We start from the raw sequence: 138,405 nt of genomic DNA, 5'->3' as shown, positions 1-138,405 counted from the left end.
GCATTAACAGTAAAATTTATAATGTATTTTTGTTTAAGCAAAAATATATTAACAAAAAAAAAACAAAATTTTCGTTCTCTTTCTCTCTTCTTCAAGCCCGCTTCTCTCTCTACTTTTCCTCCACTCAATTTCTCTTCCCGTTACTCCATCTTTCTTCTTTTTAAGTAAAATTTTTAATTTTTACTTAAATATTTTTTTTTATGTATAAACAAAAATTACTTTAAAATGCATTGTAGGCTGTAATTAATGCTAAAATTCTAAAGGATCCAAATTCTTATAATTAAAAATTGGATAATACTTTGTTATTATTCCCATCATTTTTGGGCTACCCTAGCTGAGAAATGTTTTTCGTCCTTAGTTTGAAAAAACAAAATTTTAGAACTTCAGCTTGGTGATATTTTAGACAAAACTTAAATGCACTTTCTCAAATATATTTTATTAATTAAAATTAGAGTTGAATTAGAGTTTTATTTACATAAAAAAAAATCAACTATAATTTTGATTAATAAACAACATCAACAATTCTTAAAGAATTACACAATTTTTTTTTTCACGATCTTGATATAATACAATTGGGCAACAAGTGATGGTTTGTATAATAGGAAGTAAGAGTTTGCTTGATATTTTTGAAGGTGTAATATATTATGCATATCATATAGATTGAGACAAAAAAATTCAATCAAATTAAGAATTTATTTTAATCAATTATGCTATTTAATAAATTATTTATGTGACTATTAAAAAATGGTGATTAAACTTAATATTTGGTTTTGTGAGAATCCTTTAATTTAACATAAATATTTCAAATTATTACAAAAATTAAGAAATGTGAAGTCAACATTTAGTATCCAAATTATATTGTTTGATGTTTTAACATTTTAAATATTAAATATTTGCTAGATGCTCACGGATATTCTCATCTCCTTTTGGTTTGTAGGGTGAAGACTTCAGCCGTTAGAATAGCAAATCATGGATTTAAAAGAATAAAATTTAAGTATACTTTTTAAAATACATACAGTGACATTTTTAAATTAAAACTTTAATTTAATAATTTCAATAATTTGATGCATGAATTTTTATTATGCAAGTTATCAAAATAAAGCTAAAACTTTGAAATTGGTTAAGAATTGTAATTCAAATTCCATCCGAAATTAAAATTTATTTAGAATTATAATTTTACGTTTGGTATATTCAAATAATTAGAACGAAGAATTAAAATTTTAAATTAAAATCAAATTCTACGATATGAACGTGAGATTTAAATTTTTTAAAAATAATTTAATTTCTATTAATTTTTTATTTAATAAAATTTTAAAGATGATATAATTAAATAACAACTAAATATTTCTTTTTCAAAAATCATGACACAATAAATTTATTTTTTATATTTAGTTTATTATTAAAATTTAATATTATATTATGAACTATTATCTCACAAATTAAATTAAAGTATATGATCGCTCACAACTATAATTTAATTTTTAAAATTTAAAATATAATTCTTAATACATAAAATATTAATAATTTTTGAATTAAATTAATTTTTAATATTTCTTCCAATATATTATAATTCAAGAAAAAAATTAAATAATTTATTATACAATTAATATAAATAATATAATTTGCGTCAAGTGTAAAAATAAAAAAAATAATACAATATAGTTTATAATAAATGTAGAATAATAATAATATAAATATATTAAACATATAATAAATATAAAAAATATATAAGAAAAACAAAAAGAGAAAGAATAGAAAAAAAAAATACTTCCATCTATCGTCAACCTAAAATTGTCAGAAACCATTGAAACGATTTTCAGTTTCAATTTCAAAATTGTCAAAATGGACACCCAATCCAATCGTGAAAAATAAAATTTTAAAATTCAATTCCAATTTTACTGTCCGATTTCATACTCTGAATTCTGTGCAACAAACGACACTGCAATGCCTTGTGACGTGCATTTGAATGACAATCCAAACATAGCTTAAATAACTCATTTTCCCCGCAAGAAGAGTTAAGAAGCAATGCCTTGTGACGCTGCAATCTCCATCAAGTACTGTACAAAGAGAACAATGGTCCCCCACGTGAATTCATCGACCAATTTGTTTACGTTCATCTTTTTACGCCTGCATTTCACCACCCTTTTCATAACCATACAAATTCATTTTTTTTCGTATTAATCTATCTTCAGATTAATATAAAATTACAAGGTTCAGTTATATTGTTGTTTACTGTAAAACAGTACCCAATGAAAGCTCTTAACGAGTGCAGGTTTGACCTCAACAACCACCTCGTCCTCGACGTGCTTCGACAACACCGATTGGAGACCTGCACACGTGTTCTTCAACTGGGTCTCCAAAACAAATGGGTATGCTCCAAGTTCTCATGTTTACAATGAGATCCTCGACATTCTACGGAAAACAAAGCGCTTTTAAGAGTTACACCAAGTGTTCAATGAAATGTCTAAAAGAAGGGAACTCGTTAACGAAGCAATATTCAGGAATTTGCTTCGTAGATTTTTGGGTGCTCATAAAGTAGAAGCAGCAATTGAGTTGTTCGACAAGATGAATGAGTTTGGGTTGGAGCTTGATTTAGAGGCTTTTCGGACACTCTTGATGTGGTTGTATATGTACGAGCACTAAATTATTTGCAGGAACGTTTAGGCAATGACTCTTCCAACGACGAAGGTTATTACTTGTGATATTCTTGATAATGTTGAGGTTTCTATGTTTTATAAAAGGGTATTGTGTTAGAGAGTGACGGTGCTGGTGGGGATAGTAGTTTTGTAAAGTTGTATACAAGATGAAAGAGAAGAGAAAATAACGGCAAGAGAAAAGTATTTAAATTATAAAATATTAAAAATAATGATCAACTTTTATTATCTACGTATTAACATAAAAATATTATAATGTTTCCGTCAAAAAATACAATAATGTGATAATACATATCTTCTTAATTTTGTATAAAGAAAGTAACGAATATATTTCATATGCTGAAATTATAATATTTAATAAAGTACTTAGTTTATACATAATTTTCCATTTTTATTTGCTTTAAATAGTTATGCTTTGTTTTAGTCTGTAACATTTAAAGTCCTCGTCTGCAGAGGCTCTAGCTCATGGCTTATTTATAGCGCAACAGAGGCTCACATAAAAGCTCACTCCATTGGTAAGGCATTGAACGAGACCAAGTTAAAATACCAACAGCAACGTTGGTTAGTGGCAGCGAGCTAGCTGAGGCTCTTGGTTAAATTAGCATAAGAACACAACACAAGGAAGCCAGATAGTGATGGATTGGACAACTGAGACACTTAACTGGGCTCCACTTCTGACATCTCTGTTTTAAGATACTCCTTTCATGATAACTAACTCTCTCCATTTATCATCCAAACCCAATCTTACAATGCCAATACGTAATTCCGAGCCCACGAAGCAGCTGGAAATTTGTTGTCTAACGGGGGAAGACAGAGACCATTCCAAGAAGAGCTTTGAATGTTGCAAGCAATCCAGTATACAATATTTATCATGTAACAGCAGCCTATAGCCTCGACTTAAGCTCTCTATTCATGTTAAATTTATCTCAAGGCCTTGTAAATTGATAACTCAGCTGGATGACAAAAAATAACTCATCACTGCGTATTTGTTAAATAACATTAGCAAATTAATTAAGTTACAACTTTTAATATAGACTCTAGAGTGTAAAATTCACTGCCATTAATTCGGGTCTTTACAGCGAAACTAAAATAGAGTTGCATATTTCATAACCGCGAGATTCTTACCCAAACCAAGTATGAATTCTCCGCCCCACGCGGATTTGGTTTAACCTCTTTTGAGCTAGGATATCCCAGTGTGTTGCCATGAATAAGGATCATAATTTTCCCCCATATTGCAAAGCAGTGTTTCTCTCTCTATCTTTTTATTTGGGCCATGAAGAACAGTATTTCTCTTATGATTGCAATTTAGCACTTTGGGCCCCTTCAAATTTTAATTCTGAATTGCCAAGGTAAGATACTCCGATAAAAGATGAAAAAAAGCATCATGATGCCATGGAATGTAATCATTTGTTCATCATTAAGTTCTGTCCTCTGCCATGTTATTCATCCAAAAATCATTTTAGCTCCGTTCATATTCGCTCTTTAATTATTAGCCACAAAAAACACACTACGTCAAAACGACAACCAAAATCTTAAATACAACAATATCCACATCCAAAAAGGGGAGAGGAAAACAGAGTGATCTTAGTTACTACGTAAATTGGTAAGGACATTTACAACGTTTATAGTTCTTAACTTGAAAACATAAAATGGGGATCCCAACACGGCACGGGAGGAGTGGAGCAGTTGGGAAGTTTTGGGTGTTTATGGTGGTTCTGATAATGAGAAGCGAATGATTAAAATTAAAAACAAGAGTAGTACTGTGTATAAAGGCACGAGACAAAAAGACATGATGGAGCAAGCAACCAATGAAATTCTCCCATATTACGGTGGGGCATACCCCATTATATATAACACACCCCTTTCTCTGTAGTCATCTTCCAATGCAGAAAGGGCCGCGCCGTCTGCTACCACCTTGTCCCCATTCCATTCTACTATCATGCCCCATCCCCATTTATTCTCTTCTCTTTTCTCTCTCTCTCTCATTTGCTCTACAATTTTTTTATAAATATAATAAAAGAAACAATTTTATATATATTAAAAAAAATTAAAACCTAGCGTTTTCGAAGCCGTGCAAGTCGCTGACTCTATTCAAAGACTTCTTCATCATGGCCATCTTAGCCAGCTTCTCAGCCGCTCTCCAAGCTGACGTAGGCGTGAGCGGCTCGCCATTTTCGTCCACCAGTGCCACTTCCCTCTCGCTTCCTCTTCTCCGCTGCTGCATCACCATGATTTGCTGCTGCTGCTGAACATGCGCCTGTTCATGCTGTCTCCGCCAATGAAGCTCTGCCAGCTCAGCCTCCAAGCCGCGCACGTAGTCCTCAGCAGAAGCAGAGCTGGACTGCATGAGAAGGGCACGCGCCGAAGCAAGCAAGTGATGAGCACTAGTGAAGTCAGCATTATGGTCGAGCAATCTCCTGGACTCGGCGATGGCTCGAGTGGTTATGAAGAGATTCCTGAGGCTCTGGATCCTGGTAGCGGAACAACGCACGCTCTGTGGCGGGGGCACCACAAGACCCTGCTCCCTACCGTATACAATCTCCTGGCTTGCAGGATCCTTATAAAGACACCGTACCGTCATCACGTGGTGGGTCCCTATCGCCAAAGCCGACGCTGGAACTCTCAATTCCACTAACAGCTCCCTGTCTTCTTCAGCGTACAAGTCGCCAAGCCGCACGGCCCCTGAGCTAAGCAGCGTGGGCCTTCCACTGCAGGAGTAGATAGCGCTAATCTCAATCGGCGCCGAATCGGACTGAAAGCCCAATTGAATCCTCAAGTCCTGCACCACCACGCTCAAAAGCCCACCCACGCACTTGGCAAACGCGTCCTCACCCGGTTCATGGCTGTAACCGCTTTTCGTTCCAAACCCAAACGCGTGGACCGGAATCTCGATGTGCGCAAACCGCGTGGACGACACGTGGCTCGCTGAATTCCTTTGATTTCCCTTGTTACTGCTCTGAACCCGCTCTTCCTGACCGTCCGATAGTAGCATGACGCTTGCCACAGGGTTTCTCTCTCTCCGGTCCTCCAGCACTCTGGTGGCTTTCCTCAACGCCTCGCCCACGCTGGACCCTTGACCTGTCACCAGCCGGTCAACGATGCGCCGAGCCATTCGCTGACCCTGAGCCGTCATTCTTCTCAAAGGCATGAGCCGTTTGGGTGAAGCCGAGAAAGCCACAATGGAGAGCCTATCTGCGGGGCCAAGAGACGAAATAACCAAACGCATCGCGCGCTTTAGCATGTGAAGCTTAGCGCCGCTCATGCTGCCACCTACGTCCAGCACAGTTACAAGATCTATCGGCGCGCGCTGCGACGGGTCCAGAAGTGGAGCCGCGGCGCTGCTCCGCGGAGGAGGCGGCGGCGGCGGAGCCTTCACTTTCAGAACCAAAGCATACGTATCGTGCATTCGGGAAGCTGATATGACGGCACACTCCGGCATCAATTTCACCTGAACTGTTCTGGAATCCCCGTCGTTGGATTGCGAGGCATCGGAGTAGGACTTGGACGAGGAGGAATGTTTTGGATTGACGAAGAAACCCTGGAACTCGCCGGCATCGTCGTCGTCGTCGTCTTCGGCATTCTCGTCGGCTTCGGGAATGGGGATGATCCGGCCGCCGGAAGTGGGAGAAAGGAGTGGTTCGTCGTCGTCGTAGGACCTGATTGAATCAGAATGCTTTGGTGGTTGTTGAGGTGGCTCCACGTGCTTGGTTTTGACAACGGGGGAGGGGTTGTCTAGCTTTTTGTGGTCGCTGGCATTGGGCTTTTGGGTGGGCCTCTGGGCGACGTCGTGATGCGTTGCAAATTCTGGGCCGAGGTTCTTGTGGGCCGCTAGTAGAGGGACGTCTTTCCAGGTGGCGTTGCAGACGGGACACACCAGGCTACCATGCTTTCTCACATGTGCAGCGATACACGGGAAATGAAACGCGTGAGCACATTCCGCCGTGTATATGGCGGTACCCTGTCCCGTCTTCACGCTGCTCAAGCAAATTCCACAGCTACTCTGATGGTAAAGCACAGCACAAAATTTTCACTATCATCTCTAAACGAAAGATGAGATTAATAAAATTCGGTATTTGGAAAACATACCCTGAATTTGAAGCTGTTCTTGAAGAGGGACAACTTAAGAGGAGAGCGCGGAGATGTAGGATTCGAGGCAGAGAGGATTTTGGGGGACTTTGATGCTCTAGGAGTGGTCTTGGTGTTAACTCGGGGGCTGTCATTTACGGCAACTGTTTGAGATTGAGATGCTGCTTCGGCGATTGTTCGACATCGCAAGCTGGGAGTGGGTGGGTTGCTACCTCCGCCGGATAGAAAGCCCAATCGGACGCAGGTTCTTGGGCTTGGGGTTGGGCTGGGGGTTCTTGGTTGCTTATCCGATATGGTGGATTCAGGGTCGCGGGTGCAAAAGGCTCTTCTCCAACCAGTACCCATTTTTGCAGGCAAACTCTTCCCTTTCAATCGCTTTTATTTATGGTTTTGGTGAAAGAGTGAAAGTGCGAAGGAGATAACGAAAAAAGAGGTTTTGTTTGTTTTGATGGATCTGAAGTTGGCTTGGCACTGAGAAGACAAAGGAAGATAGCATGGGATGGACGAAGAGACAAAGCAAAGCGATTGAGATAAATAAAAAAGTGGGGTGGGGTGGGGAGGGGAGGGGAGGGTTAGCACTTAGCTGTTTTGTTCTCTCTCTTTCAGACTCACTTATATATTGAGAAACGCAAAAGATCTCTGCAATTAAACGCCTTGAGAGAGATCTGACCCCCTCTCTCTATTTGTGTAATTTGTACAAAAAGGGAAGGCTCTCTTCGTCTCCATTTATATATATATATATATATCGTCGTGCTCTTTGAAGAACAATCGTGACAACAATTACTAGTATCTACGCGTAATAATTAAACCTAAGCCCAAGACCTAATTCCTCCAAATTATACAGATTTTACCACCATAATAACAGCCACGTGTTAGTTGCCTTTTTTTTTTGTTTAATAATCAAACTAATCATTATTCATCCCCTATTATTCATTACCAAACATTTAATATACTTCTTTTATTTATTTAATATTTACATATATGTAAATTAAAGAATTATTTCATTTTATTAAACTTAATTATTAAATTACTCTTTATCAAAAAAAATTTCTCACTTTTCAACTACTTGAATGATATAAATATTTTTATATGAATAAAAATAAAAATAATAGCAATTAATTTTATTTAATTTTTATATAAATAAATAAAAATGATGACAAAATTACTGAATTAAGTTAATTTATTGTTATTATTGTTTTAATTATTAAATTCCTAAAAAAATAAATATTTTTGTTTCATAATATATATATATATATATATATATATATATTACACTCCAAAGAAAAAATTTGAGAAAATATTTGTCCAATGTGTATTAAAACACATTAGATTTATCGTATCGAATACTTTAACTACCAATAAAATATATATCGGATATTTGTGTCGGTTTAAATTAATGAATATTTTAATATTTATAAAAATATTTTTAATTTGTTGACTTGCATTCTTATTCACACATTAAAAGAAATATCTTAAACATTACTTATAAATAATTTATGTTTAAAATACTTAAAGGATAGGATGGAAACTCAGAGGTATAATCTATCACGTGAGATTTTATTTTGGCATATTAAATTAACTCTTTCAAATTTTAATAAAATTTCATAAAAATAGAAATAAACACTTATATTATTGACTTAGAAATTAAAGAGAAATTAACAAATATTAATTGAAAATTTGTTTAAAACCTAACTCTTAAAGTATTTAAACTAGTATTAATTATGGATTTTTGTTATTCTTTTATGTTGGATTATGCAGAAATAGTCTTTTGACCAATTTTTCTTACTTAAAATATTTTAAGGAGAAAGAGAGTATTGTGAAAAGATGGCACTACTAGAAAAGCGCTTAATATAGACGGATTTTACAGACGACTTTACAGACGAATTTGTGAAATAATTTTTTTTTTTTCTGAAAAATCTGTCTGTAAATCCGTCTGTATTTTGCCCGCTATTTGGCGCCAAACGTTATAGACAGTAATTACAGACGGATTTTTCCGTCTGTAATTTGAAAATAGGACGAAATATTATAGCGGGAAATTACAGACGGATTTTCCCGTCTGTAAATATGGCAGTTTTAGCCGACCTTTCAGGTGGCACATTACAGACGAATTTTTCCGTCTGTAAATGGGATTGACGCATTTACAGACGGAAAAATCCGTCTGTAATGTGCCTCCTGAAACGCACCGTTTCATTAAACCTATTACAGACGGATTTTTCCGTCTGTAATGACTGAAACCCATTAAAACCGCGTCTCCTCTTCCCCTCCCCCATCAGAACCCTCTCTCTCTCGCTCCCCCCCCTCTCTCTCTAAGAGCTCAGTGTTTTGGTCATTGCGAGTTATTGGAGCAACCATTTGAAAGTTTTTTTGCATCATTGTATTCCTGGTACGATACTCTAACTTTTAATCGGTTTAGTTTTTTAATTTTTTATGTTTTTTAGAGACTTAAAATTTCTAAGATAGAGTTGTAGGATTGGAGATTGTATGACTGGGGGGAAGGGCGTAGAGGTCCTTCTCCGAACCTGATTATTGTGTGCTGTGGGATTGTTTGTGTTTGTGGAGTTTGTAGAATATGCATGTTGTGGAGTTACAAGGGGATGTGCTCTAGAACGGTTTAGGATTGTGATGTGTTTGTGTTTGATGTATCGAATAATTTATTGTTATATAATTTATTAGTTGATTTTAGGTGAAATTTTCATTTTTGTAAAAAAATAGTAAACAAATGTAAGGAAATTAACATGTATTAGGGGAGATTCTGCCAAAATTTATATTAAAATTTTCTGTAATGTATTTTAGAAGGTTGATACCACATTGTATATTTGTATTAGGTTTATATAGTTCTTGAGGAAGATGTTTCTCAGAAATCGTCAGTGGATGTATGATAGGTTGCACCTAAGTCGGGGGGAATAAAACCTGAATTCTTTGAGGGTGTAGAGGAATTTATACGCGTCTGTTGTAATTCGCAGCAATTCATCACCAATCAGGTCGTTAGGTGTCCATGTTCTAAGTGCAAGTGTAGAAAGTTTTTGGATATTGATTCAATTAGATATGATTTGTATAAGTTTGGATTTAAACATGATTATTGGATATGGACTGAGCATGGGGAAGAAGTTAATTTAGAAAATCAAGTAGGTAATTCAAATATATTACAATCAGGTGGTCATGTAGGTAATGTAAGTTGGGAAGAAAGCAATAGTCGTTATCAAGAAATGGTTTATGATGCTGTTGGTCCTCAATTTGGAATTTTTCATGATTTTGAAGCTGAACAAGAACCTAATGGAGAGGCTGCAAAGTTTTATAATGTTTTAGAAGCAGCAAACAAGCCTTTATAGGATGGGTGTGTGCATTCAGAGTTATCTTTAGCAATAAGAATGTTAAGCATAAAGTCAGAAGGCAATCAAAGTCAGAGTTCATTTGATCAATGGGCTACATTAATTAGTGATTTTAAAATTCAGTTTACTCTATCTATAATTTCATATTTGAGATTGTGATTTATTTCTAATTGCAGGAAAAGTCGTTGAAGAGGCCACCTACTACTGGAGAGTTGTTTAAAGAGACACACACTCGCAGGCAGGACAAAAACCTGTGGGTTGATACACGATCTCAGGCCACATATGTAAGTCATAGTTATTGATAATATATGTTATTATTAGCGACTTATTAAATAGTTCTCCAAACTAATATCTAATTATCTGAACTGAACTGTAGGATGACTATATTCAAAGGCTTGAGGAAGCATATTCTCATAATTCAGAGTCAGTAGATGAGGATGCTATGTGGTCACAGACAGTGGGTGGCCTTTATAAAGGTCGCATTTATGGCATGGGAGGCCGCTTTGCAGACTCCATGTCTCCTGCATCTGTCACTGGAGATGCCCCTTCTCTTGCACCTGAGGATGTGGAGGACATGGTCCGCACTCAGGTCCATGCCCTCAATGAAGAACTCCAGAAGCAGAATGAGGAGATGTGGAAGAGCAAAGAAAGTGCATGGAAGAAGAAGTGGGCAAAGAAAATGGAGAAGAAGATAGAGAAGAAGGTCGCGTCGAGAATGCAAAGGGAGGTCCAGCAGCAGATGACGCAGTAGCATATGCAAATGCAGCAGATGCATGCTTATTTTGAGCTCATGAGAGCAAGTAGCTCCACACCTCTTCCTCCTCCTCCACCAGCTCTAGCACCACCGGTTTTCACCTCCATGCATCATTCTTCTACTGACTCCTCTTCTACTGATGATGATGCTCCTTCGGATTCTGACCATATAGATTATTCCTGATGAAGACTTGTATTTTATTTTTAAATGTATTTATTTATATGCTTTTTTTTCTTCCTTTGTAACAACATTTAAATTTTATATTTTATAAATCATTTTGGAATGTTTAGATGCCGAATCTATAGTTTCTATTTTGTTTATAAATTGTGATAATTAAGAATAGTAGGAAATAACTATCTATACAAATAAAAAAATATCAATTATAGTAAAATATATCACTGACGGATTACAGACGGATTTTCAAATCCGTCTGTAATTATTTACTGACGAGGATATTACAGACGATTTATATCCGTCTGTAAATCCGTCTGTAATAGAAAAAACCGTCTGTAATGCTCTAAAAATCCGTCTGTAAATCTGTCTGTATAAACAAACTTTTTAGTAGTGTGGAAGAAGAAGGTAAATTTTGTATTTTGAATAAATATATAAAATTAATATTATTTTAAAATAAAAAATAAAAATTGATATATTAATCATTCATTTATCATAATAATTAATATATAATTTTTTAATTTAAAATTAAAAAATGCTATCCCCTCACTTGTTTCCAAAACCCCACTCTAACAATATCCTAAATTGCATTTTTTTATTTTTTGAAAAATTAATATCACAATCCATATAAAATATTTTGAATTTTATAAAAAATTTATTAATTTTTAACTTTTAAATTATTTGTATCATATGTTCATCGCAAATATCCAAATACTTAATAAAATAATATTTTAAAATGTTAGATGAAATAATTTGAAAATAAGTTTAAATAAAAAAATTACAAAACATATAATAAAATATTAAAATAATTAATAAATACAAAATAACTATTTAATACCCTTGATACTGAATGAGACATTAAATGAAAAATATACTAAATTTTAAAAGATTAAAATATTATATATTCAAGCAAACATATATCTAACGTAATTTTATATCATAAAGGTAGTCAATATTATTTTAAAATAAAAAGATATTTTTTAAACATTTTATAAAAATTGATACACAGTAAAAATTAATATTGATATTTTATTTATTTATTTGAATTGAAGATAGAAATTTTAAAAATAAGAATTTAAATGATCAAGATTAATTTTTGTTAATTTTATATTCAAAATATACTTAATTTTTTACCAACAAACAAATTTACTTTATTTTATAAATTTTTAATCACAGCCTTTAAAGTTGAGTTTGAACATTTAAAATAAAATTGTTTTTATCTTATTTTAAATAAATAAATAAAATATCAATGTTAAATTTTATCATACATCAATGAAAGTATTTATTTATAAGATAATATTTTACTTTCAAGATATGAAATTACAGTAGTTATATGTTTGTTTGAATATATAAATTTTTAATTTACTAAATTACTGTAAAATTTTTCATTTACTGTCTTGTTTATTTTTTTAAATAAGTTTTCACTTTATTTTTTTTAATTGGAATACATATTTAATTTTTATATATGATATTTATTTACAAATTAGTAGTTTTTATACAATTTTTTTTATATTTTTATAAATATCATTTAATATCGTTAACATGTTTTTGACGATCAAGAGTAATTTACAATTTCTTTTTTATATTTTCATAATTCTCATTTAATATCGTCAATGGATTTTTAACGGTTAAAAGTAATCTAAAAATAGTTACTCACTTCAGAATTAAATTATAAATTTTTTATGCATAAATCAAATAAAAAAAGTGTAAAAAATAAAAATTAAATTTATAATTTAATATTATTTTTCTTACTTCAAATATTTAATTTTTATGCAAAGGATATTAAAAACTTTACCCATCAAACTAATAGATTTAACTCTAAATACAAAATTCTCAAAAGATTATGCTTTTGAAGCTTAATTTAAGATCCTTTAAAGTTTATTTTACTTAAAATATTTACTTTAAATCTAAAATTTGTTAAATATCTAACTGAAAATAATAACTTAGTCGTTTTAAATACAAACAAAAAATTAATAATGGAAGTAATGTTACTTACGTATAAAATAGACTTAGTAGGTTAAAAAAAATCAAGTGGCATACAATTTTAATTTTTATCATAAATAACATATTTTGGTGGATATTTTTTAAAAATATTGTTATATAAGTAAAACACATATAATAAAAATAAATTTGAATAAAAAAATATTTAATGTTATATATATATATATATATATAATGTGTCGTTAATAAAACATTAAAAAGGAGGTATATTTTTTGCTTAGCAAGCAGGAGCTGCCTGAACGCATAGCCTGATAATTCATCATCATCGGATATTTATAATTTAAGAAAAAATTGATGATCACGATTGATCCACATCTTTTCATCACCGATTCGTGAGACTGCAAGATTATATCAAAATGGATAACATGACGCCTGGTGTGCAGCTCCCATGCACATTACATTGTGACACATCCAGATCGACACGTGCCTCACACTTCTCAAGTCTGATACCCATTTGATTTGATTCCCCGGTGCACCCACTGTATCACTTCAACAGTTTCATTCACAGATCACACAGGTTAACTTCAAAATACCCTGTACACTCCTACGTACTTCAAGTCCCACTACTGATCCATTGTTAGCCGTTTGATTCGTCACATCGTCATCATTCAACTAACACACATGTGAGAGACTGTGGAGGTATTCAGTTTATGCCACTTCAAATTTCGCTTTTTTACTACTGAATGTGACCATGCATGCCATGTACACTCTCTGCTCGTAAACTTTGCTATAAGTACATGTACAACTCCAAATTTTACCCTGACATTAACCTCGGATTACAGTGTGGTAATTTTCATAAACAGTAAAACATGATGCATGTCAGTTAGGTCAGCTTTGGATTACTACTACTGTTCCATGCATGTCTCTCCCTGTCTCAACCGGAGTATTGAATAGCGTAGATTGGACTCCATAAATGTGAAAACATTAATTGCCATAAAAAGACTCAGAAATACTACTACAATATAAAAGACTCACTCATCAGACATACACATGACCCGTCCTTTCTTGCCGTGTCAGTAGTTTGGAGACCCATGCAGAAAGTCCCCCCTCCCAAACTGACCCTACAAAGGGAGCTAAATTCGGCCATAAAATAATAGAGTTTCAACTTTTAAATTTTAAAATTCAAGACACTTCAGACTCAATTTGATTAAATTCAATGCATGTTAAATTTATAAAACATTATATTTTAATCATATTTTATAGTGTTTTATAAGTTTAAATGAAATTTAAAAGTTTTTTAATTAAATTTATTAAATTTTATCGTTCATAATATATTATTCTAGAGTTAAATGTAAACAAAAAAAGCCTCATTGAATAAAAATAATAAAATTTTACTGCTCAATAATTTAGAAGTTTTGAACTGGGTGCAATTTTTAATCCTACTTGTATGATTACTCGTGATACATTAACACACATGAATGAAAGAATTTCATACTCTTAAGTTGTTGATGCCCTTTGCACAACCATTGTACATCCCATCTGCACATACCCTGGCTGTGCTTCTCTACTCTATGCGTTCTTGGCCTTCGTACGACCCAAGACTAATGACATAGATTATGCAATAATTGTATTATTTGAAGAATAAAAAACTGGGGAGTGGGTAGAGGATTGTTCTTGACAAATGCAAAGCCACCAAATTCAACCACTAGGGGTAGATTTCTTAAAGCTAGGAAAACGAGGCGTAGAAGTCACAGGCTCATAGGGTTTGGTACCTTCCCAAAAGCACATAACAGAGAGAGAGAGAGATTTGACTGGAAGTGTCATCAAAGAGTCAATAATTTCGACACGCTCGGTTTAGGGTGCAAGCCTGAACGCAGTTCGCCATCTAAAGGTGATGACGTTTTCATGTATCCGTGTTCGTGCATTGCATAGCAGAAAAACAACTTGTCAAATGTCAATTAATTGTCAACTCATTTCAGAAATGAAGCACTTTTATTATATTAAAACAATTTGTAAAAGATATTAGTTTAAATATTTTAATAATTTAGAAAAAATTATTACTTTTATGTTGTATAGATTAATCAATATTTTATTAATTATTTTAAATAATATACGAACCATGTTTGCAATTTTTTTTAATTGACCATTGTTTTCTATATGTAAATATTTAATAAAATGTTATATATATAAATAAATGTATTCGATATTTTAAAAGTATATAAAATTCAATATTTTAATATATTAAATTAAACTAAAAAATTATTATATTAAAATATTTTAAATTATTCGCAAGGTGTTACAATGATTGAAATACAAATAACAGGAAACCTTGAGAACAATGATTGAAAATTAGAATGCAAAATATTATAGAAAAATTCAACATATTGTAATTGTAGACTTAAAAGTATTTATTACTTTTAAGTGATTTAAAAAATGTCTATTAAATTTTGATGCGTGTTACTTGTTACTTTTTCAAATAATTGTTATCAAAATAATTATTTAAATTCGGTAGCTTACACAAAGTCCCTTTTTTCTTTTTATGGTAGAACTTTTGTATATGCAGTCTTTCTTATTTGAATATTTATATTTATGATGATCTTATTTATAATATAATCAGTGTATATTATGAATAAGATTTAGAAATCAATACTATTAAGAATAAATAAATAAAATGAAAGATAGTATATACAATGAAAATGTTACTGAGAGTCAAATTTTAAAGCTAATAAAAACTATAAAAAATAAAGAAAAATTATCTTTAAAAAGGTTATCCACAGTAGATATTAAACGATTCCGTGCAGAATGAAAATTTCACTTTATGTTCTCCTGGCTTTTTTTAAGGATGGCTACGAGGCTACCTAAAAAGTTAGGTAGGTTTAGCTCGTGTTTAAACCAATTTTTTGCTCTCTGCCCATGTTTGGGGAGACAACACTCAACCCCTCTGTAAAATTTTAGCTTCACTTTTTATTTTTCCTTTTTATTTCTTAGCTTTGGAGATGACAATTTAGCACGGGAATGGACCCAAAAATTAACCAAAGGAAAGATAAAAAATTTGAATAAATTTAGTCGATTGTAAATATATTTTAAATTTATAAACAACAAAATAACATTAATGTCAAAATGAAGAATATAATAATATTTTTTTTTCTATTCTTAACAGATGGATCACGATCTTGTTAGCGAAAGAAATAATGAAAACATCAAAGAATGACTATGCTGACATTAAATAATGAAAACATTAAAATTTTTAATTAGTATTTTCAGGATATTAGTTAACTTTTAATAAAAGTTATTAATATGACAAAAGTTAAGTATAATTTGATATTTTTCATGTTATTTTAATTATAATTAAACTTTTATTTATGTAATTTATAATAATACTAAATGTGAATTGTTTGTTATTTATTTTTAAATATTTTATTAATTTCTAGAAATCATGAATAAGTTATATTTTTATATACTGTTAAAGTGAATTTTACGTGAGGCTTAATTTGACTAATTGATAAATTAAGAAAATTAAATGTGAAAAAAATATTTATTACAAAATTTCAAAAATAATATATTTTTAATTAATATTAAATAAACTAAAATATATATAAAAATTAAAGTATAGAAAATAAAAGGGAAAATTAAGCGCAATAATAACTAGGAATCCATGTACAGTCCCATGAATCAACAGTAACCATTCGATTATTCACTGCACGTGAATTGCTGTGCCGGACACACACCTGCGAAAAAGGACGCATCGTGGCTTCCCACTCTCACATTCTTAAATCTGAAGGATCAATGAATTACACATTACTTTGGACTTCATCTTAGAAACTCTTTTAATGGCTGCATGTTTGAAGTTAAATCGTTATGTAGTATGGATGATTTTTTTTAATAAATTAAGTTCTAACTATTTTTATTTTGTTTCTGGATTTTCTTCAGTTGTATTATTATCATTTGTTTAGAGATAAATTACAATTGTACGAAAGTGAGATAATTTTCATGATGAATAACTATTATTGATTGAACATTAAAGAGTTGAAACTGGTAGTCAACATCAAAGAGCATGTTGTTGTCCCGTGGTGATAATGAACACTGCATCTCTTGCGGTGCTTACCCTAGTGAATGGAATCGATGCAAAGATGCATTTTCTTTCTAATTCTTTTTTTAAAAGGAAAGAAGGAAGTCGGTAACCGCCATCTTTAACATTGTAAATCATATTTTGCCGACCAAAGATTGATATTTCTTACTTCTACTCAAATTATGCCTGAAAACCTAATATTTTATTTAAATTAAACTAATTTACGTTTTCCTCAAATACATTTTTTATAGAGAAAACTTAGATTTTTCTAATCAAACTGATGTTTAAACTGAACAGATTATAATTCAAACCATATACTTAAAACAACGAACTTTGAACAAAGCAAATACATGTAGGTTCACTTTTATGTGATAAACATTACCATTGTAAAGATCGGAACATGATTAAACACATAATTCGCTATTTGCTTAAACATACTATTATTTAATTATGTTATTGTAATGATTAATTGATAACAATTATCTTTAACAAATAAAAATATTGTTAAAAAATGATTAATAATTTTTAATGATAAATTATTTCAAACCAATAAAAAGGGTAAAACTACGTCTACTTCCAATAAAAAGTGTCAAATACGAATCAATACTTCCAAGACATTAACTAAAAAATATTACTAAATAATGTTATCAAGGCATGCTTCTTATATTTTTTTTATATGCTTGAGCATGACTTATATAGTTTTTTATGAAATAATTCTTTCATTAAACCTTCAAAGCGCTTATAAACAATATTTTTGTTCTTTCTCTAGTTTAGGTAAAAAATTAGAGTCCAATTTTTTTACATTATCAGCTATTTGAACATAACGGTATGAATGACTTTTAAAGTAACTGTTATTACTATGAAAAATATAGTAACCTTAGTTATTAAAACTATATTTAAGAATTTAATAATATTTGAAAGAAGCACTTTATGTCTTTAATATTGTTTTGTATATTGTAGATGACACATTAAAAAAAAAGTTAATTTTAGTCCTAGATGAAAAATCATGAATAAAAATAAAAATATTATTTTAAATACTTAAGATGAACTTTAAAAATAAAAAAATAAAACAAAACTGATCCATCTAAAATCTGGTTGCTTTATAGAGATATGGTAGTAGCAGTATAGGAGATTGACTAGCGAACAAAAGCAGTGTGGCATTAATTTGAAGTAAAAGATATGCATATCATCAAAGATCCGGTGGTGGGCACTTGCGCATGATATGGTCAACAAAATTAATGCATGCACATCACACTTCATGCTTGTGAGTACCGAGGTCCTTCTGTGTTCTTCCTTATATAGAAGGGATTTCATTCGCTGTGATTTCGCGTTTCTCAACATTCAATACCATAAATAATCTAATCAACATTTTCATTTTCAATACCATAAATTCTAGTATAATTTTATTAAATTTACATTTATAATTTTTATAAAATATATAAATTTTTAATACTTTTATTTTTAAATATTTAAATTCAATATTAAACGTCAAAGTTAACATAATTTTAAAAATAAAATAATATTAACTATTTATATATGATTATACATATGACTAAGATTGACCACTTATTATATATGTCTCCCATAATTAAATAATTCAAAAGTAATAATTTTTATGAATAATATATTATATTATTTCCATTCAAGCAATTTTTCTACTAGAGCAGGTCTTTATTATTCTTTTTGTTCGTTAATTTTATCAATTCTATGTTGTTAAAACATATTTATCATTAAGTCATTTTGTATATTTTTTCAAAATAAACAAGTAAAGTTTATAATTAATGGCTACGTAAAGCTACATTGATTACCGTTATTACCATGCTAAAGGCAGAAATTATGCCCCTTCGAGATAATTTGAAGAAGAATATAATCTCAATTGTGGTTAAATTAAACCTCATTCTATTAACATATTTTATTATTAGTTAAAAAATATTTTTTAATAATTAAAAATTATAATTTTATGAGTTTTTAAAACAATTATATATACAATAAAATTAATTATAATAATAACATTCTTAAAAAATATTTTTAACTTAACCATGTAATAACAAAAATAAAATTCACATACCATTTTCAATCAATTTTAATATTAAAAATATAAATAATTAATTATAAAAAATAATAACTCTACTGAAAATAAGAACAAGTGATATATCGAGACAACTTATAAATATGTATCATAGTTAACGAATATAATATAACTTTAGCTGCGGTGGTTTTTTTTATTTTATTTTTTCGAACTTCCCCACACCTGCCCTCAATAATTTGCTGAATTGTTAGATATCGAGCTTTGTTGTCCATATTTGCTTCATTTAATGTCAAATCTTGTGACTTTGTTGTTTGCTTGGTGAATGTCTTAGTTTTCTCCTTCTATGTTAGTCCCTTTATGATTGTTCATTTCGTAATGGTCTAACAGATAAAAAGAGAAAGATTAACTTGACATTACTGCAATTATAGGTATTGTTGGCAAAATTAAACAAAATAGATAATTAAGAATGTAATAATTATATAAAATTGTTTACAGTATAAATCAACATAAGTTAATTTTATTTTATTTTTATCTGTATTTTTTTTTTTTCAATCTATGCATGTAAAACACTCTCATGTGAGTAGGTTATGGCCTCCAAGTTGGACGAGTTATGCGCAACTGTAATACCATGTGGTAGCACTCATACATTTTCGTCAAATTTGTTGACTTTGCTCGAAAAGAATTTTAAGGAATGAAGGAAATTGAGGATTCTCTTTGTCTTCATACATGGAAAGTTTTGAGACCCTTTCCTTCTAAAGCGACTTCTTCTTTCTCGAGATCCAAACAAAAGCTAAAATGTCCTACCAGAAGAAATGTTTCACGCAATACTTTGCAAAGTCTTTCAGCTATCATTCCGCAAAATTATTTTTTCAACAATTGTATTAGAGCCATTAGCATCCAATATACATACCTATTGAGGACCCAAATCAGAACAAAAATATATATCAAATGCCCTTTTCTAGTAAAAATCAAAGGCATGAGTGTGTTTCCATAACATATGTGTTAATTTAGTTAATTGTAAAAATTGTACATGTTCAGCTCTCAAAGCATTCTATGAAATGATCTTGGCAATTATCCCAAATTGTATTGTGTGTACATGTTCAGAATACTTTATCTTTTATAATTATTTAAACTGTAGATGTTTAGACAAATGCATCTGCTTTTGTCTATAGCCACGTACCAAATGATAATGTTACAGTTGAACGGGGCGCTTTCAGAGACATAAGTATATAATAATCCGCAATAATTAATGGAATATTTTAATTTCGCGGGTATTAATTAACGAGAATAACTAATACTAAATGATAGAGTAACATGACCAAACACCATGTACCTTTTTGACTAACAGCGGGTTATTTAAAAAATTTGGATATCATAGGATCCGAAACACCTTCTTCAGTAGTTTAACTTTAGTTATCAGCGTTTTTTTTCAAATCCAAATCAGAAATAAGAGATGCTACTGTAATTAACGAGGGTATGATTCGTGCCAATGATTAACATGTGGCACGATAGTCAAGATTTGCAGGTTAAACACAAAATAAAAAACAAAGATGTTACTCCCAGTCCTAATTAAAAGAAAATTATTAGTTGCATTATGGAAATTGGACCCACTTACAGATCTTTATCAGAGAACGCAGGCTGCGTCCAGTTGCCCCTACTTAGAGAATGCATATAATTAAGAAAATGATTGTTTCACATTTTTCGTAGGCTGTGAAGGATGGTAGAGATCTGAATCCCATCCATTTGCAAACTCCAAGTTTGCCATTTTTTTTTCTTGGTAGATATTGAATAATTTACCTGCAATTTGCAGATTGAAATTGTGTAATAATTAAAGGGATGCTTTTGGCTTACTCCATCCGCAAAGTTATGTGATATTTTTTCATCAAAGCCACTTCATCTTTGTAATATAAAATTCATTGTCTAGCACATAATTATAATGGCTTGAAAGAAAATTATCCTCAGACACGGTTTAAAGAGTAATTATATAACTGTTAGCGGTTTGGACTTGGGAAGCACTGAAATGCTTGCTAGTAATTAAATTTATGAGCAAGTATATTACAAACCATTTTTTATGAGTTTTGTTAATCTTAATTATTAAGGTTGAGTTTAAAGATTCACAAATAAAAAAAATTTTATAAAAAAAATACAGTTATTATATTGAAATTATAAAAACATATTAAATACTTTTTTTAATAAAATTTTACTATTATTAACTGCTTATCTTTAATCTTAAAAACTAAGTTTAACAATTTTTTTTATTAAGCATGAAAATTGATAATTTGGTAGCTGGCTAGTCATTTGCCGAATAATAAAAACACCCATGACAATATTCGTACTGAAATCGGTGGTACGTATTATCTGTTCTAGTTTGGGTTTTAATTACACTAATTGGTTGGTAAAATCGCATTCAATATGAGTTTGGAAAAGATAAGGGAAAATATTAATTAAGCTTTGGAAAAATTAAATATATCATCGATATTAAAAGGTACTGTAATAACATAGGTTTTGAATTGAAAACCTTTCTTTCTGGCTGGTTTGTTGAGATGTTGTCAATATTGGGTCACATGCCCTGAACTTGTTTATTACACACAATCCATAACAACCACGCATTTTTGGGTTGGGAACTGCAATAACGGTTTTTTTTTAATCAGATTTTAAGGATATAAAATAAAATATTTGTAAATATATATAATAACTTTTTAAAAAAATATAGAATAATATTCAATGCAATTATTAAATGTATATTTTTTAAAAATAATTATTTATTATTGTGTATCTATAAACTTATATTAAAATTTTTTATTGTGTATATACACATATTTAAAAAAATCAACATAAAGTATAATAATAATGACCAATCAAGCACCAAAACAGTTATTATTTTAATGAGTTTACGCAAACTGTCATGTGCAATGACGAAGCTCTTTATTTTCTTTCATCAAGTACTCTTTTTGAATAATAATTTTACATCTCACTTTATTTTATATATTATTATTATTATTATCTCTCCTTTTTACACCTAATTTACATCCTTTGATGAGTTCTGAAAATATCACTATTGTTCTGAAAAATTCTAATTCTTGCTTTGATTTTAGAGGAAGTTGTACTCCTCAAAACAAGATACAATCTGATATGCTGATTTCATTGAACATGCCTTCAAAATATCAACGGAAGAAACAAAAGTATATAATATTATGAACGAAAGAGATTGCTTTTATAAATTTCACTCCGTGCATTATCACTTTCCCACTTACATCGGTGAAAGATCCAAATGGCTGATACCACTACCAGTTTTATGATAATTAAAAAAAAAAAACTTACAATAAAGATACTTAAAACATAAAATAAAATAAAAGTTCAGATGTCATGTGCTGAGTTTTTTTAGTCCACTGCATATCAACGCCAGTATTTACACGTTACCAAACTGCAGTCTTCCATTCGTTTGTAAATTAGGATAGAGTGGCTTTCTACTTAAAATTAAGATAAAAGAAAAATGTTAATCAAAACCCTTTTAAAGAGCCATTTCTTTTTTATAAAATAATAAAAGATATTTATTTATGACCCGGAGTCAAATAATCGACTTCAACTTTGCCATCCCCATTATGCCTAGATCCACCGTGAGGGTTGATGCACTAATCTCCCCACTAACTATGGTTACAAATCTTACTTAGTCACAAACTATCTATTTACCTTAGATGGATCACCAGTTACACTTGTCTCAACTTCGATTATAACTTTAAGTACTAATTAAACTTATATATAATAAATGAATCATTTACTCCAGATAAGTTATAACTTTAGTCTTATTTTAGCTAAATTTTCATTTATTTAGGTGTTAAAATATTTCTTATAAGAATACAACTGTAAGAAGATCATCGAAATATTGTAAACCATCGTTGCCAACATTTCATAACACTAACAAAATTTCAAGGCATCCTCGAAATTGAAAAAAGAAATAGACGAAAGGATGATAATGAAGGAAAGAGACAAAATTTTCACCAGAGTTATTGGGTTATGTGAAGTGATCGTTGGCGAAGAGGGACGCATGTCGTGTTTCCAACATGCGGAACCCAATCGTTTTTAATCGGTTCTAATGCCGGCAACCACCGATTTAGGCCCCGCCTAGCCTTCGTACATTACCCAAACTTTAATCTATTGACTTAATGTCTTAATCATTTGGTGTCGTATCCTGCTCCAACTTCACATTGATAGGTGAGGTTTTAGGATGAAAAGACGAGGCCACATTCCTTACATCTATTGCCTATACCTTAATTTGTCTTTTAAATTTTTTGGGGGATCATGTAGGTTGATCTTACCAATGGCCATGGGGTTTAGGGATTCTCACTGAAAGATTGAGGAGATGGAAGCCACAAAGGGAAGGGACATTTACTTAAAAAATTACACCTAAATATTTCGATTAAATCAATCATACTCACTGTTTTCCCACTAATTGGGCATGTGCGAAATATTTAAACAGAAAATAATGAATTGAGTACAATGATATATTGGTCTTTGAAACTTCACCTAATTAGTAATTTAGTACTTGATTTTTGTGATGTTTTTAAGGATTAAAACGGAATAAATTTTAAAAATTTAAAAACTAAGTCACGCAGTTAAATAAATTTAAAATAAGAGTACTTCATCGAAAGGTAATAATATGTAATGGTGTTGTAAGTTCTCATTGACTATCAGTGTTCAAAGTTGAGCATACTCTACCAACTTTAGGTAAAATAATGAAAACTAATTTTAAAAATAATAAATCATTTTAAGTGTAAAACTTTTTAATTTTTGTCTTTTAATAGACTTCATTAGTCAACTCAATCCAACCTCTTTTTTTTTTTTTTTGTCAAGTTAGTTCTATTCGGATTATAAGCTCAAAATCAATTAAAACTGACCTAATCTAACTAGTTTTATTTTTATGTGATTTTCTGTGCTAAACCCAACTTGTAAGTAACCCTATTAATGAAAAGAGTAATTTGTCCGGTTCTTAAAATGACAAGAGTCATTATTCACCGTAATTTTTTTAACTTAAAAAAATGTTAGTATGAGTATACAAAGATGAAATATTTCACTGTGAACCACTTTTTAGTCAAATCCAAGTTTGCAAAATTAAATGAATTCAAAATTGATTGTTTTGCAACCCTATAAAACAAATACACAAAAGATTCTAAGAATCATCGTTCATATGTAAAATTGAAATTCTCCTCTTATTTTTACTTTTGTTTTGATAGGTTCTCTTACAAATTTTGTTCACTAGTTTTAATAAGAGGCATGGCCCCCCCTACCCCCTTGTATTTTTAAAATGGTCTACACAGATCATAGGGATGGGACCCTGAACAATATCAATGGCCCCGCATGTATGATTGGACAATGCAGGAAATTTCATTGGACTTAAGATCAACGATAGAGATTCTGTACTACTGGAGTATAGAGATGAAAGCCATTTTTGTATTTTACCCACTGAACAAGCATACTCGGATACTTTATCCAAGAGGATGTGACTCTGCTTGTTGGGTCCTCAATTTTGCTAGGTTGATATAAGCACACGTAACGGTACACCCGATCAAATTATCAAAGCATGTTTGTAAATTGTGACATAATGCAGCTAATTAAGTACAATCATAATTCCAAAGTCATCAAGGGTCGACATGCATTTTCTGCTTTGACATATTCGCGTCCCTTCCCTCGTATATGTGAATTGCCTTGCTATAGTTTTCTTCATGTCACATTCACTTGCATTTGTTTCATCTTTCAACCCATGCAAAAATGCTATCTTGGATAATCAACTAGGCTCATTCTACAGCACTACATCTCATTTCCGTGTTGGGCAGTTCTATACATCTAATATTTTATATCTGCTCTTCACAGAAGATCATAACTGTGAATAACGTCGACAATTATGAAGGCAATACAGTCCATGACATTTATAAGACAATAACCTTGAATTACTCTCATAATCACAAAGGTACTAAAGTATTCAATGGTTATCCTCGTATACATCCAAATACTGTATAACTAACAACATATTATATTGAATATATAATCTATTCCCTGTTGTTATTTGATTTTGAGTGTTAAAATGTCTTTTACAAGTATATTTCATTTTTGTCACCACCCTCGTATACCAATTCTATATAAACATTCTCAAGTTCACGTTGAACTCGTTGCTATGGGGCTCATCAGAGATATACTAGATCAAAATTACAATAACAAAACACAATTCAAAAACCTTTTATTCAGAATTCGGAGTTAAGGTGATTGGTCTTTCAATTTTTGTAATCATTAAATGCATAGATGTAGTCATGCGTTTCATCCTTTGAAGAAAACGGGGTGCCTCATCTTTTTCTTTTTCTTTTTTTGAGCGTGGAATTAATTTTCCTAATGATATGGTGATTCCAATAAATTTTGAGTTCCTACTGTGTTGGCATAGAACAACTAAGCACAGTGCAACAGTGGTAGCGTTATTATCAAGTATTTAATCCACTGATAAAGAATCTACATAGCTCTATGCAACAACCCAAAAAATCCGTTTACATTGGGAATACTAATGCCCATCCCATTTCGCGCAATGACAATAATACCACATATTGTGTTATGATCTTTCAATTAATGTGGAAGTTGTCGCTTGTCAATTCCACACAAAAGAATTTCTGGGCCGCACGCTCAAGAGCCTAAGGAGTTCTCAAAGTGACATCAATTTCAGAGTATTGCAACCGAGCTTTGAGAAGGAAATTGCAAATTTATCTCCTACCATATACTGATTAGTCTAATGTCATGCGCTATCATGCCAAGGAACTATGTATTTCTCATTGGTTTAACTTGTAGTCAAAGACAAGCCCAAAAGTTGTAGGACACGGTTTTGTCAATTGAAATTTGTTAGAAGTGATTAAACCCATTCTTAACACTTAAGCTTTAAAACGTAGGTTCAAACGTTTTGTTACAGGATCTAATCACTAGGAGTAGGACACTACTCCACAAAGACATGCATAGCAGTATTGCAATTAGTGGTCGGTCATGTGGATTGCTTTGGCTACAGGTTAGATTTGAAGACACACAGCACAAAATTAGCGACGACCCCGCATGGTTGTGTTTCCTATATCACTATCTGATTTGAAACACTGATTTGAAGTATCAAGGTCAGATAAAGTGCATAACCGGGGTCTTTGTCCATCAAATTTTTTTTGTGAAATTTTATGGTAATATGTTATTAATTGCAAAAAATAAGGTTGTTTTCATTTTATATGTTGTCCATAAAAAAAACAACACCCTTACTGTTTTTAGCTTTTAGGCCTTCCATCTCTAGGGACCAGTAATTTTTAAGTTCACTTGAGTAGACCCTTTGTCAAAAGTAATCCACTTTTTAGATTCAAATCCGTAGTGAAAGTGAGGGTGGACAATTAATTAATAGCATGCCAATAATTTCTCTGTGATCACCATGGTTCATGACTTTTAATTGCAACTACCATTTCTAACCACTCCAACTTCCTTTAATCATGCAATGTACAAGGAAGGTAGAGCAAGTCCAAGAAATAGTTGGCTACCATCATAGGCCTTGTTTTGCACCTTTCTCATAATTCCTTCTCCTATTCATTTGTTTAAATAAGCACTTCAATAAAGTTTTCAAACAAGGAGATTAGGATGAGGTGGGGTCCTTCTAGTGTTGAAATTCAAGGCTATTCTAAACTACTCTCCAAATTAATAGTTTATAGGTGATGTGAATAGGCCCTTAAATTAACAGAATAAAACAACTCTCCCTTTTGGACTTAGCTGATCTTGTACACCCTTTCTTTTATGACTACATTTTTGCACACCCACCAACTTTTAGATGAAAATTTACTCTGGCCTGATAATAATCACTTCTTATCCAGCAACGTATGGGTGGATGTTAACATTTGCCATCCCCTGGTGCTGCTGAATTGCTCCAAGCTCTACATGATTTTTGCTTCAATGTGAATAATTGAAGGGATGGGCATAGATCTTTAGTTAGTTGCTATCGGAATAAACTGGTAAAAAAATATACATTCATAAAATCAATTATATGGTCAAATATTGAATGTCGAACGTGTCAGGTTACATATCTTAATAAGTAGAACCATGCCTTCCTAGAGATGTAGTCAGCAGCAAACAAGCCAAGTCCATAGTTGACCACTACATTTGTACCATTCATTCCAAATGGGTAATCATGAAAATGGACGTTCAAGCTACAGCCCACAGTAATCATACCGCATGTTGAATTGAAAGCCTAACTTATTCGTAATATAATACAACAAATTGAGAGGTTATCTTAGAATTAATTTATACACTTAAAGACCTGAAAAAATTTAAGTAGTTGGATATCGCCAAGAGTTGATAGGTTGTTGATTTTTTAATTGATCTGTTAAGGCGTTGACAGGTTTCATTATGAGACAAATTTGCTACACTAAATATATTTATGGCAATGTTTTTTTTTTGGTTCATATTTTGATGTTGTTAATAAATATATTAAACAATGTGAATGGATGTATAATGATGGTGCATGCATTAGCAAGTTGACTTAAGTTTTTGCATCCGTCTTGAAACCACATGGGATGATTGTCAAAACAACATAATCTGATTGGTTCTGAGAAGATATAAAAAATTAGAAAAATGAATAATAATATTCATATGTATCAAGTGCATATCGCATCTGTCATAAATCATGTTCTAGTTTGATTGAATAAGCATCTTCCTAGTTTTATAATCTTTGAGTAGTCTTACTTTTGTCTTTCTCTTAAACGCTAAAAGAGTTCAATAAAAGTGATCTCATATATATTGTTATTATCACAACTATATTTGTTTAAATAAGAATAAAAGTTAAATATGAATATCCTACTTTGAAGGATCTCAACTGATGACCCGATGTTGCACATGCTTTTGAATGGAAAAACCAAGATTTGAATCTAATATCCGGTTGTGTTCACAATACAATAAGTAATTATTCGTTGTTCGTTGAAAGTATTATAACGTTTTTTTTAATCTTATGATTTATCTGCATGATTAAAATTATTTCCGTAATTAACATATTATATGAAATAAACATAAATATACCTTGATTTTTTTGGACATGCATGTGATTTATTTGTATCATTGTTGGTATTTAATATTTTTATGTTTTATAAAACATCTTATATACAGTATCTTGTAAACTCTAAATGAGAAAATACTTTTTTGTTTTTCACTTTGTATACTTTTTTAGTTAAAAGAAAATAAAACATTTTTTTTATCATTTTTATATATATTTTTTACTCACTTATCATGTTTTCTCACTTTATCTCATGTTTGAAACAAGTTTAAGGATCCAGATTTTCTACAGTTTTGGAGAGAATTACAATCTGCAGTTTAAATTCACTTAAACAAATTTAGTAAAAAGTAATTTTAATTTAAGTTAAAAAAATTTGCTTAAAATAATTTAGTTAAAAAGTGATTTTCGCTTAAGCAAAAATTGTGAAAATTTTTAAAATTTTATCTTCTTCCCTTCTAGACTGTAGAAAAGTTGAGAAATATTTGTGAAAGATCATGTGGTCACTCTTTATAGTCATACAACAAAAACTTAATTATTTCAAAATATGTAATAATACAACTATTTCTTAACAAATTTCTCAAAGTTATTATTATTATATCTTTATCATCATTCTCAACAATTTAACTTGATTCCAAATAGTTCTACATCACTAATATTTAGTACAAGTAATATACTAGACAACATATTTAAAAATATTTGCGTAAGATCATGTGGTCACACTTTAAGGTCATAACACAAAAACTTTAAGTGTTTCAAAATATGTAGTAATGCAATTATTTCTCAAAGTTATCATTCTCATAATCCTTATCATCATTTTTAACAATTTAACCTGATTTCAAATGGTTCTACTTTACTAATGTTTAACATAAGTAGCACACTAAATAATACATTTATAATATTTAGTGGGATAAAATATGTAAGGGTCTTTAGTAACTAGATAGTCATTAGTGAGAAACAAAAATTTCTCAAATTTTTTACAATTTAAAGAAGATGATGATGAAGTTTTGAAATTTTTCACAATTTTGACTTAAATTAATTTTTTGGCTCAAGTAATAATTATTTTTTACTAAATTCACTTAAACAAATTTTATTTCACTTAAATGAATTTAAACTGCAAATTGTAGTTCCTTCCAAAACTACAAAAAATCTAAATTTCAAGTTTTAAAGCTCAAACAGTGACTTATATGTGTAATTGATAGGGTTTAAACTTCAAACAAACATTAGTTTTAATTTGCTTAAAGAAAATAATCTTTTTGAAGTTCTTCCTAGAGAGTTGTTGAGATGTCTTACATGGATTAGAATATTTCTTATAAGACTTGAGTAAACCTTTTTTTCTTAATTAAATTTTAAGAGGGCATTAGACAATTTTTTTAATAAAAGCTGTAAAAAATAATTAATCTTTTTTTAAAAAAAAATTGACAAAATAAATTAATTCAAACACACAAAAACTTATTGTCACACATCTCCTCTTGCATCGGCATACCCTCAAACCAAAATTTCTATATTTTTTTCTCTCTTTAGAAGGAAATATAATAAGACAGAGGAGGATACATAGAGAACGAAACAATGACTTAAAGCCTAGTACGACGAAAAAAACTAGCATATGACAATTACACATAAATCTCCCATAAAATTGGAAAATCTTTCTTGCAAATCTAATTGTCAGAACATGGACTAACTTTCCATTAGATAATGCAAAGTTTTGGTCAAATTAGAGGAAATGCCAGATGAACAAGACAACAACCATTTGGCTTGGTACGCACATGCACCATTTCCCGATTGGACTTTTCATGTCACCACTGGGCCTTGGCAGAAAAAAAACAAATCACAAAAAAGAGGCTACAGATTGATATTCGAGAACCTTTGTTCTTGATAAACTTTTTCTTTATTTACAAATTTTGGTATTTCTTTCAGTTTTGCGCACGCAAAACAATAGTGAAAAACTTTTAATATATCATTTAAATGCAAATGTTAATACATCGATATGTCCAAAAATGTAAAATCTTAGCATCGTTTAAGCACAAAATTTATTATATTTAATAAATAACTATGAATATTTGGAGCGGACGAAGCCCATAAGGAAGAGCCCATTGACACCGGGCCCACACTCAAGTACTGTTTCCAAGTTACTAACCATGTAAGCCCAATACCAAAAAAGAGCAACCCAAGCACTAGGGTAATTCCCTTCATGGATTTAAACTTAAATATACTATCAATCTTCTGCATGTATTCTAAATTTCATAGTGATTTTATGTTTTTGTTATGCAGAGATCAGTTTAGGTTGTTTTTTGTATCATTTACAATTTTCCTTTTTAAAAATATCTAAATAGGGGATGGGGGCTTTAAAGGCCCAAGTCCGTGCCTCAGAAGAAAAAAAGGTTCATAAAAGTTTGGCTAGACAATGTGCGAGTTATGTTTCTTTGTGTATTACGTCACGTAACCTCCATGCAAGAAGATAAATCTATATTTTAATTTCGAATGATGCATGGATACGTCATTTTAGTTTATGATTTTTTATTTTAAAGAGTAATTTATGTTAGTCTTTTGATGTTAATAAAAGAATAAGAGAATTAATATAAATAATATTTTTAAAATTAGATTTAAATATCACGATTCTTCTTTTATGAGTGAAATTAATCACTTGAGTAACTCTTAAAGAAGATAAATATTATTATTAGGGTTTTATGTTCTTACAACCGAAGACAAATAGTTAATAATAGTAAAATTTTATTAGAAAGATATGTATTTATTATATTTTTATAATTTTAATATAATAATTATTAAAAAAAGCTAGTTTAAGTGGTAAGTGACTTAATATCATTTAAATAAGATCTTGAAGTTCTGATATATAATAATTATGTATTTTTTTTATGAAATTTTTATATTTATAAATGCTTAAATTTATTTCTAAACTAAAGTTAACACAACCCTTATTATTATATTAAGATGTAAGATTTTGCAATACATTATATAATTATGAAATGAACAAAACCGACTAGACTAGGGGCACATGCTCCGTTGGTTGTGATTCCGTAACAAAGAGAATCACATGCACCCACTGGCCACTGCTTCATTCTTCAGTTCAGAAGAAAGGACGTTAATGCATTCCTAATTTATCCACTAATCATAACCCCTTTGCCTCAAACTAGGTGTTTATCTAAAACAACCCTCTTTTAATTAGACGCTTGCACGTCCTTTTTCCATTCAGTTTGAGTGATCATGAATTCACATGTACTTTACACGGCTAATTATAGTTTATGGGTTAAATTTATGTTCTTTTTTAACATATTTTCAACCACACTGAATCATGGTAGCAATTTAATCTAAAAATGTCGAATCGACATTCTCTCTATCACAGAAAACTATACAACCTTCAAATTTTACCTTAGCTGCTTCTTACAACCAACGAATCATAAATGCTGGATGAAATAGGCACTATATATTATTATTCAACTTAGTTTAGTGCAATTAGTTGAAGCATGCAGAACAAGAGTGACGTAATAATAATTGTGAAACACGCTATACCATCAACCTCAATGTTAACATAGATCTAGAACCAAAATAGGCTAAACATTGTTCATAATGTCAGGCCAACACAGGCAGGTCCATGCACTGGTCAGAGCTTCACATGCTTGGCTTCTGGACCCCCCCCCCCCCCCCCCGACAACCATATCCAATGTCTTGACAACATCTCAATAGTTCAAGGCAGAGGCTCAAACCTCAAAGCATCACCAAACAATTTCTCAATATTTGTTCTTTGAAAAAATTGTGAGAAACCATGGGTAAAGACCTAAAAATCTAGGATAATAAAACTTCTGTCTAGGTTGGGAATTCTTTCTTCTTTTTTTTTCCGTATCTTGGATAAATTCTAATAACTATTGATACTTAGATACATTCCCCAATTTAGGTATGAGAAAAAAAATAATATAAAAAATATATAAAGCTCATTACATAAATGAAAATAAAGTTATACTTCTATATTTTGTAGAAGTTAACTATTCTAAAACTTTTTTTTAAAAAAATATTTTTAACTTATAAAAAAAATTATTTTTTATATTTTATTCTCTTCTTATAAGGACTTGTCTATAATTTCATCCAAAGAAGACCTATATCTTTTGCATTAAATTAATGTTTACAAGTCTTCCACTATGAATCCAAAAACCCACAAGTGACAAGTGGCAAATGACATTAAAACAGTACAAGTGCATACAACTTGGTTTTTTTTATCACAAACATATATAGGACACACTTTTGTGAAGGTACGCTGCAAAATTTACATAATACAGATCCTTCAACCACATCATGAACTCGAGTAGATAGGATATAGGTACTCCCATAGTCAAGTCTTGGAGTTTTAATTACAAGTTTTAACAATATTGAAAACAAGCTTACAAAACATAAACGCCATGACAACATTAAAAAGATACAGTAAATGATACAAGGATTTTAAGGCAGCTTCGTACGAAACTCTATCCATCCAAAATGCCTTCAGTTTTTGCTCCCAAGACATCATAAGCCATAAGCTTTTAATCCCATAGACAGTTCAGTGAATAGAGTGGAATGAGTGGTGCTGCCTAGTTCCTGCTCTTACTTTTTAGCTGCAAGTGGGCCAAAAGAGTAAACTTGATAAGATATGCTGGGATTAAAAACTTTCTGAAACAACTCACGGACATTCCGTGTAAAATTGCTGACATTGCTTTGGTTTTCACTCACTGTAAACAAAGAGAAGTTGAAAGTAATTGGGAAATAAAATGATTTCAACTTGGATTTTATTATTATCTTCTGATTTCTGCCACAATGTGACTTAAAATCCCTAAAGCATTTTTCTAAAACTGGAAAATGGAAAAAATAACTCACCTCTAACCATATCTTCTGAACAAGATTTCTTTTCTCAGTTAGGAAAAAATCACACATTCACAATGCAAAGCAACCTTGGGGAAGAAATTATTTGTTTTCAAACTACAATTTAAATTAGAATTCACGCATTCTAGTTTGCAGCTATTAGATAACCAAGATTATAGATATTTGAAAATTTTGAAATTGAAACAACTACCAGGCTATTTGAAATTTTGGTTCACATCTTCAATGTTAAACTATTTAACCATGTGATGTGTATTGTTTTTTAATTATATACACAAAAATTACCTTTATTGCTTTTCCTTATAATATATTTCCCTAATAATATTTTCAGACCAGTAGTTGTTTCAAGTTAAACTAATAAGAGAGATGATGTTGATAAAAAGTAACCTAGACCAATGGCATCAGAACTCTTCATGATCCTCAGCCTCCTGCATGTTTCAATAAACATCCTGCAAAGAGTTGAGACATTGTTTTAATATTAGTCTGCTAAGAAATGAACATTATTTATCTTCATTTCTAGAATGATTTAACGGAGGTATGTACATGAAAGTAAATTTTATATTGTAAAACTATGATCAGGAAATCAGAAGAAATCGCATTATTGGAGTAACCCCAATGTTTCACTAGCACTAACAGTTATCAAATCGTTGATTGTGTGAAAATTTGTCAATTTCCATTAGATCAAAATTCAATCTTAATAAAATTAAACTGACCTAGTTGCCCATAAACATATTATATATTCCTTTTTAAAAAGTATCAGACTATGGCTTAAACATGTCAAATAGTTGTTCAAAAATCAACAGTTCTCCTAAGAGCGGCTATAAGAATTCCAGTATTACAATTTCAAGTAAATCAGGATCTCACAAAACAATATAATTTCAACCGTTATGTTCAATAAAGCAACAAATAATAGGAAAAAAGGGGAGAGAGAAAAGTTATTTATTTCAGGTTCACAAGGTTTGTAAGTATATGATACCTGATTCAGTTACAATATTCAATTTAACTTGAATACCCAGTCAACCCCTACATTTTAGTTTGGATCAGGTTGGATTGATTGGGTTCATAAATTGGATTGGATTCATGAATCAGACCCACACCCATAGGCCATTCCTATATTTTTCAGCATGCTGCATTCAATAATAAGCCTTAGTAATTATGCAAATAGATGCGAGACATGGGTATCACTCAACACTGATACGTGTATACGACAAATTTTAAAAATTATAGAGCACAATGCAACTGAGATTCAACATACAAAACTAATATAATATTAGCATAAAAACACAAATCCTAAATTAAAATAAGACATTAAAATGTTCTAAATTTAGGCTCAACTTTAGTCATTGTAGACACAATAAAATACATCATTTTTCTAATCACCATGATATCCCATTTGAATTGATACAAACAAATCAGAAAATAATTAAAAGAAAACCAAGGGGAGTATAAATAAATACATAAGCATTAAACCATTTTGAAGTATCAGTGCTTCCAAGTTTCCTTCCCAGGACATACCAATGAGTTAAAAACGCAATGTCACAAGAAAATACATTTCTCGAATATAAATTTGCTATCCCTGAGGAATTTATTCTTTTAAAGAAATGTCAATGGAAAACCATGTACATAAATGAATTAGAACTTACTCCCAAGGAACATCACCCACAAGCATCCAATCACAATCTTTGTCCTCATATGTAAGAACATATTCCGATCCATGAAGAAGGTCCTTCAGCTTGGTTTCATTCAGCAGCATCTCCCTGCCCAGATTTCCATGAGATCCACATTGACCTGAAATCATACCAAAACAAGCAGTAACTGGATCCAGGCAAACTGTCCATAAACGATCGAAAGCTTAAGTTTTCTCACATAAAACTAACTGTTTCTTACTTATAGTAAAACAGCTGAACATCTTGGCTAGAGCAGAAGATAATTCTGGATATGTAGAATAATTCTTCAAGTCTACTTTCCTTAAATAGGGAGCACCATCCATACTGACCTTGACGAACAGTGCACCGGACCCCACTTTTCCATCAACTTCTTCAGTGTTCTTTGAATTATTTGCCAATGAATTTTTCCTGAATGATCTTATAGGAGGCCACCCTACAACCTGAGCCCTGCCACAAAAGGATCATCAGAGGCAATTTCCACAATTAAACCCAAACTGAATGTGATCAGTCCCAGCTTTCCACTTACTTGGTTGCTGGTGCACTGCTATTATTATTTGCAGAACCATCAAGCCCTGGTCTGGTTTCATTGACAGCATGAGGCCTATCAAGCCCCACCTTCGTTGTTGCTACTTCTTTCATTTTGGTTTGCTGAGTCCCAACATTCTCAACAGTAGAACCAGGTTTTAATCCCAAGTTAGAAGCAGGCCTTGGTGACAGTATTTGATTTGCCTCTGAATTACCATGGAATTTCCCCTGCATGATAGATTGGAAACTTATAGTGTCTGATCCAGCTAGCATTTTAAAAAGTACACGCCCTTATAGTAAATTGGTGTTTACCTCTGGGAACCCATTCATGGCATCAGAGAACCCTCTTTTGTTTCCCAAAACAGCAATCTTCAACGTAGAATGGGGATCATCGGTCGAAGGACGCAAAGGAAACAGAGGCTTTTCATCAAATTGAGTTGAGCTTCTTAAGGAAAGATCAGAATCTCTTTCGGGAGACTGTGATCCTGGAAGCCCAAGCCTGAGTTCTGTGGCTTTCAGGTTCAGTTTACTTTTACTCTCTTCTGAGAACGACGGAACCGAGCTATCCACAGAAGAACAATCCGATAATCCCATGTAATTGCGTTCTTTTAATTCCATGCTCTTGAGGCACACACTTTCCATGGTGGTTGAGGAAACCAACAAAGTGACATTGCTTTTACCCTCCTCCTCCCCTATGCCCAGTACTGGTGGAGACATCACAATTCAACCCAAAGTACCCAATTTGCATAACCTATCAAGCAATAACACCATTCCACATTGTTCATAAAGCAAACTTAGTTTTTCAGTAATCTCCATGATATTACATTACACGCCACAACCTTCAATCTAAGCAAACAAACAGGGAAAAAAAAGGTACATTGAAACTCAGGTAGCCACACTTGATCTATAAACAACCTCAATAAATGATTCATCTCAGAACTTCTACAATCTATTGAATTGAAGTATACCTTTTTTAAAGTTTCTTTGCTTTGCGCCCAAGAACCATGAAATTAGCCACAATCACCAAAGTATAGTTTTTTTTTATTTATTTAAATTAGTTTAATAATGCAAAGTAAGCAACACGGCTTTGAGAGTTAGAAGCAATTTATCTGTATACTAAATTAAACAGCGAAACATAAGAAGATAAGACAAGCTTCATTCATTGCTACGATGGTCACAGTGTATACACATAAATTATTCAATTATTACTTTTCGGTGGAAATGAGTTAAGAGAAAAAAATTCAAAAATAAATAAAAAATAAATACAAGCAATAAAAATACATAGAGAAAACGAGGGCCAAGGGAGAATTTATGTGACGAGCCATACTCTTCAATCTCCTATAAGCACACTTCAGGAAAAAAATAATCGAAAAAAAATTCTTTGAAGATACATTTTAAAGAAGAAAAAAAACAGAATGGAAGTTAACAGAGAAAAAACAAGTGAAAACAATTAAGCGCGGACTACAAAGAAAGTTGAATGACTGTGAAAAACCACAAACTACTCAATAAAAAGAACTCCTTCAAAAGAGAGAGAGAAAGAAAAGATCACACTTGTCCTAATGCCCTGAAAGGATTATGGAAAAGTAGAAAGAAAGATTGAAAATTTTTCCAACCATTACCGGGAAAGACAAAGACGCATGTCAAAGTTGGAAGAATGAAAGCAAAAAGGGTAAAAACATAGACACACAGGATTGATGGCAGAACGTTTCCAGATATTGCGGGTCCAATTTCTTGGTTTAACGAACAACAGAAAACAAAAACGTGGAAGCTAAGCTTAGAAGCTGAAGATTAAAACGTTTTACCTGAAGAATCAGCAGATCAGAAAGAGTGAAGAGTAAGAAGAAGAAGAGTGATTAAGAGATTGAGAAGCAAGAGAAGAGAGAGAGAAAGAGAAAACTAAGGACCCTCCATTGGGCATAAAGTAACAAAAGCTTTTGCTGTCCGATGTGAAACTCCATGCATTAAAATATGACTTTAAAATAAAGAATGTGTCTGTAAAAACACTGCACTTTGTGTAATTCTCATTTTTCTTTTCTGTTCAAATCAACGTTCCTACAGCACTCTTTTTTTACGAGATAATATCACTTTTTTAATCATAGTATTTGAATGTGTCTGAGAAAATAATTTAATATTTGTAGGTTCTTATTTAACATCCTTAAATACAACTTAACAAAAACGTTTCAACAATATTCCGCCGAACATATCCGAAGGAACGCACCTCAATGGCCTTGCTTTTCCGATGATTTAGAGCGCACCGACGATTTATTCTTCTTATGCGGAATGGATTTGTTGAAATTAAGTGCTATATGTCGAAACATTACTTTATTCACCCCATCATATATAGGTATAGAAAATAGGTTGAATTAGATTAAGTGTAAAATTTATTATTGATTTAATATTTGAATTCAAGTTGGAATTTTATGTGTTTTTAAATGTATTTATTTTTTTTAAGTTTTCTCCAGCTTATAAGTTTAATTAAAAATCTTAAATAAAATAAATATATGATTTTAAATGTTATAATAATATTAATAACAATGTTTACTTAAGTTGACCGAATTATTAAACATTCATGGCTTTTTAATTAAATAGTCTTTTAAAAGTATTATTTTTATTTATTTATTAAATATATTTAACCTAACTTAAGTTCGATGCATACTAGATTTTAAATTATTGACAAATGCTTTGACCAGTTTCTTCTTCCAGTCGTTCAAAAGTGGGGAAAAATGCATGTTTATTTAAATCACCGTTGAAACAATTTTAAGAACTTGTAATACGTATTTAAATAATAAAGTAAACATAATTAATACAAAACACAAACATTTTACGAGTGCTTTCAAAAGTCTATAAAAGAACCAATTAAAATAACCTATATTATGTCATTTTGTCCTTAAACTTCTGCTTTCATTGGAAACGAAACGAAATTAGCACAATCAACTAGAGAGCATCGTGACATACGTTTATATATTTTTAAATCATATTTAAAGATACATAATAATAATTTATTTAAAATTGTAGTGTTAGAAATTAGTTATATTAATAATATTAAATAACAATTTTTAAATAAAATTTTATCGTGTGTTGTTAATATACGTCATAGTAACAATTGTTGAAATAAAACTGTAATTTTAATTAAATAATAATAATAACAATAATTATAATTAAACAACACAAATCATGTTCAGCTTTGGAACAAAAACCTTTATGACTACTGTTTTTTAAAATAATTTAAATTAGATCTTTAAAGAGATGATTTTATTAATGGTTACTTTTTTAAGAAAAAGCTGAAGATTTTTTAAAATATATTATATAAATAGTATTTTTTATGGTTTATTCATTGTCTTAAGCAGCAAAGTTGTTTTTAAAGGTAATATTTTTTTAAATTTATTTTTAACAAATATCTTAAATATACTAAATAAAGAATATTAAGTATTTTTATTATAATTTTTAACCTTTAAAAAATAGTTTTATACTTTTTTTTACGAAAAGTTTTATATATATATATATATAATGTTTACTTATTTTTTTAATTGCTTATTCATATATTATTAAGAAAATTAATAAAAATATATTTTAGAGTATGTTTGGGAGGAGGTTTTTGGAGATGAAGTGAAGAGAGATATATTTTTTAATTTTAAATTAAAATTATTATATATTATTTATGATAATAAACACATTATTGATACATTAAATTTTTGTTAATATATTAATTTATATATTTTATTTTTAAAAAATATTAATTTTAAAAATATTAATTTAAAATATAAATTGATGTCCTGTCTCTTCTCTTTCTAAAATTCCACTTTTCAAACAACTTTAAGAAGATATATTATTTATTGAGTAAATATTTTTTTAATATTAATTTTATAAATGATTGTTGTAAAAAAAGAATTTGGTAAGATTTTTTTTAATATTTTAAGTTTAGAATATTAAATCTTTTAATTGATGCATATCTTTTTTAGAGAAGAAAACAAAGAAACAAATAAAAGAATTATAATTTTGAATATTAGACTTTTTTACGATAAATAATTTCAAAGTTTGTAGATAGTAAAACTCAGTCTTTAAAATTATAATATGAATAAACTATTTACTCAATTAGGAAATTTATATATGTATTATTTTTATACAGGAGTTGTATCAAATAGTAATTTGTATTTTTTTAGTCATTCATTTATATTTTTAATGAGGTTAATATACTTGTAGAAAAGTGAGATAATTTTTATTTAAAGTAACACAAGAGATGCATGATATATAGATTCAAAATATTTTTTACTTTTGAAACATGAATATAAGTTCAACATGATAATTGTAAAAATATTTAATGAACTTAGTACCTCTAAACTAATTTTTAATAATATTTTTAACGAGAACACCAAAATTAACTAATTTTAAACGTTTGTAAATACTAAATCAACATTAAGAAACTACATTTCACATATAGATACGTTTTAATTATGTTATCTCTAACAAACATTTTTCTAGGAGATCAAAGCAAGAAATGTCTTACAACCTCATGTGTTTGTGTGGGAGCACGCTTCATTAATATTCACAAAATATAACATATAATTGGAATTTTTATTTTAGAAAAAGGACATATAATTAAAAATGATATTTATAATGAGATAAGAAGATAGAGGCTTGACTACAGTTTCACAAATTCTTTCACGCAGGGTTAAGGATATCTTTACACGAGAGATAAACAAATAATAATAATAATATATTTTAAAACAAATTTTGATTGAATAAATTAAAAAATATTTCATAAAAATTAATTAGTATCTAAAATGTGTAAATTATACACACACAAAAATACTGCTAATGATAACCAATTTAATAATTTTTAAAAGTATCTGTAGTATGTAAAACCTTAGTTAATATAAAGTTATAATAATAATAAATAAAAAAACTGCCTTTACCCCTCCCCTCACGCCCTTCCTCTTCTCAATATTTTCATCATTTTACTGCAACAAGATCACAGTAATAGAGAAGTGATTTTGTTTTTGTCGGACTAGTTTAATTTTTTCTTTCTTTTCTTTTACTAAAAGACAAACTATCAAAATGAGAGGAAATTACTCTTTCCATTTGTTTCCTTTGCTAAACTATTCAATCAGAACAAAGTGTTATGACTTTATCAGGAATAGTTTATTTGTATGTTCGTAAATAATATTAATGAATTTGAGTGTAATTCATCTTCATTTGCTGTGAGTAATTTTTTTATTTGAATTTGCATGTTATATCAAAGAAAAACATTATATATTTTCCATTTTTGATCAATTTTTATATATTACTTTAAAATTTTATCTTTATATTTGAGTCCCGCAACAAAAATTTCCTAACTTTGACCTGTGATAAAGGTTCTGTATATTTTCTTTGGGTAATGGAATTGTTAACACTGTCTATGACAAAATCACACTTTTGAAAATCATTTTTTTCTCAAATAAACTAACTCTTAATACAAAGAAGCACTTATAAGGTCACTTTAACTTTGTTTAGACAGCTAAAGCCATCACGATATTTCATTCAGGAAACCAAAAACAGGAATATCACAGAATGGGTTACAAACTTACAATATAGAATACAAATCCAACGTGAGAAATGAAAAAGAGAGAGACAGAATGGATAGGGTTACATTCAAGAATGCCTCATTAATAGCATCCTTATATTTGTGTTAAAAAATAACAAATTAATATTTAATGAATACTATTAATCATAATCTAAATATCGTATTCATATTTACAAAACTAAATATAATAAAAAAAGAGAAGCAAGTTTTGCAGCACTTTCTCTAACCAGAGCATATATAGGACGTGTCTAAAACACTGCCATTCGACGTCATTTTCCTACCTTAGTTTAAGACAGACGTTGATAAGAAATTAAAAATAAAATTTATGTGACTTGTCTTTACGTTTCGGACTGCGATTCGTAGTCTTTCATTCATCCAAACAAGAATAGTCGTAAAATGACAATTTTACCCCCGAAATAAAAGGGATTTAATTTGACTCTTACGAGAAAGCGTTTATCCAATGTAATCATGTTGCCCTCCATATTAATTCCTTCCATTTATTATGTTGTTCTTTTGTTTTTCCTTTCAATCTTTAATATCAAGGAAAGAGAGGAACATTGTGATTATGAAGGCAAAGAAAAAAAGGCATGCTTAGCCAAATGGCTTATAAATCAACAATTTCAACCACCCCACTCATTACCCTAACAAAAGTGGCAAGATTCTCCCTCTTCATCCACCTCTTCCGTATTATACACAAGAGGCTATGTTAATACCATTTATACCAATGCACAATCACATGCATAGCCACTATATGGATCCCACTTATTACTCTCTCACACATGTTGTGGGGCATAGTGACAGGGTCCTTTAATTGCAACACAAGGGCAAATAAGGAAAAGTTCATCAAATAATTTAATTGTACATTCCTTGGTGGCTGAAACACAAAACAGTAAACCTGAAAAAACCCAGTGGGCCCCATGGGATTGAAAATCAACGCATCGAAGGTGGTCCATTAAAAATTAATCCAAAATAGGAAACATAAATAATAGACAGGAATTTATTAGGCTATTTTTCACAGGACATTCATTGAGGGAAATAAAAGGTAGGAAAAATAAAAGAATTGAGAGAGTGTAAGATACGTACAGAGAGCATTAAAAAAGAGGATTGAAGGGGACAGGGAAAAACAGGGCAAAGCGAAATGATGTTTTGGGGGACAAGAAAGCGGCTTTTAATTTTGGATTGCCGGGTTCAGAGCGCGACAGATAACTTCTTCACTACCTCCGGGATTGTCCTCCACGCTCTCATCTGCATGCGTCCCTTGCACCACCCAACCAAAATGCTCCAAACCCCCACTTATACAAAATATTTACTAGTTAGAGAATAAAAAAATAGAAAAAAGGTAATTTTTATTTTTATTTTAATAAATTACTTCGTTTTAATTTTAAAACATATATTTAAATGCTATATTGTTTATTTATAAATATATTTATTATATTTTTAAAATTATTAATATTTTTTACTGGAACATTATCATTTTTAAGTATTTAACTTCAACTTTAAAAACCGATATAATTTTTAAAAAATTAATTTTTCAAACAACTGAAATAGGAATGGCGAGACCAATGTAGAATGCAGCCATGGAGATTTCATCATTGCATAACCCATTGGTGAAATAGGAAAATTCACCGTTAGTATGGTTTACATTGGGAAGCTAGCATGAATCATAATCAATTCATCATTAGTGAAAAGAAAATATCAAAATAGTCATTAATTGAAAAAGCGAATTGTGTCAAACACTTAATGTTTCTGAGGGATAAGATCAAGGGTTTTGTTTGAAGACATAAACAGTTAGAACACAAGAGAGTGACAGTGACAACGAATTAAAGGTCAACAAATTAGATGTTCATAACTAAGATCATGGGTCAAACTGTGTCTATCAAAAAAGTCACCAATGTTGAGCTCACATCCCCACGAGTCAATTAGGGAGAAGGATAATAGCAGATAAAATGTGGGCATATGACACGTCAAAATGCAATTCCAGAGAGCTAAGCAGACATTAGAAAATTAATGGTGAATAAAGAAATCAAAATATCTAAATATTTTTTTAATAAAATCTCAATAACATTTATTTTTATTCAATATAAATAAAATAAAATAAAATGCTCAATATACAACATAAAATATAGGAATGGAAATGAGTCTTACACTCATTAAACATTTGCAAAAATTATCCACAGTGGACATAATAAATATTCGTTTAATAAATTTTAGTTTAATTATAAAAAAACATATTCAAAAAAATGAGTAAAAATACTATAATACCGATACTCATTTATCTTTCTCTCTCTATATATAAACATTACATTATAATTTAGTAATTTTATTGGTAATTTTAAATTTTATTTACAATTTTTATAAATTTATTTATTTTAGAACAATATTTATATTGTTTGATAAATTATATTTTAGCTAACAAACGACCAGTAACAGATCGTAAATACATGAATGGATATCAAAGTTAATTATTATGTAATTAATAAGTAAATAAATATGTATTTTTTTAAAGGTAAATTTTGTGATACCCATGAAATTTTTTTAAAGTAGCCGTACATATTTAAATAATAAATTTATTTAATAATAAATTATTATATTTAAATAAGTTGAAGATTATTTAAGTTAAAATTAAATAAATTAAAATTTAAAAATAAAATAATATTATTATATTAATATATTTTTTATATTTTTAATTTTTTTATTATTAATATTTAATTATTAAATTAATATATTATTTATAAATTTTTTTATTTATAATAAATAGAATTTACTTAAATATAAATTATATTTTATTTGAAACTTAAAATTTATAAAAAAATAATAAAAAAATAAAATAAAAAATTTAATATATATATATATATAATAGGATAATCCAACAAATAATATAAATAATATAATTTTAAATAAATTATATATAATTATAATTTTTTAACTTATTACGTATTTTTTTATTAGTATAAATTTTTTGGGTACAATATTTATAAAAAAATTTTAGAGTACTATAACACATATTTTTTAAAATGTAAATATAAATATGTATAATACTTGTTATCATCCATTCATCCTACTAAATTTTATTTAGATTTAAATACTTTTGAATAAATAAATTATCACAATATCTTTGAATGTGTCTTAAAATAATTTGAAAAAGTTAAGCTTAACAAATATTACTTTTCACTTAATTAAGAAGTCAATGATTCTCAAATTAAAATGGGTAAAAAATTAATTTTAGATACATTTTTTCTATTAAATATCGTAAGTGATTGTAATGTAACATTCGACCTTACTTTGCAAGATGAGTCATTTAATAGATTATTATGGACACTATATCTTGTTTTTAGAAATAAATTATAATGATTAATCAACTGTTTACAACCAATACTAATTGCTTAAATTATATACTTCTTTTAATTGTGTATCTTCTAAAATTTTACACATGAAATGGAATAATTATAAAAAAAATTGAAAATTTTTCCTGACTCTTTATTATTTCACTTAGTAAAATTTGGAAATGATATAATTAAAAAAAATTAAATAATTTCCTATTAAATGACCAACCTATTTTCCATTTAATAAGTTCCTATTTTTTAACATAATAAATAATATTAAATTTAAAAAAAATAAATCAATGAAAAATAATGTCTTTTCTGGTTTTCATTTTAAATTTAAAAAAAACTATTGTATTTTTTATATCAGATAATTTTTTATTTTGTAGAACAACTGAACAAGTGATGATTATGTCACTCTTTAACGGGAAAGTGCGATGTACGCGGATGGCATATGTAGGAAAGTGACTTAAAGCATATATTTTCATTTCATTACAATAGAATGTAATTTATTAACGCACGGAAAATATAAAATGTTAAAATATTATTTATAGCTATCATTTTTGTTCTTTAAAAAAATTAATATAATATTTAAACATTTATATTAATAAATAATGTATTATACTAATATTTAATATATTTAATAGTTTTCCAGTGAAATTATTTACTGGTATAATATATCATATTATTAGTATAAAGCTTTAGAGTTTATACCAACAATTTTGCTTTGTTACCAACAAAAATTATCTTAATACTTAATAATTTGTGTCTGTAAAATAAATGTTTTTTAGTGATGGTTATCAATTATCGCCAGAATTTTAATTTTATATCGTGGAGTTTGCCAAAAGAAAAGGCATTTAGATATTTGATTATGCAATAAAAAAATACAATTTACAAATAAAAAAAAAAACTTATGTATCATGGTAAAAACAAAAATGGAATTTATAATTAAAAGTAATTAAAATATTTGGTTAATACCGTGAAATATTCTTTGGAAAAGTATCCATAAAACAGTGGTTGGGCAGAGGCTTTCATTATTATAAGAAAGAATCATTAACTGGCGCTACTTTTGCACGCTTTGTTGTTAAACCATGCATACACAGCATCATGGGCAATATGGTTATTCCGCGCGTTAATTATGATATTTATTATAAGCCGTTGGATCTTAAACATCGTCATCATATCGTGCTCGTTTTAAGGTGACGCCACTCTCACGCTATTCTTATGGGCTTTTGATGACAAGAGTGCTCCTTGTCTTGCCTCAGCATCTACTACACATAATTATGCCCAATTTAACATATTACAGTCATATCACAAAAAGACGTACAATTCTCAGAGGAAAACAACCTTTGACAAAAATAAATAAATAAATAAATACAGTTTGACCAAAACATAAAAAGCGTGGATATAACTTGCTAACAAATTTGTGATCAGGTGAAATTTTTTAATGAGTAACTTCTCAGACAAAAATAAATTATATTTTTATGATGTAATTATATCTTAGTAGATAAACATTTCGTTGTCATTATTTATCAAAAAATGTAAACTGTCACTTGTAAACATAATTTTAATTGCTAAATTCTTTAAGTTGAAACCAGTAATAATTCACAATTAAATTTCAATAAAATATTAATTATTTAATCTTATAAATATTTTTATTTTTTATATTTATACTAAAATAGAGACTAAGACAAGTATACATTTTTTATACATTTTACCACATCACAACTTCAACTTTTTAACAATTTACTTAAAATATCATTTTAATTAATATGTAATATTACACTTAAAAACAATACTAAAAGTTTAACGAGCGTGAACAATAGTAATTACAAAACTTAACAAGTTGACAGATCATGCCTAAGTTAACTTTTATTTTAATGAATAAGAGATGTGACATTGAATATATATATATATATATGACCTTCGAATTTTTTTTCTTCTTCTTCTAGCTTTAAAAATATTTAACTCACTCCTCTAATTTTTAAATACAGATTAATAATTATTTTTTATTGACTACATTGTATTTGTTAAATATTTTTATATACACCGTTCATCTTCTTAAGAAGAAACACCTCTCATGAGAAAGGTGATAATGAACGAGGCACTAGATTGTAGATATGGGGATGACACAATCACTTCATCTTCCATGCACATAAGTACAGTTATATCTGATTGAGAATTGATAATTTCATGGCAAAGAGGAAATCGGAGAATTCGATGACGTATTCACCGCTGAGAAGGAAAAAGAAGATGACTGTACTTAATAACAATGCATCATAATCACCAAGTCATTTAACTTATTTAAAATTAAAATTTTAAAAATATTATCATTAAAATATATTTTTCAATAATATTTTTTTTTTCAAAGTTCGTCTGATCTCTACCAATTTTTATTCAATTAAATTCATGTTATTTATTATTTTTATTATTGTTTTTAACTTTTATACGCTCTTATGATATCTTTAAAAGTTTTTCGCTGCACTTGACTAAATTATTTTAAATTATAATATTATTTTAATGTTCTTGTGTATATGACATTATTTATATATTTTAATATTTTATTTTTTTCTTAAATAGCAAAAATATTTAATAAAATTCAAATGATTTACAGAAATAATTTATTTAAATCAAATTTAAAATTTAATATAATTTTTTCTGAATAGAAATAAAGAAGAGGGAAGGAGAGTTTAGTAAAAAGAAAAGGCAAGATATTATGTTAATAATATATACTGAGAGGTTAGCAGTGATAAATTTTAAAAATTATAAAGATTTACTTAAAAAATTAAATCATAAAAAATAAATATATAAATTTGTTTAACAAAATAAAAAAAAAACCTTGTACGATATTTTTAAAAAGTTTTTAAAATTTAATAAAATTAAACAAAATACGGCAGAATCAATTGCATCTCATCTCTTCCGTTTATCTCCAATTTTGAAATAAGAAATAAAACCAACTTAAATCTCCTCAACGTGGAAAGATGCGTTTGAAACAAGGTCTATATGAGAATAATATTTTTTAACTGGAAAATTAAAACATTTGATAGGATATTCCATTTCATTCTATTATATTAATTTTATTATTGTTATTATACTAGAAGCAGATGCACTGGAAAAGTCCACACCAACGTGCTCCAATTTTGTTTATACACGTTATAAATAACATTGTTCTTGATCTGATTTTTTGTGTTTGGATACTGGGCCTTTACAGAATGGGTGGGCCCAAAAGAATTTCCATAAGATCTCGATCCATGTTCCCTCACTAGTTAGTGCTATATGTAAATCGTGGGCATTACAAATGGGCCAATACAGTCTTCAAACCTACATGAGAAATTGAGAATTCGAGTATAAATACAAAAAAATAAAGGTTGATTTCACGCAGGTCAAAAAACATTTTGAAAAAAGAGGGAATACTACTTGCACACTTACAAATTTTAGAAAATTAAATTAATTATTAAACAATGATTAATTGATTAAACGTTAACTTTACGTGAAGTCTTTTTTGGAATTTAAATTTTTAAAATTATCACTTGAATTAAAATTTTACTTATACCCATTCCGACTCCATATTAGAGTTACATTTTGATGTATAAATACGATAAGTGACAAGAAAACATGAAGTGGTTATTAACTTGTTGTTATGCACACAATAATATATAACTGTTTATTAAAGTATTTTCCGAACTGCAACAAGCTCATTTATTATGTAGTGACCTGAGTCCAACTTTGAGAATTCAAGTTTAAAGTTAAAAATAGCATATCACTATCTTTTACATTTTACGTACAAAAATTTGTGTACATACAGGTGCGCACACATAATTTTGGTTTCAAATTTTTCTTTTATTTTTATTTAATTTAATCATTTAAGTTAATCTGGTCTTTTAAACTTGTATATTTAATTTAATCTTGTCAAATGTTTTTGAACAAAAATTTTTCTCTAATTTTTTCATGTCTTTCAACTTTGGCTGATTTAGTAAATGCTTAAGTTTTTGATGCAGATATTATAATAATAATAATAATAAGAGATTTAGTCAATATAATGCTGATTTTATGATAATTGCAAGCAGTTTAAAATGGAGAACAAAGTTGACAGGAGTCATCGATCAAGAATAATTTATAAATAATTAAAAAAGCTTTTAGTGAATTTTGAAAGATAATTTGACAGTGAAATACAAGAGAAATGTAAGATAAGAAAATATTAATCCATAATATATTTTTTGTTAAATTAAAAGAATGTTTTATTACAGGAAAAACGCAAGCAAAAATATGTAATTAAGATGATAAATTTGTTTTAAAAAAGCAAAATAAATAAAGCTTAAAATTAAATTAATAAAAAAATAAAAAGTAAAATCAAAATTAAAGTTAAACATAAGAGATAAAAATTATAATTCTGCCTAAAACTTCCGAGTACATAACATTTATTTATTAACATATTTATCATGAAAATCCTTGAGTTGTTTGAGCAAATTAAATTTCATTGGGTTATAACTTTGTATATCTACAATTTTTAACATGAATTCCGTAATAAAATCTATAGCAGAAGAGAGAATTTCATATTGCAGGGCTGTGGTACGATGCATAACTGGTGCCCTTCGATAAAAGAAAAGTTGTGGAGAGATGATAAATAGTTTTGCCAATGAATAATCATCCCTTTAATCTCGCGAGCTTTTGGTTTGATCGATCACCTCTCACACAATGACAAAGCTGTGGATCGATCACCCATGTCATCTTATGCTCTCCACGAATCCTTAAGTGCCGCTGCAAAAATCATTTGGTGTTGCCTTCTGGACGTGGATTGTGATCCTTTCATTCGTTGGAGGTTGACATGGGCATGCCAGAGCTATGAATTTTGGAACCTCATCTCCTGGCATCAGCACAGGCAAGCTCTCAGCTCCGTTTTGCTTCATCAACTGAACATCATAAAACAAACTCCATTAATGGGTTTCCATAAAACATAATTTTAATTTAATAATAATATAAAAATGTTACCAACCAGAACAGGAAAGCCCGGTTTGTGGTGAGGGGTTAACTCGGATTGTAAGTGAGGCTGTGGGGTGATGAGCGAAGAGAATGGAAGCAAAAGTTGGAGCCTTTCCCAATGCAAGCAGCAGCAAAAGAAGCAGCAAATGAACAATAACAAGGCAACGAGAAGAGCTAAGCCTAGGGGAAACCCAATAGAGAATCCAGTTGATGTGTCCTCAATCTCCATTTTTCTAATTCTATGCTGTTTTGCCTCTCATTTCACCTGAATAGATGAAGTCGTAGAAAGCATCACATTTAAAAAGAAAGAAACGTGGTGACTTTGCTTTTTAATTTGGGTTCATTGATGGTGCACTCACTACTAGTCAGTGGAGGGTGACACATTTATTATCTTATAGATATTTGATGTGACTTTAAAGGAGTAGGTCGAGGTACATTTTCCGTTCTGTACGGAAATAATGTGGTATTACAAATAAAAGGACAATCACATTTTGGCTCTGTTGTTAAACTTTAAACCTTGATTAATTAATATTATATTAAAAATTTATTCCACTTTTATTATAAATAAACATTTTCCAAAATGATTCGCTACATTTCGTTCTTGATATTGATTGTAAAATTACTCTAGGCAGGATAATATTTATTTCACATTTCCTATGAGTTGTAAGAAATAAAGAAAAAATAGATAGAACAAATATAAAGAAACAAAACACTTAAACTAAAAACAATAAACCCAAAAATGACCAAGGAGTTTTGTAGTTGTTCTAATGCTCCGTCATCTGGCATGTACTGAAGCACGTAAAAGTGAAAGGTACTGACACATTTCCAAGTAAAAATTGAAGAAACTCTTGTACGGATACCATAGTTGAAAAGCACCACAGTATATGCAAGATGGGCCTCCGCATCGGATTGGTAAAAGTAAAAAGAAAGTGACAGTGCACATTTTCTTATATTAATGTAATTAACAAGTGAATGCTTTCACACAACGCATTTGGGCAGTGTGAGGAAGAAGCAAAAATGTTTGATCACATTCGGATTCGCACCTTTAAACCTGTCATCAATCCCTATTTTATTACTCTCTACAGATAGCACTGGAAAATCGCCATAAGACCTTCAAATACAATATGTGATCACAAAAAACCATGTGCGATTGTTAATTAAAAGAAGTCGTCCACTTTGAATGGTATATAATATATGATAATAATGTCGACCTACCCAACCATGGTGGGTGGTGTACCAGTGTTAAGCACGGGTGCTTATAAAGGCAGTTTCTTTTTTAATTATTAAAATTATATTATTTTTAAATTAATTTTTTTGTTAGAAGTATTTTTGACACATCATTTAATATAAAGGATGAAACTTTGAAACAATAACATATCTTAAAATTCTAACAAGTTTTTTTTTTAATTGGGTGAAATTTATTTTTTTAAATTAACTTTAAATTTGAATAACTTAAAATGAGTAAAAACACATGACGCGATTTAAATAAACGTTGTCTCCTATACAAGTGAAATTTATTTAAATCGTGTCACCTGTCAAATTATTCAATGGTCATCAATTTTAATATGAAGTAATTTAAAGTTATTTTTATTTTTAATTTATATTATGATAAATAATTAATTATAATTATGAAATTTTTATAATTTGTTTAAAATAGATTGAAAAAATTTAAATTTTATCTTTCAAGATTTACTTGTCTTCAAAAAAAGGTATTAATGTATTTATTATGAAATTTATATTAATTAATGGGGTTTTAATTAATTTATTATATATATATATAATAAATGCAGTCATAAATAATGATAATAATAATTTATTCTTATTTAATTAATTTATTATCATCATAATAATTAATTTAAATAATTTAGTAATTATAATTAATCATTTATTATAAATATAAATTAAAAACAAAAATAAATTTAAATTATCTTATATTAGAATGAGCGACTTGGGATAGTTAATACATCACATCGGTCAGAGTAAATATAAATAAAACTTAAATCAAGCCACGCGTTTCTATTCATCTCTAATTGTCCAATATTAAATTTGATATTTTTTAAGAAATTGTCTCAAAATTTGTTTGTAGAAAAGTGAAATTAAAAAAAAAACTATACAAATGGTGATGTGAAAAAGAAAGCCTAGACAAAAAAAAATTTAAAAATTATTATTTTAATAATTTATTTTTTAAAAATATAAAAAAAGCCTATAAAAACCTAATTTGTCATAGACTACTGATTCTCGGAGGATAAGGAGTTACTTATTTTAGATTTTTGAAAATCATTTCTCATGTAATCTGTTAAGAATAGTATATATATATATATATTTGTTATAAATTTTATTTGAAAATTAAAACCTATTTTAATTATTTTATGATTAATTTTTGGACATAAACTGTCAGGTACATGTAGTAAAAGATTATTATGCAAGCACGTGATTAAACTACACTTTGATCCATGTACATTTATTATTAATATATATCTGTTGTATGTGTTTGAATTAATTTATTTCTTAATAAATTTTTATAATTTTTAAGTTATTCTCAAAATGTAACTATATCATAATTAAGTAATTTATAAACACGCAGGAAAAGAAATATTAATATACCCTAAAACTGCATTTAAATATGAATAAATTTTACGTACAAATTAATTACTTTACATGTTTTTAAAAATATTTCTTCAAAGAACATGGTTACACTACAAATTATAAAAATATTATGTGGTTTATAATGATTCGATCCAGTTATTTTGACAGAAGCTCAATGATATTAAAAATAAAAGTCAAATTAAATTGTCTGTCTGCTCCATCCAAAAGAAGTGATAACATTAGGTCTCAGTCACTATCGGAAAATTGGAACTCCGACGTGGAAAGCATTATAATTTTGAACCTAACAAATAAAAAATCAAACGGCCAAAGGCAAAGTTTTTACATACAAATATTTTTTGTTGCTGTAAATTTCATATTCAGAAATTTTGCATGGAAAGCTCTCTAACGCCACAAAAATAATGGAGTTTCAAGTGTAATACAAAACGGTAGTCCTATTTTCTCAGAAAAATGGTAGAGTACTGTTTTTTCCTTTTGTTTAATACCATTTTTAATAATACAATAACAAAAAATGTAACATTGTTGAAGCTTAAATACATTACAAATTTAGTTATTTTAAATCATAAAATAAATAATTATTTTTTCGTTAATGGAATTAAAATAACTTATGGATTTAACTGATTTTAAATTAATAATTTATTTACGTCTCTTTATTTTAAATTTGAAGGAGTCAAATCTATATTTTACATTCTCAAAGTCCATGAACAGTAGATAGGCTTATTAATATTAAGTATCAATACAATATTTTCTTTTTATTGGGTCCATAAGTTTTTCTGAGATGAACCCGTTGCAAATTGGCTGGTAAAATTATGGACTATGGCCCATTAAATCATAACTCGTCATTACAGTTTTAGAGTCCTACTTTGCCCATGAAAAAAGACAAAAATCTTAAATATATTAATTAAAAAATTAAAATGCTATTTATAAAATGTTACTATCATTTTTAATCAATATTTTAAGATTATCAATGAACAATAATAAACAAAAAATAAAAATAAAAACAGGAAAGTCTACGAGCCCAACACCCAAACAGGCCCAACATTCTTTGCATGCTTGCAGCCATGTAAGCTTCAGCCAACTTCAATAATAATAAAAAAATGGGGTCATTTTTATCATTGTAACTTGTATAAAAATTTGTTAAGAGTGCATTGCTTAAAAGATATTTTATCTAATTTAATCTTTTATTATTTAAAGTTATATACACATATTAATTTTAAACCGATAATTTATATTATATTTTAACTAAAATACTCACATTAACACTCCACCTATATATATATATATAAACTTCCCACAAACTCATCTATTATAGTACCGAATAAGGGTATAGTTAGGAAAAAAAAATATTGTATTTCTAAAACTATGGTAGTACTTTTAAAATGTTAGTGAAAAAAAGAGAGTATAAAAGACATGAAATAGAGGAAGTAAATAACAAGAGACAGGAGACTATTAAAAGGTGTTCTCAATACAATTTTTATCATAATTTTCAATGCACTTTTAGCATAGTTTTTAATAAGAACTTTTTAATTCTTTTGCTCATACAGGGAAAATAATAATAATAGTAGCGAAAGCAGCAATGATTAATTTGATAAGTGAATGGTGTGATTGTGATAATGATAGTTGTGTTGGTTATATTAATAACAATGGTTGAAAGAGGATACATGAGTTTTGATCCACAAAAACACACAAATTTATAAATTTAAACTTAAAATTATGTGATTCATATAATTGTGAGTCTAAGTGAGTTCACTTGAATAATTTGTTTACAAATTGAGTTTGCTAGTTTGCAAACCATCAAGTTAACTTGTAAAAATTGAAATATTCATTTATATCTATTTTTATAATTGATTTAAAGTAAGAAGAGAGATACAAATAAAAAGTTAACCAATTAAGTTAAAAATATATTTGAACCACCTTTCAAGTCATTTTAAATATAAAATTGTTTAAAAATAGATGTCTGTAGACTAACTATTTTAACCACGGGGTAACGTGCAAAGGAACGTTCTAAGTTCTAACAACAACGATGGTCAATTAGTGACGATTATGAAACAACGAAGATAGCAATAATGAAACTAAGAAGGATAATTATGTTTAATTGTTTAAGCAGTGGTGATTCATTAGTGATATTGTGATGATACTAATGACGGTAAGTAGTAAATGAGTCTTATGAGAGAAAATGGAAGAAATTAAATGATTTTTTTCAATTAAAAATTAGAATCACTTATTTGGTCATAAAGTTATATTTAAAATGTTTTAAATTTAAATTTAAATTAATTTAATTCATTTTATCTGAATATATATTGTTTTATTATGTTTAAAACTAAAAAAATTAAAACTTATAACATCCTTTTAACAAATCCCAAATAAACATCTGTCGATGCTTCAGAATCTTAAACATGTTAGCGATGTCATGACCAATTATACAGTAGAATAACTTTATCTTACGTTATAGAAAAGTTTAAACGTAAAGAATTTATGTTAATAATGAGTCTTCTTGCTTCAATTTTCGATTTTAAGAATGTATAAAAAGTAATTCCTTTTTAAAGACTATATAAAAAGTGGAAATTATCTTTTATTTAATAATAATAATAATAGTTTTAAAATTTAAATTTTATTAATTTCATTTATAAATATATTCAAGATAGTTTTTTGAAATTAAAAACAGATTAGTTTTAGCTTTATTTTTGTTTTACAATTTTAACTAAATAGTTTAATTTTTTTAAAGCTATTTTCGTGCGAAATAATTGTATTCCATCAATAATGGGCAAACGACACTTTCCCATGCAGTAAAAACTGTCCAATACAGTTCGCTGAACTCACAAACCTTAGCATATCAGTGCATATGAAGCCCCTTCAGATCCCACCTTACAATGATATTGATACAATGGTTCTCATTAAAAACATTCAGTTATATGCTTAGGAATGATGTTTTAAAAGAAATTTTAAATAAAGGGATTATATAATATTTATAAAAATAAAAAAAATTAATTAAATTTATATTAATTTACTATTGTATTTTAAAATATTAAATCAAATAAAATTTACTTAAAAACATCCTTTTAAAATTAATTCACAAATTTAACCTTAAAGTGTTGTAAATATTTTCTTTATTTTAATTTAAAAATATTATTTAACGGGCTAAAATTCAGACGTGCATACATCAGTTTATTAATCATCAGTGAAGTTCAGTTCAATACTTTTAAAAAAGATTAACAATATATTTTTTAACATAATCCTTTAAACATATTTTTTGTTATTAACTAAAATTGATTAAATATGATAATTTTTACTCATAATTTTTTAATTTTTAATAAATTTTAACAAATAAATAAGAAGATGTTAAAAAATGTATTCTTAATATTTTTTCTCCCCCTCTCTCAGCAAAACGCTTTCTAAAGTGAAAGAATCTCGTTCACTATGTTGCGCCAGTATTCTCCACAGTGAAAACTGTCCATTGCAATACAAAGAATAGAAGAAATGGGTTTGGAAATATCAGTTGATTATATTAGTTGATTAAAGTTTGTCTATAAATATTTACAAATTGATCATTTTAAACATAAAAATATAAACACGAAAAAAAAATAGCCTGTAATCTTACGTATATAAATAAATAAATTTCATGATAATTTATTTTTCAGATATTCAATTATTATATGGAGACATTTTTCAATATATGCATTTTCAAGACAATTACATCGTAAAATGGCACAAGCTCATGGAGACATGTACTAGGCTGTGTCTTTTCTTGCACCTCTGTAAGATGATTTATTCTCGCCGACGGGGCCAGGTGCTGGGTCTTTCATCTCTCATGTCTCATGTCTGAACAACGTACAGATACATGTAGGATATAGCTGATCTGCTCTGAAATCAAAACAATCACGTTGGATTCAGAAAAAAAGAAAAAAGTCATCGAATCATCATTACCTGCTTAATATACCATCATCCTATTCAAATGTTTTTTCTTACATTTGTATATTTTGAGACAGAAAATTTCTATTTTTGTTTATATTTTCTAATTAAGGGATAGATAAAAACAAATACACAATGTGATAAAGAAAAAAAAATTAAAATTATAAAATAATTTTTCTAATAAAATTTATGAAGATTCTTCTTTTTTTCGATCCCTTTGTTTTAAAAATATGAAATGATATATAGGTAACATGAAAAAAATATTTATTGGATGGTTTGTTAAGAGAGAAAAAAAAAAGTATTTTGTAAGTTTTATAATATTTGTAAAACTTATAAAATATATGCATATTTCTTCTTAATAAACCATGTAATTAATGAAAAGAAACCTAAAATCAGTGTGTATACACGTGGATTCTAGGGCAAGATCTTAGCTTCTTCCGTTGTTGATGGCTTTTTGTGACACGAGGAGTTATCACAATTGAGCTTTCTAAAAAGCAGTGACGCCAAGGCATTGGTCATATCTGAAAGATTCTCCTGTGTGGATTATAAAGCGAGCGGGGCAATGGCAACTCTTATCTGAGCTCTCTTTAGAGCAATTAATTCAGAACCAAATAAAAAATGGATAAGACTTTGATTTGATTTTACAAGCAGATGACAAGGGTTTTCTATCATTGGAATCTAAGTCTTATATTTAGTTATTATTTTATTTTACGAACTGCTAGCTAGCTAGGTGTATGGATTTTGGATGTTTCATGTAATAACTTTGTTACAGAATGTGAACATGGATAGTACATAGACAACGAACATATGCACCCTTTCACTGAAATGACAGCTTTGGAGTTAGTACTAACATGCAGTAATAATGCTTGATACATGAGGGTTTTGGACTTATTCAATTTTGTTTAATTTTGGATTGATCGATATGCATGTGCAAGTTGGCTTCTAATTTCTATCTCACTGATCATATGTTTCGGCCATTAGTGCCGACCAAAATAATTGAATTCTTCTGTAGAGACTGCATAAATCTTAGCAATTCACATTTAGTACCTCTTATGTCTCGAGTTTAATTTGCTACTTATCTAACTGTTTGTTAATATTTTCCATAGCTAAGTGGAAACACAATCTTGTTTTGAACCGGGCAGAGGAGTGTAACACTGATGAATTAATATGTATGACACGCTAAGTTTAGTTCTCTTGCTGATTATATGGTTCAAGACCATGCCCCGCACATATACGTGATGATTTATATGTCTTGATAATTTATATATAGTTCGTCTCGTACTTGTTGCATTTTATCAGGTAAAGTCCATTCCTAGACTCTACCCAAGGGAGAGAGAGAGAGAAGAATTGTTGTTAGAAAAGATCGTTTTGAAAAAGGGGCAAGCTTTAAGCTTTCGAAGTGTCACTTTGTACCAAGCCAATCTGTTTAGAAGTTAAAAAAAAAAAAAGAAACCAAAATGAGAAAGAAAAAATTGGAGTGAACAAGTTATGTACATAAAATTTGGTTTTATTAAATGAAAAAAAAGGGTAAATTATGAAATAATTACTATTTTGTCTTTATTCTAAATAATCGGTAGTTAAAAAAAGTAAACATATAAAACATTAGTACATCGCAGTCATTTTAGACATTTTTACAAAAATCATATTCTCACTTCAATTTTGTAGATGGATAAGTTTTTAGGCAGATTTCGTTGTTTTTTTTATTCCCTTTATGAGTCGCAACTAAAGGTTAATTATCATTTTTCTCCCCTTTCCCCCTCTTTGAACCATGTCTTCCCTTTCCACTTTAGAAAACCGAACAAAACTACAAGTCCTATGATTTGTTGTGGGCTTGTAGATTTATGCACTTATTTTCATGGGGCTCAGTAATGTCCGTAAATAATTAAAAAAATAAATATATTTGATGAAAAATAAAATATTCAAGGTGTCATAAATTGTAAAAAAAAATTTCTAAATTCTTAACAAGTTTTATAAGAATACTCTTCATAGTAATTTTTTATACGATTTTTTATGGACGTTAAAAAGAATTAAATAGCTCTTTTGGAGTAATGCTTGATATTTTTATTTTATTTTTAATGTCGCTGTTAGGAAAAGTCTCTATCCTCGTGTTCTATAAATGCTTCTTTTGTAGTTCATTTATCCTTTTTGCTAATGAAATTTGAGCAAATAACCAACGCTCACATTCTTTCATTGGAAAACTAGCACCCTCCAGCATCAAAGGTATTTAATTATCAATAATTATCAATGTCACATCATTCCAAGAAAAGTGTCTTTACACATAGTAGTTACACAGAGAGAGAAATTGAAAAGTCATGTCTGAAAATAATAGAAACAAAACTCGAACTTTACTCTCTTATTATGTCAACATTTTTTGCTTTAGCCCTTCACATGCATCCCTCAAGGGCAATCACTAGGGTTTCTCGTACATAAATTGTATTATTACATGATTACATCTACATGAACATTTATGATTGGTAACTGTGCCTGAGAATCACACGGACGAGTCCAGCATACTCTGGCATTTTGATTAAAAATAAATAAATTTGGTCATTGTATTCGGCATATGTGAGAGAACAAAACCAATCAATCAACATTGCACCCTTAAGTGCATTTGCAACGCTCCTTCCTCTGTTCTATTCTCACAAACATCTTCCTCCATATCCTGCACTTCTAAATAGAGCTTGCTTTATATCTTCAGAACTCAGCATTGTCCTTCCCTCCAATTCCTGTTACATAACAAATAGGATAATACAATTAATTACACCATGCCTCAACCAAAAATAGATCATATAGAATGAATGGAAAAGCTACAACTAAATAACATTTTTTATACAATGCCCAAAAAATCATGACACTAATGTACCTCTGAACAAGAAGCCTGCATTGTAAAATCATTGAAACAGCTAATGACACATTGTTGAATCTCAAGGCCTAATGCTTCCAGGGTGTTCACTGTAGATAGCAACAAGCCTGGTTTCCCTGCACAGCAAATTTGGACCCTTGTATCCAAACTCCTCTCCACCTCAAACTGCAATGACCAAAAGAATAAAAATAAAAATGAATGTAGGATTGCACCACTCATAATTGGGATCCTTCAGAAATGACTTATTTCAAAGGGTTCTTGGTAGGGAAAATTCATACCTTGGGTGAATTTCTCACTAAGATTTCATTTGGCTTTGCATCTCGGAAAATCCCTGCCATGTTTGAATCTACCTCTATTTCTTGTTGCAGATTGTTGATCTTCTCAAGAAGTTCTTTCATGTAATCAATAGTGTCTCCAAGTATTGAAGTTCTGTCCATCTGTGATAAGAATTTAATAGTACAAAATAATTAGATCCACACATGACACTAATTATAGTTATTCTTTACTTACAGTATTCATTGGATGAATGACTCTCACTGCATACCTTACTTATCTTTGGGACAATTGCTCTTAGCATTGAGAGACGATCGTTTAATCTCTTTCTTCTTCTCCTCTCAGCCATTAGATTCTTGGAGGGTTGCCCTTGCAGCTTCTTTGATCGATTCTTTCTTTCAAGACCAGTACCCATGTTGAAAACTGGCATTTCAGGAGATTGGGTTGGTTCCATTTTGCATGTGGTTTGCAGCTCCAAATTTTGAAGCTCTTCCCCTAGCAAACCCGGGTCATCTTCTTCCATCATGGACAATGGATAATCTTCTTGAGCAAGAAATGGAGGGGTGTTGAGTGGAGTATCGAGGGTATTATAGTGTGAATCAATAATCTGTGGTGCAAAAGATTCATCAAGTAAGGAACCATAGATTTCATTGAAGGTGTAGTCATTGTAGCCTTGAGGAACTTCTTGACCACAAGAAGAGTTTGGGAGATAAGGTAGAGAGTTTTGATCAAAAGAGTCAAAACTCCAGCTATTAGAGAAGAATGGGTTTTCTTCTGTGTTTGGATTGGTGTCCCATGTTTCTCTTCTTAGAGTCATCAATTCCTCCAAGAAATCCTGGTCATACAGCTCCATCTCTCTCTCTCTCTCTCTTTTTCTCTCAAAGTGTTTGTGTCTTGTGAATATGCTAATTCTTTAAGAAACACCTTTTGAGAAAATATAGTATACTAAGATGAAGAATTTATAGGGGAATACAGCAAGGCTTGTGGCGTATTGATTATTATATGCAATGTAATGTAGTATGTATATATGATGTTGTATTCATTAGCACCTATAGCCTAAGACAGAAATGGAATCTGCTTTTCATTTCACAGCGATTTATGTCTCTTTCACCGAAATCTCTGCAATCAAACACAAACTATATATTTAATTGGTATTCTTAGAAAACTTTGACCCTCATATCTGTCTAGAAACAAAAAGGATGGAGTTAACATCATAAAACCTGCCAGGTTCTTTGTATGTTTAAAGCTCGGTAATGTAAATTGTTGTAACCAGAATAGAAAATAAACTCTTGCCATCTCTCTCTCTCAACCTTTGAAGAAAATTTCTGAGTTGGGTCCCACTCCCCCAATGCCTCCAAAGTTTGGCTTAGTTCACAAATTCAAATGAGTTGGTACTCTTGTTTGTTCTTTCTGCACTACCTCTCCTATCCAACACACTTAAAGCAAATTATAATTGCCTTGTACGATAAAAAAAAGCAGGCTATCTATTTATGCTTCATTTTCTAGTTGAAGCCGTGAAGCTATAACTATGGAACTTATCTCTCGTCACCTGGCAAGAATAGGACAACATTGCGTACCTCTAAAACAATATTACATTTACGTATATGAATATATATAGTATAATGGTATAATACAACCGTGCTATATCTTTTCAATGGATCATTATAGCTTACGCATTTGGTTTATAGAAGTAAATATGCAATATCATAGACATTTTCTAGCTTGCACTTTTGGCTCTCTTCATTCTTAGCTTTCTATTATGTGGACATTGTTCATGTAGGGGTACACTAGTCTTTTTTCTATTTCGGCTCTACTATTATGATCTTGATCTTGATTTTGATCCTCTAATTAGGTGACAATTGAAGTACTGGTAAGTGATGATATCAGCATTATATATTGTTCTTATTATCCCCAATGTAAGTTTAGCGATTTTTCTTGGTAGGTAAAGCTCGAGAAATATGAACACCTAGGTGATGAAGCGTTACATATGTATACAGCACAAGGTTTATGCAACTGTTTCAGTAGCTGCACTGTTTGTAGGGTAATCGGAGCCTAGAAACACACGCACGGCCACATAATTTGCAAGTGGAATATATGAGATTCGAGGAGGGGTTCTACAATTGTCGCGAAGTTTGTAGCTAATAATTAACCAATGAATTGGGATGCCACCGTTTATGATATATACATTGTGTGTTTGGTTGTGCATTTGTAAAATAGATTTTGAATGACTTTATTTTATATAAAAAATTAATTAAAGATGAATGTAAAGTAAAGTAATTTATGTTTGATCTTTTTAAAATAAGTTTATAACAAAATTTTGTATAAATTTTTTAATTTATCGTGTTAACTCAACTTTATAATCAAAATAAAATTTAATATAAATTTATCAAACACATATATATAATACAAAATTTGAATTACGTTTACATCTCCAAACATAATCTTAAAAAGATTTCAAATATGCTAATAATGCATCCGTTATTATACAGTGCATACAATGTCTCCTCCTTTGGCATGCCTATGAGTCACGGATTTTCGACCCTTGGAAAAAAGTTTATGCTTAGTCGTCTCTTGATGAAGGGTTTCTGTATTCTAACTAGCTAGCATCCTCCCCAATGTCATTTTATGAGTATAGAAGTCGGCTATGGTTATAACTTTACGTGTAGCACGGATCGAATTACATTCTGAAATGCCAATGGGAAAAATTAAGTCATTTTCTAGTTATGATCTTCCAATGAAGAATCTAAGGCACACGTGCTATTGACAAGTTAATCTACAATTAATAGGAACTAAATTTAGCTTTAAGGTGGTATAGCCTTATAGCAGAGAGGGATGCATATTGTCAACCATATTTATATAAAAAGATGCATGAAAATCCCACCTTTGTTCCAAATCGGCAAATGTACCAAATACTTTATTGCAAGAAATAAAAAGTAAACTAGAATATATGAATTGCTCCCATTGGGTGGTAGTCATTTATTGGGCCATTTGTGCTTAATCTTGCAATTATCAGCCTATGGCTTATTGTCAATCATCTTAGGCTAGACATCTCTACTATTTTTTTTTAAATGGAGTCATGCAATATTAACTACTACGCGTCAGAATTATGCATTTCTCATAAATTTAAATTTGTACACTTACTTTTTAATTTAATTGTAACTTAATAATTTTGATTTTGAACAGCAATTTTTTTTAATGTGATATGAATTTCTTTTTATGATTGTAAATTCATATGTAAAAAATTATAGAATATTAACGGTTAGAACAGTAGTTGTATGACATTTAGGAAAATAAAAACTACACGCAACGATTCCAAATGGGTTTAATATAAAAGAATAATAATTCTATTTTTACTTAAAATTCTCGAGTAACTCTTACCAGTTACTCTATTTAATATTTTTCTATAAATATTAAAAAATATTGTAAAATAGATTAAATTTATAAAAAATATTTATATAAAAAATTATTTGGTACTTCATTATATAACTTTATTTTAATATGTAATATATTTTTAAAATATAAATAAATATTAAATTTTAAAATTAAAATTTATAATCATTTAATTTATTTAAAATTTAATATGCATAATTAGTATGTTAATATCACATTAATTAAAAAAATTAATGGATAAAAAATAAATATTAAATTGAGTAAATATACTTTTGAAGTAACTTTTAATATTTACACCCCCCCCCCCCTTGCTCTAAAAAAAAGAGGGAGAAACCGTCATCGTATTGGTATTGCTAAAGCTTTCCACGCTCAAGTTTGAAAATTAGACACACACGATGTTTCCTCTGAAGCTATGACTTATCTGCCTCTGCGAATTTCTCTCAGCAGCCATGCTATGCACCAAATGATTAAATTTGAACGTGAAAGTCAATCATTACCTTGGAAAGAAATTACAAAAAGTTTTAGTGTGATGAATCAAAGGTGATTGTTTATTTATTTATTTCATGAGTATAAATTATATAATAGAAGATAGAGTCATGTAATTAGCCAAAGAATTGATGTTGCTTTTTAAAAGCTAGCGAAAGAAATGGACTGTAAGAGTTTATTAATAAAAATTCATTGAAAAATAATTTATTTTTTAAAAAAATTACATCAAAGAAACATAGCCAATGAGATCCAATGCGATACTTGTAAATAAATTAATTTCTTTATTTAAGAGACTTAAAAGAGTTTATGAAAAATTTATAAAAACAATTTATGATTTTTATTATTATTTCAAATTTATTTTAAAAATTTTATAATTGAATTTATGTCATAAGTTATTTTATATAAAAAATATTTAATAATTTTTTAATTAATGAATTAAATATAATTTTAGTCTGTATGTCTTAACAAATTTATTATTTTATTCCTCTTGAACAATTTTTTATTCTTATTATTTTTAATTTTACTATTTAATGCTGATGTGATTCAATGACAAATTAATTTATGACAGTCTTTTAATAAATTAATCAGTAATAATGACTAAAAAATAAAAGAATTTAAAAAATTAGAAACAAAAAATACATAAAAATTAAAATGACTAAAATATAATAACTAAAAAAATATTTAATTAAGCCTTAATTAAACTATTCATTCAAACATACTCTTAATCTAAAAAATGGCACAATATAACAAAAGTGTCCCCATCTAGCTTTGCTGTAATCTCATATACTTTAAAGGACTTTGACCATGCTCACAGGGAATGCGATTACTCGGCTTTTAGTTTGAAAGTTTGGTGACATTCTTGTAACTTTGGTGCATGTATTCCTTTCTTGCAACCATTGATACAGCAAAATAGTGAAATGTTGACGTACACTGTTATATTAATTAGTTTGGGATGATTCCCCTTCCCCTTGCTAAAAAAATTTATGGATCTTCATCAATCTAATTGCATGCGGAGCAAATTTGAATTTTTCGGCAATATGAATAATTCTTTTTAACATAAAGAATTAACTTCTCATTTTCACTTGAATGTGTAATAGACATTACCTCAACCAAAAGCTTTAGCCGTCAGATATATATAGTTTTTAGGTTATGAATATTTTATTTTAAGTAGGTTTTTTTTTTCTTCCAATTTTTATGTGATTATGTTGCGAAAAAAGGGGTGATTTTTTTTTACTTTTGAAAACGTGAGCTGTCATTACAATTGTAACAATTAAACAAAGAGAGATTTTATTTTTTAAATTTAAGAACTAGACTAGTTTTATTTCTTTTTTTGTCACCATGATATCAGGTGTTTGATTTCATTAAAATGCCCATTTTCTTTTATGTTTACAATATATGCATACTTTTTCAATCTTAGACACACTTTCTCACCTCTAGTTTCTCATAATATTACGAACACTTCTGGATCCAATTTAATGATAATTAATGATAGTGATAATAGTTATAAGTGGATAGTTTTTAGCATGGACATATAATTTTAAGCATTGGAATTAGAATGATCTTTTAAGAATAATGCCGAAGGTTCTTCTATTTTTTGGTGAATTTTTTTTTTCAAGACTCACGAAACGTCCTGCTAAGTGCTATTATACTAACAAAATCTACATACATATTTAAGATTCTTTAGACACAAATTATAAGAGGAAGTGCAGAATATGACCTAAACATACAAATTTAAGGAACAATACGAGCCTCACCACACGTGTCTATTTTATGCAGTTTCCTCTTAAATCGCTGCAAAAGAATCCCAATTTGAAGGTTGTGTGCATGATCTCCCATTAACGGGCATTATAATATCTCAAACACCAAAACAAATGGCGGATTTATGATAAACCACCCCGACAAGACTGACCTAGCACTCAGCCATTAACACATCCATCTAGTTTGCTATCTCGCTCTTCTTTGTTTCATTAAATACTTGTGAAATATTAAACTACTAATATTGTGACCCTTTACATAAGGAATATTTTAGCTTTATTGCCAAAGCCTACAGTTAACTTATTAGATACACACACGATACATAATATTCTGCCGTTATACATATTTATACGAATGCAAAATCTTTCTTTTGTTCTTTTTTTTACCCGTTTCTGTAATGCGTTTTATAAAATATAAACTTTTGTATATGCTATACGTAGTCACATACAATTAAGGAGTTGTATTGATGAAATAGAATTAAAAAAATGCTATAAATAGTAAAAAAAATGACGATTACGTGACAGTTGTGCTTCTAACCAGTTTGACACTAATAATTCATAATAGATTCTTTTTATTTTATAAAATTATGTTTCCCTATACCTAAAGATAAAAGTGTTTATTTTAATGCAAATAAATAATTGAACAATTGCAAGCATTATTTTAAACCAGAACAATTTTCTTTGTCTGTAACTTTTACCAAGTGCTTAATTTTGGAAATTCATATCATTCACTTTACGAATTTAGAATATTGCATATTACAGTCTCAATATCTTCAAAATGTGATCAATAAATAGTTTGGATAAAGAGACAGTTGATAGTATGGTGATTTTTAAAATGTTAAAGTTAATAATCGAAATATTTAAAAATTAACCATTAATGATATTGATGAGAATTATAAAGAGAACAAAAAATTTCAACTAATTAAAAGATTTGTTATAATTTCCATCATTACGAGATTCAATCACATAAAAATAAACTAAATAATAATTTTTTTATACCCAATAGAAAAAAATATATAATTTTTAAAATTAAAAAATAATTTCGTGCAAATATCTCTCGTACTATAGTGTAATATATCTTGATTAGAAGTAAAATGTAACTGAGTTACTGAGCAAACTCTTGCTCATTCGTCCATCAATCAACGTTGAGACAACATTTCGTATTTAAAAAGTAGCGATCATGAAAATGTATCAAACTTAGAAGAGAAAGTGAGACACTAAAAACCTGAAGCATCCACGAGGAACACAGGGACAAAAACTTACGTGGCTGAAATGAATAGGTAGATGGTAGTGTGAGAAAACCGCGGCTGTTTTCCTCCTACCTTCCCGACACAGTGGTATTCTTAAAGCAGTTTTGGGTATGGTTTGTATCTTCCGTTGTTTCAAAAGATTCAGCTTTTGACAGCCCACAATATCTTATTTGGAATTTTGAACTTCCACCAAAACCACCAATCTTTCCCCATCTCCCACGTTTGTCAGCTAGCGCTTTTTGTTTGTTAGTTAGCAGTCTTAAACAGTAGTGGATTGGGGTCCAAAACGCCACGAGCCAACTTAGATTAGATTAGATTAAAGAGTTATTTACAATTACATTACATTACATTAATTACACACACCGTGGTGTAAAGTAAATAACCTTTTTTCTGTTGAAGGTAGGTCGTCCTCTAGCCTCGTTGTTGATAATGATTTGGCTAATTTGGCTCGGCTGCGGACATTATCATGTGAAGATGAGAATGATGGTGTGGTTCTCACCCTCTTCTCTCTTTCTAACAATTTTTTTAAGGTAGTGACTTGTGAGGTAATAAAATGTGTAAAGGGTAACAGATGGGGACAAATAATGCAAAGCCATTAGTTAGCAATACGTTAATAAATTTTTTAAGCGCTTTAAATTGAAATGTTTCTCTTGTTCGTGTCACAATTCTTAAATTTATATGCATCGCATAAATGGAAAACAAATTAAAAGATAATCCTAACTTGCATGATTTTATCTATATCATTTAATGTATTTGCATATAGTTATTTTATTAAAAAATTAAAAATATCATTTATTTTTGTTGAACACTATTAACTTATTTTTTAGTTATTTTCAAAAAATTTATCTTTAATAATTAACTGTTTCAAATGTAAAATTAAATATTATACATAAAAAATATTATTTTAACTCCTGAAACCACAAACACGTGAGAATTTATCTTACATATAGAAGTGTTCGGAAAAGTAGTTTCTAGGTCGATCACGAGTCATTTCCTGCGCAAGAAAACGAGAAGCAGCAGCAAACCCCACCAGTTATTCACCCTTAATTATTTCATCAAAAGTCGTGCCTGTGATCTATCTCCTCTTTGCATGATGAACTTTACTCTTTACTTTAATTTTCCTTTGCTTAGTCATCATTTCCGTAGTGTGCATGTATTATGATTGTCGAATTTGGTTTATCTAAATTTATTTTAGATTGAGAAAAGGGATTATAATAATTGATTAATTATTAAAATTAAATAAACTTTATAAATTATTATATATACCTACTTATATTTATACCAATTTAAACGGGGTTGAATAGTCCATAATTTTTAGGTACTGTTTGATATTGGTCATTGACCCCCCCCCCAACTTTTACAGTTTGTTGTGTCTTAGGATAAAATTATTTGTACGATAACAAACTCATTTTTTTAGGAAATTTGAAAAATAATTAAAACAAAAGTCTATCCAATATGCTTGAGAAAAAAATAACATTTTAACATTAATAATATAAGAGTTTATTGTATAAAATTAATAAGATAAAAAAACTATTCTTTATGTATAAAATAAAATATCAAATAAGTTGTGATTGATTTAAGGGGATCAGAGTTATGCAAGAGTCATAAATTTTTACGGTTTAAACACATAATAATATGAAAGGTGCCCGTGCTTAGTCTTAATAAAATTATGATACACTGAATTTTAAAAATATTATATAAATATATTATTTTTTAAATATACATTATGTCATATTGATATTATTATCTTCTGGAGAAAATTTAATTCACCACTCATGTCTCTCATTACAAAAAGTATCAACTGATTCACAACGTGGTTAAGTGCGACCTTGATCACTGCTACTTTATTGTCTCAGTTTTTGACGATAAAATAAATTAGAGTTCAATGTCCGGTAAGGAGTCATTGGCCGTAGCATTGGAGGATGGAGGTAAAAGAAGTGTATGTACTTAGGTAGAAATCCATCGATCCTAGTATTTTAAAATGGAATTCGTTGAAATGGTAAGAGTAATAAATGTGAATTAGTAGCTACAAAGTATTTATATACAAGTAGAGAGTTAAGTAATCGCCTAACTAATTTCTCAACTGATTAATGATTAACTAAACAATCATCAATTTGCTGTGTTTTCCCCTCAATTGTTTGGGATTAGTGTCTGGGAAAAAGATTAAAAAAAATTACTAACAAATTACAAATTTAACGAAACAATTATAATAACTATATATTTATTGAAAACAAAAAGTTAGGTGGAAAGTGGTGTTTTTGCTGACTTATCCATTCAGTTCTTTAGAAGGCCTTCTCTTTTCCAGTTTAGGATGAAAAAATAAGCAACCTCCCTTTGCATGATACCATTTATAAGTTTATATCACTATACTAAGAGTAAGGTTTAAAAAAAAAGAAAAAGATTCGGATAATCTCATTTAATATTCACGTTTTTACATCAAGCATTAATTGTTTGTTGAGTAAAATTAAGAACATTTTTAATTTTTTAATTTTTTGCTTTCTATTTGGATGGTTGGAAATTAAAGATGAGGAATACCTAAAGAATTTTGTTACGTCAACTTGGTGATTATATACCAAATTAATTAGCTATATCAGTATTCTATAGTGTGTGTTAGACGTCAAACATGTGTAGACAGTTCGAGAGAAAACGTCACCAAGTAATCCACCAATATTGGAACTCAAGCATTATAATTATTTGATGGATGAGGAGTACATAATCGTAGTTTACTACCAAATACATATTATTGTAATCTAGCTAATATCTTTTGTGAGATTCTCATAAAGACCGATCATATATGGTCTTCTCTCATATTGCCCTACCAACTAGTTTTCATCACTTAAATTCATCAAAAACCCAGTGCTTGTGAGTTGTGATCATCATGGGTTCAGCTCCATGCAAATTGAGCGGCTATGTGTTGGGTGGTCACACTACATTGTAATCTAACCTTTTGTCTTTTATGAGATAGAGAAAGCGATTGATTTTTCAAGACACTTGAGGGGTATATTTATATTAATTGACATATTTAATGATGATGATGATATGTTATACACCACTACCTTAATGAAGATAATAGATATTTATTCATTAAGCTAAAATTGGTATACAGGCACAAACTAATGCAAAGAATCCTTCTCCATACACATTTTTTTTTAAATCTAGAGATTATTTAGGTTTTTTCCATGCAACATGCCCACTTCAAGCAAAATTGAATAGGTTTCTATAATTTTGTAAATAGAAATATATATAGTAGAAATGCAGCACTAGCAATGGATTTGGCATTAAGCTAATTTGAATATAGAAAGAAATAATTACCTCACATATCCTCCGTTAGAGGGAATTACAACTGTACAATAACCCAATTTGGAAAAACTCGTTTTTTGAATACGAAAATATTTTAATTTAAAACCTTCCCACTTAATTTGGGTGATACATATCCGGCAATTCATTAATTTTGTCTTTTTCGATAATAGGAAATCATCTTGGTTTGAGCTAGCATATATATTGATCAAACTAATACTTCGAAGTCAAATTTGTGTGGGGGAGCTTGGAGAAAAGACAAACTCCTGAAAAATCAATCAAGATTATATAGATCAAGGATCCAATTCTCTAGGTTAGAAATGAAATAAGAACATGTCATAAATTATGTAATCCAACTTGCGTGTTTCGTGGACTAAATTTGTAGCCGTAAACTTGTGATTAATTATATGTAAGTTATTAAATTATGGTATAAAAAATTTGTTGGTAAGTTCAGCTAGCTCTTTATTTTTCCAATTACAGTTGTGTATAAGACACAATAGTTATTAGCTGTCCGAGTTAACTTCAACATTGTCAACTTTTAGTCATGTTATCGAATTACATTGAACTTGCTACATCTTTCTATTTATCTTTCTAATGTTTTTTTTTTACTTTAACATAAATTAAGTATTAAATGAAAGGATATATGTATTTATTAATAAAATATATTTAGAATTACTCACTTACATTTGATAAAACTTCATTGACCAGAAACGTATAGCTTAGTGATGAAAGACATTATTTCTAAAAGATAGATGCGCACTGTACAACTCATTTTTGCTAGGGAAACAAATATTCATTATATTATTGTCCAGTTTCTGCATTTTCAAATTTAGGAACACTAAAGACAAAACCAAAATCAAAGCTAAATTATAAGAGAATAACTTATAAACCAATATATTGTTCTTGTTCTGATTTGCTTTTGAGGATATATTATTAAAGTATTTTGGCTACTGTTTGTGGAGAGTAAAGATTAGTTGTTGGCCTGTTATCTATCATCAAAGACGAGTGAGATTTTGTCACACATAATTCATGTTTAATTAATTAAGTAGATTATTGTACATATTAAGAATGATTAGTCGTGTCGCACGAATATGTTCTAGCTGTTAGTAAGTGTTTTTGCATGTGAAATTCTGGAAGCCTGAGTATATATTGTTAACCCTAGCTATTTGTAAACAAACGAGGTTAAAAAGTATAATCTTAATCACCATGTAGTATTGACGTTCTGTATATCCATTTCGTATTATAACATAAATAAACAAATAAAATATAAAATGATAACGTTTTAAATTCCAATACTGTGCAGCAGAAAAAAAAAAACACAAATCTTTCTTTCAGATAAAATGAAGAAGAAAAGGTTAATTATACAAATACTAATATATATTATTATCAACAAAAATTTGTCAAATGTCAAGATAATTTTTATTAATATAGTTGTTATCTCACAAAATAAAATTAATAATTTTTTAAAAATATATACGGACAAATAATTTTTAGTCTAGTTAAGATTAGTATAGATAATAAATTTCCTCTTTAAATATTCAATACAACAAAACTAAACTCAAACTTAAAATGAAAAATTATATTTAATTCACGTTCTCAATAACAAATTACTAAAAAAAGTTAATATAATAATTTAAGTAAGATAACTATTAACATATTGATAATTTTTATAACCTTGTAGAAAATGTAATTACCGAAACTGAATTTTCAATTTCGCTTTTATTTTTCAATATTTTGCAATTTTTTAAAAAACTTTCCACTATTAATCTATGATTCACGTGAATCACTGATCCATTACCAAGTAGCCATTTTCTGGGCCAACAATGAGGCAAATCCAGTCCATTGTGATGATGTAAAATGTGTAGTCCAGTCCATTAACAAAAAATGAGAAAGAACTTTGGCATGGATCTTTGTACAGAAAAAAAAAAAAGGGAATGGATCTAATTTTCAGGCCTTCCAGTTCGTCTAGGTTAAAAAATTGTCACTTTCTTCTAACAAAAATAAAAAAAAACTTGTTAAGAGCATACAAAGTGGGTTAAAAAGTCTGAAAAGATCTTTATTAATGAATCGTAAGCAAAGTAAATAAACAGATCTAAATATTACATACAATGACAAAAATTAAGCTGCTAAATTATGAATCTTCATTAATTTTTACATTTTATTCAAGGTGAGACAGAGACATTGGGATTCATACTTCATCTCAATAAATATATCTAATTTTCAGTTGCAAGTTGTGATAACATGCGTTCATTTATAGAGAATATTTACTGCTTTTCTTAGCACGTTGGGTATTATTCCGAAACACGATAGGTATAATAATAATAAAGCAAATTGCGTAAAAGACGAATAAACTTTCGAAGTTTCCCAAGAAACGGAGGTACGTTTTTGACCCGTTAAAATTTGAAACAGGTAGCTTAAGGAGGTATTCATGACTGAATCCCTTTTTTACATGACTTTTCTAACCTTCTTAGTTCTTACTACACCGACTAAACAACAACGACATGGATTGGTCCAATCATTTGCTGCGTAAAATATGTGTGATGAGTGTGTGGCATGGGATGGGAGAGGGATAAGTGTATTACATTCTATACGGTCGCGAGTTCCAACTCCAACAACGGCCATTATTTAATTCTGTTACGGCAGCGCCATGCTCATTTCGCATGACCCTATTTTGTTGAATTCCGCTTTTGTCCCCACTCCCATTTCAGAACATCGCCAACGTTCTCATTTTCTTTGCTTCTCTTCTCGCTCAGGTACTCTCCTCTCTCCCATTCTTTTTTTCTTCTTCACGTTTTTTATGCTAATTAATCGCTTTAGAATTTCTAAGCATTCAATCTACATTACATTTTCTAAGGAATTTTTCGTTTCTATCTTCTTTATTAGCGATTGACGCGCATTCAAATCTTGTTTTCTTCTTGTTCTTTTATTTCATATATCGAATTTTGGACGTGATTATGGTATGTTCCATGAGGCTTGGAGCGTAGGCGTAGCGTAATCTTGTGTGATTCATGTAATCTTTTTAGGTACTAATACTTATGAGCAATCTGTTTATGGAGCTATTCTTGTGTTGTTCAAGGAGACAAGATTTATTTATATCCGTAGTTGGTTTTTCTTGGTTTCCAAAGAACCAAAAAATATCGCTGGCTTACCGATAGTTTCATCAGTCACATATTCTTGTTGGCTTTATTTTCTTATCATCGCAGATATGGATACTGCTGCAACTCAAAGTCTTTACCCTTTGCACCGGTGTAAAACTCTTCACCTGGTTTGTGGAAACTTTTTCTCTTAAGCAGATTGTTCCTTTTCTCCTTACGATGATATCATAAATTATAGAATAAAATATGTGGGTTATATGATGATAACTTTATTTTCGGTATGTGTGAAATAAAATCCCAAAGCTTAACTCACCTGTGATATTTTAAAATATGCTGTGATGTTCAAGAAGATTAGGAAGTGCTTGAAATTTAGTTAATGTGGATTAAATTCCATTAACTATATTTTAAGGGTGAAAAGGATCATTAGGAAAATATTGGGGTTCCTTGCTTGTATGTTGGCGTATTTGTAGGTTCTTGAGAAGATTATTTGCTAATGTTCAACAGTATTAACGTCTTGTAGGTTAGACATGCCCAAGGATTTCACAATGTAGAAGGAGAGAAAAACCCTGAAGCGTACTTGTCCTATGATCTTTTTGATGCAAACCTGACCCCTCTTGGCTGGAAGCAGGTAATTGCTTGTCAAAATGGCTGTGTCATGTCCAATTGTCAGGTAGTATGGGATTCTTGTGTAGGCTTTATACGACCTTTAGCTCTTCAACTATAATGGCTAGCTTTTCTGACGTGATTTTTTCAATTTTTCTTAGTTAATATTTTGTTCTTTATATGTCATGGTGAAGTACTTGCGGCTCTATGACAGGTTGATAATCTGAGAGCACATGTTAAGGCAAGTGGTCTTTCCAAAAGAATTGAACTAGTTATTACTTCCCCCTTGTTAAGGTATAATTTCATTATAAATTAGAATACTCCTTTATAGGGTGTTTGGTATTTGGAATTTTCTTAAGTGAGATTCCTGGAAATGTGTTTTCTGAGTAACTTGTTACTCATGTTTATTTACTAAGTAAATTTATTAGGAATTTTTTTATTTTCTCTCATTCTCATGTTTAGTATTAAAATAACTTATTTGAGAATGTTATTACTTTTACAAAAATACTCTTAACTTAAATATAAGCCATATAAAGTTCTGCAAATAATGACAACAGTTAAACTAACAAAAAAAAAAAACAACTGAAGAGTAGAAGTAGAGCTGCTATGGAAGAGAGAGCGTGAGAGAGACCAATGAAGTAGAGAGAAGAGAAAGTACAAAAATGATTTGGAATTGATAAAGTGAAGTAGAGTAAAAAGGGACATTTTTGTTCAAAAATTTCAGATTCTTACGAAAGTTGAGGATATCCACCTATTGAGGTGGGAAAATAAAAATTTCAATTTCTTCAAAATTCAAGTTTTTCGAGAATCTCAAATTCCTAAGAATATTTTTTTATATCTTATATGAAACATGGGTAAGGAAACTTTTTAAGTAATATTCCAAGAAAGTTAAAAGATTCCGGATACCAAACACACCCTTAAGTCTTCTACTAGTCTCATTTTGTCAAGATTTGTTACTCCTTTTACTGTTTCCCATTAAATTGTTTCTGAGCAAGGCCTTAAAGATTTATTGAACTACACCAGATGGGTTGATAGAGATACTTACAGGTGATATAAGTTGAAAGAAGACATGTTATGACCGTGCTGGTGTATGAGAATTCTTTTACAAGTTGGACTAAATCTGGTAACTGGAAGATACGATGATAAGTTAACAGAATAAGACTCGAATAACTAAATATAGAACAACAGAAATCGGATTTGATTTTTTGAAACACTGAATGTCCAAGGATGGCGTAACGGTCATGTTTCCTCCAAAACATATTTTTATTCTCTTGATCAAAACCCTACAGAGCACAAATATATTCAGAGAATGTTTCACACATTTTGAATTACAAACAACGTATATATATACAATAGAAATTATTAAATGTAGTTTTGTGGGGTTATATTAAACTGGTATTTGAACAGAACAGATGCTTTCCATTGCAGGACCATGCAAACAGCAGTTGGAGTGTTTGGTGGTGAAGAATACACCGATGGGATTGATGTACTTCCTCTGATGTATGACAATGTGGGAGATAGTGGTCGTGGTGCAATATCTAGTCTGAATTCCCCACCATTTATAGCAGTAGAGCTTTGCCGAGAACATTTGGTATGTCATGATAAAAATATTTAGCTTTGGCATGTCATGACTTATTTCTTCCCAAACTTCAAGAGGTTGCAGCATCGGCAATTAGGAAATATACCTTATAAATTACTGAAACTACATGTTGTCAGTCTCTACCTTGCCATTTTGGATCTTGCTTCCCTGCTTATTAGGAAACTGATGTCAGGTCATGTTGGCCATTTTCAGTTTGTTTGTTGAATCAAATACAAACCATTATCGGCTGCCCAAGGAGCTGCTCTTTTGTATGCTCATACTTGCCATCTCAACTTGTTTCTTTTATTTTTGTTCCATGATTCAATCACTTCGTTTTGTTTATCTTTAACTGAGTTTCCCATATCATGTTAAATAATCTGAAGTTTGTTGATTCATTATATGATGAGGAGTGAGGGCATGGGGTGTGTGTTGGGCAGTTGGCTCCTTCGTATTCCTTTATATTCTGCCCATACAGATATTCAATTTTTTTTTTCACATTGAACAATTGGTGGAGGTTACTGGTTTTCAGCATTTACGTGGCATGTGTTTTAGCCACTAGCTAGTGACTAGATTAGATAAGCTTATGATGAGGAGAAAAAGTTTCAAAATTGAGCATATAGTATTTTATTACTTCCTCTCCTGCTATTTTATACGTCATTTGGCATTTAATTTCAAGTTTTGTGTAATGCTTCCTCTTTTTATGACTTAGGGAGTTCATCCTTGTGATAAGAGAAGCAGCATCACAGAGTACCAGCATATGTTTCCAGCAATTGATTTTTCACTGGTAAGTGGTCTTTTTTTATTTGCTCTTAATATGGAATAGAGCTATTAAGTTTGTTTTGATGCATTAGTTGCTACTTGCTAGAATATAATCGAAGTTTGGTTAGATGGGATTCATGCATGGTGTAAATTGTGTTTAGATAGAAAATGATGAGGACATTTTGTGGAAACCTGACAATAGAGAGAAGAATGAAGAAGTTGCTGCCAGGGGACTGAAATTTTTGGAATGGTGAGTGTGATTATTCAATTTATGTTTCTGGACCGTGACTTTATATGCGTATTCAACAAGAATCTTATTGAAGTAGGGAGAGCCTAAGAGGCTGCTTGATTGTAATGAATTTAGATGTTCATATTCGTAGGCTTTAGGGCTTAAGCTGAAAATTTTATAATTGGTTGGATTGGGTAGTGGCTGTTTTACACTTTAGTATGATAATATCCCGACATTCAGATGATGCATGTCATTGCCCAATTTTTAGCTTTTTTTTACTTCTTACTGTATGGCATCTGAAGCACGTATTTGTATTAGTCCATTATGATTACATATTGGTGGCTTCATATTTCAAGAAGGTATTATATTGAGATTTACTGCACAATCTGCTCTTTTTTTTTGGCTGATTCCTTCATAACATTGTGCTTATAAAATATGTTACTGAAATTAGTATGCAAATGATATATCTAGCGGAAGATATGACTATGTGCCTATAATAAAAAATACAGATTTTCTTTTCACATTTCCTTATCGGTCCAGGTTGTGGACACGTAAAGAAAAGGAGATAGCTGTTGTTACCCACAGCGGTTTTCTGTTTCATGCCCTAAGTGCTTTTGGAAATGATTGCCATCCAACAGTGAAGAATGAAATCTGTACACAGTTAGTATTCCTCTGGAAGTATTGCCTTTCTTTTTTAAGAATAACATGTGCAGGTTTTGAGATATATGACAGAGAGCATAAAAAAGTGTTATTTTTACTTGTCTGATGAGGACTAAGAAGTTTCACATCATTAATGTATTTCACAATTGATAAGATGTCACTCTCAAAAAATAGGATGGAAGTATTGCCTTTTCTTTTTTAAGAATAACATGTGCAGGTTTTGAGATATATGACAGAGAGCATAAAAAAGTGTTTTTTTTACTTGTCTGATGAGGACTAAGAAGTATCACATTATCTTCCAACGACAAGTTTCACATCATTAATGTATTTCACAATTGATAAGATGTCAAACTCAAAAAATAGTATGGTAACTCATTATTGGCTATAGCAGTGTAAAACTTTTTTGCATATCACCGCATCAAAATGAAATTAAATATCAAAAGGAAAAAAGATCGTGACTTGTTCTATTATATTTCGGGTACTCATCTGACAACTTTTGATATATTGGCTAATCTCCAAATACATCTTTTTCTTCTGTGTTTGCTTGTTTAATTTAATTCTCTGTATCATTTAGTTTATGTGGTAATAATCTCCACTTCCCTTTTGAGAGGTTTACATAGAAGATGAAGAAAAGGGAATTTCACGATTACTCAACATGTGCACAACATCATAATGTAAATGTTTTAACCTTTATTTGTTACTCCCCTTAAAATTGAAGGTGAAAAATAGTTTGTACGAAAAATTGTATGAAAAGCCAATCTCTGATTATATCATAACCAATTTTAACAGAATAAAGCTTTTTAGCAAATAGGTGTTTGCAAACCTTGCTTGAATCAAACTTTCACACGACTACACAGTTAATTCTCTGTTTCTTTGTATATACAGCTTTGCTAATTGTGAGCTACGTTCAGTGGTTATCGTTGATAGACGGTGAGCATTTTATTTGAAGAACAACTTACTCTTAAGCTTCTGCAGAAAATTCACCTTTGAATTTCATTTTTGCAGTATGATAGGTTCAGATGAGTCCTCTACCAACTATCCTGGCAAAATTCCATATGGCCTTGACCTTCCCAGTGATGCTGTTGACGGGAAACATCCTGAGAATGGGGAGGCGAAATGATGGTTTCCCTGCTCTGTTACATGATGGAATTTTCTTCGGTTATGTTATTTCTCAATCACATTTATAGCTTTTCACGATGCTAAACGCAACACGGTATCAACTTTTTATGATAAAAAGATGGATGCCGACAACGAATACTACATTTTAGCATTCCTTAAATGGCTCAATTTCATGTATGGACAAAAGACATTGCGATCTTTTTTATTCACGGTTAACGCTCCTTTGACATATTTTAACTTTCCTTGGTAAAACTGGATTGAAGATATTGATTTAGAAGTAAACTGTGCATTTTGAATTTTTCGATTTTTAACTGGCCTAAATAAACTATTATCCTGAATATATGTGAACCAACAAAAATAATTGAGTTTTTTTTCTTCTCCATGGCCTTGTAATTAAGGCAAATGATCGAGTATCGAGTCAGTCGTCTTTTCGTGTGCAGTTCAACAATTACAAATTTTGACTCATTATTTCTTTAATTGGTCTAAGTTTGAGAATGAGTGGATATAACCGAGTTCAGATCAGGTAAATATCAAATGACAATACCTCTAATAACTTTATATATTATTTCCTTCAATTCTAATTGTAAGATTATTTTAACTAGATCACATGGATTAAAATAATAATAATAATAATTGGTTCATAAATTCGCTTTTAAACAATTAATTGCATTTTAAATTTGTTCTTTTTTAAAGTTAAATTCATTTTTTAACACATTCTCATTTTTAAATGCATTAATATTGTCTAAAATTTTAATTAAAATTGTGACTTAATTTTTTGAGTTTTACTCATTTTTAATAAATTTTAGTCAATAATTAAAAATGTGTTAGAGTATGTTTTGTGACCCTTCCCATTTTAAATTTATCTTTATTTAAAGTTACATTCTAATATTTTTGTTAAAGAGGTTAAAAATTAGCCTTTTTATGGTGAACCGGAATTGCATTAACTTGAGTTAAACCTAATGACCTACTGGCCCTATTCTAAAAGGTCACCAAAATTTTCAAGCCCTAGACCATGTGTGACAGGAGTTTTGTGCAGGTTAATGAACTAATTAGCAATGGTCAAATCGGTGATTTTAAACCTAACTTTCCTTGGATGATCAAAATCTTAAAAGTTCAACCCTTCAATGAATAAGAACTACTATGCTTAAAGAGATTAAATTGCAGTAATACTAAAGTGTTTATACAAATAAATTTTATAAAAATAATACAATATAACATATTAAAGCGCTTCCACGGTTAAATGCTATAATAAATTTTTATCTAAAACTCATTTTAAGCGCTGTAATATTTTTTCTTTCACATACTATTACACCAGAAAAAAAGATATCATTGCAAAATGCTATAAAAACATGTGCCGAAGTGTTATAACTTAAACATTTTTGGCATAGTGAATATACTAACATAATTGTTATACTTCATATGATAGAAAATATTCAATAATCTAAGTCCTAAATTATTTAACATTTAAGTCCAAAATGTACTATTATCGCAGTAAAATAAATTGAAGTTAATTTTCTTAAATCCACAAAAACCAATATATTTTGGGTTGATTCCAGGTGAAGATGATCAAAAAGCTATAAGGCATTGGACCTTGCTCAATATTGTTTCCATATCTGCCGTTGTATCATTTCAAAGTAAAATAGTTGCCAACTACGCATGCAGCTTTGTAAACTATAAGAATGTGTATTCCATTGAGAGAAAATTTTTAATATCACCCTTAACCTTTCAGGAAGAATAACACAAAACCAACTAACACAGATAATAGAAGGATGAGACCAGCAGCTACAACATTAATGTGAGCCGGCTTCACAGCTTTACTACTTGAACTCTTACCTTCGCCATTAAGTTTGCTCTTATCTTCCACGAGGTGAATTTCTGAATATGAGGGCACCGCCACATCCCAGAAAGATTTAGTTTTGAAAGATAGCAGTTCTTTTTCAGGCTCCAGAATTGTAGAGACATCAGTTGGAGCTTTCATGGATAATAACTCCATACAATGATCTTTTAAAACCTAAAAACGAAAATTAAAAATCAGAGGAATTATAATTTTTCTTAAAAAATGGGCTTAATTACATTTTGTCTCTATACTTTAACATATGTATAATTTTGATCTCCCTAGTTTTAATTGCTCACATTCTAGTCCCCTTAGTTTTTCCAATGTTCTCCTTAGTTTTTCCAATGTTAAAATTAAGTCCACCCCAAAATTAAGACTTTTATTATATTTTATACATTTTATTTTGTATTTTTATTTAAATATTTTGTACATTTTTTCTTTACTTATTTGTATAAATCAATAAAATGTCATCCCTTCATTATATTTTTATTAATTATTAGATAAAATTTTGAAGTGAAAGACTTAATTTGAACATTTGAAAAATTAGATGGACTAAATGTGAGTAATTAAAACTAGGGAGACCAAATTGCATATACAATAAAGTATAGGAGCCGAAAGTGCAATTAAGCCAAAATACTAAGGAAAAAAAGTACAGGTTCATTGTAACAGTGATAAGCTTGTAGAAGCTACAGCAATAAAGCAGCTCTAGATTATGAAAACATCGGCTGATGTAGGCAAACTGGAAACAGTAAACAATGATATCCTTAAGTGCGCTGTTCTACGTTCTATGTCTCTTACTGGTTTTGGTTTACAGGAGTTTCCAACATTATAATATTACTTTGGTTTTTACCGGCTGGGCAGCCTCTTGCAATTATGTTGACATTTGAAAATGAAAACTGCGTAATTCATGCCGCTCAATTCAAGCACATTTAAATTCATTTATACTTTATTCGCAATGCAACAGGTAATACCAGGTTGATTTGGAACAAACCTCAACAGTTTCAGAAGGCTGCAAGTAATCACACACATACACCCCTGCTAACCACGGAGTAAAGACTCTTCTAGGAAATGGAAGACTACATCCTTTTCTGTCAAAAGAGAATGATACATTTAATCAAATGAAACAAACCAGAGCATGGGAAGCCAAAATAATAAAATGCCTGAATTATCCATTATCATATATGAATTGACATGATTATCAATTTATCACTTTTAGATGTTAAGATGACCACATTTGGTAGGAGTATGACTAAAATACTCCTTATGACAGTTAGACAATCTGCCACCCTTGAGCTAGCTCTTAAAGTTGAGTTAGGCCCAATCAAATTTTAAAAGATGTTTATCCCTGCATAGCTGTAGAATGTTAGCTTCAGCTATCTAGATTTACTCTCTATGTAACCTTCTACAATCACTTTACACGAGATGCTAATCAACAATCCATTCCATAAACAATTGCACCCTGATGAAGTTTCAGAATATCAACAAGCATTGCATCCCGGGTAAAAAGGATGTCCCTTGGGAGATTCTTTGGTTCCAGGTTCAAATCCCACCTTGCTACTCTTCAGTCTACACTCCCTCTTTTCATTTTAAACATTACAAACTACTAAATTAGCAATCAAATCAACTGAACCTAGTCACCAGGCTCACAAAATGAACAAAACCCTAGGAAAACATTATGAAATAACAATCTGCCTAAATAGCTAATCAGATCTACCTGTAAAATGCAATGAAGGTAAGATATTCCTAAATGTATGAACATGTGTTATTATGATTCATGCATCAAAGAATATAATTGAAACAAAAATAAAAGGCTGAAATCTCCCAGAAAGTATAATAAACCATGTTATCAGCATGGTAACGAGGTGCTAAGAATAAAATGACTCAATGATCATGTGAAACATTATATTAATAAAACAACAAGGTTACTTCCTTGTAACTTGGGTCAATGGTTCAAATTTGGGAAATAGCCTCTTTGTTAGCAGGGAAAAGGCCTACCTCCCCAGACCCTGCTAGTATGGAGCCTGGAGTACTAGGGATAGATGACAAATCCCTTTGGCTCATTGTACGAGAATAAGAATCCAGGTATATAAAATGCAGTAACCTTATAAAACACACAAGATGAAGCAAGCATGCGCTGCATCTGTGTCATTACGAAACACACCTCAGAGTATCTGATAATAAAAACTTAGAAGGCAAGGAACCATTGGATTGCATCAAGAACAAGAATAAACTCTTGGTAATGCTTTTACAGAAAGCAAAGTTGAAGTATGCCAATGAAAAAAATACCATTGTTACAAGTTACATACCTTAACAATTGCAGCACTAGTTGGGGAACGGGCTTTTCAGACTCATCACTTACTTGGCTTCCAACATCATGATTGTTACCTGAATCACCATCTGCCTCATCACAGATTATATCCAATCTACTTTGCAGACTTGCAATAATATCCCCCTATGTACAGAATTGTGATCCAGGAAATATAGGACAAAATAAGGAAGAGAGGAAAGTTGGTGAATTTATCATTTCATTCTAGAAACCCATGAGAGAAGGTATACAATCAACTAACCATATTTCAAGGCAGATATTTCCAAACAAAAGCCAAATTTAAGACAGCCCATGAATCAAAGAACAGAATTTTCATCATAAAATCATCAATATAATAAAAATGGATACTTGTTGGCTCACCTTTATATCAGCGACAGCTTGTGAAATTGGCTCTTTTGAATTCAGATATGCAAAAGAACATATCGATCCACTAAATGAAAGAATACCAACAACATCTCTTTGGCTGCATGCTTTACAAAATATTAACTGTTAATGTTAGAAAATGAAGTTTTAAACAAATGCAAAAATAATAATAGCAACAGTAACCTGAATATTTGTACGAAATAAGATTGTATGCAAACATACCTTCAACAAAACTATTATTCAGAAATGGGAGAAGCAATTCAACTTCGTGCAGACCTTCTGATGAGCATGGTTCACTCTCAACAACCTAGATTTATAAAGAAGAAATAAATTTCTTACAAAATAATGGCATAGAGGGATCAGGCAATGTGACCATTTTTAAATAATGAAGAACTTAAGTACATCTCAAGACAACCACCAAACACAATAGAACTGTGCAACTAATCAGTAAGCACCATAAAATTCCTATTGAATAAGTTTTATTGATCATATCCATTTTTCTAGCACAGGAGTATCTGTTAACCAATAGGCTAAAAGGTATTTTTTATCTGATAAAGAGAAATTCCTGTTTGAAAAACCACTTTGGACACTTGAAGCTCCTTCTAAGTCCTTCATTAAGACAGAAATGCTCAAAAGAAATGCTCTTCAAGTTCAGAGAAACAGTGCATTTAACTGAAGATTGTCCAGAAGCTGATTACATTAGGATTATGTTCTTTGATGTGTTTGGTGAATTTTGTTGTGCCCCACACCTTGTGGCAGTATGAAACTAAATATCCTGTTCTATCAAGTAAAAAAGGTTGTAAATATAGGGCATACTCTATCATTTTGCGAGTCTTCCAATAATCTGTTTCCATTTAACTACTGTCTCGGTCATAGAAAACCAGAAAACCTTCAACAAATTGCAATCTTATTGTAACAGCTTATGATTTAAGTGAGTCTGGACATCAAGCTTTGCACTGACTTCATTGATGCAGCACTAGCTAATGAACATATCAATTCAAGCATTGCATTCATTTGCTAGTTGGAATATTTACAAATAGTCAAATACCTGGGCCATTTAATAATGTAATTGGTTCTAGATACCGAAGCTTAACATACTGGAAAAAAAAGTGAACAAGCAATCACTAGATCATATGCCAAAACAAAACAATGAACACTTGTTTGCAATTTAATAGTAGCGGGCTAGCTGCTTCCATCCAACTTCACAATCAACAATCTAGCAGAATGAAATCTACTCACTAGCAGGGGAGTAAAGTAGTTACCAATTTACCATCAATCAAAGCCTTTGCCCCTGTAAGCTCTTTGGCATGAACAGATATAGCATGACGAAGAATATCACTCAACGTCTGGAACTTGGACACACTGTCATGCAATACGGGTAACCTTGCAAGACACAACACCATGTCCAAGAACTCAAATTACCAACAGATTCAGTGCACAATCGATGAACATTACAATATTTTTGTTCTTGTTACCTCAGGTTAAAGTTGTACATGCACTTAAACGTTTGAAGGGAACTCAAAACCTTTCCCATTTTAAAATCACAAGGCCGTAGACTACTAGTTGTAATATTTGAAGACAGGGAGCAGCTTCGACAATTCCACCTACAGTAGCATTCGAAATATAAGAATAAATATATAATATATTACATTAATAATAATGCAATAGCAACATCACATCGCAAGAAAAAAAAGAAGTATTAGGGTTACCTCCTTGGACTATAACAAATGTGTAGAAGCAATCTTTCATCCCAGTCAACATTCGAAACTGGCGCTGCTTCAGCAACTTCCCTCACGGTCTGCAAGGGAAATGACATTCATAAATCACGAATACAAGTACGATTAAGCGAGCAATTATCAATGTTAATTGTTAAATAATAACGAACCTGGCAAAGCATAATGGTTGAATTCTTAAACGCAGTGTCGTTAACCCAAACGTATAGGCCAACGACCTTGACGCCGCCGAGGAGCATTCTAGAGACTTGGCGAGCATGTTCGGCGACCCAACCCTTGTCGATGAAGAGAGAAGAGGAATCGATGGGCTGAGATTTGGATTTGGGGGCCTTTCTGGTATCGGGCTGGGTGATGGAAGAAGGAGGTTGGGCCGAGTCGTTGGGTGGAGTGGGAATGAGGTCGAAGATGAAGGCACGCTCCGAAGAGGAACTGAATTTGCCGATTAGAAGGCCCACCTGCAATCCAATTGGGGGAAAGTGATGTTAGTGTGTGTGTGTGTGAGAGAGAGAGAGAGAGAGTTTTTGATCAGTAAATGAGTAAGCGAGTGCCTCAGCTGGAAGCGCGGCTTGGCTGAGTCGATCCTCAATGGAGTTGAGTCGCGTTTCTTCTCCAACTACGCCTTTCACCATTGCTCACCCTTCATAAACCGCACAAACTATCAGATCTATTATCTTTCCGATCAATTCTATCAAACCTAACCTCCTTCACCTCTTTATGTCAGGTTACTTCTTCTCTTTCCTGCGTTTTCAAATGCTTAAGGGACGTAAGATCAATGTAAAGAGGACAAAGACGAAAATCAGATAACTAAAAAATGGTAAACTAAAATATATACTCTGCTGAATAACTCAAGTCTCATGAGAGATAGATAATAGGTTATATGTAAGATAATTAGGAATGGAATTTGTCTCTTCAAATTTTCTACTATATACTGTGTCTTTCTTGCAAACGGCGTTGAACCAAATTATATAAATTAATAAACAAATTAAAATTACTTAATTTTTTAATATTTTAAAAGTTATTATAATATACTAAATTTATCTTCATTTAATATTCTTGTGTCTAATTATAGTATTAATATTTACCTCTGTTGAATTTAATTTTTTTATCAACTTTATTTTTAAAGACAAATAAAAAGACATATTAAATCAAATTTACTTTTAAAATATGATTTATTAAAAAAAATATTTTTTAATTAATTTTATTGTTACAATATTCACGTGATAAATCATGAAATAAAATAACTATGAATATTTCATTTTTTAAATTGTAATGCTGAACACAAAAATTTATTAATTTAAATTTTTATCTTTAAGAATTTTCAAAATTCATATTTTAAGCTTTTAGTTTTAATGGATAATAAACTCATGTTGTTTGACATAATAAAAATTTAATTTAATACATTTATTATCATCGTCATCAGTCATCAGATCATTAAATTCTCAATTAGTTGAATAAATCATTAAATGTCATTTTTTATAATATAAATTTTTTAATAAAAATAATTAAACTTAATTATATTTTTTATCCAAATAAATATTAAGTATTTTATGATAAATTTTTATAAATTTTTTTTAAGATTTAATTTTTAAAAAATTTAAAATTTAAAATTTAATTTTTACCGTTAACTTTATTTTGTTAAATATTAAATTATTTCATAAAAAGTTGAATCAACACTCTCACATAATATATTACATCATTTAATTATATTATTTAAAATTAATATTTATAAATAAATTATTCAACATATTTTTAATGTTTATAAAAAAAATTCTCTACTTATTTCTTTCTTATAATTCCTTTCACTCCCTCTCCCTCCTCTTCCCTACAATCTCACACCCCTACTCTAACTCTACCACGTTATCCCCTTTCCTCACCCTACCATGCACCTTTACCTTCACACATTCTTTCACCTTATTCTTCACTTTTTCCTCCCAACCCTACTTCGCACTCCCGCCTTCAACCTTACACTTTTGTCCATTCTATTCTCTACTCTCTCTTTCAACCCCATCTTGCACCCCCAACCTTACACTTTCTCCCACTTCTCCCTATCAACCCCACACTCTCATATACCCCATTTTCTATTATCCTCCCTCCAACTCCATCTTCCAAGTTTGTATGTTATATCTCAAGTCAGCTTAATATTTAACGAAAGAGAGTTAACTATATAATAATTAAATTATAATTTCTTAATTTTTTATTAACTAAATCCTAACAAATTTTTTTTATAAAAATTTATCATAAAATAACTAATATTTATAACGATAAAAAATATAATTTAGTGAAATAATATTTCATATTTTTAAGATAATAAATTATTTTTAAAAACTGAATATAAGAACGATGATTATTTAAAAATATAATTTATTATAAAATTTCAAGTTATAGATCAAGTAATATAATTTAATTTTATGTTACAGCTTATCGTCTGTTAATTTTATCAAACATTATTATTTTAATCAACTAGCTTATTAATTTTAAGCTTTCAACTTCTAATTAACTTTTATACGCTGAGATGATTTTACTAAGCATACCTTAAATAGGATTTTTAAATTTAAGACTAAATTTTATATTTAATGCACTTAAATTAAATTAATTTATTTAAAATATAAAAATATCGTTGGTTTAAAAACTTATTAACCGAGAAGTGAGAACAGTCTTTCAAGAATTTAACGACAAAACTGTGTGAAAAAGTAAGGAATTAAGTCCTCGTTATCCAAATAATAGTCTTTTTTTAATTCAACTGTTACCAGTGTTTAACTTAGTTAAATTTTAACTGACTAGCTTTTAGTATTTGTTTATCTCACTCGACTTCAGCATTTTTGTTGACTTTTCATATAGACAAATATGTATAGTGTATGTATGCATTAATTTATCTTATTTTAAAGTCAAACAAATGTTTAATCTTATAAAATAAAAACAGAAACGTAATTTTGTTTATTTACATCGTAAGATAATGATTTGCGGCTTGGTAGTTATGATGTTGTATTTAAAATTTAAAATTTGACATGCGAATATCTATTATCTGATTATTCGGTTGCTCAGGTGGATAGAGTTGGTTAGCATAAAATAAGGAGGAGGAAGATAAACTTACTATAAGAAGAGAGACAGCCTTCACAATTATTTTCATCCACTCTCACTCTCTCTCTCTCGCTGCCATGTCGAACCACAACATCCCAAATCCCTTCTCCAAAGTGAAGTTGATCTGCAGATACGGAGGCAAAATCCTCCCCAAGCCATCCAATAACATGAAACTCGCTTACATTGGCGGAGACATAAAAATCATGAAAGTTGATCGCAACATAAACTTCTTCCATCTCTTGAAAAACATCCACTCCTTCACCAAAAACCACGTCCTTTTAAAATACCAACTCCCCGGCGAGGATCTTGACACTTTAATTTCCGTTGTTAACGACGAGGATCTAGAGAACATGATGGCTGAGTATGATCGAGTGTGTCACGCCTCCACCAAGTTCCGCCACTTCAAGCTGTTCCTATTCCCATGTTATCAAACTCCGAAGTCATCCCAAGGCGATTCCGATTCCGATTCCGATTCCGATTCCGATTCCGATTCTGATTCTGATTCTGATTCTTCTGCCACTGCTTCTATGCTTGATGGTAATGCAGATATTATTACGCAGTTGCAATTGGAATTGGAGGAACGGATCCTGACTAACGAGTTTCAGAGTTTTCTGAAGAATATAAATACAGATGATCACGTAAGAATGGCTTTTCGTCTGGAATGGCTCCTGACTAACGAGTTGCAGAGTTTTCTGAAGAATACAAATGCAAATGATCACGTAAAAATGGCTAATAATCTTCCTCTTCAGAATCACAACATTCCATTGCATGGCCAAGCTTGGACTCCAATGTCATTACCAGTGCCAGAGAGCCACGTGACCGACGGTGATAATGCATGGAGAGCCCAAGCCCAAGCCCATCCTACTTCCGTTGTAACACCTATCTCTACTCCCAAAAGTCACGTGACAAACGATGGATATGCTTTGGGGGGCCAATCACACGCTCATTATGCTCTACCTCCCCACTTGGTCAATGGTGGATATGCATACCAGTCTCAAGAAGCCCAAGCCCATTCTACTTCGGTTGCTCCACCATTGTCTACGCCGAAAAGTTACGTGACAAGCCACTGTTATGAGTTGGGAGCCCACTCACAAGCCCATTCCGCTTTGGCTTCCCACGTGACTGGGAGTGGTTATGCACTTGGGGGTTCTTCACCTGTGTCCGGAGTGTACCAAGAAAGTGCTCCGCAACACATGGCTACACCAGTTGGTGAGGGTAACTGTATAGACCCGGGCATGGCTCTGTTCATACAAATTTACGGTACCACACCCAGTGAAGCTTATTCTCGCCTTTATCCATCTCTAACAGGGCCAGTCCCAAATGATGGCCGGAATTACTGAAGATGCTGGCCATGGGCATGGTGGCAAGATTTACTGCGACACAGTTCAAGCAAATCCAAATTAGGACAAATTTTGTTTCGTGATAATAGAGAAATATTTTTTTTTTGGCTTTATTGCTGGTTATTATTTTCCATTTTAATATCTATGTAAGAAAATAAACAAGATGTAATAAAAATTTTGTTTTGGTTTTCATTTTCTATAATATCTTGAAATTGTATGTTTATTTTTTCTTATCAAAGGTTTTTAAGTTTGTAAAATTACGTAACAAAAGAATAAATTTTATCAAGAGGGTGCAGCACTGGTAATTAGGAAATATACATAAATTACTCACAGTTCGTGTTGGCAGCTTCCATACTTATGTGGGAAACTGGTGTCAAACTCATGTTGGCCATTTGCAGTTTATTTGTTTGTTGAATCAAATACAAACCATTATACTTTCCAGCCCAACTTCGGTCCATATTTTTTGTTCCGTGATTCAATCACTTCATTTTGTTTTATCTAATCCAATCTAGTCACTGGCTAGTCGCTAAACCAAGTAAATGTTGAAAACCAGTAACACGATGAGTTGAAAGAAGTTTCAAAATTAAGCATGTAGTATTTCATTACCTCCTCTCCTGCTAGACATCTTGTGGAAACCTGACATTGGAGAGAAGAATGAAGTGGTTGCAGGGGACTGAAACTTTTGCAATGGTGAGTGGGCAAATAATTTGCTTCACGCCAATCACTGTATATGCGTATTCAACTAGAACCATATTATATCACCTTCATGAGTAGCTGCGGTATGGTTATATATAAATGAAGCAATTTGCTTAAGATGATGTACATGCATTCAGACGAGGTAAATTCTACAGTGCTCTTTAAAACAGGAAGTATTTTATACTCTTTTACGTAATAGAGTTAGTGATTTATTTAAAAAGACATACATACTCTTTAATTTTAGAGATATTAAAGAAATCACACCCCTTAATCTAGAAAGAATATACTGTAGCAAACACTTTCCGACGATTCCAGTAATTTTCCAATTTGATTTAAATCTTTCTAGTGGGCTGTTGCATGACAAATGTAATTTATTTTAAAGGACAAATATTTTTTAAAGAATATAAGATATTATAGTTAAAACTGAAAAAGTTTATATTATAATTTAATCTTATTTTTAGAATACAATTGATCATTGACTAAAAAAAATTGCACTCTATTGTTTGGTTTTTATTTTATTAGAGACAAGCTCCCACAAAAGATTGGAGAAGAAAAATAAAACTATAAAATGATCTAAATAATCTCTCTTTTTGAGACCATGGCCATTGACTTGAGTAGAGTGTCTTGATCTCTCATATGCATGTAATAATCTTGAAAAGTTAACAACGACGTAACTCAAGACGCATTTAATAAAATAAGAAGTGAAGAACAAACTTTCCTTTTCACAATAACTTATAATGGGTTCATTGATAAAAAATTATTGTAGTTGCAGCCATAATAGATTTATATGACTATATATATACACTTTACATGCAACATCAAATATTAACTGATCACTGAATATATGCTTAAGATTTGTCAAGGTACCACTTAACGAATAATTTTATTTAAATTAATGAAAAACTACCGTTAAAAATCATTTTTCTTTTGAACATTTTATAGTAAATGTTGAGTGATGTAACTCACTATTTTTGCCATGGCTTTAAAAATTAGTTCTATATTCACAAATGAATAATCATAATTTTGTTTTTATGAAGAAACAAGTAACTAAATTACTGTTATATAAAAATATAAATTTTTTGAAAAAGCCAGATGCCACGCAGCGTAATTCAAGGTAAGGGTATAATGGAAACAGCGGGACAGGGAGGGCAAGAGGCAGGACACGCTTAGCAGTTAGCACTTGACATTTCATTGTACAATCCCATTTCTCTGCTTTCTTTCTCTTGTTTCAATTATGCACCCAAATATACAAATCACATGAAGCCAAGTGACAAATACAAATACCCTTTGATGTTGTGGCAGCGATAACTGATAACAAATAACGTACATTGTAACCAACTCTACTCTTAGGGATGCACGATAAATTCTAGTGATAGAACTAAAATACAAAATAAGAGTTCCATACACCAAACACAAGATTATATACTCCCTTTATATATAACTCATCGAATTTGGTCTCCTCTCCTGTATGAAATGATGACCGGTACGGTCTAGGGTGGGTATGAAGAAGATATGTAGGAGGTTGGGGTTACGCAAACCATATAAACCTTGATATGGCCTATGTGTCTATATGTCAACCCTTCTTTAAATGTTTTGTTCCATATTACTTTTTGTGTGTTATCTTTTTTCTTTTTCCATCAAAGTAGAAACCATCACGAGTGATGAAACTATCGTCTTTTGCATTTAGTCTTGGAGGTCCTTGATTTGCTTGATTCATGAGGCGGTTTCCAGATTATATCCTCAAGATTGCTACAAAAGTTCTTGTAAAACTGCAACATTAACAAGTGTATCTTTTGCCATAAATTAAATCCAACCAGGTTATATGCTCCGGAATCAGGATTGATACAAAACTGAGGTTTCCAAAAACTCACCTTGAGGTATTCACCTGTATCTCCAGCTGCTTTCTGAATGTCCACCATATAAAACGTAGGAGCCACTTCAAAAATCTTTGAGCAGATAAACAAGAAGTATTTAATTAGCCAAAATGTTAAAAGGCTGTTGAAATTCTGGTAGAGGCCAGAAACTTACTTCCAGGATGACTGAGAAATAAGATGTTTTATTTGCTGAAATGCCCTCTACCCTCATCTGGAAATTCATAAAAAAATATTACTTGATATGATGACTTTAGGTAGGTTTCATGCCATGTAAAAAATGGAATCAGATCAGATGCTAAGGATTTGAAAATTGTGAGTACTGGATTGAACGAAATAACGGGAAAAAGAATGGAGAGCAACAAAGGCAGTGGAAGCAAGGGGGAGGGGAAAACTGATAAATCAATTAACCATGTGTGTTACAGGCTACCTACCTTGTAGTTGCGAATATGTGTCTTAAATCCCATTGATTGTGCCACAACTTCCATACTTGATAGAACCACCTTTGCTGGCTTTTGAGAGATAAAGCGGGTTTGGTATTTCACAGTGTCCTGTAGGATATTAGACAGAAATATGAGATCATACCCTCAAATGGAAAATAGTGTTCAGACCTTTAAATGACACAATATTGGAGGTGCTAGAATATATTATACTTCGCAGGAACCTGTGATATGGATTAAATCTATATTCCTGCAAAGTTTCTCGGGAGTTGGGACATTATATGGGCTATGATTTGACCATTTGTAGATATGATTATTGAGCCTTGTAGTAAACAAACTGATATGATTAAATACCTGACCCCGATCAAATATTGTTGCAAGGTTTAAGCCTTGAGATAGAATTATCAAGTCAAATGCATTAAGCATTAAAGGACCTGTGTCCTCGTTATCACATTGCTGATCAGCAGGTTCCTTCAGTGACAAAACAATCATCAGGTCAGCAAAACTTGGAGGATAATTACCATATGAATACAGCAGGAGAAAAACCAAGCCTGGCTCTTTGAGAAAACAATACCAAATGTGGGGAAAAAAAAAAAAAAACAACACTGGTACTTTTCCAATTTGCATTACATTCAGTTTCCATAACTGAAAATCCCATTCGTCTTCCCTGATGTTTCTTCAGTACACTAGAGCGTAGAGTTTCAATGATACCGTGCTAGTAATGGAATGGTTTTCTAGGACTAAGAAATTTCAAAGTAGGTCATAATTGCATCTTTGTCCCTCTAATTTGAATTATGTATAATTTTGGTATCAAGCTTTTCTTGAGTAAATTAACTCCCTGTACTATATTTTAAAAATTTAGCAAATTGGTCTCTCTTGTCAATTTTTTTTTCTACTGAAAACTCCTAAGTTCTCATTTCCTATTAATTTTTATTCTAAATTGAATCAATTAAAATGTCTTTTATTCAAAACTAACCTACCAAAACATCAAAATTTCTCAATAAAAAAAAATCAAAATTTCACTTCTTCAAACCCTGATCCCATGTCCCACAAAATCATTAAAATTTTATCCAGTTTCCGCTAAAATTATACATTTAAGCCTTTTAAACTACTTCATATTCTAATTTCATTACAAACTTCCTCAAAATTAGGATATCCAAAATAATTTGAGTATTTTAAGTATAAAAAAAATCAAAAAGTGACTGTATTTGTATAATTCTAAAAATATAACCACTTAATTAGTTAAAAAAAAAAACTTGAACGGGTAAAATCATACATAGTGTAAATTAGAGGGACTAAAAGTATAATTAAGTTTTCAAAATATCTTTAACAAATATTGTTATTGTTTATGGTTCTTTTATGTCTCTTTATGAAATAGAGTTGTGGACATGCGGACACATTATATATATGATTCTGATGTTGGACAGGAACCAACAGGGTTCTTCTTGGTCAGGTAAACAAGCCTAGAGTGCTCCTTCTACCATGTTTCAAATATTCAGATAAAGGAAATATCAATTTCATATAATAAAAAAAAATGTCCCAAATGTTTACGTTGATCGTGTATTTATGTATTTGTGCCAGAATGGATAATTCAAAATAGAATAATATCCCCAAATCATAACAAATAATCCCAAATTAAAATCCTAAAATAGTGTGTCAAATCTACGTTAGATTCATTCTAAAAATACTGAGAATTGGTAGGCCGAAAAAATGTAGATAGATTAAATTAAATACAAAAAATCTTAGAGATATAACAGACCTCAGCATCATCAAAAACGGCATTCACATCATCTAAATTTACATCTTCATATTCAAGAAGACTGACAGGATTGTAACCCCTCTGAAACCATTCGTCATTTCTTATCTGCTCAATGGTTATACGCTGCAATTGCACATGCACAACCATGAACAACAAGGGAAATACTTGTCAGAAACAATCAGGATCACGAAGATTTAAATCCATCAGAAAGCTGGTATTAGTATATTACACAAAAAGTGGGGGAGGGTCCAATTCAGTTAATGGAAGAAATCCATGAAATTTAAATATGAATATAGCATGTTCATCCATGCAATGTGGTGTCTGTACTTGAAAGAATGATCATGTGAAACACAACTTTAATTCAAGTTTTGCTCAATGAAATTGAGAAAATATGTGATCCACGCCAATGAGATATGTGTAGTCAGACTGTGAACATTTTATAAATAACTCAAGTATTACAGATCACCATTGAGTTAAACCAATTCAAAAGTTTCATCTAAGATTAGTCTTTCCACATCCAAAGAAGTGTTATGTTACTTTAAAGATTGAGGTATAAAAGTCATTCATGAGCCTCTACATAAAACCTTAAGCATTTATGGAAGTTGGTAGTTACGACTCTCAATCTTTGTAATTAAATTCAATATCATTCGAAAGGTCATGCATTGCTCATACTTCAAGCCTTTCATCAAAGGGCTCTTCTATGAGGGGACATTTTATGGGTACTAAAATGCCCAACTACTTTAGTATGAAATACACATTTTTATAATAGGCCATCCATTTTACATATTAAAATTAGTCTAAACAACTAAGACTGTATATCAACAATAGCCAGTGAAAGACACTAAAAATATTTTGTTTTGATATCCAAATAGGAAAAAATAAAATCATAATATGCCAAAACTGAATATTCGATCCTCTCAACATAACCGTAAATTTTTCCACATTTCCATTCACTTTTAAAGGGAAAAAGTCATACAGTTCACAATCATGGATAAGAACTACATATCATTATACATTCATACTCTAAGGTTTTTTAGATGCCTTTGTATTACAACAGATATCAAAGACTCAACTCATTTTCAGCTTCTGTGGTCAAACAACATTAATTTTAAAATTGATAGTGAAAGGTTGTGTCTCAACTGTTGTGCATATCAAATACTTACAGTATCAGGATTTGGGTCCAAAATTCTATGTATCAGTGTTTTTGCTCCCAAGGGAAACCAAGGAGGACATGAAAACTCTGCTTTATTTATCTGCAAGAAACAAACAAGAAAACCAAAGAAAAATCATCAGTATCAATAACAATCTGAATTCCATTTCAATGAAAACATCTAGACTAGAAACCATGAGATAATGGAATATATCTCAAGCCTTTGGGCATAGAATAGAAGAGTGTTAACCACAAGAAATTGTAGCCTGTCAGAACTGCAGCCAGCACCTATTAAGAGATACAAGATACTAACAATGAAATTTTCATTTCCAATTCACACTCACAATTCAGGGTCAATTTGTTGCTCTGAACGCTCTTTCACCACATAAAACTAATAGATAAATTGACCCCCTAGTAGCAAATGTATTACCACCTGTCATAATATTAAATTGCTAATAAATAATAATTTATGCATGTCCATATATGCAAAATAAATATTTTGATCTACAAAACAATATATTCTACACTAAATATACATGTAACGTGTAAATTCATGCCTTACTGTATAAGGTTGTTAGATCAAGCTCATCAAATGGGAGATATCCAGCCAGTAGGACATACAGGATAACCCCACAGGACCAAACATCCGCCACAGCACCATTGTAACCCTTGTGACTGAGTACCTAAGACCACAAAAATCAAATGCAAAATATAGATGCCAGCATAAGGCTAGTTAGTATCTGCAATTGATATAAACTGAAATTTAACTAAACAACAAGCCACCCTAGTTTTTACCTCAGGAGCAACATAGTTCGGAGTACCACATGTTGTCCGAAGGATACTCACCCCCTATGAGAATATTCAACAAGTTTGAAGCCATTGGTATCATCATATCTTACATGAATCGAAGCCATATATAAAAGCTATTTGGTAGTAACAAGCTCACCTGTTCAGGCAATGCGCTCAAACCAAAATCTGAAATCTTCATATTTCCTAGTGAATCGAGTAAAAGATTTTCAGGCTGCACAAGGCAAAAAAAGAAAATTAGAAGAATTTGATAAGGGTAACAGGTGACGGACAACTTTTCAGATCGCACTCAATGCAAACCTTTAAATCTCTGTGATAAACTCCCTTACTGTGGCAATAATCTACCCCATCAATAAGCTGTTGGAAATATCTTCTAGATTCAGCTTCACTCAGACGCCCATGGTGTATCTGCACAATTATGTCGTTCTCCATCAACATCTCCAATATCATGAGTGGTGATTAATAAAAAAATTACGCTAAAAGCAACAAGAAGACAGTTCCATGTTGAGCTACTCACAATTTTATCAAACAATTCACCACCCGTAATGAACTCCAATATGATATAAATCTTCGTGCGGCTTGCAAGAACCTGAAGAAAACAATGTTTAACAACAGAATCAAGGGCTTGTGAGTCACCGACAAGTAATGGCTTATCAGAGCAAACATTGAGTCGGTGTGAGTCTTTTTTACATTTAATGAAGGAAAATTCATAAAATACGTTTCAAGAAGTGCTCCTCACATCAAAGTCCAAACAATCATGACTCGGAATTAGGTGATAAGTTATTATTTGAAAACGGAAACCAATCAGGCCCTTAGTGACCTTAACGAAAATAGAAAGCAAAGAGTAAAGTGCAGTAATGATGACATGCCTCGTGCAGACGAACAACATAAGGATGCCTCACTAGCTTCATAATCGAAATCTCCCTCTTGATCTGCATAATAAAAATTCAAAATACAAACATACTAATCACAACTACTATCACGAAACTGGTTGTTAATTAGGAAAGTTAAGTTAAGAGTAGTAGTAATACCTGGTCGACCATCTTGTGCTTGATTATGGTGCTACGGTCAAGTACCTTCATGGCCACGCTCTCCCCAGTTTCTGTGTTCTGAGCGAACTTCACCTTCGCAAAGGTTCCCTCCCCAATCGTTCTCCCAATCTCATACTTACCCACTTTCCTCACCACCATCGCTCTCTCTCTCTCTCTCTTTCTGTCTCTCTCACTGCATTCCACTCCCTTTCTCACCAATCCAACTTGACTCACCAGCCAACACTCTTCATTGGGAATTAGAAAAATACATAAATATAACTATTTATTTTTTAAAATTAATTAACCAAAAAGAAAATAGAAACGAAAACAAAGTTTGACAGCTGGGAAGGGAGAAGGATGATTGGTCGGTCATAAAACGAAAGAAATAATAAAAGGCAAGTCGTTTTGGGAGATAAAATTACCGACCAGTACAACAGCCAAAGATTTTTCCCTGCGAAATTTCAAGAGAGAAAAAGAGGTTGGAGTTATTATTATTATTATTATTATTATTATTATAATTGCGAGAGAAAAAGATTAGAGGCGGAGAACGCACGGTGGTGTTGTGAGGACGTGGTGAGTTGGGTTGGAGGGATTGATTGGGTGTGGTGCGGAAGACAGAAACATGATGAATAGACAGATGAAGGTCGTTAGGGTAGCAGTTTCCGCTCACACCGATGTCATCAACAATCAATACCTTCTTTGATTTAGTGCAAAAAATATACTTTTACCAGCGTTAAATTTGATTTTAAGTATTTTAAAAAAGTATTTATTATATTTTTATAAAAGTATACAAAAATAAAATTTATTTTTTTAAGAGTATATTAATGTTTTCTTATAATAATATGCTATTGTACTTTTTGTGTTATTAAGGTAATTTTTAATAAAAATAATAATTTTTAATTGATATTTAATTTTTATTTATATTTAATTATTTAAATTAATTTAATTTAATTTAAAATAACTAATTTTTGAATTAAAACTTATCTGTTGAAAAAAAAAAGTGATTCCATAATTTTGTCAAATAACTTTTAGTTAGCTGGCAATAAATTATAAACCTAGCTTTTCAGCTGATTGACATAATTTCATTATTGGGCGTCAACTTGTTATGAGCACTATTGGCTTTTTTATTTAAGGCATTCCTTTTTGAATTTACTAAATTAGTGTAATTTTAAAAAATTATTAAAAAACAATGCAAGTGGAAGTATATAGTACAACTAATTTCACTGTTGATTTATGGTCATTAATTAAGGATAGCTGTAAATGTTTGTGCCGGATGAATATTATTAGGCTATTGAAATGTTACTTTGAAAATTGTCGATTTATAAAATTTGACTTATTCTATTTTTATAATATTTTAATTAAATTATAAATTAATTTTTATATTTTTACGAAGCATTTAAATAAGGTTATAATTAATTTTCACTTGAATAAATATTTTTAAACAAGTATTTATCATTTAAAATCATGTTGACAATATTAAATACGATAATGTAAAAAAAATATTGTATAACTATCGAATAAATTTAAATTATAAGAATTAATTTATAAATAAGTATTAATACTAAAGATTAAGTATGTATTCTAAATATAAATTTAAAAAATTGTGAACTCTGTTTAAAAAATTGATACTAAATGAAAATATTACAAAATTTTAAGAGATTAAAAATTGAATTTTTAAGAGAATTTATATTTCGTATAATTTTATATTTTAAATATAATTTTTTATTTTTTATTTTTTTCAAAATCTATATTAATTAATGTATGATACAAATTATAATAAAAATGGTAACTCACATAATCTATGTATTCATTTGAAATTATGATAAAAAAATATAAAAATAAAAATGGTTAATTTCAATATTTAAGATTGAATTAAGTAACCGATTATAATAATTATTTATTACATTCTTATATATAACTATAATATTGTTTCTAAATATTTTTTATTTTAAATATTTAAACTTAACTCTAAAGATTAAAGTTATCAAATTTATTATTAATCAAGAATAAGTGTATTCTAAAAATAAGATTAAATTATAATATAAAATTTTTCAGTTTTAACTATAATATCTTATATTCTTTAAAAAATATTTGTCCTTTAAAATAAATTACATTTGTCATGCAACAGCCCACTAGAAAGATTTAAATCAAATTGGAAAATTACTGAAATCGTCTGAAAGTGTTTGCTACAGTATATGCTTTCTAGATTAAGGGGTGTGATTTCTTTAATATCTCTAAAATTAAAGAGTATGTATGTCTTTTTAAATAAATCACTAACTCTATTACGTAAAAGAGTATAAAAATACTTCCTGTTTTAAAGAGCACTGTAGAATTTACCTCGTCTGAATGCATGTACATCATCTTAAGCAAATTGCTTCATTTATATATAACCAGACCGCAGCTACTCATGAAGGTGACATAATATGGTTCTAGTTGAATACGCATATACAGTGATTGGCATGAAGCAAATTATTTGCCCACTCACCATTGCAAAAGTTTCAGTCCCCTGCAACCACTTCATTCTTCTCTCCAATGTCAGGTTTCCACAAGATGTCTAGCAGGAGAGGAGGTAATGAAATACTACATGCTTAATTTTGAAACTTCTTTCAACTCATCGTGTTACTGGTTTTCAACATTTACTTGGTTTAGCGACTAGCCAGTGACTAGATTGGATTAGATAAAACAAAATGAAGTGATTGAATCACGGAACAAAAAATATGGACCGAAGTTGGGCTGGAAAGTATAATGGTTTGTATTTGATTCAACAAACAAATAAACTGCAAATGGCCAACATGAGTTTGACACCAGTTTCCCACATAAGTATGGAAGCTGCCAACACGAACTGTGAGTAATTTATGTATATTTCCTAATTACCAGTGCTGCACCCTCTTGATAAAATTTATTCTTTTGTTACGTAATTTTACAAACTTAAAAACCTTTGATAAGAAAAAATAAACATACAATTTCAAGATATTATAGAAAATGAAAACCAAAACAAAATTTTTATTACATCTTGTTTATTTTCTTACATAGATATTAAAATGGAAAATAATAACCAGCAATAAAGCCAAAAAAAAAATATTTCTCTATTATCACGAAACAAAATTTGTCCTAATTTGGATTTGCTTGAACTGTGTCGCAGTAAATCTTGCCACCATGCCCATGGCCAGCATCTTCAGTAATTCCGGCCATCATTTGGGACTGGCCCTGTTAGAGATGGATAAAGGCGAGAATAAGCTTCACTGGGTGTGGTACCGTAAATTTGTATGAACAGAGCCATGCCCGGGTCTATACAGTTACCCTCACCAACTGGTGTAGCCATGTGTTGCGGAGCACTTTCTTGGTACACTCCGGACACAGGTGAAGAACCCCCAAGTGCATAACCACTCCCAGTCACGTGGGAAGCCAAAGCGGAATGGGCTTGTGAGTGGGCTCCCAACTCATAACAGTGGCTTGTCACGTAACTTTTCGGCGTAGACAATGGTGGAGCAACCGAAGTAGAATGGGCTTGGGCTTCTTGAGACTGGTATGCATATCCACCATTGACCAAGTGGGGAGGTAGAGCATAATGAGCGTGTGATTGGCCCCCCAAAGCATATCCATCGTTTGTCACGTGACTTTTGGGAGTAGAGATAGGTGTTACAACGGAAGTAGGATGGGCTTGGGCTTGGGCTCTCCATGCATTATCACCGTCGGTCACGTGGCTCTCTGGCACTGGTAATGACATTGGAGTCCAAGCTTGGCCATGCAATGGAATGTTGTGATTCTGAAGAGGAAGATTATTAGCCATTTTTACGTGATCATTTGCATTTGTATTCTTCAGAAAACTCTGCAACTCGTTAGTCAGGAGCCATTCCAGATGAAAAGCCATTCTTACGTGATCATCTGTATTTATATTCTTCAGAAAACTCTGAAACTCGTTAGTCAGGATCCGTTCCTCCAATTCCAATTGCAACTGCGTAATAATATCTGCATTACCATCAAGCATAGAAGCAGTGGCAGAAGAATCAGAATCAGAATCGGAATCGGAATCGGAATCGGAATCGGAATCGGAATCGGAATCGCCTTGGGATGACTTCGGAGTTTGATAACATGGGAATAGGAACAGCTTGAAGTGGCGGAACTTGGTGGAGGCGTGACACACTCGATCATACTCAGCCATCATGTTCTCTAGATCCTCGTCGTTAACAACGGAAATTAAAGTGTCAAGATCCTCGCCGGGGAGTTGGTATTTTAAAAGGACGTGGTTTTTGGTGAAGGAGTGGATGTTTTTCAAGAGATGGAAGAAGTTTATGTTGCGATCAACTTTCATGATTTTTATGTCTCCGCCAATGTAAGCGAGTTTCATGTTATTGGATGGCTTGGGGAGGATTTTGCCTCCGTATCTGCAGATCAACTTCACTTTGGAGAAGGGATTTGGGATGTTGTGGTTCGACATGGCAGCGAGAGAGAGAGAGTGAGAGTGGATGAAAATAATTGTGAAGGCTGTCTCTCTTCTTATAGTAAGTTTATCTTCCTCCTCCTTATTTTATGCTAACCAACTCTATCCACCTGAGCAACCGAATAATCAGATAATAGATATTCGCATGTCAAATTTTAAATTTTAAATACAACATCATAACTACCAAGCCGCAAATCATTATCTTACGATGTAAATAAACAAAATTACGTTTCTGTTTTTATTTTATAAGATTAAACATTTGTTTGACTTTAAAATAAGATAAATTAATGCATACATACACTATACATATTTGTCTATATGAAAAGTCAACAAAAATGCTGAAGTCGAGTGAGATAAACAAATACTAAAAGCTAGTCAGTTAAAATTTAACTAAGTTAAACACTGGTAACAGTTGAATTAAAAAAAGACTATTATTTGGATAACGAGGACTTAATTCCTTACTTTTTCACACAGTTTTGTCGTTAAATTCTTGAAAGACTGTTCTCACTTCTCGGTTAATAAGTTTTTAAACCAACGATATTTTTATATTTTAAATAAATTAATTTAATTTAAGTGCATTAAATATAAAATTTAGTCTTAAATTTAAAAATCCTATTTAAGGTATGTTTAGTAAAATCATCTCAGCGTATAAAAGTTAATTAGAAATTGAAAGCTTAAATTTTTTTTATACGCAAAACAAATCTTATTAAAAAGAGTTCAAGGGGAACTCAAAATCCATATACACAAAAAATTACTTACTTAGAGAAATAAAAAGCAAAAATATACTTATGCAAAATTAAGACATGCAATTTCGTGGGTTCAAATATCAATTAGCTAACATAATAGCTTCTCCCTTACTAACAAGTGATAACCATTTTCAGGATCTTAGAATAATAGAATCTAGGACTTCCCTCTCATCCAAAACACAATTGAAAAATATAATTCTATTTCTATGCAACCACAAAGACCACACTGTACTTACCCAAATAATTAATAAGCATATTCCTTCTCTTTTACTACAGCCAACACCAACCCAAGAAAGCAAGTGAGTCGATAAATCTGAAGGCAAAACCAGTGAGAATCCAAGCCAACGCGTAGTAAAGTATCAGATTTGAGATGAAACTGAGCACGTTAAAAATAAATGAGTTGAAAGTTCCTTCAAACCATGACAGAAACAACAAGTTATATCATCAATTTGAACACCACAATCAATCAGTAAACCTTTACAAGGAAGTGCATTCAACAACAATTGCCAAGAAAAAACCAGACACTTAAGAGGGACCTTCCCTCTCCATAGCCTTTGTAAGGCATCTGCCGTACACTAATCTACACTATTAGGACTACCAAAAAGTTCAAATAGCCATGAATACGCAGATTACACTGAATAACAACCTGAAGAATCTGCGCTCCATACTCATTTTTCTTTTTGTAGTAATTTAATAGAAACTCCATCCACAAGCTCCAACAAAATATTAAAGCTCGAGATCTCATGTTAAAAGAGTCCTCTTCGCCAACTAACATTCCAAACCCATCTAGTGCCATCATGAAAACCATTATCCACTACACGTGATTCAGCATTTCTCGCCACTGCAAATAATCACGGAAATACTTCACACAATCGCACCCTCCTACCCACTTATCTCTATCACTTACGCATTTTTTCAATACAATAATTTAATTTTTATCTACACAATTATTAATTTTGTTCTAAATTTAAAATTTTATATTACTTTGTATAAATTTTTAATTTTTTGTAAATTTTTTTTATTTACAAAAATTATTTTAATTTTTTAATTTTTTAAATTTAAAATTTACTTCTAAGAGACTTATCTTTTAAATTTATTGTTATTATTATATATTAATTATTGACATATAATTAAAATATTTTTAATATTATAAAATAAAAGTATTATTTTAAAATATATTATATTTTTAAAATTATTTAATTCAGTTAAATATTTATTATTTTAAAACATGTTATTTGTAATACTAAATTAAATTTAAATATTTATTTAAAATAATTTTATTATATATATGTATATTTATTTATTCTAAAATAAAATAGTGAAACACTTAAACTAGTATTATATACCTGTATATCTATTTATAGAAAGTTATCCTATATAGAATGCATAATAAATAGGGTGAAATTAATTTCACGCGCATTACGTGGAAAACGAAAGAAATTATAAAAAAAAAAAAGAGTCAATGACATAATTAAAAAAATATAGAAAATGACTATATAAAATAATGTTTTTAAAATTAACTATATATATATATATATATATATGATTTTATATTTATATAATATAAAAACTTATATATTAATTTTTATTATAAATTATAAAATTTAATTTAATTCAATAAATTAATATATAATTTTTATTGTATCCCATGTTGCAAGACTTAAAAAAATATCGATACGCATATAATATAACATAAAAGTATATGTTCTCTCGGAATTCAAGCCAAGACAAAATCACCGCCTTAAGCAGCATGGTGTGACGTAAATTCCAACCTCCGAAAAAGTACTATACAAGACGCAAATGCCAAGGGGCAAGAAGCGAAAATAATCACTGTTGAAATGCCGAGTGCAAGCATCTTCCCTTTTTGATTCCATCATTTTCAGCAACCCTCAGCATGGCCACCATAGAGATAGAGGCAGAGCTGGAGCGCCGGCAGAGCACAATAGAAAGCATGGACGACACCGTTTCACCGATCGAGGAAGTTCGGTTGATCGTATCGAACGAAGATGATCCGACCTTGCCGGTTTGGACTTTCCGTATGTGGTTTTTGGGACTGGTCTCGGTGGTGCTCCTCTCGTTTTTGAACACATTTTTTGGGTACAGAAAGGAACCTCTGTTGGTGACGATGATATCGATTCAGGTTGCGACGCTTCCCATTGGACGGTTCATGGCGAAAGTGCTTCCAAAATGGAAGTTTCGAATCGGTAAAAAAGAGCTAACGCTGAATCCAGGGCCATTCAACATGAAAGAGCACGTGTTAATTTCTATATTCGCAAACGCTGGTGCTGCATTTGGGAACGGTTCGGCATACGCGTTGAGTATTGTGGATATAATTCGAGCGTTTTATGGTAGAAAAATTAGTTTCTTGGCTAGTTGGCTTCTTGTAATGACGACGCAGGTAAGGGAAACTTTCAGTTAGAATATTTGGAAACGAATGAATGTTGAATGATGAAGTGTCGTTTAGGTGATTGTATTGGATGTACGCAGGTGTTGGGGTATGGATGGGCGGGGATTATGAAGAAGTACGTGGTGGAGCCCGCACAGATGTGGTGGCCTGCTACTCTCGTCCAAGTCTCTCTGTTCAGGTCATTTACATTATTAGTTTCAAATTTTATATATATATATATATATATATATAATCACGAGAGAAATGATTTAGACTGAGGAAATTGTGGCGTTGGATTTTGTTTAAAATTTTTTAAAATTTATTCATCAAAGTTATAATTAATGATAAAAGTTTTTAAAGATTAACATTAAATTTATTCATTAATTTGAATTTTTAATTTTTTATTTAAATATTTAAGAGTTAACATAATAGGAGATAATGTATTTAATTATAACTATTCTTTTATATATATATATATATATATACACATGTATCTCAAAAATATTCTCCAAAGTTAAAAAAATAAAAGTAATGTCTCATTTTTTGTATTTAGAAATCGGAGTTCAGGAGAATCAATATGAATGTACGACAGCCAGACATGGCGCGTGCAATGGCATTGCTAGTGTAGTTTGCTTGAAAATCTAGAAGAACCTAAAACCTTTTTGTGCAAATTTTATATAATTTTTCATTTGCAGTAAAGGGGTTTTTTTTCTGGGGCCCGAACCTAAGATAGGTAACATTATTAGGGGCCACCTCTCGAAGTCAAATGGTTTATTTATGTATATTATTGAATTTTTTCACTCTAACTATTATAATTATTTTATGATTTAATTATATTTTTAATATTGTGATATGGTAAACATTTAATATTACAAATAAAACAAAATCATGTTTCTTTTGGTATTAGATCAAAACAAGAAAAATTTCTTATTATAGTACAATTTGAGAATGTCATCTTATTCCCATTCATTAATTTATTACATATTTCTACCAAATATGGATGTGTATATTATTTAATTTATATTGTTAGATAATAAAATAAAATAAAAGCATATTTCAGGACCACCCCTTTTCTTTCCTTTTGTTTCCCACATAAATAATGTACACGCTTTATTGTATTTATGACATTCGACTTTAATCCCTCAGCAATCTTTATTGCTCACGTTCATTAATGTTTTTTAATTTTTACAGTCACTTTTACCACTTTTTATTTACACAGAACATTGAAATCCTTTTTCTTCTTAAATAAGCTAAATTTCAGGTAAAAGGTGGTTTATAAAGTCTATAATTCAAAATTGTAGTAAAATCTGAAAGATTTTAAAAAGAAAAAATTTTAAAATAAAATTTAATAGTTTGATGTAAAAGAAAATTAATAAAAATTTAATTACAGAAATTTTAAAAAATTAAAAGTAATTATACATTGAAAAACTAAATTTGAATAAAATAACAATATTATTAAACCTTAGTTATATGTAATTATTTTATTATTGAAATAAGTCAAATAACAATTCTGATTTCAATGCATGTGGACATTTGGCATGCAGGGCATTGCATGAAAAAGAACGGAGGCGCATGTCGAAAGAGAAATTCTTCTTGATAGCGCTTATTTGCAGCTTCGCATGGTACGTGGTTCCTGGTTACCTCTTCACAACGTTGTCAATTATTTCGTGGGTGTGTTGGATTTTTCCTCATTCAATCACAGCCCATCAAATAGGATCAGGCAAGTATGGACTTGGTTTGGGTTCTTTTTCCCTTGATTGGACCACTGTAGCCGCATTCCTTGGCAACCCTCTTGTTACTCCTTTCTTTGCAATAGCTAATATCATTGTGGGATACGTCTTATTAATCTACCTTCTCATACCTCTATCATATTGGGGATTTAATCTCTATGATGCCAAAAACTTCCCCATATACTCTTCAACTCTATTCACTGCCCATGGTAAAAAATACAATGTGACAGCCATTGTAAATGAAAAGTTCGAGATAGATATGAATGCATACGAGCAACAAGGTCGAGTCAACATGAGTGTGTTTTTTGCTGTTAGCTATGGACTCGGCTTTGCTGCCATTGCCTCTTCCCTCACTCATGTGGCCATATTTAATGGAAGGTAATAGTAAATGGTTTATTAGAAGCAAATGATTTTGAAGTTTTTTGTACTATAATGTTGGTGTTAAATATATATACGTTGGTTTAAACAGGGAGATATGTAGACAATTCCGATCTTCCCGATCTGGAACGGAAGATATTCACACAAGATTGATGAAGAAGTACAAGCAAATACCTAATTGGTGGTTTCATGTGACGCTTTTGGCTTCATTTGTACTTGCACTTGTGCTCTGTATTGCCATGAAAGATCAGATACAAATGCCATGGTGGGGTCTCATATTTGCAGCTGGGCTTGCAGCAACTTTTACTCTTCCCATTAGCATCATAACGGCCACGACTAATCAGGTAAGAAACTACTAATTAAATCACCTATTCTGTACTAATATGTAATACTCAAAACTTACACTAACCGTTGTTTTGTTTTATTGTTTTCCCCTTCCATTCTCAGAGTCCAGGTTTGAATATCCTTACCGAGTATATCATAGGTGTGATTTTACCTGGTAAACCAATCGCCAACGTTTGCTTCAAGACATATGGTTACATGAGTATGTCACAGGCTGTTTCCTTTCTATCTGATTTCAAGCTAGGACATTACATGAAGGTTCCACCACGTTCAATGTTCATAGTTCAGGTATATACTTCTATTAGGCATTTTAGTGTTTTAAGTGAAGATATTATTCACTTGATGATAGAATATGCGCGCCTAATTATGCAATTCTGAACAAGTAATTTCAAGCAAGAGACACTTTTAACCGGACTCCACGTGTCAAAATGACACACCCGTTTTAATAACATATCAAAAGACATGGGTAACCAGAAGAACCAGATACTGTAAGGACTAAGGAATATTACACTTCATGCAGTCCTAATTTGCTACTTACCTCTTTTTTCCCCTTATTTTTTTCTTCAGATTTACTGCGTGAGCCACTTAACTGCATTCAAGTATACATTTCCAGTAATTGTTTTATTATTACACCAGGAAAGCAGAGGTCAAACCATAATTTTGATTATATTTACACTGTCATTAATTATATAATACTACATTGTTATCAGAGTTCGAGTGTGATAACAAGCATCTAGGGAGTTAAATTATTTTAATACGTGGCGATATATGACTGAATACTAGCAATCAAAATGAAATCCTACATATCTATAGTTATCTAACTCTACTTGGGTGATCCAAATTTGTTATATTGCATATTAGATTGTAGGGACTCTTGTAGCTGGAACCGTGGACGTTGGCGTGGCATGGTGGTTGCTGGGTACAATCAAGAATATATGCAACGAAGATAAACTGCCTGCTGATAGCCCGTGGACTTGCCCGAGTGACCAAGTCTTCTTTGATGCATCCGTGATATGGGGTTTGGTTGGTCCAAAACGAATATTTGGTACTCTTGGAAATTACTCAAAACTCAATTGGTTCTTTTTAATTGGAGCATTGGGACCACTGGTTATATGGCTACTCCATAAAGCATTTCCCAAACAAAAATGGATATCCATGATTCACCTTCCTGTACTTCTAGGAGCAACAGCGAACATGCCACCCGCTAGCACAGTAAACTTCAATGCATGGATCATTGTTGGGACAATCTTTAACTACTTTATATTTAAATATCGTAAGGAATGGTGGCAGCGATACAATTATGTGCTAGCAGCAGCTATGGACGCTGGATTGGCTTTCATGACAATTCTACTGTATTTTGCTATTAACATGGAGGAAAAAAGCATCGACTGGTGGGGACAAGATGAACACTGTGAACTTGCTAGATGTCCAACAAGCAAAGGTATTGTTGGTGAGTGGTGTCCTGTAAATACTGGTTGAATTAGGTTGCTTGATGTGTCTTGTTGGACCTCTTGCCTTGTTTTCGGAGTTTGCACACTTAGCTAGACAATCCTATGTGAAGAGAAAGGGGATACAATTAAACAGGTTGTTTGTCGGGATATATTGCTTGCACTTTGTATCTTCTGTTTTCTGAACAGGGAGATATTTCAGTTTAACTGGAGTATATACTCTTTTTCTTAAAAAACTAATATCTATTTTTGTATGCTTAATTTGTTAAACTAATAAATAAATAAATAAATATATATATATATATATATAAGAATATCGAAAATTTATTTTAAATGGCTAAATCGTCATTTTTTAATTTTGTTATTTTTAATGTTATTTCATTTCATAATATCTCAAATTTAGACGTATGGGCAGTTATTCAACAAACATTTATAGAAGATAAAAAAAAAACAATTTTTTATAAGCTAAAATCAGTTTAAGTACTTTTATATTTTAAAAATTATTTTGTATAATTTTTCAAAAAATTGAAATGCATACATTAATTTTAATTTATTAAAAAACTTTTACTTCATTATTTTATTTTACAAGTATGTATTAAAAACTTTATCGAAATTAGCCTTAATATTGTTTAAATTTTACTTGTTAGATAACGGGTGAGACGTTGGAGTTCCAGCATATTAATTTGTATATCAATCAAGCTCTCAAAAAAGTTTCATTACCATTTCTAACCAACTGTTAGGGATTAATCACACACACTAGAGTGATCAAAGTTATATAGGGATCGGGTGAGGGAAGCATTTTTGCCATAATGCAAGCCAACTTTCAAACCATTTTGCAATCAAACAGTGTTTTACAAATTTAGACCTTAGTAACCAATCATCAATCAGGGCACAAGCAAGAACATCAAACTGCGCTGCTTTTTGTTTATTATAAAGAAAAATATTTCGGCAATTGATATTGAAAGTAAGCTTTTATTAGTGTGTAAACAATAAACGGAACTGTACACTAGCAGAGTGAAAACAACAGTGCTGCTTGCTTCTTGATGTGTTCTCTGCTGCTCCAATTCATTTATATATGTACAAATAGTACATATACAAATCAGTCCCTGAAATTAACACTTCATTTTTTATCTCTCAAATTTTTACTTTGAACAATTTTATTCTTAAATGTGTTTACTTGCTCACACTTTTGATCCTTTTTAAAACTAATTGGTCGTAAAAATTGTTAGTGTGTATAATTTGGTCCAATGATATGTTAATTTATTCATTTTACTTGTATTTTGCAAAAGAATAATTGAAATATAAGTAAATTAACTCATTTGGAGATTAAATTGTATAAAGTAAAATTTTTATGAATTAAAGATAAACAGGATGACACTCTTAGGATCAAATTATGTATTTACTGTATAAAATTTACCAAAATAAACATTGTTGAATAATGAAAGTGCTCTCAACTTAAGAACAGTATGAGTAGAGGGTGAATTTTTAAATTGCACACCCAGTATCCAGTGCATGGTACAATACTCAACCCACCCTTTTGAAATGGATTGAATATTAAATACACAATATATTGGTTTATTTTTGAAAATTGTTGTTTATACCGTTAAAAGGAACGCCTAAAACTTTATATTTATAAGGTATTTTTGTGATGCGTGTATATAGAAAGGATAATATATATATAAAACATATATTATCAATTTGTAAAGGTTTAAATAATGGATAAGTTATTATTTTGCCCGTCTCCACCTTGTGGTGCAAATGATGATACAACCTCACACGGTGAATAAGATGAAATTGGAACAAATAATTGTTCAAGATAAATTCGATTCTGCTATCTTCCAATAGCAATGATAGCAAGTTGTTTTAGATAGTTGAAAATTGCTCCATTTGATTTCGTGGCTAATCAATTTCTGTCGGAACAGGGGAAGCCCCTGATATGGGCAAAGCAACCATTGTTACCGAGCATAAAAGTTAGGAACTGTTTCACTAGCTGGTAAGTAAACATGTCCAATACAACTACGAGCTTTCAACTATTCCTGTAAATAACATTCTCTATCCGTGTCTTTGGGTACTATATTTGCTACATCAAACGTTAATAATTTATGATATCTTATTTTTTTTTTATAGTTTTATTTAGTATTTACCATAACGAGAAATCTATATATAAGAAGACTGAAGTGCGAAATAAAACTAATAATGTGATAAAGAAAAATAGAAAAAGAATGTTATAAAAGTACCGTATAAAAATTACTATATAATATACTTTATATTAGCTTTCTAGGGAAAGTAAAATAAGCAGGGGATACATTGAAGTCTTGTCCTAACTATGTGACTGGCTTTTTTTTTTTTCTCTCTTTCTACTAATTCATGCACCCGAACACTCGTGTTGATACGTGATAATCAACGATAAGCACGCGCAACTATAAGTAGTTTTTCTTTTTTATTTGGGCTTCAATTTATATACAAAGAGCTTGAATAAATTTCTACATAAAATAAAAGCTCTAAAAGGAGAATTTTCTTGTACATACATATATATATTATTATTATTAGCTTACCTTAAACGCTTCAATCTTATCATTGTTTGAGGGACTTGGTTGGAGGTGCTGCATATCTAGCAGAAAACCCTCGATGTAAAGATTCTTCGTCATCTTCTACCCAACCCTCATCGAAATTTTGAGCATAGCTTAAAGGGTCATACCTAAACCCACCAACGGGTCTATAGGTGCTTGTTCGCTTCACCCATGGAAGCTTCAATTTGAGACAACCCCAGCATGAAAGTAACCTTTCTGATTTGCTTTTAGGAGATGAACTTCTTTCCATGACTTGGTGAAAGCTTCATGGAACCAAACTATTTCAGTCTTAGAGAGTTTCTGGGGTCTTTTCTTATATTCACAGCTTTGATTTGCTAAGGATTTTGAGTGTGTGGTAGGCAATAATATATATAATTTAAGAAAAACAATTTTTGGGTTTGAAAGAGACGATAGTGAATATATTTTTGTCTTCTTAGAAAAGAGAATCTCAGAATGAAAATGCAGCAGTTAGATTTTCATTCTCATAGTAAAACCGAATATGTGGAGGACAATTTGCTAATGAGGCTGAAAGTAGAAAGATAATAATTCACCTGAAACCTATCACTTTTTTTTTGTCTAATCAATAGCCCTGTAGGTTAATAATTTAGAGGAGAATAATATTTCTCATCACAATATGTTTTCAAGTTGTTCATAACAGTAAGTGCATGTTGGGTGGAAATTATTTTGAAAAAAAAATTGTTTTTTTAAATATAAAAAACAAAATAAATTATTATTTCTTCAAAATTAAATTGAACTAAACTTATACTTAATTAAAAAGTAAAAACGAAGTCTAGGACCAGTGTTACTACTATCTAAATGGAACTTATACGGATATTGTTGTTTAATATTAATTATTGGGTTGATCATCTCCGCACCATTATTTAAAATTTTCTATCCGTTCCAAGCCCCGTTAAAGAATGAAGATAATGGAGACATTTTTGGCTATTCCATAATCAATAGTGTGGATCAAATATGATTGTGGATAGTGAATGTTTCAATATTGGAAGTAATTAAAAGAACTGCAGGTGGGTGGGTTTGAAATTATCTCAGTTGTACAAGAAAGAGACTTATTTGTTTGATCATGAGGGGTGGGACACTTCTTTGGAGGTTTTGATTTTTGAAAGAGAATATTCGTAGGAGACAGAACTTCTGCCATATTAATTACCATGTTTGGATTATGATTTGTAAATCATGGTTTCGCTCAAAGGAGAAATACCTTTTTCCCCTTCAACTTAGTGTGTTTGTTTGTGTGTTGTGATTCACCATTCACGCATTTAAACAAATACCAATTTTATTTTTTTTAGAAAACCTAAAATCAGACATGACCTTTGAACTATGTTTTGAATCACTAAATACTATAAAACAACTCAACCATGATGATGACATATAATTAATTCATGAAATTTTTTGCACTCTCCAAACTAAAATTTATAGTGTACTCAATATATCCTATATAGTGGGCTTACGAAATTGCAATGCCTTTATCTATTCCATATATCATGAATCAAGTTGGCACTGATTTTTTTTGGCCCCGTGTGACAGCTGAAGTTTAATTTATCGAGGACAACATCATCCAAGCAATTCACATGAGTTACTAAAATTTGTTTTATACAACTTTTCACATTTTTCAATATAGCACTATAACATTTTCATTACTTTAAACAATTCAATTAATTTTTTCCTCTAATCTTGTAACTCTAAAAAGTTTCCTAAATACATCTCATGCTTTTATATTTGTGGGATAGTTTTATAAAGGACAAATTAAAAATTTGATGAGACCCATCTAAAGTGAAAAAGATGGACTAGCTATTTGTAGCAATAGCTATTGATAGTAGCCGGTTCTGACGTGTAAAGGATGAATTATTCTCCAATTCCAAATGTTTGTAGTTGGTAATAGAATTGTTATTCCAATTCTTAATAATAGTTGTCTGAGATGCCACAAGGCCCACCATTGATCCCTACAGTGATAGTTCAGGAAGATACTATGTAGGAATGAAATCTCATAGTAAAGTTTAACCCGCCATTCCAAATAGTCACCCCAAAAAAAATCCAACTATTTAAGCAACTTGGGTATCATTCTATATTAGATGCATAGTCCCTTCAGTAACTTTTGGTCTCTCTACTCCTAACATAAAAGAGGAAGAAGGCGATGACATCTTAGGTACCATGATATCTTTTAGTTTTCTTTTCTTGTTAGATGCTGTTTTGGTACACTTGTGCAAGATTTCAATCATTGACGTCCAAGACCCTACTCTGCACCGTTCAATTTCAGTAGTTGTTTAGCAGTATGCAATGCAATCAAATCATCCTCCACTCAAATAAAAGATCAGACATTGGCAAGATATTTCTTCTCTTTAGTTGTAGTATTTTCGTTTAAATGTAAATTTAGGTCTTGCATTTTACATTTTTTTTTATTTAGTCTTTATTAAAAAAATTGTTAATTTTAGTTCGTACATAAAAAGTTATTTATAAACTAGTCCTTAATATTTATTAAAGGTAGAAGAATGATGTTAAATTTAATTCCTCGACTTTACATAATTTTCTTTTGTCATACTTGATAAAAAATTTAATCCTTATGCTTGTATTTCATTTTAGTTATCACAATAAGAATTTACATTTTAGATTCTATACATAATATATAATATTATTTTTTATTTTGGTATTTGCATAAATTACACTATAGGTATAGAAATTATAATGATAATTTAACCTAATATTTTAATTAATTGTTTGGTTTTCTTGTTGATGTATTACTTTTTAATTAGAAAATAATAAAATTAATGAGACTTAAAATAAGTCCTCACAATTGGCAAGGAATTAGACCCTCTACGTCACCAAGCTAGTCAGCATTAAGCAATTGCGTTTGAAATCAGAATTTAATAATTGTTTTGCATCTGAAAACCCACACCGTGTCGCAAGTGAAAACTGGAGATTGTCTGGTTTTATTCTGTGACAAAGAAAAGCAACAGATGGCACGACAATGTGCAGATTCATAATCAAAAGATTTCAAATGGTCCGAGTGGCAGTCCTTAACCCTCCCGTTAGCAAAGCCCATAGCCACTTTCAAAACTAAGCATCAACATCATTGCGTCTCCCTTTATCTCTATGAATTAACAGTATTTTTTTTTAATTAAGAGATATTAACAAATAATATTTTATTAATCTAATATAATAAATGTAAACCTTCACTTTTAAATAGAAATAATTTCATAATTTTTTTAAAAAATAATATTTTATTTTTCATAATTATTTTCTAAATTTTAAAATTTTATCTTGTTTAATATTATAAATTTAATAATATAATATTTACTATAATTTTCAAAAATTTAAATAGTCATACAATATTATGTCTTAAAATTTATTAAAAATTATTTTAATTTAGTAATATACTTGTACTGTAAAAAGAAAACACACAAATAATTATTAAAATCTTATGATGCATTCAAAGGATAAATTCAATAATATTTGACAATTCAACAATTCATATTACGTGAAATTATAAATAACTTTAAATTTTACAATATATGATTAAATTGAGTTAGAACATCAGTGAATACAATTGTATTTAAAATAGAATTTTGTTTCTCATGTTGGTAATTCTACCTATTCAAATAGAATTTTCTCCTATAAAAAATATTTGTAATTAAAAAAAAAAGATACAATTTTATATCATACATGTAAATTACACGATTCAATGATTCTTTATAAGTTTTTTATACGTTGCTTTCATATTTTTCTGTTAAAGTTGAAAATTGACATAAATTTAGATTTTTAAGTAAAAAAGAAACTAAAAAAAGCTACCGAACACACCCTATTTAGTTATTCAAATGCTCTATCTACGTTATTCGAAAACAAATGCCACACTGTTGCTGTACTATATTTGGCTAATTTAATGTTTTATTTTAGTTATGGAAAATAGAGACTTCGCACACTTGGTTATAACTTATTTTTGTGAAATTCATGATCATTCTTTAGTAAAATTATGTGTATTATTTTACACATAATTTCTATAGTATATTTCAAACTATTTTTTGGCATGTACAATCTCGAATAGTGGTGCAGAGCGGCCAATCTAAAAAACGCTATAGTGGCATAGTGAATAGCAGGATAATTGCTATTTTGAAGTTCTAAGTATTATACCTAATATAAAAATAATATCCAAAACAGAGAGAAATAAAAAATAAAGACGAAGATAAAAAATAGATAAGAAAATAAGAAAACAGAGAATTGGTTAGTCACTAACAAATGTTCAGGTTCATCGAATGTTTTATCAGAGATGAAGAAGATGGCCGAAAATGCCTGGATCACATTGAAAACTTTGTCAGAGTTGAAAAAACTAATCAAAGATAAAGACGATTAGAATACGTCTAAGTTATGTCAGAAGCTTTGTCGGAGACAAAGAAGATAACCGGACTCTGTCACGTCAGAAGCTCGCCAAAAGCAAAAGAATGTCGCAGAGAATGAAGATGGGAAAAACAAAGATAGAGAAGAACGAACTAGATAATTGAGAGATGAAAATGAAAACTTAGGGCTCATAAGAAAGAAGATATAAAAAATGTAAAAGGGGTTGAAATCCCAAAATTATTAAATGTCCAACGTTAAGAAAGCAAGGACAAAGTCGGGTTTTAACTAGGGATAAAATAGTAGCCGCTATGGCTGCAATTCTCCTGCGATTTGGCCGCTATTTGCGGAACGATGGCCTCTCCACTAAAACGTGACGCTATAAGCTTTCCATAGCGGCGACCTGCTGCTTCACTCTGCTCCTCCGCGATAGGAGCCGCTATGACTGCTATTGACTACTATGGTCTCTACATCTTACGATTTAAACCGCGATTCGATGATATTATACAGAATAACAGACAGCTGAAAGATGTCAATAAATATTTTCTCCTCCAAGGTTAACACTTTCAATGCTGCTGTACCAAAAACTGCAGATAAACAAAAAGAAAGAAATTGCACCCACCACTAGTGCTTGGTTTAGGAGGATAATGAAGCACCAATAGGCTTGTATATTTTTGGCAACAATAATACTGTGATAAAATTCAGACTCGTTGATAAAGCATATTGAAGCACTAAAAGTCTCTATACTAGTATCCATTTGCTGATTGCCCTTGATTAAATAAAATAATAATACATATAAAATTGATCTTTTGAATCAATCATATGACCATTAGTAGTCAAGAAACTAGCATCATAAATCTTGCAAGATGAGATTCAAAAACTGTTTACATGGGTGCCAAAAAAAGGGTGTGAAACATGATTAGTAATATAGAACATAAATTAGATTTAAATGTCTGGATTGAATTACAATGACCTAACAAAATTGACATGCATTTCACTATCCTCTTTCCCTCGTCAAACTAACAATCCAAAATCCAGACCAAGTCACTAAATTAACGCGTGTAACAAAATCTATATGCTCAAAAATATTATACAACCATTTAGGCATACAATGTAAAAATGCATTTCGTCCTACATTTTGACTGCTACCTGTTTAGCTGAACTTTTCTTCACAAATCCTCTGGAGCACAACTCATTCAACAGCTCCAAAGCTTCCTCAGCTAATCCTTCATCAGCAATGCCTTCTATAAGAATGGTGTATGTAGCTTCAGTGGGTTTACAGCCTTTTGCTATCATATAAGCCAAAAAATCAATAGCGCAACTAGTCTGCTGAGCCTTACAAAGTCCTGTCATGATTGAGTTGTAAGTGATGGCATTGGGCCTAATACCTAATCCTTCCATATCATAGAAAATTTTGATAGCCTCATCAACCTTTCCTTCACGAATAAGTCCCCGAAGCAATGACGAGTACGTTATTGTATCAGGTTTAAGACCCTTTTTGCACATCTCTTCTAACAGTTCTGTAGCACACTCTGTTTTTCCAACCTTTGCAAGCCCATCAATAACTGTATTATAAGTAATTAAAACGGGAGAGCATCCTTTGCTACTTAGTTGATTCAGTATTTCAACCGCAGCATCCACCTTCCCATCTTTGCATAGCGCTGTAAGCAAAGTATTATAGGTCACTATATCCGGGTAACAACCCCTTGACACCATTATTTCCAAATACTCAATTGCTCTATCCATCTTCTTCTCTTGACAAAAACCATGAAGCAATGGATTGTAACTCAAGGAATTTGGGGTACAACCATGCTTTGGCATCTTCTCCAAGACATCAATGGCTCTACCCAGTAAGCCTTTCCGGCACAAGAAGTTAATCAAGATATTGAAAGTAACAACACTAGGGGAACAGCCTTTTCGAAGCATGTCAGCCAAAAGCTTCTCAGCATCCATCCATCTTCCAGTGCTGCACATGCTACGCAAAATAATATTATGGGTAATCACATTAGGTTGACAACCATACAACGGCATGTTATTCAAAAACTTAATTGCTTCATCCAACCGACCTTCCTTGCAAATACCATTAATAAGAACATTGAAAGTAACCACATCAGGCTTACATCCTTTGTTCCTCATCTCATCTAACAGCTTCATTGCCTGACCAACTCCACTCTCTTTACAAGTTGCTTCAATCAAAATAGTGTAAGTAATCACATCAGGATAACACTCCCTCTGCAGCTGCCTATCAAGAACTTCCATTGCTTCCTTCAATTTCCCACTATCACACAAACTACGCAAAATCGTGTTATAGGTAACAACATCGGGCGCAACACTCATCCGCTCCAAAACCTGCAAGGCTTTATCTATCTCCCCTGATTTGCAGTAACCACCAATCAAAACATTGTAGGTAATCACATCAGGAACAGCACCAGAATTCTCTAGAATTTCCATAATTCGTGTTGCTTTCTTAGTCCTACCAGTTTTGCAAAACCCACGAATCAAACTAGTGCAAGTAATGACATCAGGGATATCCCCTTTGTAAGTCATGTGTTCCAAAAACTTAAACCCTTCATCCAATTCCCCATTTCTAACTAACTTCCTAAGATGATTGTTACTCACAAACTCATCAAAATTTCGAGAACCGTTAATCCCATTAGTAGAAGATTCTATGCCATTCAAATCCCCGTTTGGGGATTTTACAATGTGTTGTAATCTACCATTCAAACCAGAAGTTTCGAAGTTCGAAACGGCAAAAACGCGATTGCACGAATGCTTTCTAGACCCAGTGGCATTGGGTTTTCTAAAATGAGTAACAGTATCAGCTGATAGAATGAAAGGGCGAGAAAGAGCGTTGTCCCAAACCCTACCTCTGGTGGTTGCGCCGTCTATGTGGAAGTGGTGGAATGAAGAAAGGTGTTCGTGGGGTGCCATCAAATCCATTGCTTTTCACCAAATTTACAACACTTGAGTAATGGTTGAGATTGAGAGGTTCCACCAAGAATGTGTGAAGAACGGATATCAGCGAGGTCCGAGACAGGGAAGTGGATGAAGCTTATCCGATATTCGTTGTGTTTGTCAAAACATCTGATGGACTGGGCTTGCAATCTTGTGATGCCCACTTTTCCTTGCACTAGTAAATTTTCCTTTGATTGCATGATATTGTTAAATTTAAACTTTTTGAAATTAATAATTAAAAAATATTTTTTAATTTAATAATTTAAAATAAATCTATTATAATAAAAATTTAATTAAAAATATAAATATATAAAACTTTAATTAATATAAAATTGAAAGAAGTATTTAATGTAAAAAAGTACTTGCTATCATGCAAAAGGGAAATAACTTATATTTGAAAAACTTGTAGAAATGAAATGATTTTAAGAATTAGTATTCAAAAATTACATATAAAAGTTAATTAATAGATTTGTTAATAAATACTTTTATTTTTCAGAAAATTAATTAAAATATTCTAATAATGTAGAACAAAGTTATAGTATTATTCAATTATAAATTATTATATTATTAAAAATTACTAATTTATAATATTATTTAATTGACAACGAAAATGTTTATATTAATAATTATAAAAAAAATGCTATTACCGTTTCTCTGGGTTAATCAATATTAAATTTCCGAATTGGCAATATTGGTTGAATACATGAGAAATAATGTAAAATCAGATTAGTCGTTAAACAAACGGACGTCAATACTTATAATTTTTAAAAATTTAATTGCAGTTAGATGGATGATAATTAAAAATATATTTTTTTTTATATGATAGATAAAATAATAAATTATTATAATATAATATAATATTAATATCATTTAACATCATATTTTAATAACAAACATTATTTTAGAATGATTTGATTGGTCTAAAAAGTTAGCGTTCTTTTTTATTGTAGACTTATTATCTAAATAGCTAAATCACAATATGAAATTTTTTAAAATTTAAGATAAAAATATGTGGTGTTTTGTTTTCCCTACTTTATTATTGGTTGCTGTGAAAAGATTGGTGTTATTTAGTTCTTAATAATGAAGCTATTCTAAATTAGTATCATGTGACCATTTGAACAGTTGTGCTTATTTTGAGGTCTTAGTAAATTGTACATTTTTTTATTGGATCGATTCAGCAAATTGTACTTCATTAAAAGTCAAATATTAACATTGTGATTAAGGGGCCCAGACATATAAATGGAGAGAGCGAAGCCCATATGGCCCAAAGTTGATTAAAATGGTAGGTTGTTGCTGGCTCCCTCGCCTTAATTACTTTCTTCAATCATATATTTAACCCCAAAAAGTCTTCAAAACCGAAGTTCTTCGACAAGACGAATCAAATCTCCATTTTCTTCAAGTTTGCTCGTACAACCACGTTTTCTTTGATTTTATTGTTTCTACCACATGGCAGCTGTATCCGATCAACCCACTAGTACATGCACTCACTGGTAAACGATGCAATGATCTCCAATTATTTACCATCGTCGAATTTGTGAACTAGGCCTTGTTGCTTGAGTTTTACGTTCTTGATTTACTTCCTCTAAGCTGAATATTATGGCTAATTGGATTGTTTGTTTCATTGGTAAAAGTAATTTTACAATTTTTTGAATTGTTTATGGTTTTCTCGAGTGGTTTGGGTGTTAGGACTTCAGGGCGATGAAAACCATGCTGATGTTTATTAATCTTTTTCTCCCATATATATGTTGTACGATTCTTGATTTCTTATTTTTCTCTTTTGGGGCGATGTTTTGTTTTTATTGAATGTGTAAATTATGTGGTTGTGCTTTGTCCTCAAGAAACTTAATCGTGATTTTCTTTTATGGTATTAGTGATCGGGCAATCCCTGCTGCGAACATTGATTTGCATTATGCCCATTGCTCCCGTAACCTTCAAAAATGCAAAGTTTGTGGTGACATGGTTCCAAAGCAACATGCCGAGGAACACTATTTAAACACCCATGCGCCGGTATGAGAACTTTTCTCTTGTTTTGTTTTTCCTTCCACGCCCGGTTCGAAAAAACTTACTGTGAAACCTATTAGTTGAGAAGTTCATGTTATTTGGTGATAAACAGAAACAGAAAAGTTAATTACAAGAGATTGTGAATTTATTTAGAAGTATTTATGGGTGTAAAGGTGATGTCTCTGTAACAGTTAGTTACTAATTTGGCACTTATTTGAACCAAAATAAAATGGGTTTGACAATATCCGTATGGGGTGGAAAATGATCCATTAATTCATTTAGCGTCCAATCCAACTCAACCTGTTATGATAACATGTTTAATGGGTTGGGATTTTTAGATCTATTCTGTTTATGATGGTTAGATATCTTGGATATTCACTTCTTCAAGAGGGAATTGCCAAACTGTAGTTTTGAGTTTATCGTCTTATGGAGTGTGTAAGGCCTCTTACACTGCAGATGTAACGGACTAACTGATCGTGCCAACTCATAAAGTGAAACCCAATAAACTCTGTCACTTGTCTATGCTCTTATTATCCCCTATCTTTCTCTAAAAATTTCTGTATGATGGTTCCTTATGTAGGAATTTTATCTTTAGCATGTTTTTCATTTATTCAGTTTTATTATGTTTTTCATCAGCTTAGTAATGTCCATTAAGCTTGTATATACCGACAATCATTTAAATCAATAACTCTAGCTAAATTAATTATTTAAAATTTAATTAAATAAAGAACTATCTGGTTACTAGGTTTCAAATTTATATTTTAATAAGTTTTTTTGTGACCTTATTAGTTTGTAACAATAACTTTAAAAATTAGTTTGTGATGTTCGGTTTGCCTATTTTCTATTTTCATTTTCAATGAAAAACAGAAAACACAATAAAAAAAATACGGTTGATTATATCTTATAAAACATTTTTTTGAAGATGTTTCAGAAAATGGGCTCAAAATTGAGAATAAGTAAAATGTGTTTTCAACACTTTCTGTGAGAATTTTTAGAAACGGAAACGATGGAACTGAAGTGGCAAAGTTGTTATACTTCAAAAAACGTTTGCAACTTCTCTCTTTTCTTTATTCACGCTGAAGAACCCATCTTCTGCATCATGAGCTGCTACCTCTCTCCTTTCCTATCAGGGCTTTTAGGTTTTAGAAATTTAGTATCAAGGCAGTTTGAATGTGTTTGAGTGCTGGGTGTCAAGTTTCATTGTTTGAACTTGTTGGAGATCTGAAACATGTTCTCCTAAAAAGGATTCTGGGATGTCCTGATTGTTCTCTGAATAACTCCCCTTTACAAAAATATTTATATTTTGAAGGACATTCATGTGAATAATCTTTCAGTTTCTTAATGATTTTGTCGAGTAATTTGTACTTTCGTTCACATATTTGGGTTTTGAAAATTGGGAGTTGGTTCTACAATGTTTTGCAGTTTCTTAAATAAGGGCTTTGATACTTTTTATGCAGTTGATAGCATGGTGGGTAAAGCTTTGGTACTCAGAGACATAAGATTACTTATTAAAGCAGCTTTATTATGGCTTTCAATTTCTCCTATTTAGCAAACCTGACTTTAATTTTCATTAATCAAGGCCAAAAAATTTTAGTAAGAAGTGTATAATTTTTTGAGCCAGTCCTATTTTTTACAGTTACGTGTATCATGTATGTAATATGAAGGTGTCTGTTGTATCATAAAGGTGTGAAACTTGGAATGTCAACTCATTATTCCATATGGTAAACGAGGCTATCAGTTCCTTTTCAGGGGTTCCCCTTCTCTCCCCAAAGGCTGCCGCACACTATGAATCAGTCTATGAAATCAGATTTAAAATTCCCTCTTGCATAGGTTTTCAAAAGAAAATGTCACTTTGTGCAGGTTGCTTGTTCGTTGTGCAGTGAGACAATGGAACGTGATATTTTAGAAATCCATAAAGACGAAAAATGCCCCCGAAGAATTGTCACCTGTGAGTTCTGTGAGTTCCCTTTGCCAGCTATTGATCTGGCTGAGCATCAGGTAGCGTTAATAAAGAACTTTTGAATTAAGGTTATATTAATCAATGTACTTTGGTACTAATTTCAGTTGGGTCTTTATAACTTTCAGGAAGTATGTGGGAATCGAACAGAACTTTGTCACCTTTGTAACAAATATGTTAGACTACGTGAAAAATACAACCATGAAAATAATTGCACAAGAATCCAAAGCAATGCTGTGGGGACTTCAAGGTAGGAAATGTCATCTTTTGATTGAAGCACATCAGTGTGATTGGATTTTGGATTAGTTTATTTTGTGCTCAAAACAGCTTCTAATTTGAAGATCCTTGAAGAGAGCCTTGAAAAATATTTTTTTCCCCAAAAATAATAAAAAATAAACTTGCGCTGTTCAAAAATAATTTTTTAATGTAACTGATAGTCTTTCTAAGGCATAATGGATGGGTGTATATCTTACTGTCTTACTAGTTTCTTTTAATTTTGGTCCATCTGTGCATGTATTAAATGCATTATTTTACTATCTTGTATTGGTGCTTATTGGTTGTGGAGTTAATACTTGCTATATTCCCCTAAAGATTAACTTGAATAGATTATGTTTTCATGTAAACCCCTTCCCCAAGGAAAAAGTACCTCCTAAATTTAGTTATTCTTACTTATTAATATTGCTTCTAGAAAATTAAGATTCTTTCCAAACGTGTGTTGTTGTTTTGGTCATTAGGCGTTGCAACTGTTTTTGTTTAATGGACGCATTGCTTAATGGAAGTGACTTAGTTATTGACTTATTGGCTTTCTTATTGCTTTTCATACAATAAGCTTGCATTCTCTTCTCCTGCTTATAATACATTAAGATTCTCTTTAGTTGAGGCGTATCATTAAACAATTACAATGTGTGCACAATTCTTTTGATCTGTTTTAAAATGTTGGGGATTTATTGTTAGTCCAAGGTAAACTAAAGTGGAATCTGCAGAAGTTTGCTTATCTTCGGGGGACTAATTTAATGTCATTTATCTTACTTGGGTGAGGTGACCAAACTGATGCCAAGTTATCTTTAGAGGACTAAAATGGTCATTTCGTCTATTTTTATTTTATTTATTAATAAAAAAAAGTCTTATCTCGCCAGAGGAGTTGCACGGTTAACCTTGTAGTTGTAGGTCATTGATGAAAGGGGTCTGTATTTTCTTTAACTTGAACTAATTTACTTCTAATTTTTGTGTGAAGGAATGTGCGGCCAGCTGAAAGAGATAGGGGTGCTCGAAGACGGCAGCAGAATGATTTCTCAAGAAGACGTCTTCTTTTCACAATAGCAATCACTGGTATCGCTGTTATCCTTGGATCTATTTTTTTCCAGAGAAAGACAGAGCTCAGCAATGTGCATTAGCAGCGGAGAGGATACATGATTAGTGTAAATCTGGTTTCCCTGTATAATTTATTCGCATACAACAGAAGTCTTTTGAGATATAATACTTTACCAGTGCATGAAAACACACCGGCATTGTCATTGTCGTATATTGAGTTGTTATGCGCTTTCTTTAAAATTATTGTAGTTTCAGTATTGGATGGGAAGAACTGCCAAGAACCAAGAGGTAAGTATATGAGTCATTCCTTACAAAGGTTGCTATTCGTTTTAATCCTCCAATTGTCTAGTTCGTGTTGGAAGGAACTGCGTCTCTTTTACATCAATGCAAAATCGTTTTAGATAAAGGGAAAAATTTTATTCTAGTTTGTGCAAGACACATTGTGAATTTTATGCAATAATAGAGCTGTGTATTTGAGAAGTGTTACCAGAAAGTGTTATTTTTCTTGATGCAATCAACGTCACTCTTTAATATAGAATACTTCAAATTTATCCGCGTCTGTCTATTAAAAAAACGTAAATTTACATAGATTAATGTCAATTCAAATAAAGAGCCTAATCAGTAACTGTTACAGATATATCACTTATAGCGAAAATTTCCAAAATAAACGCACAACCTCTGTGTTTATTTGTCCTGTTTTTCTTTATCCACAGTAATGTGAACTGCTCAACTTGTAGGTTTTTCAATGATTTCCTTGAACTCAGCCTGAAAGAAGAAAAACGACAGACTTTTCATTTCGCGGAGCGGGTTTGAATAGTGTTCCTCGGCAGTGTGTTCGAGTCTCTGTGCCTGTTTTTCTATTCGAATATGGGTTGGGTAAACAAAAATTTAAAATCAAAACATAAGTTTGGAAGAGTTTTATACACAATTCAAATTAATTGGCATTGGTAAAAAAAAACAAATATCAATTTCAAAATGTCAATTTCCATGATCCTTGAATTAATTGTACAATAATAACATTTTTTTCTCTACTCCCTTTCGTTGGATCAAACATTGTGTCATATTTTCCTTTCCATTCCTTCCTTTCGCATGGCCTCCCTTTTTTAAGTTGAATAATACTATTTTTATAATATTTTTTCATAACATTTTTTGTTTTCCCCCCCTCTATTTACGATCCTCCTCTACATTTTTTCACCAACGCTCACTGTCTCTCTTTTATATAAAAATGTCCGGTAGATATTCTTTGCATTATTTACAGGGTTTCGTTAACCTCATTCGTCAAAATTATGGATAAATAACTAATAATAATAAAATTTTATTAAAAAAATATTTATTTTATTTTTATAACTTTAATCTAATAACTGTATACTTTTTTTATAATTTTTTTTTATTAAGAATGCTTAAATTCAGCCCTAAGAACTTTATTTTGTTTATACAAAAAAAATGAATGATATAATGTGGCAAAAAAATTAAAATAAATAAAATTTTTTTTTTTTTTACACTTTGGTAATTTTGTTATGCTTATTTTTTATTGTTATTTTAAAAAATTAATGAACAAGTTTTTCCATTTTTTTTATTATTTTGTGTTTAGTTGAAGTATTTTTTATATATAATTGAAGTTTTAAATATTTTTTGTAAAAAATTAAATATATATTTATTTTAATTTTATATAAAATCTTAAATGGCAAAAAATAAAAAAAAAATACCAAATGAGTGTTAACTTTGTTATAATGTTTATAAATACTTTGCAGAAATAAATATTATTTATATAAATATAAATTTTGCTGAAGAAATAATTTTTAAAATGTATTAAAATAAAAATAAATATGTATCCAATAATATTTTTAATAGTTTTTTGTTTTTTTAAACTAATATCATAGGATTATCCATTAGCATTTGTTTATAATAAGACAACTATTTGTCTGGAATAAGAAAACACAAGGCAGCGGGTAGAGCGTTATGTTTTCTGGCTCTGTTTTCGGTTATGCGCTTACTCCAATGCCATCGCCTATTTTCAAACTCTCAGGCGTGTGACACGTGTCTATGTATCCCCATCATTCCTATTTCCTGTTCATCAATTGTGGAGTAATTCATGAACGATATTGATTGCTCGGTGCATTTTTTTCAAATATATAGATTTGAAATCTCTCTCACAGTAACTCGTCAAACAAGTGTATGCTTCTCTAATTTGTTGTTAAATCACTCACTTCCGAAGGAATCAAATGAGGATTTCACGTCTACACGTTTTTTGTTGAAGCAGAAAACTATTCTTTCTGAAACTTAAAGACATCATTAGAAATTCAGGCATTGAAATTGATACGAATAGCTATGTTTCCTTATGCAGTTCCATTTCTTTTTAACTTTGCTGGAATTCTCAACCCTGACTCAGATACCTTCTGTTATCTGCAAGGTCGTAAAAAGAAAAGCAAGGATTCGCCATGTCTGGCCCAGGGGTACGGTTGCACATCCAAGATCACCATGTAAGTTTACTCGTGCCTTTTTCTCGTTGTTTCTGTATCTTGGCTTCAATGTAAAACCTTGAATATACTTGTTATACTTGAATTCGATTATGTGCAGCTTACCTATCACCAGAATTTAAGTTAAATTACTTTACAGGAAACTTTGATTCCATTGTATGTAACCTTAAAATTCTTTTACTTGAATAACTTTTTTTGAATGCCTGTATTGTATTTGTATGCTTAATTGCATTATGAAAATATATCTTTTAGAGTCCTACTTGCAGTGAGAGCCTATAGGCAAAACAATCTCAAAGGGACTAGAAGGCCAGCTTGACTTATGAGAGAAACTGCTTTCGGGTGACTAAGGTGTAAGATGAAGCTTTGGAACCAAAATTCAGGTGATGAGTGGGAACTTGAAGCAGTCATGTGGTTTGACAAGCTTTTGGATAGATTTATTTCACATGAGCATATTAAGCTCTCAGGGAAAATGACACAACGGCTATAGGAGAGGAGGAAATATGTGAGAGCAACCAAACCACAAGATTTTTTAGACCACCGTCTCCCAAGTGCGGCAACTTGCTCCAAAATGAATTTCACTCGCACCCACTTGTCATGCCCTTTTCAGCTTATGTCCGTTCACTTAAGTTGCTTGACAAATATCTACCTTGATTCTTTGAAAAACATGCTTGTTCGTTGCCCAAGGCATAACACTCATCCCTCCATAAAATATCTCAATCAACTCTTGATGATTTTCTTTTGATCATCTCTTTCTATGGTCTTTGTCATGTCTATTCATTCACAGCCAAAGCCGCAAGTAAAGGCACCTTCTCCTTAATTTCTCAACTCTGCTTAGCACATCTTATAAATTAGGATGTCTAAAATCTCTCTTCCAAGAGCATTTAACCGCAGAGAACGATTCCAAAACATTTTGACACTCTACTGGGAAGGTTGTAGATGATAGAGTAGATTGGCGAGCCTTTTGAATGTATGACTTATTTTCCCTATAGGAAACCGTGATAAGCATGTGGAGGCATGATAGGAAAGGTTGAGTAGAAGGCATGCTGGTCAATAAAAGCTCGTGCAATGACTCATGTCCCTATCACCTATTAATGATTTTTGTCTTAATTGACACCTTAACAAAGGGATATAAATAGGGAATAAGAGATGGTAGGCTGGACTCCTTTTTGGATACAGAAAACCCCCATAGACCTCACTTCTTTTCATGCCCACTGCTCCTTGCATCATCCCTTTCAAAGGGAATTGTCTCATACTTGTTTGTTCTCTGCAAGAATCACAAGGTTGGTTTTGCCTCAAGTTCTTGCACACCTCATAAGGTTTATGAATCCAAAAGTTTGTTACTGCAAAAACCATCCTTCAAAGAACCATCCCTAAAAACCATATCACATCATCAAGCTAAAAAAGTTGGAACACAATAAAGTGTCCTCTACGAAGTTCAATGACTAATTAAATGTGTTCAAACATTTTATGATAACCTTGAGCAAAACGAAAACCTTGTGTTGTTTAACACTGTTAGTTATTTTTATGTTTCACATACTTATTTTAATACTCGCATATGCAGGTGGTGATGGACAATGGCATACTCCAAGTTACGTTATCAAATCCCGATGGGATTGTCACTGGGATACGATTTAATGGTGTTGACAATTTACTTGAAGTTCTCAACAAGGAGTCTAATAGAGGGTATGTGGTCCTTGTGTGTTGTGATGTATGATTCTCATCTCTCTCCCTCTCTCTCACAACCACAAACATCTATCTTGTTGTGGAATAGAGTAGCCAGCTTTTCAAAGTGAAATGCTTAAATGAAGTAGGAAATAATCAAGAATTCAAGCTGATAGGCAGTAACAAATTTACTTTTTTTTTCCATGACACAGAGCAAGAGTTACACTAGGCAACGTGAATATGGTTGAGAAATGAAATTTGATGTGCCTTGTAGATAACAGTGTATTTTACATCTTTTCTTAGAAGAAAAGTATATTTCTTACTGATAGTGAGGAAATCAGAGGCAGCTCTCACTTATTTTTACGCTGAAAGCTGATTTTTCCTTCAATTGAATGTTTAGGTACTGGGACCTTGTTTGGAGTGCACCAGGAAGCAAAGGAATCTTTGATGTGTATGGCAATGCTACTTTCTTTTGTAACTACATAATGTCTTCAATATTCCAACAAGTCAAATTCTACATAAAGATACATTCAATTGCATTTGCCAATTAAAGTTTACAATTAACTAGAGTGTATGTTATCATGTTATGGTTCAGGATTAAAGGAACATGTTTTAAAGTTATAGTTCAAAACGAGGAACAGGTCGAGCTTTCATTCACAAGAATGTGGGATCCTTCTCTTGAGGGAAAGTTTGTCCCCTTAAATATTGACAAAAGGTCCTTGCTTAAATTGTGCATCATTACCTTTTTGAAATATAACTGCAGGATAAAAATTTGTGAAATGGTAAATTTCAGATTCATAATGCTCCGAGGTTCATCAGGCTTCTACTCTTACGGAATTTATGAGCACTTAAATGGATGGCCAGATTTTGATCTTAGTGAAACGAGGATCACTTTCAAGCTTAGAAAAGACAAGTAAATTTACTGATTATATTATGTGGGTTTGGGTGCACACACATAATGTTTCTCCTTATGTTTCTCATTCTTGTTTTAGTTGTAGCATGCGCATATAATTAAGTGATGATTTTTCTATTCTATACGTTGGGTGTATTGGTTAAAAGGTCAAAAATAAGAATTTTGCTAGAAAAGAAGTAATTTATTACATTGAAAACATAAAAATAATTAATTACATACAAAAATTTCTATTTTTTTGGCTTCTTAACCTATGCACCTGGAGAATAGGATAGACAAAATCGTATTTGCAATTCCCAATATCAGTTTATTTCACAAATCCAGGGACAGAATAAGATGAGCGTATTCTCTTTCTAGATCTTTGGTAATGTGAGTTTTAAAACATTAATGGAGATGGTCATTGCGAACAACAGGCAATCCTTTTCTATTTTTGGATATTCATACCATTTAACAATAAAGTATATAGGTTTCAATACATGGCTATGGCAGACAATAGGCAAAGGATTATGCCTTTTCCAGAAGATCGCTTGCCTGGAAGATGCCAAACCTTGGGCTACTCAGAAGCTGTCCTACTAGTCAATCCCAAGGATCCACGATTGAAAGGAGAGGTACCTATCACACATGTTTCCTCTGGCATGGTTGTTATCTTGTAAAAGCTTCTAATTCTATTTTACCTTAGTAGTCTATTTAAGCCATGTAGGCATGTCCTATTTTACATTTGAAACTGACGTTTGAAGTAAAGATTTAATTTTTCAGTGTTAGATATCGTTTGGGTGATAGTAGGTTGTTTAGCTAATTGAAGCTAAAAATGTCTATTCTTCAAATGGTTTGAGTATCAATTCAAAGCCAAATTCATTCTTACCCATATGCCACATAGTTTTACAATTTGTCTCTACTCATGTCATTAAAATATGGTTAAATTTGATTTACTCCATCTGGTTTGCGGAGTATCATTTTGCCACCATGTGTGTTTCAACTTTCTACCTCACATGAATAAGGTTTGGTTGTTGTTGTTCTATGTTTCAACTTTGTCACTTTGCTCCATTAACATATTTGTTATATTCTTGTGTCTTTTTTGGTTTTGTCAACTTTGAAAGAGCTTATTCACGCTATAATCTTTTAAATTGGAAGGTTTATACATCAAGACATGTCTGTTCCTAACTTTTAACAAGGAGAACATTTGTTTTAGGAGAGTACAGGAATCTTTAATTGATTTTTGTAACTTCTATTTGTTAAAGTTACAATTTTGCAGTTTAACAGAATGAAACCAGAGAATGGAAAAATGCTACTGAAACTCAACAGGAGGAGGGGGGAACTAAATTAAATCCTTTAAACAATTATTTTGTATACCCTTTTAGTAATTTGAGATCATAAAGCAATTTAATCTCACTATCCAAAATAAACCACATTCCTTAAATTTCTTTTTGACAAACATTTTCCTCTTCCAAAATTAGTTCATTCAGAATTAATTGCTCTAAACTGCATCTTATTTAGAAAAAAACTATTTGGAGTTCAAACACATGGAGTAGTTGATCAACCTGGCAAGTTTTGAGTGGCACTCACATAATTTTTCATGTGGCTAGTCTAAGAGGAGAAAGAGATTATTTCCTTTGCATAGTTGATTGTATATGAGGTATTTTGTTGTGTTTTTATTTGATTCTAAATCACAGGTGGATGACAAGTATCAATATTCATGTGAAAACATACATAATCAAGTTCATGGGTGGATATCTTTCAGTCCACCAGTGGGATTCTGGCAGATAACTCCTAGTGATGAGTTTCGTTCTGGTGGACCTGTCAAACAGAATTTGACCTCACATGTAGGCCCCACAACACTTGCAGTAAGTGAACAGATCTAGATGACGATTTTCTCACTTGGCGATCATGTTGTGTTATCACTAGCTGAGATCATTTGTCATGATTCTTTGCTCTTATAACCTATTTATTAACATGGCATCATTAGATGTTTCTTAGCGGTCACTATGCGGGACAAGATTTGGTGCCCAGATTTAGAGGTGGTGAACCATGGAAGAAGGTTTTTGGTCCTGTATATATTTATCTTAATTCTGGATCAACTGGTGACGACCCACTTTGGCTATGGGAGGATGCAAAAATACAGGTTTGCCCGTGTATCTCTTGTATTTTTGTTGTTAGAAGGTAGATTGTATAGACGATTGAATGAAGAAATTGTAAGATAAAGACTAATTTGAATTAATATTCAGATGATGAATGAAGTTCAAAGTTGGCCATATGTTTTCCCAGCTTCAGAGGATTTTTTAAAATCAGATCAACGGGGGAATGTAAGTGGCAGATTGCTTGTCTTAGACAGGTAAGTATGTAAGATATTATTTTAATTGTTCTTGAGGGAATTGTTGGATGTATATCTTATTGTTATGCTGGTGCTTGGAACACAATCATAGTTTTCCTAATTCTATTACAAATTTCCAAGTTATTGATAATTGCAAGGATTTTTTTATTTTTATTTTTTGGAAAGGGAGGTGGGGAGATGCATAAATGCTACAATTTTTTATTAAATTATTTCTGTTATTTTTGTAATATGCAAAAAAAAAAAAAGATGTTCTCACTTACCTTTTGTGGTTTTTTTCCTTATATTGGTGTATTTGAGAGAATTGTTCTAATTATTATGTCTAGGTACATCTGCACAGACTTAATATCAGCAAATGGTGCTTATGTTGGTCTGGCCCCACCCGGGGATGCAGGGTCATGGCAAAGAGAATGCAAGGTGTTCTTCCCTGACCTATTGAAACCAAATGTTTTAGTTGCATAGGCTGTACTTTTGTAGTTTATGCTCGACTGTCATTTTCTTTTTGCATTTGGGATGATGATCTTGCAAGTTATGTGAAGCATAACCTTGTTTCCTTTTCTTTTGAAAAACATAAATTGTGCAAATCAAAATAATTAAAAGAATGCTAGGGTGCTCCATAGAACTCTTTTCTAGATGATTATTTAATTTTTAATCCTGCCAGGACTATCAATTCTGGACCAGAGCAGATGAGAATGGATTTTTTACTATTAGAAATATACGAGCAGGCGACTACAACCTTTTTGCTTGGGTACCTGGTTTTGTGGGGGACTACAGATTTAATGATTTAATGAGGATAATTTCAGGTTCCTTAGCTTGGTCAAAGTGGAAATCATTTTTCCGATTGTCATCTTGCAAAATAATCTATGCTTACTAAACTTGCAATGCAGGTTCTTATATGGAATTGGGTGAACTTGTATATGAGCCTCCAAGGGATGGTCCCACATTGTGGGAAATAGGTATTCCTGATAGATCTGCTGCAGAATTTTACGTTCCAGATCCCAATCCTCAATATATTAATAAGCTTTTTATCAACCATCCAGACAGGTTAGCTCTGTTACGCATTATATTCCTAAATAGGATTTGCTTAATTTTGAATCTATACTATACGTATTATGAAATGGTGCATATACTGAAATTATCATCAAACTTTGCATTTTGCCTTTTACATGCGTTGAAATGTTTCCTTGAGACGCCAGTTGATCTTGTCTAAGATCTTCCCTTTTTCTCTCAACTTGCAGGTTCAGGCAGTATGGATTATGGGACCGGTATACAGAATTGTATCCTGATGCAGATTTGGTATACACAGTTGGTGTTAGTGACTATACGAAGGATTGGTTTTTTGCTCAGGCTCCCAGGTCTGATTCTTCGAATATTATTATTTATATAAAATGGCTGAAGATTATAGTGCCCCACTTCATCTATTATAGTTGGAATTCTTTGAGTTAATACATTAATTCAAGCTTGTGCAACTGCAGAAAAAGAGAGGATAACACTCATCAAGGAACAACTTGGCAAATCAAGTTCGAAGTCAGTGGTGTGGTTCAGGGAAGTACATACAAACTGAGAGTCGCACTTGCATCTGCAACACTAGCTGAATTGCAGGTAAACTCCCTTGCCTTTTTTACTCTCTAAAACACACATGGCCTCGTTTGATATAATGTAACATGTAAGTACTTGACCTCTTAAAATTTTCTGCTGACCTGTATGCATTGTCTATGAAGATTCGAGTAAACGATCCCAATTCAAGGCGACCCCTATTTACCAGTGGATTAATAGGAAGGGACAACTCAATTGCAAGACATGGAATACATGGACTCTATTGGCTATACCATGTGAATATACCATGTTCTCTTCTTATTGATGGCACGAATACTATATATTTTACGCAACCAAGATGCACCAGTCCCTTTCAGGGGCTCATGTATGATTATATTCGTTTGGAAGGGCCACCTTGTTTCAAAGCAGAAACTTAAGTCAACCTTGGGAAATAAATGCATTTTCATCATATTGGAACGTATTTGTCTGACCATTGTATACCTATTATTATATTTCCTTTTCTGTAGTTTATAGAGTGTACAAAGGTTCTGGAATACCTTTACACGTAATAAATTCATATTTATGTTTGTTCACCATGTAACCAGCAGATAGAACATGGTTTTATGCTGCCCGTTTTGAATAATGTGGAAGTTCACCCTGGGTTCTGAACGTCAGCAGGAAAATTAAAGTAAATAATAATAATAAATAAAACACGACATAACACTTCCAAATTCTAATAAACGTTTTATATTTTGCTGTTATACGAATTATTAATTCAGTTTTGTTATTTGAGTTACTAAAAATTGTCTATAATTATTTTTATCTCACTTTTTTTTTTGTCTTTTCTGTATACATGGATCCTAAAATTATATTCTAACTATAAAAGAGATACATAAAAGCTATCCCTAAAGTGGTACAAAAAATATTTCCATTATTATTTAGATATTCAAGGATACAAAGGTGAGTATATGGCCCAAAAAAGATTATTCAGGTAGCTGTCGGAAGGCTCATAAGGCGTACATGGTTGGCTTTCTGTTATTTCCGACACAATAAAGCCCGTCGAGAGGGTAGGTAATTAAGCTAACGGTATTTTCAATTACTAAGAGCCTGTTTGGTAATCAGTTTATCCAATAAAAAACGAGTCTTTAGATAAAATCAACGATGAAAAACAAGCTATAAATCAGGTTGAGTGGCTGCGATATTTTTTCATTCAATTGAAATCAACTCCTCGTTCCAAACAAGCTCTAATTGTATTTGACTATGAGTAGTACATATAGAGGTCTAGTAACCAATCAAGCCTGCGGAGATGGTAAATGCAGTAGCTTCGTTTAGTGTACCTACCTAGCATAAGAAAACCTTTGCATGTTTAAAGAACAAAACTATATATTTGACATTAATCAATTCAAAGTTAAATTAAAAAGCTCAATAAAATTTACATGGATTCATAATGTATCAAGTTTATTTAACTTTTAGAAAACTAAGCGGTAAAGCGAGGATGCGGCTCAAAATTTCCAATGAACTAATAGCAAATGAACGAAACCAAAACAAGCAATAAATCCAATATTTTTATCCTTATATTACGTGACTGAATGTTCCTTCACTCACACGCTTTTATCTAATACTCCGTAGACACCTAACAACTTTGGCGACCAAGTAAAGAGATTCAAAAGAATGCTTTCTCTCTAGTTCAAGGAAACTAAACTAATTTATTTAAGTGCTCAGACTCCAAGTTCTGTTGGCATATTGCTGAGTAGTGTAACATAAGCACAAACGGTTTTTCTCCAGACACTGCTTCAAAACCAGCCTTTGGTACCATATAAAGCCCATTCTTTCTTCACATTATAAGATCAATTCTCAGCCATTAATTCTCTCAAATTATTCTGAATCTTTGAGACTTTCATTGCACCCTTATCTGTTTCCTTGCACGTGCCATCATGCTGCCAATTGGAGTGCAACTTAGTATTCAAGATCATCATGTATTTAAATCCCTATCTTGTGAATTTCTTTTTTCCTTCCATATATCTTAATAATTTTTGTGTTAGTCTGAAGTAGATGTTGTTAATTATTATATGAAATTCTTATTCGCTATGCTTTAAAAAATTTATTCATGTTCAAAGTAATTAAATTAATTTCATGTGCAGGTGGTGATGGACAATGGCATACTAAGAGTCACCTTATCAAATCCTGAGGGAATTGTGACTGGAATACAGTATAATGGCATCGATAACTTGCTTGAAATTTTGAATGAGGAATCTAATAGAGGGTAGTCGTAGTTATTGTTACAAATTAAGGAACTTCGTTTGGGATTCCTATCAGTAATACAAAAATCTGTGATGTAGGTATTGGGACATTGTTTGGAGCTCACCGGCAAGTACAGGAACCACTGGTATATTTGATGTGTATGTCTATCTTCTTTTCTTTTTTTTATTTTTTTATGTAATCAATGATACACAATAAAAACTTATGTATAGTAAATTTTTATTAAAAATTACAAGATACAATTATAAAATAGAAATTGATAACATTAAATGTTAAAAGTTTTTATAAAAAAAAATTACTCATTGTGTGAGTTTTCATTTTCTTCTTTCCACTATAACAATGTATGCTATATCTTAAAGAAAGTTACAAGTAGTTATTGTGAAACGTCACTGCAGCATAAAGGGAACCACTTTCAAAGTAATGGTTGAAAATGAGGACCAAGTTGAGTTATCCTTCACCAGGACGTGGAATGCTTCTCTGGAGGGCAAGTTGGTTCCTTTAAATATTGATAAAAGGTCATTAAGTGACACCAATCATTGTCTTATTACGTTGTTAAGATTGTGGAACTAGAATGAAAATTCTAACTCATATCAATTGAATGAGTGATTCTAGGTTCGTAATGCTTCGTGGTTCTTACGGCTTCTACTCCTATGCAATATTTGAGCACTTGGGGGACTGGCCTGCTTTCAATCTTGATGAAGCAAGAATTGCTTTCAAGCTTAGAAAAGACAAGTAAGGAGAGATTCTAAATATTTTTTTGACAAAATAAAAATACTATCTTGTTTTTAGTTTATATTTATCTATAAAAGTTTATAAAAAAATAGTGAAAATATTTCTTTTATTATTTATTGGAAAATGTTAACAAATGATCTTACGTATTGGTTAAGAAATAAAAAATATTTTGTTAAAAAAATAAAAATACACTCATTCTCAAATATTTTAATGAATTTTTTGCTAAAACATTACTATTTGTTGGTTTATTAACAAGCATTAAGGCACTGATTAGTAGCATCCTTATTTATGATTCAAACTTTTAAAAATAAGCAAAAAAAATGAGGTGATTTTTTTTAGCCGCAAAGATAGACTCTAATATGATCAATTAACATTGTTAACATGGATACCCGGTGGTATTGACAGGTTCCATTATATGGCGATGGCAGCTAATAGACAAAGAAAGATGCCTCTTCCAGATGACCGATTACCACCCAGGGGCCAAGCTCTTGCCTACCCAGAGGCAGTTCTCCTTGTCAACCCTATCGAACCAGAACTTCAAGGAGAGGTAATCTTGGGTTGGAATTGTAATTTTCCCTTCTATTTTCTATTTTTAATTACATTTTTACGTGACATTTGCATAAATATTATTAAATAGACTAACTTAGGTTGCATTCTTAAGTTCTGCCTCTAATAATTTAGTTCAAATAAGATTGTCCAAGTAGAAAACACACTTAATGTAAAAAAAAAAATTATTTTTTTTAACACGTATTCAAAAGTATACAATTAGAATTTATATATAATAAGTTTTTATTAAAAGTTACATAATATTACAAAATTTAATAGATCGATAACTTTAAATATTTTACATTCTCCATTACTAAAGTAATTCTTATGATATTTTTAGAAAGAAAGAATTATTATTAATTTTTTCTTGTAATTAAAAGAAATAAAACTCATTTTTAAATGCATTGTTAAGCTTTTTGGTATTCTTATTTAGTACAAGAGTTATATCAACGAGACATTCACTTATTATCAATATTAATAGACATGCTTATTTATTAAATATATGAAATACTAATTTAACAATTTATTATTATAAATAATTTTGGAATACACAACAAATTTATAATATATAATTGCTTTTTATTAATTTAAAAAATAAATAATTTATTTCTTAAATAACTTTAGTATTTAGGAGATCTTATTAGGGAGTAATCATTAGTTTTGGAGCATAGTTAATTACGTGACTTTATTGTTGTTGATGATGATGTATTTAATTATTATTGGGATAATGATTTGGTCGAATTTACGTGTAGGTGGACGACAAGTACCAATATTCATGTGACAACAAAGATAGCCAAGTTCATGGATGGATCTGCATGGATCCGGCAGTGGGATTCTGGCTAATTACGCCTAGCAATGAGTTTCGATCCGGTGGACCCGTCAAACAAAACTTAACTTCACATGTGGGACCTACAACACTTGCTGTAAGTGTTCAAGGTTTGTGTAATATACAATTCTTAATTTCTCCAAACATGTTCATGTTTGCGTCCTACGATTGACAATAGCACGTGATAGTTACATGTTTTGCAAATATACAATTGTTGCGACTTGGGTCTGACTTTAGAGTCCTTGCTACAAAATCACATAATCAGGTGTTTCTGAGTGCTCATTATAGTGGAGAGGATCTGGTGCCTAAGTTCAAAGGTGGTGAGGCATGGAAGAAGGTTTTTGGCCCAGTTTTCATTTATTTAAATTCTTCGAATGATGGAGGTGACCCCCTTGAGCTTTGGGAAGATGCTAAACTACAGGTTTAAAATTACTTTATCTAAGCCTATATATTTATACCTAGATTTTCTAACATAGCTAACATAGTGACACTAATACATGCACCTACCAAACCAAACTTACAGATGCTGGTGGAAGTTCAAAGCTGGCCTTACAATTTTCCTGAGTCAGAGGATTTCCCAAAATGGGACGAACGTGGTAATGTTAGTGGCAGGCTATTGGTTCGAGAGAGGTGTGTTCTCATAAAATAATGTATTAGGCAAATTTTGCTTTTTCAATTTTTTTTTAATCTGTACTCACATGTTTCTTATATATTCCATAGTTTTTAGATATTATTTTTGGTCATTATAATTTTTTGTGATCAAGATTTTGAATATTACTTCAAAAGAGAATCACCTAAATCTGCTCGTGAAATTGACTGAACTAAGTGAATAATCGTAGCAGTATAAGTGCAATGCAAATTTTTTCATTTGTATTATGGTAGTTTTATGGTCATTGAAAGTAAATGTGATTTGTTTTCAATTAATTATATTTTGGCATATAAAATATATAGGTATATAGCCGATGACTATATATCAGCAAAAGGGGCCTATGTTGGCTTGGCTCCACCAGGAGACGTGGGATCTTGGCAAAGAGAATGCAAGGTGAATTGAAAAGGAAAAAAATGAGTGTTAACGTTATTCTTAGTATGCTCATTTCAGTATAATGTACCGTTTTATGATCTTAATACGCCTACAGAAACACCATTAGCTAATGGATATATTACATTATTAATTGTTATCAGAATTATCAATTCTGGGCTAAAGCAGATGATGATGGGTACTTCTCCATCAGCAATATAAATGCTGGCGACTATAATGTTTACGCCTGGGTGCCAGGATTTATCGGTGACTATAAATATGATGTAGTTATGAATATAACAGAAGGTATTCAAACTAAATATATTTTTAAATTTACTGACAATTATCGTATTAACTATTTTATATTTGGTTTATGTGAAAACAGGTTGTGACATTGACATTGGGGACCTTGTATATGAACCTCCAAGAGATGGTCCAACATTGTGGGAAATTGGTATCCCTGATCGCTCAGCTGCTGAGTTCTATGTTCCTGATCCAAACCCCAAATATATCAACAAACTTTATGTTAATCATCCTGACAAGTTAGTCACCCTTTATGTCTCTTGTATACGTTTCAACTTAAACTTTCAGTATGATTACAAATTCAATCTAGGACTGTTCAGAAAATTTAGATTAGGAAGTACAGGGCAAGATTTCGTGGTCATTATTATATTATGATCATATTTTCAAAAGCCAAACATTGATTCCATTGGACCAACATTAATTTCCCATGCAAATGCAGTAAAAGCTTGTAAATTGACTGAGACTATCTGTCTATAATTGTTATGGTGGATTATAATTGGCAGGTTTAGGCAATATGGGTTATGGGAGAGATATGCTGAACTATACCCTGACAAAGACTTGATCTACACAGTTGGTGTTAGTGACTACACCAAAGATTGGTTCTTTGCTCAAGTTACTAGGTAAAGACAGTAGATTCATAATTGGTTTTGCTTTATGAATTCGTTATATTTATCAGTGGCAAATTTGAAACAAAACATCGTTGGCTTTTTCTCCTTGTTTTCAGGAAGAAAGATGATAATACATATCAAGGAACCACATGGCAAATCAAGTTTCAGCTCGACAAAGTGAACAAAAGCAGTAGCTATAAACTTCGAGTGGCTTTGGCATCAGCCACATTTTCTGAACTTCAGGTGCGTTTCTTATCTAAAATATTCTTTTTTATTTTCTTATAGCTATATTAATGATACGAGTATTTTACATATAACTTCCTTAAATAAGAGTGCAATATACACTACCCTATTTTTTATGAGTACATGTTTACAATTTTAGGTTCGAGTTAACAATCCAAAGGCCACTCGTCCACTATTTTCAAGTGGGTTGATAGGAAGGGATAACTCTATTGCTAGGCATGGAATTCATGGACTATATTGGCTTTATAATATAGACATAGCGAGTACTCAACTTGTTGAAGGAGATAACACCATCTTTTTGACACAGTCAAGAGGCAATGGTCCGTTTCAAGCCATTATGTATGATTATATTCGTCTGGAAGGTCCACCCCTCGTCTAGCTTCAATAACAAAATATTGATACAGTTTTCTCTGTTAAATCCAATGCAAATATAGGGAATAAAGAGTGGTGCTTCTGAAAGAAAGAAATTTTCAGTTTCTTTTATTTGTTTAGGTCTTTGTTAGACTTGGACCGTTCAACTAGAGATATGTAATAATTTGGATTATAATCTGTTTCCCAAAACAAAAAGGATTATAATTGTTATTTCATGGATACAACCATGTCATTAGCCGCATATTTGACGGCGAGTATACTACACAACATAAGAAAGTGAAAAACGTGCGTGGCAGCCCCACTAGCGCACACAAACATAATTATCAAGTTATGATTGAAAAATTAAGACTTATAATAATTAGTTGTAAAATATATTAATTAATTGATAAGTAAAATTGAGAGTATATGTTATTTTCTTCAAAAATGGATTCTTTAGGCTTATGTTACTAGTTAATATTCTCTCTTTTTTTAAAGAAAAAATCAAGGTAATATTAGAGCTAAAAAGTAGGCCTTATAGCATAATTTTCTCTTAATTAATAGCTATTTTATTTATTTCATTAGTTGCCTTTTCTTAATATATTAGTTTTAATTAGAATATGAATTTAGTGGTAACCGCTTTTAAATTATTATCAAATTTAATAATTTTAATTATATAAGAATCTATAATTAAATGATAATATAAAAAATCTTTATACTAC

General features: G+C 30.9%; 12 protein-coding genes and 2 pseudogenes across 31 annotated transcripts; 6 read left to right on the top strand and 8 right to left on the bottom strand.

Annotated features, from left to right (window-relative positions):
- Positions 1–4,221: 4,221 nt before the first annotated feature.
- On the bottom strand, positions 4,222–7,438 carry LOC113865179 (E3 ubiquitin-protein ligase WAV3). 2 transcript variants are annotated; one of them, XM_027499573.1, is made up of 3 exons: positions 6,741–7,348; positions 6,439–6,654; positions 4,457–6,390 (listed from the first exon to the last, which is right to left on the bottom strand). In XM_027499573.1, exons 1-3 carry the CDS (start codon positions 7,083–7,085, stop codon positions 4,702–4,704), a joined length of 2,250 nt encoding a protein of 749 aa, XP_027355374.1. In that variant the 5' UTR covers positions 7,086–7,348; the 3' UTR covers positions 4,457–4,701. The 2 variants fall into 2 exon arrangements, with proteins under 2 accessions (XP_027355373.1, XP_027355374.1); XM_027499572.1 differs by having other exon boundaries at positions 4,222–6,654; positions 6,741–7,438.
- Positions 7,439–13,430: 5,992 nt separating this feature from the next.
- LOC113864652 (auxin-responsive protein IAA9-like) lies at positions 13,431–37,074 on the bottom strand. Of its 2 annotated transcripts, XR_003504894.1 has the most exons (8): positions 36,928–37,074; positions 35,438–35,876; positions 35,127–35,353; positions 34,821–35,047; positions 34,577–34,721; positions 33,321–33,382; positions 32,583–32,671; positions 13,431–13,465 (listed from the first exon to the last, which is right to left on the bottom strand). XR_003504894.1 is itself a non-coding variant. In XM_027498617.1 (7 exons), exons 2-7 carry the CDS (start codon positions 35,840–35,842, stop codon positions 32,661–32,663), a joined length of 1,077 nt encoding a protein of 358 aa, XP_027354418.1. In that variant the 5' UTR covers positions 35,843–35,876; positions 36,928–37,074; the 3' UTR covers positions 32,228–32,660. The 2 variants fall into 2 exon arrangements, 1 of the variants encoding a protein (XP_027354418.1); XM_027498617.1 differs by lacking the exon at positions 13,431–13,465 and having other exon boundaries at positions 32,228–32,671.
- Positions 37,075–48,830: 11,756 nt separating this feature from the next.
- LOC113865972 lies at positions 48,831–49,214 on the bottom strand (annotated as a pseudogene).
- Positions 49,215–58,137: 8,923 nt separating this feature from the next.
- LOC113864474 (transcription factor bHLH93-like) lies at positions 58,138–59,487 on the bottom strand. The gene is made up of 4 exons (XM_027498221.1): positions 58,906–59,487; positions 58,640–58,798; positions 58,362–58,526; positions 58,138–58,224 (listed from the first exon to the last, which is right to left on the bottom strand). Exons 1-4 carry the CDS (start codon positions 59,485–59,487, stop codon positions 58,138–58,140), a joined length of 993 nt encoding a protein of 330 aa, XP_027354022.1.
- An 11,882-nt stretch (positions 59,488–71,369) lies between these two features.
- Positions 71,370–77,130, top strand: LOC113864472 (phosphoglycerate mutase-like protein 1). Of its 5 annotated transcripts, none has more exons than XR_003504854.1 (11): positions 71,400–71,564; positions 72,015–72,076; positions 72,427–72,534; positions 72,724–72,803; positions 73,938–74,100; positions 74,798–74,872; positions 75,009–75,097; positions 75,617–75,736; positions 76,357–76,410; positions 76,622–76,666; positions 76,742–77,130. XR_003504854.1 is itself a non-coding variant. In XM_027498220.1 (10 exons), the coding sequence occupies exons 2-10, from the start codon at positions 72,017–72,019 to the stop codon at positions 76,854–76,856; spliced, it is 855 nt and encodes a 284-aa protein (XP_027354021.1). In that variant the 5' UTR covers positions 71,370–71,834; positions 72,015–72,016; the 3' UTR covers positions 76,857–77,127. The 5 variants fall into 5 exon arrangements, 3 of the variants coding, with proteins under 3 accessions (XP_027354021.1, XP_027354020.1, XP_027354019.1); XR_003504853.1 differs by having other exon boundaries at positions 76,347–76,410; positions 76,742–77,081; XM_027498220.1 differs by lacking the exon at positions 76,357–76,410 and having other exon boundaries at positions 71,370–71,834; positions 76,742–77,127.
- A 1,231-nt stretch (positions 77,131–78,361) lies between these two features.
- On the bottom strand, positions 78,362–83,884 carry LOC113864471 (protein odr-4 homolog). Of its 3 annotated transcripts, none has more exons than XM_027498216.1 (10): positions 83,660–83,884; positions 83,264–83,566; positions 83,088–83,176; positions 82,854–82,982; positions 82,641–82,761; positions 81,601–81,685; positions 81,376–81,485; positions 80,996–81,141; positions 79,681–79,777; positions 78,362–78,745 (listed from the first exon to the last, which is right to left on the bottom strand). In XM_027498216.1, the coding sequence occupies exons 1-10, from the start codon at positions 83,738–83,740 to the stop codon at positions 78,662–78,664; spliced, it is 1,245 nt and encodes a 414-aa protein (XP_027354017.1). In that variant the 5' UTR covers positions 83,741–83,884; the 3' UTR covers positions 78,362–78,661. The 3 variants fall into 3 exon arrangements, with proteins under 3 accessions (XP_027354017.1, XP_027354016.1, XP_027354018.1); XM_027498215.1 differs by having other exon boundaries at positions 78,363–78,866; XM_027498217.1 differs by having other exon boundaries at positions 78,703–78,856.
- A 2,382-nt stretch (positions 83,885–86,266) lies between these two features.
- On the top strand, positions 86,267–87,529 carry LOC113866179. The gene has a single exon (XM_027501062.1). The coding sequence runs from the start codon at positions 86,267–86,269 to the stop codon at positions 87,527–87,529; it is 1,263 nt and encodes a 420-aa protein (XP_027356863.1).
- A 1,729-nt stretch (positions 87,530–89,258) lies between these two features.
- Positions 89,259–95,663, bottom strand: LOC113864357 (CBL-interacting serine/threonine-protein kinase 8-like). 4 transcript variants are annotated; one of them, XM_027497968.1, is made up of 14 exons: positions 95,284–95,663; positions 95,122–95,184; positions 94,770–94,841; positions 94,553–94,660; positions 94,392–94,466; positions 94,241–94,294; positions 94,003–94,128; positions 93,459–93,548; positions 92,296–92,418; positions 90,891–91,007; positions 90,531–90,647; positions 90,254–90,310; positions 90,097–90,171; positions 89,259–90,015 (listed from the first exon to the last, which is right to left on the bottom strand). In XM_027497968.1, exons 1-14 carry the CDS (start codon positions 95,440–95,442, stop codon positions 89,893–89,895), a joined length of 1,359 nt encoding a protein of 452 aa, XP_027353769.1. In that variant the 5' UTR covers positions 95,443–95,663; the 3' UTR covers positions 89,259–89,892. The 4 variants fall into 4 exon arrangements, with proteins under 4 accessions (XP_027353769.1, XP_027353770.1, XP_027353772.1 ...); XM_027497969.1 differs by having other exon boundaries at positions 89,402–89,994; XM_027497971.1 differs by having other exon boundaries at positions 89,427–89,994; positions 90,891–90,996; positions 92,282–92,418.
- A 2,795-nt stretch (positions 95,664–98,458) lies between these two features.
- LOC113866178 lies at positions 98,459–99,721 on the bottom strand. Its single transcript, XM_027501061.1, has one exon. The coding sequence runs from the start codon at positions 99,719–99,721 to the stop codon at positions 98,459–98,461; it is 1,263 nt and encodes a 420-aa protein (XP_027356862.1).
- Positions 99,722–102,421: 2,700 nt separating this feature from the next.
- LOC113866177 (oligopeptide transporter 4-like) lies at positions 102,422–106,785 on the top strand. Its single transcript, XM_027501060.1, has 6 exons — positions 102,422–102,868; positions 102,958–103,055; positions 104,401–104,964; positions 105,056–105,308; positions 105,412–105,594; positions 106,168–106,785. The coding sequence occupies exons 1-6, from the start codon at positions 102,422–102,424 to the stop codon at positions 106,783–106,785; spliced, it is 2,163 nt and encodes a 720-aa protein (XP_027356861.1).
- A 7,648-nt stretch (positions 106,786–114,433) lies between these two features.
- On the bottom strand, positions 114,434–116,786 carry LOC113865033 (pentatricopeptide repeat-containing protein At1g09900). The gene has a single exon (XM_027499370.1). It carries the CDS (start codon positions 116,603–116,605, stop codon positions 114,797–114,799), a length of 1,809 nt encoding a protein of 602 aa, XP_027355171.1. The 5' UTR covers positions 116,606–116,786; the 3' UTR covers positions 114,434–114,796.
- A 1,147-nt stretch (positions 116,787–117,933) lies between these two features.
- Positions 117,934–122,309, top strand: LOC113865566 (XIAP-associated factor 1). The gene is made up of 5 exons (XM_027500227.1): positions 117,934–118,110; positions 118,492–118,627; positions 120,482–120,619; positions 120,707–120,828; positions 121,813–122,309. Exons 1-5 carry the CDS (start codon positions 118,067–118,069, stop codon positions 121,970–121,972), a joined length of 600 nt encoding a protein of 199 aa, XP_027356028.1. The 5' UTR covers positions 117,934–118,066; the 3' UTR covers positions 121,973–122,309.
- A 1,509-nt stretch (positions 122,310–123,818) lies between these two features.
- LOC113865571 (rhamnogalacturonate lyase-like) lies at positions 123,819–131,388 on the top strand. Of its 9 annotated transcripts, none has more exons than XM_027500233.1 (16): positions 123,819–124,062; positions 124,300–124,369; positions 125,928–126,049; positions 126,429–126,479; positions 126,624–126,743; positions 126,822–126,941; positions 127,405–127,546; positions 128,609–128,779; positions 128,902–129,057; positions 129,161–129,267; positions 129,591–129,681; positions 129,926–130,067; positions 130,152–130,308; positions 130,503–130,619; positions 130,740–130,866; positions 130,986–131,387. In XM_027500233.1, exons 2-16 carry the CDS (start codon positions 124,328–124,330, stop codon positions 131,235–131,237), a joined length of 1,917 nt encoding a protein of 638 aa, XP_027356034.1. In that variant the 5' UTR covers positions 123,819–124,062; positions 124,300–124,327; the 3' UTR covers positions 131,238–131,387. The 9 variants fall into 9 exon arrangements, with proteins under 9 accessions (XP_027356034.1, XP_027356035.1, XP_027356036.1 ...); XM_027500234.1 differs by having other exon boundaries at positions 123,822–123,934; positions 130,986–131,388; XM_027500235.1 differs by having other exon boundaries at positions 124,028–124,369; positions 125,928–126,064; positions 130,986–131,270.
- Positions 131,389–132,649: 1,261 nt separating this feature from the next.
- LOC113865573 lies at positions 132,650–137,108 on the top strand (annotated as a pseudogene).
- Positions 137,109–138,405: the final 1,297 nt, after the last annotated feature.

Source organism: Abrus precatorius, unplaced genomic scaffold, assembly GCF_003935025.1.
Source record: "Abrus precatorius isolate BTA unplaced genomic scaffold, Abrus_2018 Scaffold4, whole genome shotgun sequence".
Taxonomy (NCBI): Eukaryota; Viridiplantae; Streptophyta; class Magnoliopsida; order Fabales; family Fabaceae; genus Abrus; species Abrus precatorius.
This window is presented reverse-complemented; position numbering and strand designations above follow the sequence as displayed.

Excerpts from the sequence above, each read along its gene's own strand:
- LOC113864472 (XM_027498218.1), top strand. The coding sequence starts at position 71,459 with ATGCTCATTTCGCATGACCCTATTTTGTTGAATTCCGCTTTTGTCCCC. Across the intron at positions 71,565-72,014 it reads TTGCTTCTCTTCTCGCTCAG|ATATGGATACTGCTGCAACT; the intron begins GTACTCTCCTCT and ends TTATCATCGCAG. Across the intron at positions 72,077-72,426 it reads GGTGTAAAACTCTTCACCTG|GTTAGACATGCCCAAGGATT; the intron begins GTTTGTGGAAAC and ends AACGTCTTGTAG.
- LOC113866179 (XM_027501062.1), top strand. The coding sequence starts at position 86,267 with ATGTCGAACCACAACATCCCAAATCCCTTCTCCAAAGTGAAGTTGATC.
- LOC113864474 (XM_027498221.1), bottom strand. The coding sequence starts at position 59,487 with ATGGAGCTGTATGACCAGGATTTCTTGGAGGAATTGATGACTCTAAGA. Across the intron at positions 58,527-58,639 it reads TAGTGAGAAATTCACCCAAG|TTTGAGGTGGAGAGGAGTTT; the intron begins GTATGAATTTTC and ends TGGTCATTGCAG. Across the intron at positions 58,225-58,361 it reads TGCAGGCTTCTTGTTCAGAG|GAATTGGAGGGAAGGACAAT; the intron begins GTACATTAGTGT and ends GTTATGTAACAG.
- LOC113866178 (XM_027501061.1), bottom strand. The coding sequence starts at position 99,721 with ATGTCGAACCACAACATCCCAAATCCCTTCTCCAAAGTGAAGTTGATC.
- LOC113865571 (XM_027500232.1), top strand. The coding sequence starts at position 124,328 with ATGTCTGGCCCAGGGGTACGGTTGCACATCCAAGATCACCAT. Across the intron at positions 127,547-128,608 it reads ATCCACGATTGAAAGGAGAG|GTGGATGACAAGTATCAATA; the intron begins GTACCTATCACA and ends TCTAAATCACAG. Across the intron at positions 129,058-129,160 it reads GGGAGGATGCAAAAATACAG|ATGATGAATGAAGTTCAAAG; the intron begins GTTTGCCCGTGT and ends ATTAATATTCAG.
- LOC113864652 (XM_027498617.1), bottom strand. The coding sequence starts at position 35,842 with ATGTCTCCACCAGTACTGGGCATAGGGGAGGAGGAGGGTAAAAGCAAT. Across the intron at positions 35,354-35,437 it reads CCATGAATGGGTTCCCAGAG|GGGAAATTCCATGGTAATTC; the intron begins GTAAACACCAAT and ends TCTATCATGCAG. Across the intron at positions 35,048-35,126 it reads AGCAGTGCACCAGCAACCAA|GGCTCAGGTTGTAGGGTGGC; the intron begins GTAAGTGGAAAG and ends CTTTTGTGGCAG.
- LOC113865179 (XM_027499572.1), bottom strand. The coding sequence starts at position 7,085 with ATGGGTACTGGTTGGAGAAGAGCCTTTTGCACCCGCGACCCTGAATCC. Across the intron at positions 6,655-6,740 it reads AGAACAGCTTCAAATTCAGG|AGTAGCTGTGGAATTTGCTT; the intron begins GTATGTTTTCCA and ends CTTTACCATCAG.
- LOC113866177 (XM_027501060.1), top strand. The coding sequence starts at position 102,422 with ATGGACGACACCGTTTCACCGATCGAGGAAGTTCGGTTGATCGTATCG. Across the intron at positions 103,056-104,400 it reads GTCCAAGTCTCTCTGTTCAG|GGCATTGCATGAAAAAGAAC; the intron begins GTCATTTACATT and ends TTTGGCATGCAG. Across the intron at positions 104,965-105,055 it reads GTGGCCATATTTAATGGAAG|GGAGATATGTAGACAATTCC; the intron begins GTAATAGTAAAT and ends TGGTTTAAACAG.
- LOC113865033 (XM_027499370.1), bottom strand. The coding sequence starts at position 116,605 with ATGGATTTGATGGCACCCCACGAACACCTTTCTTCATTCCACCACTTC.
- LOC113864471 (XM_027498215.1), bottom strand. The coding sequence starts at position 83,740 with ATGGTGAAAGGCGTAGTTGGAGAAGAAACGCGACTCAACTCCATTGAG. Across the intron at positions 82,983-83,087 it reads ATTTGTTATAGTCCAAGGAG|GTGGAATTGTCGAAGCTGCT; the intron begins GTAACCCTAATA and ends ATGCTACTGTAG. Across the intron at positions 81,486-81,600 it reads GAATAATAGTTTTGTTGAAG|CATGCAGCCAAAGAGATGTT; the intron begins GTATGTTTGCAT and ends TATTTTGTAAAG.
- LOC113864357 (XM_027497968.1), bottom strand. The coding sequence starts at position 95,442 with ATGGTGGTGAGGAAAGTGGGTAAGTATGAGATTGGGAGAACGATTGGG. Across the intron at positions 95,185-95,283 it reads AGCACAAGATGGTCGACCAG|ATCAAGAGGGAGATTTCGAT; the intron begins GTATTACTACTA and ends TTTATTATGCAG. Across the intron at positions 90,311-90,530 it reads CACATATTCGCAACTACAAG|ATGAGGGTAGAGGGCATTTC; the intron begins GTAGGTAGCCTG and ends ATGAATTTCCAG.
- LOC113865566 (XM_027500227.1), top strand. The coding sequence starts at position 118,067 with ATGGCAGCTGTATCCGATCAACCCACTAGTACATGCACTCACTG. Across the intron at positions 118,111-118,491 it reads ACTAGTACATGCACTCACTG|TGATCGGGCAATCCCTGCTG; the intron begins GTAAACGATGCA and ends TTATGGTATTAG. Across the intron at positions 118,628-120,481 it reads ATTTAAACACCCATGCGCCG|GTTGCTTGTTCGTTGTGCAG; the intron begins GTATGAGAACTT and ends CACTTTGTGCAG.